At 39.9% G+C, this 144,179-nt stretch overlaps 3 protein-coding genes and 1 long non-coding RNA gene across 5 annotated transcripts; 1 reads left to right on the plus strand and 3 right to left on the minus strand.

The window, feature by feature from the left end:
• Positions 1–32,139: 32,139 nt before the first annotated feature.
• serpinf1 (serpin peptidase inhibitor, clade F (alpha-2 antiplasmin, pigment epithelium derived factor), member 1) lies at positions 32,140–36,605 on the minus strand. Its single transcript, XM_059526660.1, has 8 exons — positions 36,448–36,605; positions 35,289–35,352; positions 35,020–35,209; positions 34,757–34,912; positions 34,463–34,663; positions 34,076–34,215; positions 32,986–33,196; positions 32,140–32,884 (listed from the first exon to the last, which is right to left on the minus strand). The coding sequence occupies exons 2-8, from the start codon at positions 35,349–35,351 to the stop codon at positions 32,619–32,621; spliced, it is 1,227 nt and encodes a 408-aa protein (XP_059382643.1). The 5' UTR covers position 35,352; positions 36,448–36,605; the 3' UTR covers positions 32,140–32,618.
• A 687-nt stretch (positions 36,606–37,292) lies between these two features.
• Positions 37,293–41,220, minus strand: serpinf2a (serpin peptidase inhibitor, clade F (alpha-2 antiplasmin, pigment epithelium derived factor), member 2a). The gene is made up of 8 exons (XM_059526661.1): positions 41,086–41,220; positions 39,840–39,911; positions 39,510–39,702; positions 39,212–39,355; positions 38,848–39,036; positions 38,536–38,678; positions 38,223–38,427; positions 37,293–38,023 (listed from the first exon to the last, which is right to left on the minus strand). Exons 2-8 carry the CDS (start codon positions 39,894–39,896, stop codon positions 37,578–37,580), a joined length of 1,377 nt encoding a protein of 458 aa, XP_059382644.1. The 5' UTR covers positions 39,897–39,911; positions 41,086–41,220; the 3' UTR covers positions 37,293–37,577.
• An 8,863-nt stretch (positions 41,221–50,083) lies between these two features.
• Positions 50,084–89,312, plus strand: slc13a5a (solute carrier family 13 member 5a). Of its 2 annotated transcripts, XM_059526662.1 has the most exons (12): positions 50,084–50,347; positions 52,030–52,158; positions 54,858–54,994; positions 55,072–55,259; positions 57,622–57,805; positions 60,677–60,799; positions 60,887–61,099; positions 61,969–62,075; positions 62,218–62,339; positions 80,595–80,756; positions 88,286–88,423; positions 88,661–89,312. In XM_059526662.1, exons 1-12 carry the CDS (start codon positions 50,240–50,242, stop codon positions 88,784–88,786), a joined length of 1,737 nt encoding a protein of 578 aa, XP_059382645.1. In that variant the 5' UTR covers positions 50,084–50,239; the 3' UTR covers positions 88,787–89,312. The 2 variants fall into 2 exon arrangements, with proteins under 2 accessions (XP_059382645.1, XP_059382646.1); XM_059526663.1 differs by lacking the exon at positions 52,030–52,158.
• A 23,497-nt stretch (positions 89,313–112,809) lies between these two features.
• Positions 112,810–116,224, minus strand: LOC132116775 (uncharacterized). Its single transcript, XR_009425690.1, has 2 exons — positions 116,027–116,224; positions 112,810–113,016 (listed from the first exon to the last, which is right to left on the minus strand). It is a non-coding gene; the product is annotated as an uncharacterized LOC132116775 (long non-coding RNA).
• Positions 116,225–144,179: the final 27,955 nt, after the last annotated feature.

The raw sequence follows: 144,179 nt of genomic DNA on the forward strand, positions 1-144,179 counted from the left end.
CTTTCTAATCTTTTTGTATTCTATTTTCTTTTCATTTATTATGCAATTGTATGTGTGTGTGTGTGTGTGTGTGTGTGTGTGTGTGTATGTGTAAAGACCTCTAACACTAGCTTGCTCTAATCTTTTTTTTATCTGTTTTCTTTTTATTTATTATATTATTTAAAATCCCATGCTACGTGTACTGTGTTAACCTAACTGAGACTTGTTATAGCACTTATATATCATTGCTCTTTTGGTTGTTTTTGATTGCTTCCACTGTCCTCATCTGTCAGTCGCTTTGGATAAAAGCGTCTGCTAAATGAATAAATAAATAAATATAATCTAATTGTGACTTTGTGTACTAGCTTGCCTATTTTCCTGATGTGTAGCCATGTGTGTAATGTTTCCCATGTTAAAATACATATCCACCCAAAAATGAATGTGCTGAAAATGTACTCACCCCCATGTCCATCTAAGATGTACATGTGTTTGTTTCTTCAGCAGAAAAAATTTGGGAACATTTACCATTGCACTTTCACCCCAATGGATCCTCTGACTTGAATGGGTGCTATCAGAAAGAGAGTTCTAACAGATGATAAATGAAGTGTCACTATAATCACAATAATCAACAAAGTTATCAACACAACTCCAGCCCATGAATTAAAGTCTTGTGAAGTAAAAAAAGCTTTGTGTTAATAAACAAATCCATCAAGGCTTTTAACTATAAACTGTTCACTTCTGGCCAAAATACCAGTCTAATCCATAATAACTGTTACTTCAGTAAACAGAAAATGCATCCTCTGTTGTTCACTTGCATCAAAATAAACCAACATATTTATTCCGAATAGTTTTGTACACTTAACATGCAATTTTTTTTTTTTTTTTTGAGCTTGGTGATAAGCAGGGCTGGACTGGGACAAAAGTCAAACCTCTCTAAAGTTTTTGAACAGTTAAGGTTTTTTTTTTTTTATGTTTTTTTTTTTTAATAATTCTCTTCTGCTCACCAAACCTGCATTTATTTGATACAAAATACAGCAAAAGAAGTAATATTGTGAAATACTTTTACTATTTAAAATAACTGTTTTCTATTTTGATTATACTTTAAAATGTAATTTATTCCTGCGATTTCAAAGCTGGATTTTTAGCATCATTACTCCAGTCACGTGATCCTTCAGAAATCATTCTAATATTCTGGTTTGCTGCTCAAAAAAAAAAAAAAAAAAAAAAAAAAAAACATGTAATAATATTATTTTGCAACCAGTGGAGTAGAATTTTTTCAGGTTTCTTTGATAAATAGAAGTTCAGAAGAACAGCAGTGATCTGAAATATTATTTTTTTGTAACATTATAAATGTCTTTATTGTCACTTTTGATTGATTTAAAGTATCCTTGCTAAATAAAAGTATTGATTTCTATCATTCCACCCCCCTGAAGAAATAAAAAACATTCTGTCAGCCCATTTACTGCATCGGCCCACCAGGAAAATGCCCGGTATGCCTGATTACCAATCCAGCTCTGGTGACAAGCCAAGAAAACTTCTTGCACTTCAGTTAAAGGAAAGTCAGCTCAATTTTATTGTATTTTTTACGATTAGGTCCTCCGATGGCAATTTGATTACTGAACCTGTTAGTATTATTAAATATTTTAACTATTATTACTCTTTGCTATATAAGTCAGAACCCCCCATGGATAGGTCCCTTATGGAAAGTTTTTTTTTAATCATTGCCCATAACTACAATAACGGACGCAATGAGAGAAGAGATAGAATTACCTTTTTCCGCAGAGGAGATTGTGCAATAAATTGAGAGTATGCAGAATGCCAAGACCTTTGGGCCAGCTAGGTTCCCTGTTGAATTTTTTAAGAGGTTTTCTCAAACACTTAAATTGCCGCTCCTAAACATGTTATTGGACTCCCTTAATAATGGCTGCATGCCTCCAATCCTCCGTCAGTTTTGTATTTCTTTGCTTTTGAAAAAAAGACAAAGACCCACATAAATGTGGTTTGTACAGTTCAATCAGTCGGGCCAATGGAGAATCGTGATTTACCAATGAGAACTTCAATGTTTAAAGTTGCTTCCCATAGTTTTAAATATTTAGGAGTAACAAATACACATATGTGTTTAGATCTATTCAAGGCTAATTTTACCACACTCCTCCAACAAGTCGATTTTACTTGCTGTTCAGCTCTTCCCCTTTCATTGACTGGACATGTGAATTCAGTGAAGATGAACGTTTTACCTAGATTTCTGTATTTATTTCAATGTGTGCCAATTTTATACCCAAATCTTTCTTTAAGACTCTAAATCAACACATCTCATCTTCTCATCTGAGGGCAGACTTGCCCTTCCTAAATTTCTTATTTTACTAATGGGGAGCAAATATACATTCTACATTATTCTGGTTTCAAAGTCATTTTGGGCTCAGTGATTGGGTCCCATCTTGGGTCAGTATTGAAGAGGTTTCCTGTTCCTCTGCCTCGCCTGCCGCACTATTGTGTGGCCCTCTTACTGCCAGTTCACGTTGCCCTTATGGTAATTCCATTTTCCAGCAATCGTTAAGAATTTGGTCCCAATTTTGAACCCATTTTGGCCTTCAGCACTTACCAGTGGTTTCACCTATAGAATGCAACCCTTTATTCTACCCTTCACATAATTTTAAGTAATTTAATATTTGGCAGAGAACAGGAATTTCAGTTGTCAATGATGTGTACATTGATAATGTTTTTCCCTGCTTTTCTCATTTAAAACAAAAATCTCTCTTTTAGATATTTGCAGCTCCAAAATTTAGTTAAAACATCATTCCCTGATTTTCCAAATTTTCCTTCAAAATCTTCTCTTGATCAGATTCGGATTGATCAGAGTAGCCTTAGATAAAAACGGTGTATTGTCTAGGCTATACAGGCTGATTTCCTCCGTTTCCATTTCTTCTCTCTCTATTATTAAACAACAATGGGAGTATGATCTCTGCCTCACATTTGATAACAAGAGTTGAAACCAGATCCTGTAGATCCCATGTTGATACTTCCTCTATTTGTGCACATCACAGTCTTATCCAATTCAAATGTATTCACTGAATATACTGGAAAAAAGTGAGGTCGGCAAAAATCAAGCCTTGTATTGATCTTCTCTGTGATCATTGCCATCAGGCCCCTGCAAATTTAATTCAAAATGTTTTGGTTATGTCCATCTATAATTTCTTTTTCGCTATCAATCTTTAATTGTTTATCTTTAGTGACAAAGAAACAGATCGATGCCTTGTGTTTCCCTCCCTCTTATGCCTATTTTTGGTCTTCCAGTTCCTGTCCACAATATGTTTATAATTACAGATTTGCCCCATGCATTTAAACGATGTGTTTCCTGTGCCAGTTGTTAAATGTCTTCTTTGAGTTCCTGTGATTACCCCATTGCTGATTCCATTAAATTCCATGTTGAAGTGTTCCCCTGCGTCTCCTCGTTCCTCCAAATGAAAATGAAAGCTTTAGCCTAAGTTCTGCCAGGAAGACTCAATTACTTCGTCACTTATTACCTTCATCATTATCCAATCACGTCTTTATACTTCGGTATAAAAGATCCTACTCACACATGTTTGAGTTCACAGATGCCGACGTGATAACAACCGCAGATGCTGACGCGATAGTTCCTTGCTCAAGCTGTCGCGTTTATTGATTTACTCGCTATAGTTAAGTTTGTTTACTGCAAACTATCGCAAGTTTGACGTTCCTCTCAAGATGCACACGGATCGTTGGCTTTGCTCGGTGTCGTGGTGACTATCTGCAGTCGTTCATGTCGGATGATATACAGGCTTTCGGCTTTTCTCGGCAGAGGATGTGAAACATTGGCGGAGTTCCGTGTGCTTTCCAGGGTTGCCAGGTTTTCTCAAAACCGCCAATTACTACTAAAAACTAGCCCAATCGCCTTCAAAAGTGGTTTCCCGGTAGAATTCACATTCTAGGGGCTAAATATGACATTACTGGGGTCACCTCAAACCCCAAAAAGGAAAAGCAACCCGCAGCAAAAAAAAAAAAAAAAAACCCCGGTCTTGGCAACGCTGGTGCTTTCCGAGATGTCGCGTCAGCGCTGCTTGGGTCTCAATCAACAGATATTTTATCTGCAAGCTCACGTGAACCTGCACGAATGAAGTCTCTCCGGACCAGCAGACAGAATCAAGGCTGCCAGTCTCTTTTGGCATCTCGCCTCCATCACTTCATCAGTCTACAGCATTATAAGTATCATTTTTGTTCTATGCACTCGTGGCGCTTGGGCATTAATTTTATTCTCTGCAAGGTTTTATATGCACACGTTCAAGATAAAGCACTGGGCGTTTCGTGCTTGTTTATCTAGCAGACTCGCACTGTATAATTAAGATGTTGATCATATTGCATGCAATGTTTTAAGGCTCGTAATTAAAGCTACAATCTTTTATACCGATAAAGATTGTTGTTCGCATTATTAATTTCCGTAAAAATATGCTTTGTCTAGCACACTTAATATATTTGTTGTCTTAATCCTATGCTTTAATCTTTGTTTATTCAGTCACTGTTAATTTGCGTCTATTCCTGAATGCTTCGTACTGGAATGGGATTCTATGGCTGCAGATGCAGAGAACCGTTGCTTTACACGGCTTACTCTTGGACTGGCGCTATTATGAACACTGGATCCATCAAGCTGACGTATATATGGCCCCTTTCATTTGAGTCGTAGGTAAGATTCGGCTCAATGCTCAGCAGTCATCTTAAGTCCACGTGACACGGAAGTTGCTGCTGACTTTATTTCAGAGTAGTGACATATCTCCAGTTTAAACCGAATATTAATTAGCGGCCATGGTTTGTTTGCGCTCCTGGTCTCCGTCTCACTCATAGCAAACTAACGGCTGGAGGGGTGTGTTTAAGGATGTTCTGCACATGCTGTCAACTGACCTTATCAGAAACAATGAATTACAGAGTGGAAATGTTCAGATTTCGAGTTAAAGATCACGAAGACAAACAATGATTAATTGCTTACATCAAGATTAGCAATGCGTGCTAGTAAGTTTAAGTCAATTTTGACTTATGCGGACCTTAAGCTACAATCAAGGCTTGTTTATTTCGCGCATCTACTGGTGTTGGTTCATTCTGTCTCTCATACCTATCGACTTCTGTCTTACTTGGCTGTTGCGGCCTTCAAATTACACGCACTGTGTGGCACCTTGCATAACTCCTACCATGTGTTCTATCAGGTAAGTTTTTCCAATTACTGTTCATGAAATTTGGCCTATCTTGGCCTTCACATATTTTAGTATCGAGATATTCGCTTAACATTGAGTTTTTATTTTTTTTATGGTCTTGCTGATCTGGCTCATTTTCTGCTTTGGGAGGGAATCTGTTTCTTCTGCGGATTCTCTCAGTTAGATGGAATTCTATCAAGCGTGCACAGGAGTCTAGCCTAAGGAATGTTATGTATCTGTATATGCTCTTAAGTCACTGCTAGGACCCTAATTCTACATCTATCATTTAACCTAAACTAATGGCCTCTCTCACTCAATGCGGTGGTTTCGAATTCATAATCTGCATCAATTGCTATGTACATGATCGTCCCCACCATATTTCTGTCAAGATTAGTCTCTAAACTATTTCACATAAATTCAAGGTACAGTTTAATACTCTTCACAAACTAATGGTGGTGGTCCTTTTCACATGCTCCTCCTGTTAAGTCAATCACGGTCTTCACATACAATGGCCTATCGTGGTCCTCTACACACTTTCACATCACAGTCCGTCGGGCCTCACTTTACATGGCCTAATGAGGCTTCACATTACTCACCCTAAAGCAGCTTTTTCTCATTAGACCCATCGTAAGTGAATTGTTTACAACTGTCTATTAATGTCCTTCGCAAAATTGGCCAGTGATGGTTTTCTCGGCCTTGCTAGGCTTTTCCTAAAGCCTATTTGGGCCGTTCCATCTTCTGTGGCCCACCGGGGCCATTCCCACTGCGTCCTCTCGTGGCCCATATTACTGTTCTAGCCCGCCGGGGCTGTTTCTGTGGCCTATCGTGGCCCCTATCACTGCTCTGGCCTATCGTGGCCCCTATTGCTGCTCTGGCCTATCTCCAACGTTATTGCTGATGCACTCTCTCGATTTCGATTTCAGACTTTCGGACAGCTGTGCCCCTCAGCCCCTCAGCCATCCTTCAATCTGCCCTCCGTTAGCAGACATAATACTAAACTATACGACCTGCTTACGTCAGCTAGAAATTACATTTCTAAAGGCATCACTCCCTCTACACTCTAAGCCAGGGCTGGGCAACAGTTTTAGTCTGAGGGCAACAGTTACTTTGGCAAAATAAACGGAGGGCCACACTTTGGACAATTGCAATTAAACATAGTTACATGATTAAATGGTACAAATTAATGCAATGCAAATATGTATAAGGCTACACTACAGTTACTTTGACAGCCTATTTCAAGGCCTGATACTTATTTTTGCTAGGCCTGTCTGACCTAGGCTACTCTAAGGTTACAATAACTGGATTTACTTTCAAGGATTAATTTCCTACACTACCCTGCATATTGTTCAACTGTCATTCATACCAGCTGTAGCTTTTCAAGATAGAAAACTATTAACAAAACTGCAAATGTATGTGTGCAAGTTACATTAACATACAGACTTGAGGCAATCTGGCTTGGAATTATCAAATTTAATTGAGGCTATATATCAGAGGGAGACCTTCATCACTGAATGAAAAACATATTCAGTTTTCAGTTGTGATTATTATTTTTTTGTAAATATTCTGCCTGGCAGTTAAGTTGGAGGACAATCTCGTGGCTTTTTCTTCCCTCTCCTTTGCGGAGAAATTCACGGCATAATTAGCATGTTTAGCATTGAAGTGCCTGCTAATATTATATTCTTTAAAGACAGCGATGCTCTCCTGACATATCAGATAAATCACCTTTGAGCCGACGTTCGTGACGAAATATTTTGACGTCCATTCTTTATTGAATGCTCGACATTCAGAGTCAACTTTTCTCTTTTTTACTGCACTCATTTTGACATTTTTTTATGCCGCCGGTCGTTTAGAATTTGTTACTTTGAGGAGTGAAGAAGAGAAGTAAAGGCGCAAATTGTAATTTCACACAGCGACATCTATTGGATTGTTTTTAACCCCTTTCACGTCAAAGATCACAGATTATTGTTGTTCAAAATTCATTACTCGTCAAAATATCACACTATTACTTCTGGACAATCTGAGCATCATTTTAGAAACTTCAGAAAAGGTTTAAGACTCCAGCTTCGATATTTGACCACTGTTTATGAATAAACTGGTTTGCAGTGACATTAATTTCTTAATTTATGCCAGGAGTGCTAAATAATTAATCTGTAACGATCGTTATTTTGAATAGAAATCATTATACTCACACAACAATTATTCTCGTCTTCTCCGGTTTATTTGTGTTTAAATACATAAAAAATACAGCATCCGCCAGGCCTATTAGTCCAATGGTGCGCATATTTGGAGAAATAATGATTAGTTATCATGTTAGTAAAATATTTTGTCATACAGAAAATTTTTTTTATTCATTTTTCACTGAATTATGCGATCTGAAGAGCTCAAACAGCGAACGCAGCTAGATGTGTCTCCTCTTCCTGATTTGCATCAGACCTGTCAATCATCTCACGTCACATGGTTCATCATGCGTGATAACTAAGCTAAAGTGACATTTCTTCACTGAAACAAGAAGCTAATAAATGCACGATTTAAGTATTTGTACGATTATGTGTTTTGTGTGTGATTTTCGTGCGATTTGGGGTTTTCATATAAATAATGAATGTCCAAATTGCGAGTGCATCGAGCGCATAGCGGGGGCCGGATTGAAGCAATATGTGGGCCGGATCCAGCCCCCGGGCTGCATATTGCCCATGTATGCTCTAAGCCTATACTTCTGCATGGTCCGCTTTTCTAATGTTTTGTTTTTCCTTCCAAATTTCTGTTTTTCATATTCAATTTTGACCGTTTGCTCCTTTCTCGTCTTTAATTAAAAAAAAATCGCAATCTTAAAATTTCTTCTATTCACAGACTCCGCGCCGGCGTCCAATTCTACGCTAAATTTTATAATCCTAATTTTCAAAGCCTCCTTTCTGAATATTCCGTTCGATTACTACTTAAGGGGGTAGCTAAATCTTCCAACAAAATTAAAGACAAACGTCTGCCTATTACCCTGCCTATATTGCAAAAATGTATTACTTCCGTCCGTCATGGCCTTCTTTCTACGTACCTCAATATTCTTCTCAAAGCAGTGTTTTCATCTGCCTTCTACGGGTTTATGCGTCCAGGGGAATTCACTTCAGAAACTAATCAATTTGATCCTGCTCGCGGCATTCCTTTCAGATCTATGATTCGGACCTAAATTTCTTCACACTCTTCCTTAAGCACTCAAAAACCGATGCGCAAGGTTCTGGCGTTACCATAACAATTTCAAAAATCAATAATAATTTCTGTCCCTTCTCAGCCACGGTGAAATTCCTAAAAATCCGGCCTAGAACTCCTAAAAATGCACTGCTCTTATTTTACCTAACGGAGCACCCCTTTCCAAGGCCTGTTTTAGAACTCACTTAACCACTGTTCTCAGAGCTCCAGTCTATCCCCCTCTCTCTATACCGGCCATTCATTCAGAATTGGGGCAGCCACTACAGCAGCTGAACGAGGAATCTCTACGTCAGCTATTAAGATCATGGGCAGATGGTCTTCCTCAGAGTTCGAATCATACATCAGACCTGATTCAAAAACCATTCTCGAAGCCCAGCAAGCTCTCCAGTAACGAATCAGGTAAATTCATGCAATTACTGGTGGTGGTGGTGTTATATAAAATAAAAATAAAAAATAAAAAAAGGGCCTATCGTGGCTATTTCTGTTGGTCTATCGAGGCCTGTCTATGTCTGGCCTATTGTGGCTATTTCTGTTGGTCTATCGAGGCCTGTCTATGTCTGGCCTATCGTGGCTATTTCTGTTGGTCTATCGAGGCCTGTCTGTGTCTGGCCTATCGTGGCTATTTCTGTACGGTCTATCGAGGCCATTTCTGTATGGTCTATCGAGGCCTGTCTGCGTCTGGCCTATCGTTGCTATTTCTGTTTGGTCTATCGAGGCCTGTCTGTGTCTGGCCTATCATGGCTATATCTGTATGGTCTATCGAGGCCTGTCTGTGTCTGGCCTATCGTGGCTATATCTGTATGGTCTATCGAGGCCTGTCTGCGTCTGGCCTATCGTGGCTATTTCTGTATGGTCTATCGAGGCCTGTCTGTGTCTGGCCCATCGTGGCTATTTCTGTATGGTCTATCGAGGCCTGTATATATATATAAACATATGCATATGAGGTTTAATCTAACGTCTATCATACTGATCATGCTAATTCTCTCTTTTATCTTCCAGGAACCTTAGGATTCACAACTGGTGTGTATTCTTTCATCTACTTATTTTGGGGGGAAGGATGGCCCCGTCTGGTGGTTCCATAATCCACCTGTTTTTGGGGGTCAACTGCGCCCCTGCCTTCGTCTTCAGGCAGGAAATGCAGGTCCGCTACCCTCGGATTACGAACCATGGACGGGGCCTTCTGCCAAAGAAAATTATAATTATGCTTGCTGAGTTGTCAATAAATGTATGCTTTGTACATCATTTTATCTCCCGAGTCTTTCTGGTAGAAATGAAAGCTTTAGCCTAAGTTCTGCCAGGAAGACTCAATTACTTCATCACTTATTACCTTCATCATTATCCAATCACGTCTTTATACTTCAGTATAAAAGATCCTACTCACACATGTTTGAGTTCGCAGATGCCGACGTGATAACAACCTCCACCCTCCCCACTACCACCAGGATGGTCCTGTCCTTACCTTCCAAGGGGGTCGGCTGCGCCCCTGCCTTCGTCTTCAGGCAGGAAATGCAGGTCCGCTACCCTCGGATTATGAACCATGGACGGGGCCTTCCGCCAAAGAAAATTATAATTATGCTTGCTGAGTTGTCAATAAATGTATGCTTCGTACATCATTTTATCTCCCGAGTCTTTCTGGTAGAACATGCAGAACAGCCGACCGTGACAGTAAGCAGCGCCTCTTCTACCTGTGTTTTTTTTTTTTTTTTTTTTTCTTCGGCTCCCTCCCCAGAGCTTGCTGGGTGGCTGGGCCGAGTGGTGATGCCAAGGCCATGAAGGCTGTCCGTCCCTGCTCCGCCATGGCCTCCTGAACTGTCTAATCTGCCATGGTCTCCAAAGCTCCCTACTCTGCCATGGCCTCCTAAATTCACTGCTCCACCATGGCCACCTAAGTTCCCAGCTCTGCCATGGCCTCCTGAAGCCCTTTATCAAATGGCACCCTCACTGTCTTCCTCTGAGTCCACACTTTCGTGACATAATGCCATTTTGACTGTCGGGTAGAAGTCTGTTGTGGAGTTTGCCACAGTGCATAAGACCAAAGGTGCACATCAAGTGTTCCATTCCACTTCATCCGACATGGCCTCCCGACTCACCTGCTTCGCTGTGAGTCCCGGGATGGACAAAGCCCTGGGGGCCTTCCATCTAGTAACCCTGTCCCTAAAGGCCTCCAGAGCGCACACCCTTCCTCCACATTGGGTATTGTCACGGCGCGGGATGTACTTTCCAGGAGGGGGGAGTAAGTGTCAGTCCTGTGCCTTGTGTTTCACTCCCTCTTATGCCCATTTTTGGTCTTCCTGTTTCTGTCCTCCTTATGCTTATTTGGTTCCAGCTGTGTCTGATTAATTATATAATTTGCCCCATGCATTTAAATCCAGTCTTTCCATAAGTCTGTGTCAGCTGTTAAATGACTTTTTTGAGTTCTTATAATTACCCTGTTGCTGATTTCATTAAAATTCCATGTTGAAGTATTCTCCTGTGTAAACGTAAGCAATCTAGGAGTCATATGATGTGATTTCCAGTTTTCCTTTCTCTTTGGAGTGTTACAAACTGTTTGTGAATGGATAAGATCCCTGAAGTTCCAAAGACCAAAGTCTCAAACTCATAGAGATATTCTTTATAAAAGTTAAGACTTGTCTACGCCCTCCAAAAATGCCTTTAAACCCCCCACATGTCTACACATCATGATGTGGGAAGAATTGCATAACGCCACCCAAATGTTCATGCAAAGCAGCAGTTCTCAATTCCAGTCCTTGCACCCCCCTGCTCTGCACATTTTGTTTGTTTCTCTCATTGCTTCAGACATTTGTTCTATTTAAACATAGGTGCCCTGCCAAGTAGACATCACAGGATATTCCCCCATGATTCCAGTTCGAAGTGAACATATATGTTCCATTCAAAGTGCATTGAAGTGTGCGAGGCGTGAATTTAAATCGAGCACAGTGTTAGTTCAGTCAGGCCACGGAGGCATAGGCTGCGACCAGCTGATGCGGTCAGCTGTCAAATAGCTCCAATCACTACCATTCTCCAATTAGACACGGGACATATATTCATGGCACTACTGCTCAGTAAGTATGCTCAAATGGCTCGCAACCCTCTCTCCCTCCCTCCCCATTATAAGCATAAGCATATTATTAAGTGTCTTAATTATTTTCATGTATTTCCCAGCTGATGGTTCCAGGGGGTTAATGTTCAAGCTCTTGTATGTTCAATTAATTTGGTAGCAAGAACCCCCATAAGGAACCATACCTCCAAAGATAAATTGTATTCAATAAACTCAAGTAACTTGCCAAAGTGGTCCTGTCTGAAATAGTATTAATTTACTGATTTATATGATGTCACACTTGCCTATGTGTGAAGACGTTGCACAGCACAAATTCGTGAATGAATGTTCCGAAGTGAGGTAAACTTCAACAGATTTCCCCTGCTCAGGGAGTAGGGAGCAATGAACACTATGTAGGGACCATGTCAGTGGGAATACAGTTCATGCACAGAACTAATTTCTAATGAGCTGATTATCTGAATCAGGTGTGTTAACAAAGAGAGACATGCAAAGTCATTATAATCCGTAATTATGTCCCAACTGGATGCAACAAAAGGCTAATAATGGGTTATAATGTGTTTTATTGTCTTGTTGCGCCAGTGTTCTGACAGGGAGATGCATCACAGTATGACAAGGAGTGTAACATTTTCGTCACACGCTTAAGACATTCAGCCAGTCACAACACACTGGATAGCTGGTCAATCAGAGTACACCTTGCATTTTAGACCACTGAGCTTTGTAAAAGGTAGAAAAATATATGGATTGGTTTGTTAGTATGTCCCAATTTACCATTGCTGGACCCAAAATGTTTTCTTCAGACAGACCTCCTCCTGACCAACCAAACACACTGTCGCAACATTGTGATTTTAGGGTGGGTGTGTTTAACCAATGAAAGATAGGAAAGTGTTCAGAGACCACTTGGAAAACACTAAATTGGGTCACAATTTATTTGACACACTGTTTTTCTAATGAATGTTGTTCAGTTGCTTTGACGCAATGTATTTTGTTTAAAGCGCTATATAAATAAAGGTGACTTGACTTGACTTTTGGGGGTGTGTGATGATTGTGCACCAGAGAGACAGGGAGATAGAGAGATCCAAGGGGAAGTGAGCCCACTAGTGGACACCCAGGTAAACAGAGACTAGACAGCGTGACATTACCCCCTCCTTCACGGAGCAGCTGCCAGATGCTCCACCCGAACCCAAGGGAAAACCAAAAACACAAAGAGACCAGGAGGGAGGTGGAGCGGCGGAGGACTAGGGGGAGGAACGGAGGGCCAGGTAAAATGGGGAAAACAGAGACAAGAGGACCAGGTAGAATGGGGAAACAGAGACAAGACGACCAGGTAAAATAAGAAAACAGAGACAAGAGAAGTTCAACACAAAACAAGGAGTCCAGGAGGGTGGTGGACCGGCGGAGGATCAGGGAGAGGGACGGAGGGCCAGGTCCTTAGAGGGAAACAGAACGAAAGACACAGACAAGAAACCCAGGAGGGAGGTGGACCGGCGAAGGATCAGGGGGAGGGACGGAGGGCCAGGTCCATAGGAGGAAACAGAAAGAAAGACACAGACAAAAGAACAAAAAAAATAAACACCAAAACACAAGTCCAAGAAGGACATCACATGACGGCCACCAGGGCGGAGCAGAGGACCACCACAACCGTGTGGTCGGGGCGGAAGCCCCCCAGGGCGGAGCAGAAGACCACCACAACCGTGTGGTCGGGACGGAAGCCCCCCAGGGCGGAGCAGAAGACCACCACAACCGTGTGGTCGGGGCGGACGCCCCCCAGGGCGGAGCAGAAGACCACCACAACCGTGTGGTCGGGACGGACGCCGCCCAGGACGGAGCAGAAGACCACCACGTCCATGTGGTCGAGACCGGAGTCCCCCAGGGCGGAGCAGAAGACCACCACAACCGTGTGGTCGGGACGGATGCTCCACAGGGCGGAGCAGAAGACCACCACGTCCGTGTGGTTGAGATCGGAGTCCCCCAGGGGGGAGCAGAAGACCACCACATCCTTGTGGTCGAGGCAGAAGGGCCCCAGGGCGGAGCAGAAGACCACCACAACCGTGTGGTCGGGACGGACGCTCCCCAGGGCGGAGCAGAAGACCACAACAACCGTGTGGTCGGGGCGGAAGCCCCCCAGGGAGAAGCAGAAGACCACCACGTCCGTGTGGTCGAGACCGGAGTCCCCCAGGGCGGAGCAGAAGACCACCACAACCGTGTGGCCGGACAAACAGGAGGACAAGTCTGGTTGGGCAAGTCTGAAACATAGAACATGAACATGTTAAGGGTAGCCTCCGTGGCCACAACAGGATCAGTCGGGTGCTCAGAGAGTTCGACTGAGAGGTGACGAGACTCTGGAAGTTCTGCAGAGGCGAGGAGAGACTCTGGTAGTTCTGCAGAGACATGGAATGGTTCTGTTAGTTCATCAGAGACGTGGAGAGGCTCAGAAAATTCCACAGAGAACTGACGAGACTCTGGTAATCCCATGGTGTTTATACTGGATTCCAGAAGATCAATGATGACTTGACTCTGCTCAAGAAGATTATTGGTGACTTGCATTTGTTCATGAAGATCATTAGTGACTTGTATTTGTTCATGAAGATCAATGGTGACTTGCCTTTGTCCATGAATATCACTGGTGACTTGAATTCTCCCATGAAGAACCCCGGTGACTTGACTCTGTCCTTGAAGATCACCGGTGACTTGACTCTGTCCTTGAAGATCACCAGTGACTTGACTCTGTCCTTGAAGATCACCAGTGACTTTACTCTGTCCTTGAAGATCACCAGTGACTTGACTCTGTCCTTGAAGATCACCAGTGACTTGACTCTGTCCTTGAAGATCACTAGTGACCGGACTTGACTCTGGAAGGTTAACGGTAACTAGTCCAGACTCTGGAAGGTCAACGGTGACTAGCCCTGACTCTGGAAGGTCAATGGTGACTAACCCTGACTCTGGAGGGTCCACGAGCACCTGACTCAACTCTAGAAGGTCAACAGAAACTAGCCCTGACTCTGGAAGGTCAACAGTGACTGACCCTGACTCTGGAAAGTCGATGGTGACTAGCCCTGACTCTGGAAGGTCGACGGTGACTAACCCTGACTCTGGAGGGTCCACGAGCATCTGACTCTACTACGGAGGGTCAACCGGAAACTGACTCAACTCTGGAAATTCAACAGTGACTGAGCCTGACTCTGGAAAGTCGATGGTGACTAGCCCTGACTCTGGAAGGTCGACGGTGACTAACCCTGACTCTGGAGGGTCCACAAGCATCTGACTCGACTTTGGAGGGTCAACCGGAAACTGACTCAACTCTGGAAATTCAGCGGGCACCTGACTCGACTCTGGAAGATCAACAGGAACTAGCCCTGACTCTGGAAGGTCAACGGTGACTAACCCTGACTCTGGAAGGTCAACGGTGACTAACCCTGACTCTGGAAGGTCAACGGTGACTAACCCTGACTCTGGAAGGTCAACAGTGACTAACCCTGACTCTGGAGGGTCCATGAGGGTCAACGGGAACCTGACTCAACTCAGGAAAGCTCACTGTAGCTGCCATCCTCTGCAGTGGCTCCGGGCTGGTGGCCAACTTGTGCAGTGGCGCTGTGCTGGCGTCCATCTTGCTTCGTGGCACTGGGCTGAAGGCCATCTTGTGCAGTGTCGCTGGACCTGCGGCCATCATGGGCGGTGGCGCTGGGCTGGCGGTCATCTTGTGCTGTGGCGCTGGGCTAGCGTCCATCTTGCCTCGTGGTGCTGGATTGGCGGCCATTCTGCGCAGCTGCGCTGGGTTGGTGGCCATCTTGTGCTGTGACGCTGGGCTGGCGTCCATCTTGGCTCGTGGCACTGAGCTTGCGGCCATCCTGTGCTGTGGTGTTGGACTGGCTTCCATCTTGCCTCGTGGTGCTGGGTTGGCGGCCATCTTGTGCAAAGGTGCTGGGTCCGCGGCCATTCTGCGCAGCGGCGCTGGGCTGGCGGCCATCTTGTGCAATGGCGCTGGACTGGCGGCCATCTCGTGCAGTGGCATTGGATCGGCAGACGTACGCTTCCTCTCCGTCCGCCATGGTGAAACGGCGGCTCCGATCCGTTCCACACGAGCTCAGGGTCGAAGGAGGGCCATGGTGGAGAGCGATGCCGAACCTCCTCTCTACCACTAACTCCTTTGTGTGCTCCCCTGGTCCCACGGACAACCAACAGGCGGGTTCCCTCAAAACCATTTCTTACCCCGCTCGGTGACTGGGGAGGAAACATGAAAAGACAAACCCCTGGATCTCAGTGATGGAGTCCTTCTGTGATGATCGTGCACCAGAGAGACACAGGGAGACAGAGAGATCCAAATGCAGATATCTTTATTGGGATAATCCAAATTGTGGTCGAACAAGCCAAGGTCAAAACCAGACAATCAGTCCAAAACAAAACAAACAAAGGAAAAGGGACAGGAAAGGGAACTCAGAAAAACGAGAGGACTCGGAAGACCAGCAGATTGGGAAGAATATCGGGGGACAAGAAGGCTGGATACACGAAGGGTAAGGACTCTAGAATCTAGTTCTAGGCCGTAATAACCTAGAACACTGTCTAAGACTTGATGGTTGCTCTGTCAATTCTTCGTCATCAGTTAGGAACCTAGGTGTGCTATTTGATCGCAATCTTTCCTTAGAAAGCCACGTTTCTAGCATTTGTAAAACTACATTTTTCCATCTCAAAAATATATCTAAATTACGGCCTATGCTCTCAATGTCAAATGCAGAAATGTTAATCCATGCATTTATGACCTCAAGTTTAGATTATTGTAATTCTTTATTGGGTGGTTGTTCTGCATGCTTAGTAAGCAAACTACAGCTAGTCCAAAATGCAGCAGCAAGAGTTCTTACTAGAACCAGGAAGTATGACCATATTAGCCCGGTCCTGTCAACACTGCACTGGCTCCCTATCAAGCATCGTATAGATTTTGAAATATTGCTTATTACTTATAAAGCCCTGAATGGTTTAGCACCTCAGTATTTGAATGAGCAAATTTTACATTATAATCCTCTACGTCCGCTACGTTCTCAAAACTCAGGCAATTTGATAATACCTAGAATATCAAAATCAACTGCGGGCGGCAGATCCTTTTCCTATTTGGCACCTAAACTCTGGAATAACCTACCTAACATTGTTCGGGAGGCAGACACACTCTTGCAGTTTAAATCTAGATTAAAGACCCATCTCTTTAACCTGGCATACACATAACATACTAATATGCTTTTATTATCCAAATCCGTTAAAGGATTTTTAGGCTGCATTAATTAGGTAAACCGGAACCGGAAACACTTCCCATAACACCCTATGTACTTGCTACATCATTAGAAGAATGGCATCTACGCTAATATTTGTCTGTTTCTCTCTTGTTCCGAGGTCACCGTGGCCACCAGATCCAGTCTGTGTCCAGATCAGAGGGTCACTGCAGTCACCCGGATTCAGTACGTATCCAGACCAGATGCTGGATCAGCACCTAGAAAGGACCTCTACATCCCTGAAAGACAGCGGAGACCAGGACAACTAGAGCCCCAGATACAGATCCCCTGTAAAGACCTTGTCTCAGAGGAGCACCAGGACAACACCACAGGAAACAGATGATTCTTCTGCACAATCTGACTTTGCTGCAGCCTGGAATTGAACTACTGGTTTCGTCTGGTCAGAGGTGAACTGGCCCCCCAACTGAGCCTGGTTTCTCCCAAGGTTTTTTTCTCCATTCTGTCACCGATGGAGTTTCGGTTCCTTGCCGCTGTCGCCTCTGGCTTGCTTAGTTGGGGACACCTCATCTACAGCGATATCGTTGACTTGATTGAAATAAATGCACAGACAGCATTTAACTGAACAGAGATGACATAACTGAATCCAATGATGAACTGCCTTTAACTATCATTTTGGCATTATTGACACTGTTTTCCTAATGAATGTTGTTCAGTTGCTTTGACGCAATGTATTTTGTTTAAAGCGCTATATAAATAAAGGTGACTTTGCCTTTGACTCCATACAAACAACAGGGAGAGACTGGTATATATAGGGAGGTTAATCACAATAAAGTGACTGCACCTGGTGCAATTAACAGGAGTGCAATTACTGTGAAGACAGGACCAGACTAGAGGAATTCTAGTGCCTACGGTGAAGTGCCTAAGGGGAAGTGAGCCCACTATTGGACACCCAGGGAAACAGAGACTAGACAGCGTGACAGGATGCTACTGCTGCCCATGTTTATGATATACAAAAACTATTAAAAATATTAATATCAACCAATTTGTATCAATATATGTATATAAATATTACTATGTCAGCTACCTTTCACCTAGAAAATAATGCAGCACTAGGGAACTGCAGATAGATTAAAGAGAAGAGTGAAAACACTGTTTTTCCAAGAAATTTTATTTCCCTTATTTCTCATTTCAAATGGCCCCTGGGCATTTACCAAGAACAAGAGTTAATTTTTGTCAAGTTGCCATGTTTTTATAACCGTTGATTTACCTAACACTGGACTTGTGCCAAGAGCTTCAGCGTAATTTAGCTCTGATAACAGCTCTGCTGAATAATTCACTATTGTTCATATGCATTTTATTCTTTCTAAACAAAATAATTCAGATAAGCTGTCTGTTTGGCCGATTTAAATTTTTGAGACGCAGCTATATCCAGACAGTTTCCCTCTTTCATCCTGTTGTGAAAGAGTTCACGAGGAGTCGACTGTGTTTCCTGTAAAGGGGGTGGGGGGGAGCAAAACATTTCCTTCTAACAGAGGCACCTCAGTCTGAACAAACATTTGGGTGTAAAGAATATCAAAAGAAGCACATTGTGACTCTTATCATGTTATATTTCTTGTTAACATCTTGAAAATATTTATGGGCTGTTAAAATGTGATACATGTGAATAAAAACTTTGCTGATTTCCAACAGATATATTAAATGTTTTAACACAATGTAATAGTAAAGTTGAAAACCTTACTATTTAAGTACTGTCACCATGTAACTTTTTATCAATTTGGTCCTCATAATGTAGGAAATACCAGCTTACAAGTACACAAACACACACTATTATATTATATTATATTATATTATTCTTGTGGTGAATAAGTCATCAGTAATAATTATTTGCATTTATTTATGTGGTTACTTGGTCATTGGGTTTGGATGATGGCTGATCCACTATTTCATGGCGCCATCCAATGGTTGTCAAGGGCATAACAGACATGGCTCAAAATATCACAAACAAACTTTAGAGCTTTGTCTGTTATGCCCTTGACAACCATTGAATGGTGTCTGAATTAACTGATGGATATGTATGTATGCATGGCCTGACTTACAATTGGGCTTGAGTAGTGGGCCCCGCCTTTGCCCGTTTATGTTTGTTTGATTTGTTTGTTATATGCCAGTCAGAATTCAGAAATGATTGGTTGCATTTCCACTGTGCACGCAATAACTAAATGGGACAGCCGGGGCTACAGCTTACCACTACACTTCAAGGCAAATCAAACAGCATAAACTGGCATTTATGATTATTTCACATGGAAGAGGGACACGTATTGAATCATGTCTGCACCGTTTGGTTTGTTATCACATGAATACTTTAAACCGCTCCATTAAGCTTTTAGCCCCAAAGAGCGCACATTTAGAAAGATAATGATAAATTCTCAAATGTTCACACTTAATTTCTTTACAGAGGATGATTCTGTATTACTATATTAATGTTCCACTATATGTGATCATCTGATCATCTTACTGCCATTACACATAGCTAGTGGGGAAGAAATGTCATCAAATTTATTTAAAATAAAAAAATAGCAATTTAATGAGTTTCAGTTTTTATAACATAGCTATGCCTATGGCATAGAACTTATCTTATCACACAAACAAGAGTGCAGGTTTTTGGGTTTTTTTCTCGAATATCTGCACAATCTGAATTGTACAATAAACAACAACTTACAGGGCAACGTTCAGACACAAAATTCAGTTTTGCTCGGTAGAGAATAGAAAATAGAACAAACAGCAGAACCGCTGCATCTGTTATGTTCTTCAGCATTGCACGTACCATAAATGATTCAATCAGGCTATAAGTTAACAAATAATTTGCAAAGTTAAACGTTTTAAATGAATCGGTTAATTCAACTCACTCATTAAGTCAATTTCTGCCACTTACTGGCAGTTGTAGTTTCATATTTTAAAAAGTAGATCATTTAATTTTTTATATTTCTACATTAAGATGTTATATTTAAACAACATTTATGCACAATACATCTATGAATTTTGTTGATAGTGATTTCATTTGATTGTTAATAGCCAGCATGTATTTTTATTTGATTAAAATTATGGATTAAATACTTCCCTTACCAAAAAGTAGTATTCTTCAAGTTTATTTTACTAAGTATACTTAAGTAAAGTTCAAGTATATTTTTAAGTATACTTTATGTAGCAAGTATACACATATCAGTGTTCTAGTAGTATACTGGTACTGTAAGTGTACTATTTCAATACTCATTGAGACTAAATTGGCCCACTTTCTAGTATATAAAACTATACTTTTAAGAATACTTTAAGTATAACACTAGCAAACTTTGAGTACACAACTAGTTTAAATTTATGTTTGTAGTTTTTACTGCAATTATATTAAAAGTGAACTTATAGGTTTACTGATAGTTTACTAAATAAAAACTTTGAAGTATAGTCTCAGTAAACTACTTGTTTAGTAGTTTTATACTGCAACTATTCTCATAAGTTTTCTTTAAGTGAACTTTACATCATGCTTTAAGTATACTACTATGTCCCTATTTAGGTTTGAATTTGTATATATTTTGTTACATGAATATCGTTCCTGGTTACTTAGCTGTAACCTTGTTCCCTGAGAAAGCGGAACGAGATGCTGCGCTGCTCAGCGCATTGAGAAACGTCTTATTCGTGACCAGCTTTGAATAATGTGTGTTACACGTCGATAGAATTGACCCGGTGGTGATATAGCCTCGGTTGATGACGTCATTGGAGCGCGCGCCCGCAACACGGGGCTATAAATAGATACACCACAGGTGCATCAACAAGATATTTTGTCTGAAGAGCAGTCCTGTGACATATTCAGTACGGCAAAGCAGCGCAGCATCTCGTTCCGCTTTTTCAGGGAACAAGGTTACAGCTAAGTAACCGGGAACGTTCCTTTTCGAAAGCTTCAGTCGATGCTGCGCTGCTCAGCGCATTGGGAACGAGAATACCCACGCCGACGTACTTGAAAAATTTCTGGACCCCTAAGGTTGTGCAGGTGTGCTATCAAACCACAAGAAGGCCTCAGACATTAGCTTGTGATGTTGACTCAAGGACATGAGATCCCGGAGTAGCACTGACATCCAAACTATAAAATCTTATGAATGTGTGCGGAGAGGACCAACCTGCCGCATCAAAAACCTGTTGTAAGGGGGCACCCCTTTCTAAAGCACTAGAGGAAGCGACCCCCCTTGTGGAGTGAGCTCTAAGACCTATAGGCAAAGCTTGACCACGCGCCTCACAAGCCAAAGCAATAGCATCCCTGACCCAGTGAGACATGGTCTGCCTGGTAGCAGCTGCTCCTCTGTTACCACCACCATAACAGATGAACAGCTGCTCTGACTTACACCACTGCCTAGTGCGGTTGACGTAAGCCTGAAGACCACGGACTGGACACAGTATATAAGATTTCTCCTGCTCCGGCGTTGTGAACGGCGGAGGGCAGAAGGCCTCTAGAATGACCGCATGTAAAGGCGAAAACGGAACCTTGGGCAGGTAATCAGGATGAGGATTCAAAATCACTTTTACCCTCCCTGGGGCAAAGTCTAAGCATGATGGTGAGACAGACAGAGCCTGCATATCTCCAATTCTCTTCAAAGAAGTTATTGCCATGAGAAAAAACATTTTCAAAGTCAGAAGTTTATCAGACGCTAAACCTTTGACTCTAAAGGTTCAAAGGGGGTTTCAACCAGACCCTCGAGAACTATAGCTAAGTCCCAAGAAAGCATCCTGATTTTCAGTGCAGGCCTCAGTCGTTTGGCCCCACGAAGGAAGCGAAAGACCAGAGGGTGTCTCCCGAGTGGCATCCCATCAATCAAGGCGTGGCAAGCCGAAATAGTGGCCACATAAACCTTAAGAGTAGCAGGACATGTGCCTGTTGACAATTTCTCTTGCATGAAGTCCAGAACTGAAGCTATGTGGCAGTTGACTGGATCAACATTGTGTACCACACACCATCTGTCAAAGACACCCCATTTACTGGCATAAGTCTGTCTGGTGGAGGGAGCCCTAGCACTAAGGATGGTATCAATAACCTCCAGCGACAGCCCTGTGTTCCTCAGTTGGTACCCCTCAGGGGCCAAAGTGAAGATTCCACAGGTCGGGCCTGGGATGGAATATCGTGCCCCCTGCCTGAGACAGAAGGTCCCTCTTCTCCGGAATCGCCCATGGCGAGCCGTTGAGGAGAGATATTATCTCCGAGAACCATACTCTGTTCGGCCAACGTGGCGCCATCAGCAAGAGGCAAGACCTTTGTTGGCGAACTCTGGCTAGGACTCCCAGGAGCAGAGAGACTGGAGGAAACACATACAGGCGCATTTTGGGCCATGAGTGCGCCATCGCATCCAGACCCAGGGGGGCTGGGTGACTCAGAGAGAAGTAGAGGGGACATTACGCTGTTTGATGGGAGGCGAAGAGGTCCACCTCTGCTTCATAAAATTTTCTCCAAATCTGTTTCACTACCTCCGGGTGGAGTTTCCATTCCCCTGTCGGTAGTGCCTGTCTGGACAGTAAATCTGCTCCCACATTCAAATGCCCTGGAATGTAAACTGCCCTGAGTGACAGGAGCCTGTCCTGGGCCCAAAGAAAAATCTGCCTCGCTATTTTGTTCAGATTGCGTGAGCGCAGACTCCCCTGGTGATTTCTATAAGAGACTGTCGCTGGGTTGTCCACCCGTACTAGGACATGACAGCCCCTTAAGTGATGGAAGAAGTATTTCAGAGCGAGAAATACGGCCATCAGCTTGAGGCAATTGATGTGCCAATCGAGGTGATGACCCTCCCATTCCCCTTGAGCTGGGTGGCCATCCAAGACTGCTCCCCAGCCCATCAGGGAGGCATCTATCGTTAGCAATCTGCGACGACACGGTGCCCCTAGAGTGGGACCCAAGGCAAGGAACTGGGGTCTGATCCACAGAGATAGTATACGAAGCCCGTGGCACGTCACTTTTATTCGCCTTTGAGGATTGGCTCTTTGATGAAATCCTCTGGCTTTTAGCCACATCTGAAACGGTCTCATGTGCAACAGCCCCAAAGGAATCACTGTGGATGCTGAAGCCATGAAACCTAACATCTTTTTGATACTGACGAACAGTGTGATCCTGGCCTAGCCTGACCCTGCTCATGGTCTGTCGAATGGTCTCGATCTGAGCGGGAGACAGTTGTGGCCGCATCGTGTTAGAATCCCAAACGATCCCGAGATAAGTCATTCTCTGGGCCGGACAGAGAACACTTTTCTCGGTGTTGAGTCTCAACCCCAGAGAAACTAGATGAGCTAACACAATGTCTCTGTATTGTAGCGCCATATTCTGTGATTGTGCTAGTATTAGCCAATCGTCCATGTAATTCAGAGTCGTAATGGAGCTAGTGCTGCATCCATGCATTTTGTGTACCTGCGGGGTGATAAGGCTAGACTAAATGCAAGAACCCGAAATTGGTACGCTTCACCCTCGAAAGCGAACCTCAGGAATTTCCTGTGTTGTGGCAAAATTTCTATATGAAAATATGCGTCCTTCAGATCGATCGTGATGAACCAATCGCAATGCCGAATTTGCGACACGACCATCTTGACAGTTAACATCTTGAACTTGAGCGCTTTGACTATACGGTTAAAGCTTTGAAGATCCAAGATTGGACGCAGTCCCCCACCCTTTTTGGGAACCAGGAAGTATCTGCTGTAATAGCCAGACTCTCTCCTTGGAAGAGGAACATGTTCTATGGTCTCTTTGCCCAGAAGAGTTTGTAGCTCCCGAGACAGTACCTGCATCAGCTCCGGCTTCACGGAAGTGGAGACCACGCCGTTGAAACGTGGAGGATGACGAATAAATTGGATCCTGTATCCTATCCGTACTGTGCTCAGCACCCATGCAGAAATGCCCGGCAGAAGTTTCCATGCTGCCAGACTCTCTGAGAGTGGTACCAATTTTAATAATTCCTTTTGAGGGGATGTTAGATGTTCCATGTCCTGAATGACGGCAGGAAACACTGGAACATCTAATACCTCGCTGGAAACCGCCTCCCCCGAATCACACAAAGTGGCAGGGATGGAGGAGTTTTGTGAGGGTAACGGGGCGGGGCGAAAAGCTCTCGGGCGCGCACCATCCCGTGAGGAACTACCCCCACCAGCAAGGGCGCCAGAGCGTCAGGACTTCCTCTACTTATCAAGGACAGTCCTGATGTCTGGCCTGGGAGGTTGCTGAGCACGGCGAACCTGTCCCCAATCCCTACGAGGGGGACCACGGTTCGCCACGCTCTGCTTCTTAACCTCCCTGGCTTTTGAAGGACCGGGGCGAGGCTGGGTGGCTGATGGCCCCTCCCTTTGAGTGCTGCGAGGAAGGAACTGAACAAACGCTTCTTCATTTTTCTTCACCTCCTCAAACCTGTTGACAACCGTATTAACCGAGTCGCCAAACAGGCCCGATGGAGAAATAGGAGAGTCTAAAAGGAACAAATGATCCCTCTCCTTAATGCCCGTCAGATTAAGCCACAGATGCCTCTCCATGCTGACTAAAGCTGACATCGATCAGCCAATTGCACGAGCCGTCTGCTTGGTCGCACGGAGAGACAAATCTGTAGCTCAACGAAGCTCAGTTAATGCACCCTCGTCGATTGTACCGCCCACACTCAAGTCCTTCAACAGGTCAGCCTGGTACGCCTGTAACACTGCCATAGTGTGCAGCGCAGCACTAGCTTGACCTGCAGCTTGGTAAGCCTTACCCCCTAGCGTTGACGTTATTTTACAAGACTTAGTGAGGAGAGTAGGTTCCGTAACCGAGGATGCAGACTCAGGCGAGAGATAGCTCGCAAGCATCTCTTCAACCCGCGGCATCTCCGAATACCCCCGCGACTTCGCATCCACGATAGTTGAAAAAGTCAACGTCGATGGCACAAAGACGCGGGAAGTAGCCCGCCGATGAAAAGGTGGGTGCAGTCTGAAAATAGTTCAGACGAGCATGAAGCATCTTCACTGAGAGCAGTTCACAATGCTCGCACTTGCCCGTCTCTAAAGCCAGAACTGCGTGCTCTTCCCCCAAACAAACAAAACAGTAAACATGTGTATCCAGCTCATACATAGGATGAGAGCATGGAGGAACACAACACTCACCATTTCGTTGACTCATCCTACGAAGATCTGTAGCCGATGAGAAGAATCTTCCTGACGCACACAAGCACAGAGTGATCTGAAGACAAAAGACCTGTTGATGCACCTGTGACGTATCTATTTATAGCCCCGTCAGTGCTTTAAGTGGGCCGGTACGCACCGGTACTCAGTACCGCCACTTCCAAATATAGCTCTTGAGCGTACCACCACCTCTCCGTGCGCCCAGAACGTGCTTTTAGCATACCGGTACACTCATTTGGACATCTGTTTTATATATAAATATAGTTGTTGTTACCTCAGTGGATGAGGGGAGTCATCAAAAAAAAAAAAAAAAAAAAAAAAAAAAAATATATATATATATATATATATATATATATATATATATACATATATACATATACATATATATATATACATATATACATATACATATATATATATACATATATATATATATATATATATATATATATATAGGCTATAATAGAATACCGGCACCTCTTTTGAGCCACTTGAAGCGCTGAGCCCCGTGTTGCGGGCGCGCTACGATGACGTCATCAACCGAGGCTATATCACCACCGGGTCAATTCTATCGACGTGTTGCACACATTATTCACAGCTGGGCATGAATAAGACGTTTCCCAATGCGCTGAGCAGTGCAGCATCGACTGAAGCTTTCGAAAGGGAACTGAACATACAAAACATCCAAAGAAAGAACAGGGTATAAACAAACACATTTTATTCTAGCTTCATGCATTCTTTTTTAAAACACTTTAATGTGGGTAAGTTTCATAAAAAAATTAGGAAATAACATTTTGAGCATTAAGCTGAAAAAAAAACTATGAATTGGATTCAGAATGATAATCAAAATGTAGATGGAGTCGATCAACATTCCAAAGCTTGACTTTTATTATTACCTCTTCCTCAGTCGACATTTTATTCCATAACGTTACAGTTTTGATGCTGTTTCATGTCAGATGATCATGTTAGGGTTAGTATCAGGTGATTCTTTTTTCTTCTTCACTTGTATTTTTTTTGGAAATTTGGTACAGAAGATGTGTACTAGCGCCCTAGTACACATCTTCAACATAACCTATGAGTATAGACCAAAATTTATTTAGAATTTTTGTAAGTATAAGTCAAGTATACTTAAATGTCATTTTAAGTATATTTCTGAGGAGTACATAAAGCCCATTTCTGAGAAGTACATAAAAGGTAAACTAAAAGCATACTTTCCTATTTTTAGTTTAAAAGAAGTATAATAATAGCACACTTGGATAAACTTCTTTTTCTTAAGGGTAACCTGACATAAAAAGACAGATATTACAATAACTTTTATAATACTAAGCTAACATCTTTTTATTTTTTTTTTATAAATAAGTTATTAGTTATTTCAGGGTTTTGATCTTTCAACTGAGAGAACACATACTGTATATTAAATGTGGGATTCGGATTTTCGGACTTCCGATTTCGCAATCATGCACGCTCTGTGTAAAGGAAGATCAGATATATGTCAATGAGCTCAGACTCTGTTGAATATCAAATTCTCCATTATGATCCTGTCAGCCATCTCTCCTCTCAACCCATGATCAGTTAAATCTGACTCCTGCAGCTCGTGTCGGATGCATGGTTGTCAATGTTTTTTTTAATTGTTTTTTTCATGGATTTGGGCTACCTTTGCCATGGGTTGATTTTCCCCAGTGGGTGGCTTGAAATGTTGCATAAATTACATATGACTGAAATGCTTGTATTGAAACATTTTGCATTATACCTGTGATAAAACTGTGCTAGATGTTAAGTTTTGTGAAGGAGGGCCACTGGTAGGAACCTATTTAGCTGTGTTTATGATCAATATGCATAACAGTGACTGTAAAATATGTATTTTAGGTATGGAAATTACATATTTTGAGTTATTTGAGATATAGTCGTTGCGCTACTTTGGGCACTGCTTTTAACCAAACACACCCCAGCCTCCTGCCCCCCAGGACAAATTTACCCATTGGCCTTTGACCATCATGGCCTCCTAACTATCCTATATTTGCTGTCTGGCTTCATCACTCTGTCTCCTCTCCATCAATAAACTGGTGTGTGGTGGGTGTTCTGGTGCACAATAGCTGCCGTCGCATCATCCACTGGTGGTGGATGAGGAGATACCCCCTCACAGTGTAAAGCACATGAGTGTTTAGAAAAGTGCTATATAAATATAATGAATTATTATTGTTATTGTTATTATTATCTCCACAGGCCTCTTCCTTTGTGGCTGTCAGCAATGCTCCTTTCAAAATAGCTAATCTTGAATGTCCATCTGAATAATTTCAACTATAAATTCTGAAAAATGTTTGGATATTTACAGTAAATAACAGAAGCTGTCCCTGGAGGACTACACAGGAAAAATCAAAAGGCATAAAATATACCATGTTCATTTGATAGAATGACAAATTAAAGAGTTTTGTTTGTTGTGTTTAGACAAATGGTAAATGTTTGTGATTCGTGTAAAAACTTTTTTTTTTCAGATATTTTAAAGTATTGGTTGTTTGGAGTTTTTTGCACACTTGTTTTGAGAAAATTATTTGGATGATTTTTAATTTGTATGAAATAAATTCAAATGTACAATCTGTTTAGGACAATTACAAAGTGTTCAGATCACTGTGTAAACTGTTTTAAGAACAGTGACCTGTGTTTGGAGAAATGTGTCAAATCGATAGAGAAAATCTGTAACAAACAATTGCAAAGAAATGGCAAGAAACAGTGAATTATTATTTTCTTGTAATCTTTCATATATATATGTGTGTGTGTGTGTGTGTGTGTGAGAGAGAGAGAGAGAGAGGGTGTGTGTATGTGTGTGTGTGTGTGTGTGTGTGTGTGTGTGTATTGCTCTTACTTGCCATTTCCTTGCAATTATCTGTGAAATGTTCTAGCATTTTCTGAGTCAAAATTGTTCCAAAACAAAAGCAACATGCATTTTTTGTCAGTGTTTATGTGCAGTGACTCAATGACCAGGATTGGGAACTGTTAAAATGCAATTAGACAGGCTTTGCTAACTTTTTCAAATTACACACCTTTAGAGGATGCACCATCACACACAGGGTGCATATGTGTGTGTGTTTTTGTTTTTAATAATAATGCATAAATAGACATTGGGCAGTGGACCCTGAGAGAAAATATGCATTCATAAGGAAAATACTGTTGAAAAGAGATGAAGGAATAGATATAGTTGAAATAGAGAATACCCAGAAGTGTGCTGCAAATAGTCAATGTGGATAAAAGTTTGTTGTAGCTTTCATTGTAAATTACAAGTTTGGGCAGTTCAGTTGAATGTTTCTTTAGAACAAAATGAAGCTCATTGTTCCCACCATTCCACAAAACCTAAAACCTAAGGTCTGGGAAAAGATATTTTCCTTTCCAGAACAAACATAGCCACGTCTGCACACACCTTTATTTAAGGAGATCCTCAACAGTTTTGCTCCAACGCAGGAAATAATTTAAGAGATTTTACATTAATTTAGAATAAATTCTAACTTTGTCTCCTTTAGGTAAGTTAAGTAATTTTTATATGGAGACATTTTCTTATTGGCTTTTGTTTTAGAAACTATATTAGTGATTATTGTTTTTATATTTTATTATTATTTTTATTATTTTATCAATATGCTGTATGTTATTACATTTAATTTTCAACAATAAAGCAGACTTATAAAGTATTATTATCATTATATATATATATATATATATATATATATATATATATATATACACAGTACAGACCAAAAGTTTGGACACACCTTCTCATTCAAAGAGTTTTCTTTATTTTCATGACTATGAAAATTGTAGAGTCACACTGAAGGCATCAGGGGCTATTTGACCAAGAAGGAGAGTGATGGGGTGCTGCGCCAGATGACCTGGCCTCCACAGTCACAGTTATTATATATATATATATATATATATATAAAAGTGTCTGCTAAATGACTAAATGGAAATGTACTGTAAATACAGTAGAAACCTTAAGCAGAACACCAAAGAAGGTATCTGGTAATTTTGTTCTGTTTGTAAATGGCAGTTCAATAAGTTCCCGTTCCAGTCTTTTCAATTCAAATTACAGTTCAACATCTTTAGGTTGTGAAGCCAAAGGAACATAGATTATATCTTTATTAAAGGTTGTATTGCCAGAATTAGAAGTTAGAGTACAGGAAGTGAGAGTCAACCGCTGCACTAAATATTATTGTCCTTCCCTATAGTGGTTTAAATGCTCTCATACACCAAGAACGTCTCGGTTACGTATGGTAACCCTCGTTCCCTGAAGGAGGGAACGGAGACGCCACGTCGGTGACCGACGAATATGGGATATCGCTTCGATAGACCAATCTACTTTGAGTGTAAACTAAACGAGCCAATGCACATTGGCATGCAATTATTGCATCCAGCTGCCGCTGATCACTGCGTGAGTATAAGAGAGCAGCAGGTGCAATGCATACCAGTTTTTCGCTGAGGAGCCGAGCCGGGGACCCGGCAGCTCAGCGGCGGTACAGCAACCATGGCGACGGGACGCGGCGTCTCCGTTCCCTCCTTCAGGGAACGAGGGTTACCATACGTAACCGAGACGTTTCCTTTCAGTCGGTCACTCTCGACGCCACGTCGGTGACCGACGAATATGGGATCCCTTTCAAAGCGCCATGGGTGCTGCCCCTTCCAGTGCCCTGTGCGAGCCGCCTGTGCCCCTATTAGGTGTAGGCCGGGGCTCAGAACAAGTAGCTCCACTCACCATTGTCAAAGCACTACCTCACTGGGTGAGATCGGGACGCTGCGGAAGCCCCATCCTTCCTGAAGGAGGTCTCGGAGGCAAATACGCATATAGCTTCTGTTTAGGAGTATACGGAGAAATTTGAGGTGATTAAAACCCTCTTGGGAAGGCAGAAGTCTGCCGGGGAAACACGGGCTCTAAGGCTATACCGTGGACTATACACATATGAGTACCGCTTAGGTCTCAATATGGAACCCACCCTTCCATGGTTCTCACGGATTCATCATGAAGGTCTGGCGCCGGATGTTCCGCCGCTTCCAGCTGCTTAGGGTGATTGAGGATCTCAACAGGGTCTACAATACGGACACTCTGGAGCGGTTTAAGCAAGCCGACACTAACTGGGGCCTCTCAGTGCCACTACCCGTTTGAGGTGAGAACACCGGAGGATACGGGCTCTACACGAAGGCTATAGAACCTAGCGAACGTGTTAGGGGTCGCCCAGCCCGCAGCTCTTAAAATATCTGTCAGCGAGGCGCCACGAGCCAGCGCCCAGGAGGATGCAACACTTCTAGTTGAGTGAGCTCGCAACCTGAACGGGCAGGGCACACCCTGAGCCTGATAAGCCAGGGTTATGGCATCCACAATCCAGTGGGCCATCCTCTGCTTAGAGACGGCACTCCCCTTCTGCCGGCCTCCGAAAGAGACAAAGAGCTGGTCTGAGGTCCTGAAGCTTTGTGTCCGGTCTACGTAGCACCTTAATGCTCGGACGGGACAAAGCAAAGCCAGGGCTGGGTCTGCCTCCTCCAGGGGCAGCGCTTGCAGGTTCAACACTTGGCCGGGGCCTCAGGATTACCTGGGAGTCAGCCGGCCCGAACTGTAGGCACGAATCGTCGACCGAAAATGCATGCAGGTCCCCTTCCCGCAATGGGAACAGGACTCATCCACGAAAGCCACCTCAGTATGCTTGATGCCCAGACACTTGAGACAGCGATCGTGACCATCACCCGGTGCCAGGAAACGACCGCACCCAGAAACGCACGGGTGAAACGGCATCCTTAAATGGACGACCCGTCGTCTTTAAAAAGACGCACCCGTGAAGCTCTTTTAGAGAAAATTTGCTCTTTTAGGAAAATGCTCTTTCAGTGCTGAGGCGCACAGGGGAGATGGCCGCTTGCCACACGACAGGGGATAGTGCAGCCTGAAGTGTGCAACCCACTCGATACTGGAACGACCGCCGCTGTAGCGCCGTCCCGCCAAAACAGGAAGCTTCCCAGAGCGTAATGAACTGGCAGTTCACCGTAGACACAGTTCAAGGTAAGCAGAACGACACTGTCGCTCGGCTTCGAAGCGAAAAGCTGGTATGCATTGCACCTGCTGCTCTCTTATACTCACGCAGTGATCAGTGGCAGCTGGATGCAATAATTGCATGCCAATGTGCATTGGCTCGTTTAGTTTACACTAAAAGTAGATTGGTCTATCGAAGCGATATCCCATATTTGTCGGTCACCGACGTGGCGTCGAGAGTGACCGACTGAAAGGGAAGCTGATCTTAGAGCTTGCTTATTTACAATCAAACCATGGAATAAGAAAGTGTTTGCATATTCTCGTTTCTTAATTTTCTTTAATAATGATAACAAAATAAGTGTTTTGAGTCCTGGAATTAAAATTAAGATACAATGTAAAAACAAAATATGTAATTCTAAATATCCTATACACATATGATATATGCTAATACTTTATAATTACATGGCTCTGTGGAATACTTGATTCTGATTGGTTGGTCGTGACATTCCGAGGTATGTTATCCATTAATAACCATGAAAAACTAATAACACAGGCTCATCCAGGTAACTAAATTTGGCGCTGTACTCTTGCTAGGAAGGTTTTTTTCTTGGTGGAAGCTTTGCGTTTGTTTAGCTAATAAAATATTAAATCTCAAATTCAAAATTGTCATTCTGGTATCGCAGACTCATGTTTCATACAAACGCAGCTGCTGCCATTTTGCTATGATTGTTTTGTATACTGTAATGGATTATAAGATAACTAACACATTGGTAAGATTTTAAAACATTTTCGTCTTAAATCTTTTATCGCCGTAATTATTTATGTGGTGAAATGTTCTGTAATCAGTGGTTTGACTGCACCGTATCACTTAAATGTCCATCTAGTTTGAACTTGCCGCTTGCTCCCAACTGATGTGTTCATGGAAGCTTTGCATTCAAAAATTTCAACTGAAATCAATATTTTGTTTTTCTAATAATTTACCTATGTGTCAAGAAGCCGTGTAATAAGAGGAAGTGAAACATTTTGCATTTTTACCTGTGATAAAACTGTGCTATATGTTAAGTTTTGATACAAGACCTCTCCGCTTTGCGTTGGGCTCCTGATCACCCAGTTGGGGGTTATTCTGCGATAGCAACCGGCTGGATGTACATTATCCCTTACTAAAATACACACACACACAAAACAACTGTACATTTCAGTTATTTAAGCATTTGATAAACAAATGTCAGGGAACAAAAAGATACTGATTGAAAAAATTATTTATTTATTTTTTTATATATTTTTTTACTTATTTTTTTAAATGTACACATGGGAATATCAACTGAATTTAACTTTAGTATAATTTCATCATTGCTAAGGGACTGTTAATTAAACTCACATAGTCACAAAGTCATAAATGTATCGTAAACTGAAAGAAAGTGTTAAACAAAAGATGGTGGCCATTACAAATATCTGAGGAATTTTTTACATGTGAAAAGTTAGTCAGAGCAGAGTTATTATCCATCAATACTAATGTAGATTGTATGGCTAAGATCCAGAACATGTACAATAATCTATCCATAAAAATCCATAATAAAAGCACAAGTGGACCATATCATGAGAAGTATAGATGGACATTGAATGTGTGCACAAATCAATGTTTGAGTATGTTGAAAATGTCAATGGGCTGTGATCATTTTGCTCCAAATGGCCATGTAAGTCAAGATATGTCAAATATTTATTTTCCGTTTATAGACTTGGGCTTAAATGAGCTCATATATAAATTGCTTGTTTCTCATTTGTTTGTATCTGTTAGTGTAAGTGTGTCTGTCTCATACCCTTCCTATGTCACGTGGGTTCAGCACTTTCCCAATGAAGAGAAGTGCGCCTGATGGCTCATCTCTGACTAGAAAGAGGAAAGGCCGGTCTACGCGGTACGTTAGAGCCAGCGACTGGCCGTTGACAGTAGGGGTGGTGCTGGCATACTCTGCACCCTCTGGAGCTGTTTCCATGACAACCTTATGATGGACAGCACTTAACTTGACTGGCTGATTGGTTATTTTGACAAGGTCTGTCTCTGCCAACCATTCAGAAAGGCCTGAAAAGGGAGAAACAAATAAGTGAGACAGTAACAATTTATATAAGAACACAATAAAGTGATAAACTAGCAAAAAATGTGGAATGGTGTTTTTTTCTTACCCAGGTCAGAGAGGGAGGGCAGCAGGTCTGTGCTGTAACTTAGCTTGATAACAGGAAGTATAAGCAGCACCTTTACTGCATGGAGGGTATTGGAAAGGTCCTGGACAAATTCAGCTGTAAGTGCTTCCTCTATTAGAGTTAGATTCTGTGTCACCTCATCAGGTAAGAAGAAATACATGCTTATTCCATCCTCCATAGGAACCTGGGCTATCTGTATCAGATAAACAGATATGATGAGCAAATACCAAATTAATTCAAATGCACTCAGTATTTTATTTTATTTTTTCACTTCACAAGACTTTAAGTGATAATTACTATGATATTTTATCAGCTGTTTGGAATTTTCCGGCACCCATTCAATGCAGAGGATAATCCATTGGTGACCAAGTAATGTAATGCTACATTTCTCCAAATCTGTTCAGCTGAAGTAGCAAACCCATAAAGTATTATTTTCAGCATTTATTATTTTATTTTTATTCCTTTAAAATGTGAGATAAAAAATATGCTTTATTCTATTTGGAGCAGAGATCACATTACTTGCAGAATACTGCTCTTTTTATTACAGTATCTGAGTAATTGAACACTTATACTTAAAGAATAAATTACAGCTGACTGCAAATTTCTACAATTGCAAGGGTAACCGAAACCGTTTGCATGATACTGCATCCCCACCACTAATTGTCAGTGTAATTCCAACACAACATATGACAAAAACATACTAAGTACATCTTTAAAGGGATAGTTGTAATAAAAAGCATAATTCTGACATCATGTGTTCAACCATATGTCACATGTAACAAAACAAATTTCAAGTTAATATCAACTTACAAATTTTGCCTTCAAACCTAGACACATTATTATTGTCACATTTCCATGTTCAAATGTGGCATGTTGACAATACAATTGTGTAAAGATGTGTAGAGTTGTATGGAAAGTAGGAAATCCTTAATGCATTGGTACTGGCCACCCTCTATTGTTCATATTGTCAGCTTCTTTGTTTGTATAGTGCATAGCACATTAAAGGAGAAGGAGATGGAACTGCACACTTAATATAATAATTGTACATGCATAAAACAACAGGTACTGATACCGTGCAGCCAAGTTCAGGGTCAATACCCATCTTTACTGGGTAATTCTCCTGCTCCATCATGGTAATAAGAGCTGGGGCTTCTCCATCCCTCTGGAAGTTCTCTATCTTATTAGCTTTGCTGAACCTAGTTATCCATTTACCTGCAAAAACGATAGATAAAAATCACTCTTATCACTGCCTGGTGAAAAGCATAAATCTTAAAAAGATTATATTTCAAAAACATATTTTAAATGTCTCAAATTTAGCTCAAATCACAAATATATTTATCAGGCTGGACAAGCGAATGTACATGTACATGTCCCATTCATTTTGCATCTCATTCCCCTCTGTTAAAGTACATACTGCATAAGAGATATTAAAGAGCAAGAGAATAAATCAGAGCCCAACCTTTTAAGAAGGCTGCTCCCACAGGCAACACAGCTGTGTTACGAGAAAGTGAAGGAACAACTTGTTCCACTTTTCCACCAGTTTGCTGTTTAAACCAATCATTAACAGTCTTAAGGTCCCGGGCTCCACCCGCAAGTGTTTGAGGGCGTATCCCATATTGCTTCTCTACACTGTTGAGGTATTCCAGCCTGAGACGAAGTTCTGAAACAAAGAGAGATACATGAAAACATGTACAGCTCTTCTCCCTCTTGAAAACATGCACAACCCCACCCATTTAAAAGGAAAAACACTAACTCCTAGCCAAAAGGATGCGATCTGCTGACTTGAAGCCCTTGGCAGATGTTCTTAGTGAGGATAGAAGGTCTCTCAGTGTGTCATGGAGCTGACTGTCTTTTAGGGTGTGGTAGCGGAGGGCCCTGTAAATGTGTTTCTCAGCCCGTTCAGATGCCCCTATGACAAATGGCAAAAAACTCATTTGAGATTAATGATCTCAAGCTATAATCTTAGATGACTGCTGTAAGAAAAGCATGGTCTTCCATAGTGAAGCTAAGCCCCACCCATTGAAAGCTGTGTAAAGGCTGCTGAGATACTCATAGGTGACAGGAAGACGCTGGCCTTGGGATCACGTGCTGCCAGCTGACGGAATAGGTTGAAGCCAAAATCAGAGGTTGCAGCAGCCAACTTTGTGCGTGGGGTAGTAAAAAGTTCAACCACCTCTTCTTCACCTTCAGCCTCTGCTGTAGCTGTCTGTAGTAGAAGTGGACTATAATAGCCAGTGGAATTACACTGAAGAGAATGTATATGAGGACATACATGAAGACCTTACCAACTGAGCATGTGAGAGGGACAGAAGACTCCATAAACCAAACAGCATGACTACCTTCCTCATCCTGGTAAATATAAAGTTAAAAGCTCAGGATCTGTGATGAAGACCACGTGTACCCCTTGTTCAAATAGTTTTGTTCATACTATTACAAGTACCTGAGAAATTCCCATTTTAGAGTGTTAATTATAAATAAATAAATAAATAAATAAATAAATAAAATAATACCTATGGTGACCTGTTACACCAAACTCTCCTTAAATAAATTATAATTTTTTTTACATCTTGGTAGCAATACATAAAATACTGGGATTAGAAAAATTTATAAATGCCACATTAAAAATATAAATAAATAACAAACAGATCACACTGAACCTCATTGTACTAAAAGTTTTTAGTACATTTTATATAAAATTTAAACATTAACTTTCACCAATCTAAAGACTGGTCATATATAATAGGTATACATATAAACTAAATGACCTTCAATCATTTGCAATAAAAACAGAAAATGCAAGTTAAATGCCTAGCCTTTACATACACTTGACAAAGTTAACTGCAGGCAGAGGTTCAAGAAATGTCCCTGCAGCAGTTTCCAACATGGTCTAAAATTTTTCCACTTCTTGAGCACATCTGGTTGCCATTAAACTTTCTTGCTGAGTTCTTGTCCGTCAATGGAAAAAAATACTCATAACACGAATGATTTCACATTCATCTAAATGGCTCCCGCACTGTATCTGCCACGCAGTTAAATACTTGAGCGTGACTCCATATCCAGTGCATATGTCTGAGCTCAACACGATTCACATTCCACATCTACAATCTGAAAAAAGACACATTTGTAAAACTTTTCATGTAGTATCAAATAATTATTAGGAGTAAGAAAAAAACCTTTAAGAGTTATATATAATTATATATAATTTATATATATATATAAATTAAATAGCAGTTATTTTATATTCGTTGCATTCATCGTTCTTATCCCGAGAAGCAAACGAGATCTTGTTTACTTGGAAATAATACGCTGAATTTGCAAACACACAGAGCAGCCTTAAAGAAGAGAAGAATTTAGACAGCTTAACAAACTTATACACTTAACCATATACATTAAATAACTTAAAAGGGATTAGAAAACTTTCATACTGATTTTAAAGGGGCTGACCTGTTTTTGTTTTTTCTTTACCGTCGTCTCGTGCAGACTCAGCTCACAGCTGTCTCCGCCAACTGTGCTCGAGCAGATGCATCAGCAGTGTTTTAGTGAAGAATCCCACCCTTTGCTGACGCTAGAAGGTGGTCTGTAACTTCTGAGGAGATAGTGGTGAGAGCTTGAGTTTGATTCATCTCAGTGACTCAACGTCCGCTAACCAAATGATCGTTCGGATTCTTTGCCGATTCTTTCAACTCGTGACAACGAAACATATTCAGTGTTAGCCTACATGTAAACGAAAACGAACATAAGCTCAAAGTCAAAAATAATTCAGAAATACCTAGTCTATTCAGGAACGGAAACACCACTATTTTGGATTAAATTTATATTTAAATGTCAGAGAGCATTTGTAACGCGTCCATTTGCTGCTCTTTAAAGGCATTAGGGGTAAAATATCTCATTTAGTCATAGTTTAGTTTATTTTTAGTGTTTTATTTGTTACATATTTTAGCATAAAGAAATGATGAGAAACATACTTGGCAACTAAAGAACAATAATACAGTGTATTTGCACAACACAAAGTAGCCCAAATGTGTAAAAATGATTTATTACATTTTCGCTATGTATATTGATTCATCTTCACGGTTTTAGAGTATCTCTGTGAGCAATTTTTTGCATGTTTAAAAACTGGGTTGTATTACTTTCATTAAGTTTTGAATGACCCACTATAGTGCATATCTATATTTATACCAGTACTTGATTCTGATTAGTCAGTTGTGGCATTCAGTAGTCAAATATGTTTAAATAAATACTAACCTTCTTCAGGATGGCACTATAGAAGAATTTATACTCAAATCAAATTTTTTTTCATGTCCATATATTTATTTATCTGGCAAGTAGCTGTGTAATACCTGTGAAAATGTATAGTCCACCAATTATTATTGCAAAATTATTTTGCAATAATAACCAGCTGGACTGGACATTATCCGTTACATAAGCTTTAATCAGGGTAGATGCTATTGAACAGCCTCATACATGTCAAAATTAAAAATGACTTCCATCAATGGTAGGCCATGAACATCAAAACACTGCATTTTAATTGGGCAAAATATGTACTGTAATATGGACGGATCCATCTTCTCCTTTTAGTTACCATCCTCCATCTCCTGATGTCTGAAGAACTGCTTAGGAACGGTTTCCTTCCACATATTCAACATGTAACTTAGCATGTTTTCCATATGTGGACTATCATTCAGTGTCCCATCATTCTGTGACACTTTGCTTGGCTTCATGGTGCTTTCAGTTTCAATTTTTGGGTCATCACTTTGTTCCGTTGTCGCTCCAGGGTTGGGGTTGGTGACCATACCCAGGAAGAGAGGCATGTAAGAGGCATCATCCACCAGTGCGAAGATGAATGGCATGTTGACCGCAAAAGTAGGAATTGTGCGCACAAGAGTAACAGAGGTTGCGGCTGAAGCCTCGGCCCCCTCCTCACTCAGCTCCATGCTTGAGGCATGTTGTATGCCTGAAACCTCTAACGGAACTGGTGCGATTCTAGATAAATCAGGCCCAGTAAACAGCAAGCCCAGACCTGAATATAAGAGATGAGAATGTGTCAAAATTCTCTTTTACCGAATTATTAACTCTCACTTCACAACAGCATTGATCAACTTCATGTGGACTAAAGTACACCACCTTATAAAGGATGATTATCATTGTATGATGGGATTCACAGCAAAAAGTAAATTTAGATGTAGATATAAACTTCTTTTTTTATTATTTTATCTTACCCATGCTTGTTAGTGCTTGTCGCAGATCCTGCTTATACTGTAATTTGAATTTAGGTAGTTTAACATGCATTGACTTCTCGCTTTGAAAATTTTCATACATGTCCGATATGTTGAGCTTGGCAGCTGCGATTGACAGATTTCCATGTGCTGGCACAGGCATTACCACCAGAAGACTCATATTTCCTTGAAAAGGGAATCTTGCAATCTAAGGGCCATACGGAGGAACATCAAACCAAATCAAAATTTGCATATCTACAGGCTTTGGGGTAAATGTAAAATTATAATTAATTAAAATATAAAACAACTAGATTACCTGAGTGCCATCTTTTCTATCTACAAACATGCTGAGTGGATATTTGGATCCCATCATCATGTCCACTTGTACAGAGGTATTTTTGTCAATGTAGAAAATATCCTTTACAGTGAACTTGGAATCAAATCGGGATTGCCACTCACCTAAGAAGGGAAAAACCAATCATTGTGTGGTGTCACCATCTTTATTAAAAAAAAATAATATATATATATATATATATATATATATATATATATATATATATATATATATATATATATATATATATATATATATATATATATATATATTATAGCTGAAATGCTGACCAACCTTTAAAATGAATGGTGTTTATCAGCATTAGAATAACATTTGGTGGAAGACTGGACATAAAGTTGGTTATGTGACCTTTGGTGGATTCCTCCACCCAACGATTGACTTCCTCAATGGAGGTCAGATGTGCAGGTTCAGATTTGTACAGGTTCAGAGCTCTGTCCACAAAGTCCTGGTTCACCCTAACATCTTCACAAAGACAAAAACAACAACAAAATCTACAAAAAAGCACAAGTAATCTCAACAAAACTAACATTTAACGCAAGTCAACAAATGGTTAAATGGTCCTGAACCTCAAGCTCAAAAGGATCTTCCAGTTATGTCAGATTTAACATGATCAAACAAAATGCCATCAGTTCCTTACCTGGTATGAGGTAGAGACGAGATGCCATTGTGACAGCTTTGGCAGTTAGTTGTTCTTGGACACAGCTTAAGGTTTCATGAAAATTGGGCAGGCCTTTTGCATTAAGAACTTCCAACAACTTGTCTTCTGTCTTGTTCTTTGCACCTAATGATTTAAAATTACAGTGTATATATATATATATATATATATATATATATTCTATGATTAGACATATAGAAGTTTGAATTTATAGCTGTTATATAAAACACATAACAGCTATAAATTCAAACTTCTATATGTTTAATCATAGAATGCTCACCCAAAGCAAGCTCAGCAAGTGCAAGAGAAACACTGAGAGGTGATATGATTATGTTTGGTTGCTCAGACCCAGGCTGTAGTTTTTCTAAAAGCACCAATCCCAGTTTAGCCACTGCACCTCCAACTGCTCGCTGAGCTTCCAGGCTTAAGACATCATTGCAATTCACTTTGCCATCATCTGTTTCATTAGAAGCCTGAAATGAGAGTGGCCGAAATCATCATAAAAAGACTGTAAAATGTTTAGAAATAAGTTTTGTTTTTTAAACAAACAATAAAGATGACCAAGATTTTGAGAGAGAGAGAGAGAAAGAGAGAAAAAGTAATATCTTACCAACAGTCCAAACCTAAAGAAACAGAGTGTTATAAGCACTATAAGACAGTGCTTCATGTTCTTACTGTCGGCCTGGAACACAACAAACAGATAATTGAATATCACAGCTTCATATGTATGTGTGTGTGTGTGTATATATATATATATATATATATATATATAAATATATATATATATATATATATATATAAATATATATATATATATATATATATATATATATATATATATATATATATATATGTGTGTGTGTGTGTGTGTGTGTGTGTGTGTGTGTGTGTGTGCGTGTGCACAAATGTACAGATCTCACCCACTACAATGTAAAGTAATCCATGAAATATTGTAAAAAGAAAACTGTTATATATATATATATATATATATATATATATATATATATATATATATATATATATATATATATATATATATATATACAGCATACACACAGACACAAACATGATCTTTGACAATGTTAGTCAATAATGCATGTTAGTTCACTATGCATTAACTACTGCGAACTTTACATTTTTACATGTATTAGTAAATACTAAATTTAAGACTAATAAATGATTATGTTATTGTTATTAGTTAATTATTGATCTGCAGTTAATGTAAACTGTTTGTTTGTTTTTGTTTTTTACATAACTTGCATCCAGTCATTTCTTGTATATTTACAGATTAACAGTACAAAGTCGATATTTAGGTTTTCATCATATACAGCAGCATGAGTAAACTGTGATTATATTGTAACTATTTGCAGGTTTATTAGGTTGCTTTTGTTTGTTGCCAGCATTTGCTACTAGTGTAATGTCTAGAGTCTTTCTTATGGCAAATTGTGTTTGCTTTTTTGACAACCCATAAAAGTTAAATTAATATAAAAGAATATTAATATAAAATATACTATTTTCAATTTTATTCCAAAATTCAGAACTAAAGTGGCAATGTTTATGTTTGGATATATCAGTACAAAAAAAAAAGAAAAGGAAAAAAATACTATTACTATTTTAATTTGAAAGTTTTTTAAATAATGAACAACTTCTTTTTAATTCTGAAAGAAAAAATAATAATATTAACTTAAGTTAATTTGGTAAAATGTGTTATGCAAAAACACATTTTCCCCTCTTACATTTCCCTGTTGACTGTCTCAGCAAAGAAATTTACTGCCTGTATACAAGATGATTTATGAATACGCCACATATCACTACATGCAAAATTCAGGTAGTTAATTGACAACAAGAAAACTTACCTAACCAAAATCTTGACAATAAAGATGTGATAAATACAGGAAGAGTGAATGATGTAGATCCAGAACAGATGACTAGAGTAGAATGTTCTCAGACACTGTGCTGTTGGTTAATGTTTCATCATCCATTGACTTGTGTCATCATTTAGTTTTAAATGTAAATATTAATATATGTGATCCTGGGTCAAGAAGCACTATGAATCTTCACCTAAACAGATATTATTTAGGTTATGTTCAAAATCAAAAACTTTAATAAATGTGTAAAAGAAAGTTCAAATAATAATTCAGTTGTTTGTTGTTCCAAGGACATAACCCATTTAACAATTAATTATATTTTAATTTACACGAAGAAGCATTAACAGACAAAATTAGGCATTGCACTGAATTACCCGAAGATACCCTGAACATAGACAAACAAACAAAAACTATTTATGAAAATTATATAAATAGACTATTTGACTAACTTTGATTTACTTTACTGTAATTATGTGTATCTAATAGTGTAAAGAGGCTAACCATTTATTCCCAAGTTTAAAGGATGTTATCATATCCTGCTATAACATTTAGAATATATCATGTATGAAAGTAGTTTAAAAGCCTTAAATGGACTTTATTTGTCCAGTGTACCCTGTACTGTTCCAGCTCTCCACCTACGCAAAACCTTGAATCCTTATCCCTGCCCCATTAGACTCAATGGCCACCATACTAAATCAAAACAAGGCATCAACCTGCAAAAAAAGTCAGTCATGGTTAGTAAATTATTCTTAACTTTTATCAAGAGTTAAAATTATGATCTTGAAATTGATCTTGATATATACAGTACACTGGCATTTTCACAAAAAAAAAAAAAGTTTTTAAGTCGATTATTTCTATATTTTGCTGTAGTGTGTCAGTAGTAAATATCAGTTATTTTAAATTAAGTTATATTTGCCATTAATTGTAATAATCCAGTGAGATTTTTGTTTGGACAAGGAGTCTGACAGCCAGTGCTCCACACAGAGATCTGGTCTCATCATCATCCAGTCTGTCTGGAATAACACGAAGAAACAGATCAAACAGACAAAATCCAGAAGAACTGTGACAATGAGTGGATATATACAGCAAAGCATAGAAATAACTGATTTTTTTTTTTTAATACTAGTGGCCTAAGACTTTTGCACAGTACTATATATGTATATTTAAACCATTTTAAACATATAGCCCTAATATTATACAGTACCTAACTAAATTAATAATATAATATACTGGTCTAGCCTCTCTTATTGTTTGATGCTGTCTTGTTATGATGTGTGATGTGAAATGAACATTGTTGTCAAAAACAGTTTACTTTCAAAGCCCCCCAAACAACAGTAGTGTTGTAACTAATGTAAGTAATGCCCAATAACACCAATAGCAGTAATGCTCAACAGCTGCGTGATTTTGGCTAGATGCAATAGATGCAGCTGTAGAATTCAACAAGGATCCTGGGACTCAGGTGAACTTTCTTACGGATCCTTAAGAAAGTTCACCTGTGTCCCAGGATCCTTGCTGATTTCTACCGCTGTACCATTGAGAGCATACTCACAAACTGCATCTCAGTAAGGTACAGCAATTGCTCCGCATCTGACCGCAAAACACTCCAGTGGGTGGTGAAAACTGCTCAACGGATCACCAGCACCCAGTTAACTTCCATTGAGAACATTTATCACAAGCGCTGCCTGGGCAGGGCAAGAAACATCATCAAGGATGCCTCTCACCCTAACCATGGACTTTTTACCCTCCTTCCATCCGGCAGGCGTTGCAGGAGCCTACACTCTCGCACTAGTAGGCTCAGGAAGAGCTTCTACCCCCAGGCCGTGACCCTTCTGAACTCCACACCACCTGCTCTTTTACTTTACTGCACTGGGCCGGGTTTCCCGATAACGATGTATCTTAGCTCTTAAGAGCGTTTTCTACGTGCAAACTTACGAACGCTCGCAGCAATTCCACGAGCGTTTCCCAAAAATGCACTTAACATGAACGCGCGAGAACGCGCTCTACGTGCTACTTACGAGTCGCTGTCCATTCGCGAAGTGCTGAAATGTAACCTTATATGGAATCGTATTCTGAACGTTTAACCTAATGATTGTCATCTGTTTTGGATTACCAATCAAGACAATCAAGTCTATATAAAGCACCTACATACAGGCGGAGACACTGACAAAATGACTGAACAAAAAAAAATAAAACAAGAAAAGATACCTTTCAAAAGGATGAAATTAATGTCCTCTTAGAGGAGATAGAGAAAAACAAAGATGTGATTTTTACCAGATTTAAAGGACACCATACTAATAAAGAAAAACAAAACATCTGGGAGGACATTGCTACCAAACTAACTGCAACCAGGGGTGTTCAAAGGTCAGGGAAGGAGGTCCGCAAGAAGTGGCAGGATTTTGCAAGCCTGGCAAAAAGGAAGAGGGCACTGCAGAGGACTGCAATTAAAAAAACAGGTGGGGGACCAATGAGTCCCCCCTTCTTACAGCCGAGGAAGAAAAGGCATTCTCAATACTTGGCACAAGTGCTTCAGATGGAATTACTGGTGGTATTGACATCCATGGAGGAGTAGGGATAACTCAACCTGAGCCTGAGCCTGAACCTGAGTCAGGTCCTTCATGCTCAGAGGAACCATCAGTTTTATCTGCCATCTCCGAGCATCTCCTAGTCCTCCAAAAAACCCTCCCAGGCCACAGCCTCCATCTTCAGTGGTCCAGACTGCAGACACAACAACTCAGCAGTTTGAGAATGTCTGTAGCTGTAGTCAGGACCTAGTGCAGCTGGAGAGAGAGAAACTAGATGTCTTGAAAGACATTAGGCAATGCCTTCAAGAAGCCAATGAAAGAGACAACAACTTCCAACAGCAGCTCATTGAGCTCAAGAAGGCCAAACTGGCCTTAGAAGAGAGGAGGCGTGCACTAGAGGAGATGAGTTTTGCAAGGCCCTCAATTTCTGTGCCAATTATCTTGCCAGAAGACACAGGTAATGTGATTTATTGTTTCAGTAATTTGTGCAATGTGAAATGTTTTCTATATGTAGTTATGACTCATCTCACTGTACAATGTATTTTGCAGGTTGTGGGGAACTGAATAACCCAAATTAATAAAACTATGCAATGTTTTTTATTAATAAAGCTATATGCAGTGTTTTTGATGTCCATGTGTTTGTTGAACCATGCACACGAGGCCTAAGACCATATGAAATAATATAATAATTGTTATGAGTTCTTCCAAATGTTTCTGAAGTAAATGGCTAATGGTTGATGATTATTTTCAGACATAAGCATTTAAGTTTCAATATTATTAATATAAAGTCTATATATTTGGCGTGACAGATAACACAAATATATATACAGTACTTCATCTAGCCAATACATTTCTACAGGTATAGACAAAAAAGTCAACAACATTTTTTACCAGTACTGTTCTATGTATACATTTTTATAATAAGCACAACTTTTCATCATTATGAACAGAGGATAGATTAAAGGAATATAATATGTAATCTATACAGTTTCTAAGCATGCCACACCTTCACTTTCTTCAAGGTAGGGCCTAATGTCATTACTGAAATTGATGATAGGCAGTGGGATATGTGAACATTATCACAGCCTGATGACCTTCACATGGTTTCTTCAATTAAGCTAGGATTAGTATAGAGTTTACACCTCACTAGACTTGCAGAGGAAATCATGGCTGCACTACAGCGTGTTCTTCAATTGAGGGTCAGAGAAAGACAAAGACAGAGACGACCACGAAGTAGACTGGTGACTTTAAATGCCTTCATCAGACAGCATCAAAACCCCTTGGATATCCTTGATGACATGGCTATAATAAGGCGATACCGTCTGCCAAGAGGACAAATAGCCCAATTGCTAAATAGCATTGGACCTCAGCTGATGCGAGGAGAAATTTTGCCTTGTCCCCTGAAATCCAACTCCTATCAGCCTTGAGATTTTATGCAACAGGCAGTTTTCTCCAGGTACTTGGTGATGGGCTTGGACTAAGTAAGGCATCAGTTTCAGATCATTGGAGTGATCGAAGGTACCTTGATCCCGATCCTTACACCATCTGTGGATGGCCATGTATATATATGCCGCAAAGGCTATGCAGCTATCAACTGCCAGGTGATCTGTGACCATAAGGGTTTGATTACAGACATTGTGGCAAGGTGGCCCGGAAGCACACACGACTCCTTCATGTTCACCAATTCATCTGTTGGTCAGGAGGCACAAAACTTACAGGGACAGTGCGCTTTCGGGCAATTCACCAGTCCAGCGGTGGTCTTTGGTTTGCTCCACAAAAGTGCTGTGCAGTAATAATAGTAACAGCTATGCTGCACAACATTTTTAGTGCAGATGAGAGTGCCCTTACTTAACAGGGAGGAAGATGAAGAGGTGGAGGAGGAGGACGAAGATGGCATGGGACCACATGGCCAACCAAGAAATGCCCAATACATGGCTGGTTTTCGTGCATGTCAGCAAGTCATTGACAGATTTTTTTGAATTCATTCCTATTTTGCCCAGTCTTTGAAGCAAATTTCCCACATTACTTCTTTTATGATTTTTTTTGTTCCTTCATTTAATTTAGATGTGTTTTTTATCTTCTTTTCCCCTTTTTATTTATTTAATTTATAAATTCATGTAAACAAAAAACGAGTACAATAAAGTGTACAATAAAGTACAATCCAAATATTATTATATTACTCGCGTTGCAGTGTGTTAAATCTAGATAAAAGTGTAATCTGCCGGTTGTCCTGCAGGTGTCCTCATAAATCTGTCTTCTTACGATGCACTTGGGGATGTACGATTACTCCAGAGCACTCGTAGATCTACGAAGATTTTCAAGTGCTACTTAGGCTACGATGCTTTTGGGAAACAGACCGTAATATTAAGATCAATCGTACGATCGTTTTTACGATCAACTTAGGCTTACGATGCTTTTGGGAAACGCAGCCCTGGTCAATACTGATATTTTTCACAGACTGCACATTGGTCAAGATATTACACTGTAAACTTTCTAAAGTTGCTACTGTACAAAGCACAGTAAACTTCCTATAAAAATATCATTGCACTACTGTTATTTTGCATAGAATACATTGTTTAACAATACCTTTGCACACTCATCCAACTGTATTTACAACCCGAATTCCAGAAAAGTTGGGACGTTTTTTAAATTTTAATAAAATGAAAACTAAAGGAAATTCAAATCACATGAGCCCATATTTTATTCACAATAGAACATAGATAACGTAGCAAATGTTTAAACTGAGAAATTTTACACTTTTATCCACTTAATTAGCTCATTTAAAATTTAATGCCTGCTACAGGTCTCAAAAAAGTTGGCACGGGGGCAACAAATGGCTAAAAAAGCAAGCAGTTTTGAAAAGATTCAGCTGGGAGAACATCTAGTGATTAATTAAGTTAATTGATATCAGGTCTGTAACATGATTAGCTATAAAAGCTTTGTCTTAGAGAAGCAGAGTCTCTCAGAAGTAAAGATGGGCAGAGGCTCTCCAATCTGTGAAAGACTGCGTAAAAAAAATTGTGGAAAACTTTAAAAACAATGTTCCTCAACGTCAAATTGCAAAGGCTTTGCAAATCTCATCATCTACAGTGCATAACATCATCAAAAGATTCAGAGAAACTGGAGAAATCTCTGTGCGTAAGGGACAAGGCCAGAGACCTTTATTGGATGCCCGTGGTCTTCGGGCTCTCAGACGACACTGCATCACTCATCGGCATGATTGTGTCAATGACATTATTAAATGGGCCCAGGAATACTTTCAGAAACCACTGTCGGTAAACACAATCCGCCGTGCCATCAGCAGATGCCAACTAAAGCTCTATCATGCAAAAAGGAAGCCATATGTGAACATGGTCCAGAAGCGCCGTCGTGTCCTGTGGGCCAAGGCTCATTTAAAATGGACTATTTCAAAGTGGAATAGTGTTTTATGGTCAGACGAGTCCAAATGTGACATTCTTGTTGGAAATCCCGGACGCCGTGTCCTCCGGGCTAAAGAGGAGGGAGACCTTCCAGCATGTTATCAGCGTTCAGTTCAAAAGCCAGCATCTCTGATGGTATGGGGGTGCATAAGTGCATACGGTATGGGCAGCTTGCATGTTTTGGAAGGCTCTGTGAATGCTGAAAGGTATATAAAGGTTTTAGAGCAACATATGCTTCCCTCCAAACAACGTCTATTTCAGGGAAGGCCTTGTTTATTTCAGCAGGACAATGCAAAACCACATACTGCAGCTATAACAACAGCATGGCTTCGTCGTAGAAGAGTCCGGGTGCTAACCTGGCCTGCCTGCAGTCCAGATCTTTCACCTATAGAGAACATTTGGCGCATCATTAAACGAAAAATACGTCAAAGACGACCACAAACTCTTCAGCAGCTGGAAATCTATATAAGGCAAGAATTGGACCAAATTCCAACAGCAAAACTCCAGCAACTCATAGCCTCAATGCCCAGACGTCTTCAAACTGTTTTGAAAAGAAAAGGAGATGCTACACCATGGTAAACATGCCCCGTCCCAACTATTTTGAGACCTGTAGCAGAAATCAAAATTGAAATGAGCTCATTTTGTGCATAAAATTGTAAACTTTCTCAGTTTAAACATTTGCTATGCTATCTATGTTCTATTGTGAATAAAATATTGGTTCATGTGATTTGAAAGTCTTTTAGTTTTCATTTTATTAAAATTTAAAAAACGTCCCAACTTTTCCGGAATTCGGGTTGTATTACCACTGTTCTTATGTTGCTGCTGTTCATAAAGTATATATAATCCTACATTGATCTGTTCATAATGTACATACAATTCCCACATTGCATTCCTATTTATATTCTGTAATACTCTGCTCAATACTGTACATAGCAACTCCACTGTACATTCTGTAAATCATAGCTTCACTTACTCTGCACTTATATGTATATAAAACACTATATTCTTGCACTTCTGGTTAGATGCTAACTGCATTTCATTAGCTCTGTACTTTTACTCTGCATAATGACAATAAAGTTTAATCTAATCTAATCTAAATAGTAAAATATCACAAAAAAATGTTATTCTCTATGTTTGACACTAGGGGGAGCCACAGTTAAATAAATAGACGTGGGAACATGTGTTAAGGAAACAGGCTTCTTTTGTCTACATACGGGGCTTTCGAAGTACAGATATGCTCGTACACAAGTTAGCTGGAAAGTGTTCTTTCATCCTGCTCCAGAAATACAAAATGCTGATACACTGTTGATATTTTATATCTCATATGATACAGACGCTTTTATCCAAAGAGACATTCTTTGCAAGATATAGCCTACATGTTATTAGTTTATGCAACTACTATCAATATATTGCAAATATATTGAAAACATTTTACAAAAAGGTCCCATAAGTCTGTGTTAGTTAATGCTTAAACTAACATTGTAATAATGAGCAATATATTTGTAACACTATTTATTATCTGACAAATTACCTAGACAATGTTAATAAATTAAACCTTATTGTAAAGTATTACCAATATATTTGACAGACTATTGTATACTAGAAACTTCAAAATTATGAATTCCAGGCACAGACCACCTGAATAAAATTCTGAAAAACAAGAAGAAAAAAAACACTATCCTAAAACTAAACTAAACACTAACCCAAAAGAGACTTGTGTTTCTTTGACATTACATTGTACTTTGTATTTTTCGTTCAAGTGTCTGTTAAATGTTTGACGCTTCCATGCTGTAAAACTATAAAACTAAATGTCCTTGTTTTTTCCTTGTATACATTTGTGACCAGTGGAAAATAAATCAAAGTTGTCCAAAGTCAAGTTTAATCGCTTCAACCTTTTTTATTAAACAATTTGATTGTATTATAAATAAGTAATCATTTTATGACAGTTGTATTCAATCTAGTTATTGATTAATCTCTGTTTTTATCTTTTTATTTGTATTTATTTATTTATTTTTTACAACCTTGCAGCAGCAAAAAGTTCACATGTAACACAAAACCATGGGTTCATCAGGATTTCCCGCAACTGTGATGATTTAAGGAAATCTCATCCTCAACCTCAAACAGAGAGCTATTGTCAGTCTCCCAGCAGGTCTGTGAGCCTGGCTCCCTGCTGGTTCTGTGTAGAGTTTCAGCAAAGGCAGCAATGTGTACCCACTGTATCTCGCTGTCATTCAACTCTACTGAGAAAAGAAACACGTTCTTGTCTTCTCCTTGCTTCCCCCCATCCAATCTCAATTTCTTAGTTCCTTCAGGCTGTGTTGGTCCATTGCTTTCAAAGACCCTTGTGAGAACTATTAATTAGGAATTTAGGGGTTTGTGAACTGTAAAGAAGATTTCAAGATAGAAAAAGTACATAATCATTATGCTGCGGCAAAAACAGATATCTATCAGAGCTATACTACAAGGGTCCACTGAGAAGACAGAACTTAAAAATGTAGGGAGGCCCCTGGGTTGACTGAGAGGCTAATTTAAGGTGTCCATAGTAAAAGCTGAAAATCACTGTCTTTTTGAAGTTAAGGTTTACAAAGGATTATTGTAAGGCCGAAATCTTTTAGGTCTATAAATCGAACTCTTTTGGATGAGTGTTTTCCAAAGTAAATCAAAACAATGTATTTGAAAAAAATAAATAGATAAATAAAAATAAATTAATAAATAAAAAGAACATAAAATTAAATGACATAAAATATTTTACACTAAAGTATATATACGTATCAACAGCATTTGAAATATATATATATATATATATATATATATATATATATATATATATATATATATATATATTCTATCTCTACATACGTGATTGCATTTCCATGCTAACAAATCTTTGGTGATGAAATTCACAGGTTAATATTTAAGAATTGAAAATGGCAAGGTACAAATCTTGCACGCGCTTAATTATGCGCTCCAATGAGTGCGGCGCTGAGTGTGAGTGAGTGAGTGAGTGAGTGAGTGAGTGAGTGAGTGAGTGTGTGTGTGTGTGTGTGTGTGTGTGTGTGTGTGTGTGTGTGTGTGTGAGAGAGAGAGAGAAAGATACTGACAGAGCGCGAACCCAAGCACTGTCCACAGATCAGAACATACAAGTTTTGCGCAGTTTCCCCAGTTTTAGACTTTTCTTTGTTAAGTTATCATAAGCCGAAAATGATGGTTTCACATATACTGAAACATGTATGGTGGATGAAAAATGGACTGATTCTCTTTTGCACCCCGTTTCTTCTCCTTCCTTTGCCACTTGTCATTGGAACAAAGGTAAGTCTAATTTTATGATGCATGTAAAATGTTTTAAATAGGCAAGAATTGTAATTAACTGAAAAGCTTAAGCTTCATAACTATTTTTAAAAGTGTTGTGTCGTTTCCACTGGACAGTGTGTGATTTGACAGTCAAGTATGTCTAAAGCGTGTCAAAGAGAGTCGAGAAAGGCTCTCAGAGATTAACTTTTTACGCATCTTTCGAGGTTCTTTCAACCGGATTTCTCTGTATCTTTAAGAAAAAGCATGGTACGAGACCATGCATTGGGGCGACACATTCCTTCACCAGAAACTCACAATGCCCTATTTTAGTTTTAACCCTTTGTTGTCACAAAGTTTTTCCCCCCTTTTTTTCATAGTGCCACATAAATAAAACCAAAGATCGTCTATAATTTAATAGAAACAATAACATCGGCCAACCGGATTCAGTTATTTAATAAAAAAAAATATATATATATATATATATTATACCCTCTCAGCCGCAGCCTGCCAAAAAATTACAAATAAATAAACTGTTTGCAGGTGCCGGTCATCCAAGACGGTAGACCACTGTTTGTCACATCATATAGCCGCTAGCAATATTACATAATTACAATCAAGGTAACAATATGTGATGTGTAAAAAAAAATTTATGGCATTATTTTGACACGAATGTCTGAATGTTATCAGATATTTTTTGTTTTGCCGTGTTGTGATTTAGAGTGTTTCTGGGTGACTGAATAACGAAAGGAACTTTGCACCGTATGCTTGTCTTGAGTCAGAGGATAAAATCCAAGTAGGGCCGCATACAACGATAATACATAAAACAAAACATGCCTACAGTTACACATTACAATTTTAACTTGCTAAGATGGAAGATTAACAGTTTTTTTGTTGTTGTTGTTGTTTTGTATGTTTGTTTAGTTTGTTTAATCCATATAGGATTCCCAAATAGGATGATTCCATTGCGGGACTTCCACCTTAAAATATAAATACAGACAGCTGATTTTATATAGCTTACATGATATTATAAACATATAAACACTGTAAAATTCAGCAAATGTAGGTGTTTATAATTTTCCCTGAACTTTTCCCTGGACCCCAGTTGGTAAATCCACCTTTTTCTCTCTCTCTCTCACATGGGAAATTGACATATTTTTGAGTTAACTGTAAAATGTACAGTTTATAATAAATTACAGTGCCACAGAGTTGGGCAAAATTCACAATGAAGAATTTGGTCTATTTCAATTAACAAATTAACACACCACACAAAAAAATTTGAATCGTAATAAGAAATTTGCTGGATTTTTAATTTCGAGAAATGGAATTCACAGTTAATTCTGGGAAATGAAATGTTCTTCCATTGTGGTTTAGAAAATTATACTTATTAAACATGATGTATTTATGTATGTGTCTATCCATCCACCCATCCATCCATCTTCTAAAGAAAAATTTCTTATTACCGTCAGTGTTGAAAACGGTTATGCTGCTTAAGGTTTTGCAGAAACCAAGCATTCTTTGATGAATATGAAGTTCAAAAGAGCATTATTTGAATTATAAATCTTTCATAACATTATAATGTCTTTACTGTCAGTTTTGATCACTTGAATCCTTGAAGAACAAAACTATAAATTTATTGACCCCAGACTTTTAAATGGTAATGTATAAATTGATATGACACACTCTGGTTTTACAATTTGCAGGAGGCTGCATGTGCGTATGTTGTTGCACTAATGGCTGTGTACTGGTGTACCGAAGTGCTGCCACTGGCTGTCACTGCTCTCCTGCCAGCTGTACTCTTTCCTCTCTTCAGAATCATGGAGTCCAAAGATGTATGTTTTAAGTCTTATATACAAACCCGATTCCAAAAAAGTTGGGACACTGTACAAATTGTGAATTAAAACAGAATGCAATGATGTGGAAGTTTCACATTTCAATATTTTATTCAGAATAAAAAATAGATGACATATGAAATGTTAAACTGAGAAAAATGTATAATTTTAAGGGAAAAATAAGTTGATTTTAAATTTCATGGCATCAAAAATTTTGGGAAAAGGCCATGTTTACCACTGTGTGGCATCCCTTCTTCTTTTTATAACAGTCTGCAAATGTCTGGGGACTGAGGAGACAAGTTGCTCAAGTTTAGGAATAGGAATGTTGTACCATTCTTGTCTAATACAGGCGTCTAGTTGCTCAACTGTCTTAGGTCTTCTTTGTTGCATCTACCTCTTTATGATGCGCCAAATGTTTTCTATGGGTGAAAGATCTGGACTGCAGGCTGGCCATTTCAGTACCCGGATCCTTCTTCTACGCAGCCATGAAGTTGTAATTGATGCAGTATGTGGTCTGGCATTGTTATGTTGGAAAATGCAAGGTCTTCCCTGAAAGAGATGACATCTGGATGGGAGCATAAGTTGTTCTAGAACTTGGAAATACCTTTCAGCATTGATGGTGCCTTTCCAGATGTGTAAGCTGCCCATGCCACAGGCACTCGTGCAACCCCATACCATCAGCGATGCAGGCTTCTGAACTGAGTGCTGATAACAACTTGGGTTGTCCTTGTCTTCTTTAGTCCAGATGACATGGCGTCCCAGTTTTCCAAAAAGAACTTCAAATTTTGATTTGTCTGACCACAGAACAGTTTTCCACTTTGCCACAGTCCAATTTAAATGAGCCTTGGCCCAGAGAAAATGCCTGCGCTTGTGGATCATGTTTATATATGGCTTTTTTTTTTACCTATAGAGTTTTAGCCGGCAACGGCAAATGGCACAGTGGATTGTGTTCACCGACAATGTTTTCTGGAAGTATTCCTGACCCATGTTGTGATTTCCAATACAGTAGCATTCCTATATGTAATGCAGTGTCATCTAAGGGCCCGAAGATCACAGGCATCCAGTATGGTTTTCCCGCCTTGACCCTTACGCACTGTTCCAGATTCTCTGAATCTTTGGATGATATTATGCACTGTAGATGATGATAACTTTAAACTCTTTACAATTTTTCTCTGAGAAACTCCTTTCTGATATTACTCCACTATTTTTCGCCGCAGCATTGGGGGAATTGGTGATCCTCTGCCCATCTTGACTTCTGAGAGACACTGTCACTCTTAGAGGCTCTTTTTATACCCTATCATGTTGCCAATTGACCTAATAAGTTGCAAATTGTTTTTCCAGCTGTTCCTTAAATGTACATTTAACTTTTACGACCTCTTATTGCTAGGCCTGTCACGATAGTCGATAAATCAATTAATCACACAATAAAAAAAATGAGCTTGATAATATTTTCGGCCGAAATAATTTTTTTAAATTTTTATTTAAAAAATGTAACATGTCATGATGTGGGGCTAGTCTGGAGCACAGCCTGCGGACAGTCCACGGTAGAAAACACCCTCTCCGATGGCACAGATGTCCCGGAAATAAAGAGATATCATCTCGCTAGAGTGACCAGCTTTGGGAAGCGCCTTTCATTTGCTTGTGGATGTTTGCATCGCAAGTTATACAGCATTGTACTTGCACTACTGCTTTATTTTAATACTGCGTAGCATATTTTGCAAGTAACTTTGTTGCCCTTTCTGTCGAAATGGGCATACTTTTCGCTCGCTTCATTTGGCTTGCTCAGCTAAATATGTCTGAAGGCGTGTGTTTGCTTGTGTCAACGCGCCCAGTGAGTACACACACACACGCACGCACACGCGTGCATCGTTTTCTCCCCCATACCTTCCTGGAAAAAACAAGCGCTTCTCTTTCATTATGAGCACGCATACCGCATTTGAAATAACGAACTTGAGCACCCAAAAGACGAGATATGTGAACGGCCCCTTCATCTGTCAACATGTTTACTTTCAGTAAATGGTTAAACGGTCAATTATGAGCATCCCTAACTGGCATATAAACATACAGTAGTGTAACATACAAAACTAATTCATTTTAAGCCGCACAAAGTCAGCCATGAATCTGCCATAAAATAAAATAAAAGTTTATAGATCTTTGAAAATGTGTACCCTGTGTATTATGCCATTATCATTACATTAGTTGAAACTGGTCTTAGAACGACAATATTATCGTTTATCGCGATAATTTCTTGGAAGATTTATTGTCCAGCAAAATTTGTTATCGTGACAGGCCTACTTATTGCTACCTGTCCCAACTTTTCTGCAATGTGTAGCTCTCATGAAATCCAAAATGAGCCAATATTTGGCATGACATTTCAAAATGTCTCACTTTTAACATTTGATATGATATCTATATTCTATTGTGAATAAAATATAAGTTTATGATATTTGTAAATTATTCCATTTTTTACTCACAATTTGTACAGTGTCCCAACATTGTTGGAATCAGGTTTGTAAACCAGTCATCCTACTAGTATATCTGACATCCGTCAATGTCTCCTGCTTTAAAACATGTTCATGGCATGTTGTGTTATTTTCAGTCATTTCTTTTTAACTAAACACCACTCAATTAAATTTTATACATTCATAACTTATGTAACTCAAACTTTGTATCTCAAATATCTGATTTCTGTATGACAGGTGTGTATGCAGTACCTGAAGGATACCAACATGCTGTTTCTGGGTGGACTGATGGTGGCTGTAGCTGTTGAGCATTGGAACCTACACAAGAGAATTGCACTCAGAGTGTTGCTCATTGTAGGCGTACGACCTGCTCTGTAAGCATTTAAAATCTACTGGGAATCTTCTCATTGTTAAAAGCAGTCTCAGTAAGACTTCTTCTGCCATTCTACAGGCTGATGCTGGGCTTCATGGGTGTAACAGCCTTCCTCTCCATGTGGATCAGTAACACGGCTACAACAGCCATGATGGTGCCCATCGTTCAAGCTGTGCTCGAGCAGCTCAACAACAGAGCAGAACCAGAGCAGGTCTCCACTCCAGAGATTGATGCGAAAAACACTGAGAAACAACCTGACACGCAGGGTGAGAAAAAAAGTCTGATGGAGGATACCTTTAGTTGAGTGATAAGGAATAGACTTAAATGGTTAGCTCACCCAATAATCAAAATTATGTAATTAATAACTCACCCTCATGTCATTCCAAACCAGTGAGACCTCAGCAGTGAGTTTATCAGCTTAAGATATTTTAGATTTAGTCCGAGAGCTCTCAGTCCCTCCATTGAAACTGTGTGTACGGTCTACTGTCCATGTCCAGAAAGGTAAGAAAAACATCATCAAAGTATTCCATGTGACATCAGAGGGTCAGTTAGAATTTTTTGAAGCATCGAAAATACATTTTGGTCCAAAAATAGCAAAAACTACGACTTTATTTAGCATTGTCTTCTCTTCCGTGTCTGTTGTGAGAGAGTTCAAAACAAAGCAGTTTGTGATATCCGGTTCGCGAACGAATCATTTGATGTAACCGGACCTTTTTGAACCAATTCACCAAATCGAACTGAATCGTTTTAAACGGTTCGCGTCTGCAATACGCATTAATCCACAAATGACTTAAGCTGTTAACTTTTTTAATGTGGCTGACACTCCCTCTGAGTTCAAACAAACCAATCATCGTCAATGACGCCATTACGTCGAGCGCAAAAGAACCGGTGAACAGTTTTCTTCAACCGGTTTATTGAATCGAACTGAATTACTCAGGGATATTGGTTTGTTTGAACACAGAGGGAGTGTCAGCCACATTAAAAAAGTTAACAGCTTAAGTCATTTGTAGATTAATGTGTATTGGAGACGCGAACCATTTAAAACGATTCAGTTCGATCACAGGAAATTTTTCCCTCCCAGACTTGTAGCTCTCTGCATTAACACCACAGTCTAAAGTGCCGTAAAGATTAGGCAAATAGTCTGGTGACATAGGTCTGCACGTGTTTCTCAACACAAAGTAAAGGAAATTTCGTAGTAATGTCTGGTAATTCTGCAAACAGCATCGTACTTGATAACATCAGTCAAGTCACCTTGGCTACTGTGATTTTCCTCACTGTATATTTACAATAAGACAAAATATGATATCAAACACCACTGCCTTCTTTCGTTTTCATTTAAACATATTAATAGCCGCAGAAACGTTGTTCAGGGAAATGTGAAGGCCTTTATAGTCGGACGTTACATTACAATATTATATCAAACAGTATTGCATCTTTTTTTTAACATATTAATAGATTAACTTAATAAAGACCAACGATTACCTGTTAGATTTACCCAAAATGAATTATATTTTACGTTTAAAACATCAGAGCCAGTGACAAATGTCAGAAGGACTAGCTGAGTTGAGACTGCTCTCATCGGTAAACATGAGCACTGAGCTCCCACTGATCGCATGGAGCTGATCATCTCCGAAATTGGCGAAACACATTTATTAAATACGTGCAGATTCTTTGTAAATAAACTGCAGCTTTGAATTTTAAACAACTACATTCTCACCTGAAATACTTTTAAAACTACATTTCAGGACATAATAGCAGTAATATTCTTCTTCTTGCTTTATGGCGGATCGCAGATTTATAAGTGCATTACCGCCACCTATATCTCAAATGGACCATTGACACTCTATCTACAATCTCCTGATTAACCTACCAACCCATGTAAACAGTAATATTTTGAAAAGTATCTGAATAAATGGTGGTTGAAATCACAATTCTGCTTGAACTCAACCAATCAGCATGTTTAGCGCCCAAGTCCTGCCCCTGAAAGTTCCTGACATTTATAAAAGTGCTACCTTGTGAGCAGGCATTTTATGAGGGGCAATTTTTTACCTGGAACTTTATTTAGATCCTGGTTGCTGCTGTGGAAACACATGGAGTACCAGCCCAAAGACCCTAGTTCCCTGGGCAAAGTTTCAGTTGTGTAAACGTGGCTTATGTGTAGCAGAGTTCACTGTTATTTTAGTGTCACTGAGAGTGTTTTTATCATCATATATGTATCATTATTTTAGTTATTTTAATATATTAAACTTAATATTAAACTTTAGTTTATTGTTGTTGGTTTTAGTTTTTTTTATTCATTTTCTTTTATTACTACATAGATTTATTAGTTATTTCAATTTCGTTTTCTTTTTAGTAAAGTACATCGTTAAACGTAAAAAATATTTCTTCATAACTGAATAAATGAAATAAAATGAGTTTTACATTTTACATCATTTATTTTTAAGATTTATTTCTGTTTTATTTCTATTTTTGTCTTTTTTATTTAGTTTAGTTTTCATTTTTACTCTCATTGTTAAAGTTTAGTTTAGTCAATTGTTATAATATGCCATGTGTGTACCAAAACTATATAACTACTGTATGTAACACTTCTAATGGAAAGTAAAACAATTTCTGTTTTATTGTACACAGTGGCTCTGAATGGCCACAGCTTCTCAATGGAATTTGACATGGAAGAGCATTCTCGAAACGCAGAGGAAAGAATAAAGATGTGTAAAGGCCTGACATTAAGCGTGTGCTATGCAGCTAGCATTGGTGGGACAGCCACACTCACAGGCACGGGACCAAACCTTGTTCTTATGGGACAGATGAGCCAGTAGGTACCTTACATTACAGTTCCTCTTCAGGAACTCGAGCTGCATCGAAGCACTACAGGGAACGTGTCTAGCGTGAGCGACTCTGAATATCGTGTTTAATCAGTCCAATGGAATTCAGCCCGCCTACATCCCCTCATCAGATTATTATGGCAATGAGGTGGGGATGGGAGAGCATGGCTATAGAGCGATGCCTCAGGTGGAGCAGACGCTCGTGAGCTATCTGTCCCCCAGAGCTGTATCGTCTCAAAAGGCATTGGTTGGCAAAGGGTATGTGGCAGCAGGGCAGGCTGGTGCGTGTCTGCACACTATGGCGGTGTTACAGGCGTACCAAGCCGACCTGCTAAAGGAGCTAGACGAGGGACAGGAGATCAAGTTCCGTGATATTTCTGAGCTGAGACGGACCGCTGATCTCTCCCTTTATTTTTTTATGGCTGACCCTCTCAGAAATGAAAGAGCGGGACAGGGTCTGCCTTATGGACCCCCGAATCCAGCCTTCTGGACTGTTCGGCGACGCAGTCAGTACTGTCGTCGACATGTTTCAGGATGCACGCAAACAAGCGCCGGCGTTCCATAAGTTCCTCCCTTGTCGCTCTCTCAGGGCATCTGGGCGGGAGATGCCCCAGCCACATGCCAGCTCCTTGTACAGAAAGGCTCAAAAATGCTCTCGGACGAGGACTTCTAGGCCCAAACAAGATTTTAGGGCAGTTATTGAAGCCAAGAAGTCCTTGGCCAAGAAGCCCTGACGCCAGAAGGCTGGTGTAGAGCAGTGTACACAGCAGTACACGGTGCCTGTCTCGCCTCAGCGCCCTCTGGGGGCCGGTCTGACAACCCTGCCAGTGTTCCAGGGTGCAGCGGTCCCCAACAAGCCTAGCTCTCTAGTAAAGTCTGCCCGCGTGCGTATCAGAGTGAGACCCTGTCTCGAGAGGTCAGTCTCGAGAGACTGATTCCCTTAGTAAATTATTTAGCAGCATGGAAACTACTGCCAAATGTATCTCAATGGGTCCTTCGCACAGTAGAAAAAGGGTTACTCCGACGATAGTCGGCCCCAAGCAGGCTCTGGTTATGGAACAAGAAGTGAAAACCCTATTAGGGAAGGAGGCCATCGAGGTGGTCCCTCCTCAAGACAGGGAGTCCGGGTTCTACAGCCGGTATTTCATAGTTCCAAAGAAGGATGGGGGGTTGCGTCCGATCATACATCTAGGGGTCTTAAATCGATCAGTTATGAGAAGTTCAAAATGCTCACGATCATGCATGTTGTAGCTCAGATCAGTTCCGAGGACTGGTTTGTCACAATAGATCTCAAAGATGCATACTTCCACATATCCATCCTTCCACAACACAGGAAGTTTCTGAGGTTCGCTTTCGGGGGCGAAGCTTACCAATATTGAGTACTTCCCTTCGGCCTTGCACTCTCACGCCGCACATTCACGAAATGTGTAGATGCGGCTCTGGTTCCTCTGAACGCCAAGGAGAGTGTACTTTCTCCAGTTCAGAGAACCACCTATCTAGGCGTAGTATGGGATTCGACCGTGATGCAGGCACGTCTGTCCCCTGCTCGTATAGAGTCGATCCTCATCTCAGTCAAGAGAGTCAAAGAAGGCCAGTCACTCACTGTCAAACTATTTCAGAGATTGTTGGGTCTGATGGCAGCTGCGTCCAATGTGATACCTCTTGGCCTGCTTTACATGAGACCCCTACAGTGGTGGCTCAAGACCAAGGGATTTTCCCAGAGGGGCAATCCACTTCGAACTATCAAGGGCAAACTCCTCTCATTAAGAGCAGTGTATATTCCTGAGAAATTAAATATGGGAGCAGACATACTGTCGAGGCAGGGGCCGAGGCCCAGGGAATGGAAACGTCACCCCGAGGTGGTCAAGCAGATATGGAGAATTTTTGGCAGAGCTCAAGTAGATCTCTTTGCGACTCAAGAGACATCAAAATGTCCCCTTTGGTTCTCTCTAGTTAATCCAGCACCTCTTGGACTGGAGGCTATGGTAAAGACCTGGCCGAGGTTTCGTCTGTACACCTTTCCACATATTACTCTGCTCCCGGGAGTTCAGGCGAGAGTACGCTGGGATGGGGTCTGCCTGTTGTTAGTAGCCCCGTTCTGGCCGGGCCGAGTATGGTTCGCAGATCTGGTCTCGCTCCTCGACGGCTCTCCATGGGAGATACCGATCAGGACAGACCTACTCTCTCAGGTGCAGGGCACGATAATTCACCCTTGCCCGGAGTTGTGGAAACTGTGGGTGTGGCCCCTGAGGGGGCACAACTCATAGCATCCGGTCTCTCAACCGAGGTTGTTGAGACCGTCCTCCAAGCCAGAGCTCCCTCAACGAGCAAACTGTACGCCCTGAGGTGGAAACTCAGATATTCAAGATATTTCTGACAGATATCTGACCCTTAAAACCGCCTTTCTGTTGGCTATTACCTCTCTGAGGAGAGTAGAAGATTTACAGGCCCTCTCAGTGGCCCCTACCTATCTTGATTTTGCACCTGGCATGACCAAAGTGTTCATATAACCTCGAGCGGGATATGTTCCTAAGGTTCCCTCTATCACACCACAACCTGTAGTGCTGCAGGCCTTCAGTCCTCTCGTCCTAAGCTGTGCTCTTCGGATACACACGAGGCAGGGATTTGGTAGTCTGGCAGCGTGGGTACATCGTTCCCCGTAGCGCTTCGATGCAGCTCGAGTTCCCTGAAGAGGAACGTCTCTAGGTTACGTATGTAACCCTAGTTCCTACTAGGGTTACATACGTAACCTAAAGACGTTTTTCTCCTAAGCGTGAGAGAAATGTACTGTATTGCACAAGAATGTACCTTTTGCTTACTTTTGTATTAGCATATTAAATCAACATTTTTTTGTCCTACAGACTGTTCCCAGACAACCCTGACATCATAAACTTTGCATCATGGTTTGGATTTGCTTTCCCAAACATGATCATCATGCTCATTCTTTCCTGGCTGTGGCTACAGATTGTGTTCCTGGGTGTAAAGTGAGAGTTATTTCCTAATGAATCAAACTCAGCTGCATAATATACACCTATACCACAATATAATATACATTTAATTTGTAACTTAAGCTTCAGAAAGACATGGGGCTGTGGGACGGTGAAGACAGAGAAGGAGATTGCTGCCTATAATGTAATCAAAGATGAGCACAGGAGACTTGGTCCCATGACCTTTGGGGAGCTGAGTGTCCTTGCCCTCTTCATCCTCCTGGTGGTGCTTTGGTTCACTCGTGATCCAGGCTTTGTGGATGGATGGGCGACACAATTTTTCAATGCTGAAAAAGAGTAAGGATGAAAACACCAACATTATTGAGACAGAGAATCAGTTTTAGGGGTGTTTTTTCTAAAGCAAGTGTCACTAATACAGTTGTTTATACTGAGTATGTTGTACTACAAACATTATTGATACTGTATTGTAATGATATTGTACTACAAACATTAATGATTTGTATCAATCCCTACTTGAGGATGTTGCTGGATTACTTGCTGGTGTTAATAAAAGGCAGTTATATTTTATGCAAAATGTCACTGTGAAATGAAATATTAATGTCCTCTAATATAGTTTTAGGATAAACAGACTCCAAATATTTTCTGTTTTTATCTTCAAAGACTTAATAAAAATGTGATGAAAACATCTATAGAATGACCTCAGGTCTATGGGCAAAATCCCTCTAAAATTGAACAAAGTAATAGAAATTTCAACTATCAATGAAAAGTTCAGATCGAACCATTGCGCAACACAAACAACGAGTTCTCATGTTATCAGTTGTGGCGTGTTCCTATTTGTAGGTCAAATGTCCAGCAAAAATGTGAATGGAGTTTTCCCACATTGCAAACAGCATTTGTGTACATTTCCTGATGCCAGTCACATGCAAAGAGACTGAGGATTTAAAACTGTGAAAATACTGAGATTCACTCTGGGTGAAAGGTCTAACCCAAAAGAGAAAAGCACACAAACACTCTTAAAGTTATTAAGCGAATACATGTTTGATTATTATTTTATTGTGAATAATCTATTTTTCTATATTGTAACATAATAGCAATGCAAGCTTATTCGCACAAGAGCTATAAACCTAAAACACAAACAACAAATCACCTGTTGTTGTGGTCTTTAACCCTTTGATCATTCAACCTCATGGCTCACCTCTGTGCAGGTTTGTGACAGATGCCACAGTGGCGGTGTTTGTAGCTGCCCTGCTCTTTGTCTTTCCCTCTAAACCACCTCGGTTGTGTTACTGGAGAACACAGAGCTCTGACACAGGTCAGTGAAACACTTACCTCGCTGATGTCTTGTTAAATGATTAAACTAGAAATTGAAAAAATCAACATACATCTTTAGTGTGTGTGTATGTATTTATGTATAGCTTTTAAATAAATGCAATAAATATGACTGTGGTCTATAGTGCCCCAACAGGAAAGTGGCTATACTCCAACTTTGCTGACATGGAAGGTGACACAGCAGAAGATGCCATGGAGCATTATCCTCCTGCTAGGGGGAGGCTTTGCCCTGGCTAAGGGCAGTGAGGTACAAAACATTCATTTTTGGGTATTTGTTTGAGTCAAGACAAGCCAGGACACATTTATCAGTATAGTGCTTTACACAGTGCACATCGTGACAAAGCAGCTTTTAAAGAAAGTTATATTGCTATGTCTATAATGCCATATTGCTTACAGAGCAAGCTTTAGGGCTGGACAATATGACAGTTGCTGATGATGAAAGCAATCTGGATTCTCAGATATAGCTACACTAAGTAGACATCAAAAAAGGCCCTTTTTACCGCCGCACTTACCGCGGCGGCGGCGGCGGTATAAACTGCATTTGCAACCTTTGACCGCTGAGTGGCGCTTTAACCACAAGTTATCAAACAAGCGCATCAAAGCACATTTTCGCTAATAGACGTCAGTTTTGCCTCACTGATGTGTTAGATTTGATGGCTTCAGTCAGGGAAAATGAAAGAAAAACACTGTAGTTAAAATATTTAATATTTAATATCCACCGACGAAAGTTTGGTACTTATGAAGTTATGTGCATTTTTTTAGAACGAATTCAAGCTGGATAAATGTCAAGCCTGTGCCTGAACCTGTGATTATATTTTCTCTAATCTACATGGTGTTAAACAATATTTTAGATTTGACACATTTAAAAGGTGTGCAGTATTATTTATATTATATTATGCGTTATATTATTCAAAATAAATTGTGGTTTACTTTGCATCGGAGCATTAAAAGTGGTAGCCTATTTTAGGGGGGTTGGCTACATGGATTAATATGCAAAATGTCAATATTTTCATATATTATGCCTATATTTTAATTTATATTTTCAATATTAATATATTTTTTCCTTCAATAAAACAACATGCAATTTTTTAAATTGTTGCATGTTTAAACATGAAGCACTGTATAATTTCGTTCCCATTATTTAGGCCTAATTAGCCTAAAACAAGAAACGAATAAAATTAAACCTGCACGATTAAATCTTTGAAACTCTAATAAATGGACAGATTAATAAACTGTCCTCACGATTAAACTCAAGTTCTCTCATTATAATCAACAAAATGCACACAATGTAAAAAAGAGCTTCATTAACTAACAAATTTATTTTAAAGGGAGCCTTCTTTACTTGCTTTTAGTGCTAGGCGATAGCATATGACCTAAAAAAAAATCCGATTTATGATTTAAATCGATTTTAAAATCAATATTCAAATGACAAAGAAATTTTTCAAAACAAGTTTTAATATAGTTATAAACTTATAACTGAGACAAGATGATAAAACAACTGTGATGTTATTACCTTAATGCTGGAAAGACCTTTATTTTATTTTATTATTATTATTTATTATATTTTATTTTTTATTATTATTTATTTTTTGTTAATACTAGCCCATCAGCTGTGCAAATTTTGTTTGTGAGGAAAATAACAGTACATTTTTGTCAGTTATTTTATCTAAACAGATCGATTAATTTCTTCAAGATTTCAAAATCAAAAAATCAAAATCAATCAATCTGTTTAAATCATGCTTTAACCCGAAAATAATCAGTAAAAGAAACAGACAAACTCATATAGCATTTAACATCCCGCTCGACTATTGCAGTCATTATAACCTGATCAAGCCATAGCTAAATATGTTTAACATGAATTCTTGCTGAATATGCAGTTATATCACGGGCTCCAGTCAGAATCACACCGCTCAGCTCATCCTTTGCTCGGCGGCGTGTCTCTGTCAGACTCGCGGGGGAGGGTTGAGCCACTCTGAACTACGGGAGCCTGAGTGGTGCGTAGGTGGATGTTAAAAAGAAAACCGATTTTCATTCAAACAAACCGATGTAAATTACAAATTCGAGTTAATTGATCAAATCGATTTATCGCCCAGCCCTACTTGCTTTCATAATATTTAATGAAAAAAAAAAAAATGCAGCTGCGTTTAAATGCAGGTGTGTAAAATATGTGCAAGATTTGCACTGCAGGTGAGATGGTAGATGTGCAGCTTTTATTCTTATTTATTTTATCTTCATTACAAATCTTGTTTGGTTTCATTTTGGATAATTGCATGTAAAAATAATTAATTATTATTCATAGTCAAAATTTTAACGGATTAATCGCCTATTTTCATTTGCTGCATGTCTATTTTATTTTTTATTTTTTAAACACGCTAAAAAATAAATTACGTTTGTCAGAGGAAAAAATATATAAGTCGTCTATAGTTGCATTTTAACGGATTCATCACCTATTCTCTTGTTTGCTGCATGTTTTTTTTTTTTTTTTTACACGCTAAATAATAAATCAGAGTTTGTGAGAGGAAAAATATAAGTCAGGTATAAGTAGGGATGTGTACCGAAACCCGGTATTAAACTGGCCCTGGGGCTAAATTATGAAAGACCGTATCAGTAGGCTAAGATCTGACGCTATCGGTTCTGCTTTCGGTACTGGAACAAGGGAAAAAAAATAATGTACTATGTATTTTTGCTTAATAATGTTATCATGCACATCTTATCTCACCAAACATATCTAATGTGCGATTATATTAAGACGTTTGTCTGTGAGATCTCTAATGCACGCCGCGGAGGCTGTCTGTCAGTCACACACACACAAACACACCACAACAAGCACGCACACGCATTTACTGTACGTAAACTCCTGCTTAATAATAAAGAGTGACGATGGCAAAGAGATTTGCTTAATGTTTTCGTGCACATTTTATCTCACCAAACATTTCTAATGTGCGATCATATTCAGACGTTCGTCTGTGAGATCTGTGATTGATAAAAATAATAAAACCTATATTTCCCTCAAGACTAGTCACGTTTTTGTGGTTGTTTTAATTTAAACATGTCTGCTTCTATTTTAGCCAATTTATTTTCAACAAACTAAAACAAAAATAATAATAAAAAAAGGAAAACGAATAAAGCTTGTTATCAGACTGTAAAAAAAATACGATGAAAAAGTCATGACAACACATTTTTAAGGTTGGCTACTTTAACTTATAGAAATAATTTAAGCAATTTAATGCGTTTTTATACTAGTTTAAATCAGAATTTTTAATACTATTAAACTGAATTTAAAATCTCATGGAATTTTAAGTTTAAACGGTTGAAAATGCCACAGTGAATATTAAATATAGCCTATATAACAGAAGACCTTGATTGCATGTTACCATGAAACTAACAGAATAATTAGATTTTTTTTAAATTAACAAATTCATGTATAAAATGGGACAGCAACCTTTATATCAAACACTTTTACGTCATCCACAATTGAGCAACGCGAGAGGAAGGTATTGCGCAAGAGCGCACAAGTGAATGTGAAGAGAATTTTTAGGGGGTAGGAGGATTTTTTTTATTCTTAAATTTTCATATGCAATGAAAAAAAATGGGATAAACACGAAATAAATAAGTAAATAAAATAAATTGATATACAGTATATCCACTTAACTTACCTGTTGGGTTTACCTCTCTCATTCTGGACACATCCAAATGTTTCCATATTCGTGATGTTGCGTATTTGCAGCTAAACTATTATTTATTAGGTAAAATAGGCTTTGTGGTTCACATGTGTTTCAGTATCGATGGAAAAATATTATAATGAGCAAAAATATGCCACAGTAGACCGCTGCTCATGCTGAACTTCGCTGTTTACAATGAACATGTGCGCGTGAGGCACCAGCGCATAACACAGCTGAAATATACCATACTCAATTTTTGCTCACACAGTTAAGGCATAATTGGAGACAGTTTGAAAAATCAAGAACAATAGCAGTTGTTAGTGCGATCTTAATGCTGGACCGTTCTCATTTCGTTCCTCATATGGAACTTGAAGGATTTTATTTATTTATTTTTGCTAAGAGCAAACCAGAATGAAAATATATATATATATTTTTAATCCTTGTGTGTGTGTTCCTATATACCTATATATCTATAGGAACACACACATGGATTAGAACATTTAATATTTTTATTCTGGTTTGTTTATATATATATATATATATATATATATATATATATATATATATATATATATATATATATATATATATATATATATATATATATATATATAGTAATGACTGTTTAATGACAATAGCATGCAGTAAGGCTTTGTGTAAAGGTCTTTCTTTTACATTTTTACTGCAGCCTAAAACTATCCCACGTTTTTAAATTAACTCATACTTTAAATTTTATAATGGTTTTTAAGGATGTTAAAATGTTATAATATAATGCTATTGATGCTTTACTTGTCCTTTCATCTTCGTTTACAAACCCTCATTTTATTATTACAGTCAGTTCAAAATTCGTCCCTTTGCGCCACCTGGCGGTAGTTATTATATAAAAGTAGTAGTTATATATAAAGCGAATTATTTTAACACGCGACTGAATTCAGTTAATGCCGCTGCACGCACGGCGGTAATGGCCAAATAGGCTGTCAACCTACTGTATATTTTAGGTTAAAGACAATTAAAGGAGAACTTCACCCGAACATTTTAATCCTGTGATCATTTATTTTGCCCTTGGATCTTTTAAATTTTGTTTGCTTAGACTTTGAGTGGAGAAACAGAATATAAATACCTTAATTTGTGTTATGAAGATTAAACTTCTTATGGTTTCTCGGGTTTCATTAGAAGTGTTATCACAGGTAAAAACAAAACAAAAAAACATTAGTTTGATGCCAGAGCACACATCTAAATGTAAGAGAGAGAGAGAGAGAAAGAGAGAGAGAGAGAGACCTTTCAAAAATCCTTTAATAACAATTAAAAACAAATTTTCATAATTACACAATTATACAATTAAAATCACAACTATAAAAAATTACAAAAAAACTTACACCTTCATTTCCAAACATCCATCACTTATCATGCATAAAATTCCATTTAAACACCAAATTTCTTCAAAAATAGTCAATTTTCCAATAAGTGTATAATATGCAAATTCAACCATTAAACGGGCAGAAATTCAATTCAATTCAATTCAAGTTTATTTGTATAGCGATTTTTACAATACAAATCGTTACAAAGCAACTTTACAGAAAATTATGTTTCTACAATATTTAGTAGTAGCTAGTAGTTTGTGCACGTTTGACAGGATTTTAGAAAAATAAAAATAATAATAATAATACAAGACGTAGTCAGCTAGATGATGAACTATCAATATTATTAATTAATAGTAATTATATGATGCAGTCACACATGTAGCAATAATTGTTAGTTCTGTTTGTTGATTCAAGGTTAGGATCATCTGGGGTCCTCTGAGGGTCAGCATCATCTCTTCTCAGGTGTTCTGGATCCAGACTGGAGCTTGTGTAAATCCTAGTTACATCCCGTGGCAAAACATAGAAACAAAATAGAGACATCATTAGCATAGCTGCTGATCCAACAAAGTAAAATTAGTTTAACCCAAGCTAAAGAATAAAAATGCAGATGCAACTACACTCACAATTTAAGAGATACATTATTCGAATGCTTGGCGAAAGAGATGCGTTTTTAATCTAGATTTAAACAGAGAGAGTGTGTCTGAACCCCGAACATTATCAGGAAGGCTATTCCAGAGTTTGGGAGCCAAATGTGAAAAAGCTCTACATCCTTTAGTGGACTTTGCTATCCTAGGAACTACCAAAAGTCCAGCGTTTTGTGACCTTAGGGTGCGTGATGGGTTGTAGCGTGGTAGAAGGCTAGTTAGGTACGCAGGAGCTAAACCATTTAGGGCCTTATAGGTAAGTAATGATAATTTGTAACTGATACGGAACTTAATAGGTAGCCAGTGCAGAGACTGTAAAATTGGGGTAATATGATCATATTTTCTTGATCTGGTAAGGACTCTAGCTGCTGCATTTTGGACTACCTGTAGCTTGTTTATTGACGAAGCAGGACAACCACCTAGAAGTGCATTACAATAATCCAGTCTAGAGGTCATGAAAGCATGAACTAGCTTTTCTGCATCAGAAACAGATAACATGTTGCGTTGCTTGGCAATGTTTCTAAGATGGAAGAATGCAGTTTTTGTAACATTGGAAATATGATTTTCAAAAGACAAATTGCTGTCCAATATAACACCCAGATTTCTGACTGTAGAGGAAGTAACAGTACATCCGTCTAGTTGCAGATTGTAATCTACAAGATTCTGTGTGGTGTTTTTTGGTCCAATAATTAATATCTCTGTCTTATCCGAATTTAATTGGAGAAAATTATTTGTCATCCAATCTTTTACATTTTTAACACACTCTGTTAGCTTAGATAATTGGGAAGTTTCATCTGGTCTCGTTGAGATATATAGCTGAGTATCATCAGCATAACAGTGGAAGCTAATTCCGTATTTTCTAATAATATTACCAAGGGGCAACATGTATATTGAAAATAGAAGGGGACCTAGGACGGATCCTTGTGGCACTCCATATTTTACTGATGATAAATGAGATGACACCCCATTTAAGTAAACAAAATGGTAGCGATCGGACAGGTAGGATCTAAACCATCTTAGAGCCTGCCCTTGAATACCTGTATAGTTTTGTAATCGATCTATGAGTATGTCATGATCTATGGTGTCGAACGCAGCACTAAGATCAAGTAAGACTAGAAATGAGATGCAGCCTTGATCTGACGCAAGAAGCAGGTCATTTGTAATTTTAACAAGTGCAGTTTCTGTGCTATGGTGGGGCCTAAAACCTGAATGAAATTCTTCATACAGATGATTTTTATGCAGGAAGGTGCTCAATTGAGCAGACACAACTTTTTCTAAAATTTTAGACATAAATGGAAGATTTGAAATAGGCCCATAATTTGCCAGTACACTAGGATCTAGTTTTGGTTTCTTAATAAGAGGCTTGATTACCGCCAGCTTGAATGGTTTTGGGACGTGACCTAAAGATAGAGACGAGTTAATGATATTGAGAAGCGGTTCTTCGGCTACAGGTAACAGCTCTTTTAGTAATTTAGTGGGTACAGGATCTAATAAACATGTTGTTGGTTTAGATACAGTGATAAGTTTATTTAGCTCTTCCTGTCCTATATTTGTAAAGCACTGCAGTTTATCTTTGGGTGCGATGGATGAAACTGAAGTGTTAGAAGCTGTAGAATCTACATTCGCTATTGTATTTCTAATGTTATCTATTTTATCAGTGAAGAAATTCCTAAAGTCATTACTATTTAACGTTGGTGGAATATTTGAATCAGGTGGCGTCTGGTAATTTGTTAATTTGTTAATACCATGGCACAGTACGTTTTTCTCTAACCTTTTTCAATTTGATGGGGGCAACAGCTTCTAATGTATTAGAGAAAATAGTGCCCATGTTGTCAGTAATTTCGTCTAATTCATGTGTATTTTTGGGTACAAATAGCAGTTGAGATAGATCAGGCAGGTTATTTGTGAATCTGTCTTTGGTGGCTGGAACAATAGTTCTGCCCAGACGGTAACGCTGAGACATATAGTTAATATCAGTTATACGCAGCATGCACGATACAAGGAAATGGTCTGTAATATCATCACTTTGGGGTACAATATCTATAGCAGTAAGATCGATTCCATGCGATATAATTAGATCTAGTGTATGATTAAAACGATGAGTGGGCCCGGTGACATTTTGCTTGACTCCAAAGGAGTTTATTAGGTCAGTAAACGCAAGTCCTAATGTATCATTTGCATTATCAACGTGAATATTAAAATCTCCCATGATTAGCGCCTCATCAACTGTAACTAGAAGGCCTGAGAGGAAATCTGCAAATTCTTTTAGGAATTCTGTATACGGCCCTGGTGGTCTATACACAGTAGCCAGAGCAAGAGATACATTAGACTTCTTTTGCATGTCTGACAGTGTAACATTTAGCAGAAGTATTTCAAAAGAGTTAAACCTGTATCCTGTTTTCTGGGTAACTTTGAGAATATCACTATATATTGTTGCAACACCTCCGCCACGACCAGTCTGACGGGGCTCATGCTTATAACAGTAGTTTGGTGGAGTAGACTCATTTAGACCAAAATAATCATTTGGTTTTAGCCAGGTTTCAGTCAAGCAGAGTACATCAAAACTATTTTCTGTGATCATTTCATTTACAATAACTGCTTTGGGTGTGAGTGATCTAATATTTATGAGCCCAAACTTTAAAAATTGTTTTTGTTCATTTACTTTACATTTTTCTGGTTTAATTACGATAAGATTTTTTCTAGATCCTACATTATATTTTGACCTCACTATTCGGGGAACAGACACAGTCTTAATAGTTTTTACAGCGCAAGTACTTTTATCATTTAAGCGGGTGGAACAAAACTCATCTTAATAGTTATTAGAGAATTGTCTTACTAGTCACATGGAGCGAAGTGTCTTGGAGATGGTGTCAGAGAGCAGCTCCGCTCCGATTTTGCTGGGGTGTAATCCATCAGCGCGAAACAGCCTAGGACGCTCCCAGAAAAGATTCCAGTTATTAACAAATATTAGTTTCTGTTCTTTACACCATGACAACAACCATTCATTTAAAGCAAAAAGTCTACTGAACCTTTCGTGTCCTCGTCGATACGTTGGCAGTGGTCCTGACACGACGATCGTCGCCGCGGGCATCATGCTGCGAACCATCTCGATCAGGCTGCTGAAGTCCCTCTTCAGCGTCTCCGTCTGCTGCAGCGTGGTGTCGTTAACCCCGGCGTGAAGCACGACCGCTCTGGGGCTCTCGTCGGCCTTCAGGATCGCGGGTATCTGCGCAGAAACATCGAGAACACGAGCACCAGGCAAACAATGAGTGTGCACTTTACCTTCGGCTAACGTAGCACTTACGTGTCGGACGATGGAGTCTCCGATGATCACAGCGTCGCGTCCTGTCTCGCGGAGGGGAGCGAAGCGGTTCCGGATGGAGATGTCGAAGGCAGGAGGGGGAGAAGTCGTCGCCCGGGACCCGGCTCGCGTCCTCCGCTGTGGATGCACCCAGGGTCCGTGGTGTCCCGGCGTCGCAGTAAAGGACATCTGGGAAGATCGCGTCCTGGGTGCACCGGGCCTGTGCAGAGAAACACACGGAGTAGACGTGGTGGGACTGTTAGCAGATCGCTGTATACTTACCCCGGACTTGTGAGCGTCAGCCCGGGATGATTCCAGCGCGGCTCTCCGCTGTCTCAGCTGGACCTGCCTCACCTCCAGGTTGCGAATCTGCTTTCCCACGGCCTCGGGCTCGAGCTGCACAGAGTGGAGACATTCATCCGCCATTAAAGCAAGTAACAGTGAGTACAGCAATGGTAATGTGTGTGAATAGAGTATTAGCAATGTAAGCGCAGTTAGCTGCAACCACGCCGCTGATGCTAACGGACTAAAAGCTAATAGCGGACCCGGGAGATCAAAATAAAACTAGTGATAGCGAGGCGCTCTGATTGTTTTTGTTGTAGAATACAATAGAGGATATATTCACACGTTATATAAACGGAAACGATGATGTATAAAATTGATTTTTGAGTTAAAAATAGTCAATGAAAAGAATATAGTGACGGAGCTCAAACACAGTACAGCCGCCAACAACAAACAGGAAGTGACGTCCACAGGTTGAAAAGGCTGAAGTCTCCACAGTTTTTTTCAACAGAAATCAAACCTTTGTATGTTAATACAATGTTGGTGGAACCTTTTGCCATAATTTTAGCTTTTCTTGTCAACCATATACTCAATTTAGCTTGTCCATACAAATAATTCAGAAATAAATCAACATTCCTAGATTTATACCGATACTTAGGACCAAAAAACCTTCTTGACTAAAATCATGACCCAACTTATCACACCATTCTTTTAACACTTGAAAAAGTTGCCCTAGTCTACTACAATTTAAAAATAAATGAAACACCGTTTCAATTTCAGAACAAAATGAACAAGTTTCTATAACACTGGAGTCTAAACAAGCTTTATGTTTATTTGTGACTACTATTCCATGTATGATCCTCCACTGTAAATCTCCAGTTCTCTTATCTATAGGAACCTTATACAAAGTTCTCCAGCGTCTTTTAGGTGAAAGATCAATACCAAATATTTCTTGCCATCTGGACTCAAATAATTGTTTCAGTTCCTGAAAGCGCATTACTTTTACACAAACATAGTACAAGGATTTCTTGCCCACCTCATGAAAATATTTAAGTTCTGGAGTGTTATAAGTAAGTAACTTTCCCTCTCCCTCCTGCCATAAGTCCACAGAAACCTTTACTTCCAATTCTGGGAACTCTTTCACATTATCATCCTCATTTTGTTCCTTATCCAGAGCACATTTAAATTCAGAAGGCACAGCTTCCACAATTTCATTTAAAAGTCTTTCAGAAAAACGTAAGGATTTAAAACCATTCTTTGAGGCAATATCTCCTGGGGATAACCACCCTTCCTTATTCATAAAATAAGACACCTTAGTAAAACCTACTCTTACAAGTGCATTTCTCACTGAAACAGAGTTCAAACTTTTTACAGATAAAACTTGATTATACATTATGGGTTCTTCTTTTCTCCAGAAACCAGAAACCTTTGACAGGCCCTTCTTTTTGAGAATTTGAAAAACTTTCCAAACTCTAAGTATTGTTTTGTAAAAAAGTGTTAGTCCAGTTAATTCCACTCCATCAAGATCCATTAAAAACAGATGTCGATCAAGGCCCGAGTTCAAGTTAGTGAGGCTCAATATAGAAGAACCTACATCCCTATTGCTGCCTAGACGGAGCTCTGGGGAGCGGAGGCTTAAACAGTATGACTCTCTAAAATGAGAGGAAACCTAACAACGCTCAGCCCTGGCAGAGGAGCTCTTAAGAGTGGAGGTCTCAGCATAACCACTCTTTCAAGCGAGAGGAGACCTGGCTACACTCAGTATCAAAAGCAGTTAGTGAGGCTCAAAATATAAAAGCCTACACTCCTACTACTGCCTAGGCGAACTCTGGGGAGTGGAGGCTTTAGCAGGATGACTCTCTAAAATGAGAGGATATCTAACCACTCTCAGCCTGGCAGGGGAGCTCTTAAGAGTGGAGGCCTCAGCATGACGACTCTCTAGAACGAGAGGAGACCTGACTACACTCAGCGCTAGAGACAGTTAGCGAGGGTCACAAAAAGGAGCCTACATACCAAAAGTACTGCCTAAGCGGAGCGCTGAAGAGCAGAGGCTTCAACAAGATGACTCTCTAAAACGTGAGGAAGCCCAACAACACTCAACCCTATTAGCCACAGGGAGAGGAAATCAACTCCTCAATAGGGGAGAGAACTCGAGCACCCATAAGGAAGCACCCTGCTCATAATAACCCACACTGCTGAGGGGAGTGATTCTTCAAAGTGTGGTCATAGAGATACACTGGTTGAGTGGAGCCCAAGGGACTGGGGGTCTAACCAACTCAGACAAAGGGAACGGAGCTAATATGTCTTTATATCTGTCCAACTGATGTGCCATTTGTACAAGAGCCTTTGAGCAGCCTGTAATCTTAAAGGAGCAACTCTGCATTCAATGTCAATAAGTCCTTGTCCTCCTTCACATATTGGTAAATACAGGACAGATGCTTTCAGCCAGTGCTGTCCTGACCAACAAAAATTAACCAATTGTCTTTGGATATCTTTTACAAGATTAGGAGGCAGATCCAAAACAGCCATTTTATGCCACATTGAAGATGCAATAAGATTATTTATTATCAAAACTCTTCCTCTATATTTACCTTTATATAAATCAGAACCTAAAAAACTCCTAAAAAATTCATACCATGTCTACTCCATTCAACATTTCCAGGCAACTTTGGTACTGAACTTGTAGTTCCACACCATAAAGCTTCACATTTCCCCCAATTTATTTTATCTGAAGAAGCCTTTTCAAAACACTGGATACAATTCAATACTTTCTGTACATCTTCTTTATCCTTAAGTATCACAGTGAGGTCATCAGCATAAGCAGAAAGTTTAATGGGTTTATTAAAGGATCCTTCAATATGTAAGTAAACCTTTTAATGAGGTTCTTAATTTACACAGTAAAGGTTCATTAACTAAACTATATAGTTGATCCGAAAGTGGGCAACCCTGCCTTATCCCCCTTCGGACTTTAATGAGTTTACTTAAACCTCCAGGCACTTTTATCATACATTCTGCTTTTTCGTAGAGTAATCTAATCCATAAAATAAAACAATTTCCAGAGCCATATGCACTTAAAACATCAAACAGATAAGAATGATCCACTCTGTCAAAAGCCTTTTCTTGATCTAGGAAAAAAATCCTTAGATCAAGATTATTTAACATTGAATAGTCAATGAAATCTCTTATAAGGAACAAATTATCTCTAATGTACCTGTTTTTTATACAATAAGATTGATCCTTGTGAATTAATTCTCACATACGTTCATTCAGTCTATTGGAAATACACTTAGATAAAATCTTATAATCTGTGGTTAGTGAAGCTACAGGCCTCCAATTTTTAAGTGAAGTTAGATCACCTTTTTTTGGTAACAGAGAAATAATTGCTCTTCTGCAACTAATAGGTATACATCCTGTTTGTATTGAATATAAAATCACATCATAATAATCTTTTCCAATAATTTCCCAAAAAGAATTACAAAATTCAGAGGGGAACCCATCTAATCCAGGGGATTTTCCGGTTGATATTTCTTGCACAGCTTTAGTTACTACTTGAAAACATAAAATAGAATCCAAGTCTTCTTTATGCTCTGATTTAAGTTTTGAAATTGAATCTAAAAGTTCAGTTTTACTATCTATATCTGTTATATCAATATCATACAACTTAGAATAAAAATCAACAACGCATTTACTAATTTCAGATGGGCCATAAAATAAGTCACCTCTTTCATCCCTTAAACACAACATGTGTTTCTCTTGACACACTTTTCGTTCTAAATTGAAAAAGAAAGATGTTGGTCCATCAATATGCCTAATATGAGAAAAACGTGCTCTGACAAGAGCTCCTTTTACTTTTTCTTGCAATAAATTTTCTAACTGCAGCTTTTTTCATTAATAACATTTTGTAATTGATTTTCATATTTTCCAACATTTTATTTTCAATTTCAAAAATCTAATTTTCAAGTTCTTTAATCATATTTCTCATTCTTTTTGAGGAATAACAAGTATATTGCTGACAGGAGACTTTAATTTGGGTTTTTCCTACTTCCCACCATTCTATTATATCTCTAAAATCTTTTTTTTTTATCTGCCATATTCGACAAAATTAATTAAAATTTGCACAAAAGTCAGTATCTTGTAATAGCTTTTTGTTAAAATGCCAATATGAACCTACTTTACATTGCTTTGACAATACACAATCTATTGTAATCATCTTATGATCTGAAATAATATTAGGAATTATATTAGCATTGCAGATTCTATTCCTTGAATTATTTGAAATATAAAACCTGTCTAACCTCGCCGAATGAACCTGTCCTTCATAAACCTTCATCCAGGTATACTGTTTTAAAGATGGTCAATGACATTTAGCTCAAAACTTTTGACAATATTTGCCAAAACAGATGAAGACTGCGTTTCTCTGTTATTTCTATACATATTTAAAATCTAAAGTACAGTTAAAATCTCCTCCCATAATAAAACTATCTTTTGATTTTAATGTATTCAAAACTTCCTTAATTTTCTTAAAAATAACAATTGTCTCAGACCCTTTATTATTGGCATAGACATTTACAAAAATAATTATTATAATAAAAATAATAATTCTGCTTCTACAACTAATAACCGACCTGGCTCTATCTCATGTTACGATAAAATTTTAACCTTACAGTTAGGACTAAAACATATAGCAACACCCGAGCTAACATTGGAGCCATGACTAAGAATATATTTCCCTTCCCACCATAAGCCCCATTCTACTTCATTATTTTTTATCACTATGGGTGTCACGATTATTAGATGGAGTGCCCATGAACTTCATTAGAGGGCACTCCACTCAGGACCATTCCACCCATCAACCACCAGATGTCACTTGGACACTAGCACCTCTCATACTGTTGCACCACACCCGAACTACATTACCCATGAGTCACTGCATCACAATCACCCTGCCACACCTGCACCTCATTCATCAGCCAATTTCCTTGCCACACCTGCACCTCATTTACACACACACATAAAAGCAGCACACTCACTCTCACTCAATGCGAAGTCTTGTTTAGCCAGTCTGACATTTCCGAGCGTTTTCCCTGTGCTTATTATTCCTGTGTTTTGACCTTTGGACTGTTTATTCCGACTCTGATTCTCCGCTGCCTGTCTCGGTCCCTGCTTGTTTCTGATTACGATTCTGGTTATCCCTGACACACCTGACGCCATTCCTGATTTCTGCCTGTTTGACCATTCTTTAATAAAATGCTGCATATGGATCCGAACGCCTCCGACTCCTTGTTACAATGGGTCTCCTGAAGAAAAGTTACTCCAATATTTTTAAACACTCTGAAAGCAAGGCTTGCTTTTTTCTATCTCTAAGGCCATTTACATTTAAAGATGCTACTCGCAATGGCTCTATAAGACAGAAAAGTAAGGAAAAACAGAAAAAAAAGAGACAGACAAAAAGCCATTATAATTATTTAAGATTTCTCCTAATTTCCTTTCCTCTTTTGTTTTGCCTAATCGTAGCTATATGTTTTTTCAACCGAAAAAGTTTCTGTTGTGATAACACAGAGAAATTATAAATTTTCCACGCCCACACAACTAAAGCAACAAATTTTACAACATCTGGGAAATAATCAGCAACATTTACCTTTTTACCTATTGTTTCATCCAAAAACTCGTTAATCTGTTCCACATTATATAAATCATCAACCGCGTTTGGGCAATCAGATATATCAGAACAACAATCGTTATTCTTTCCTCCATCATCCTGAGTCTGATTGATAAATCAGAATAAAGTCTCATTGATAAAACCTCGTCAAAACCTACATCTTCAGCCGCATTCACCACCTTTACATAGTGACTCACTGATAAACCCCATCAGAAAGCACATTTTCAACCGCCGTTGCCGCTTTTACGGCTATTTTACTACTACAGCAAGGCTGCTCTTCTTGCACAAAACCAGCAGAATCACTAGAAATTGTACTCACCTCATTTTCTTCACCAATATCCACACCTTGGCCTTCTGAAACTTTCTCTGGTTCCCGATACTGGTCACCCTGACTTTCCGTTGTATTTTCACTTTCCGCCTCTTGTTCTTCTCCTGTCCGAGTCTCCTCTGGTCTATTTTTATGCGGACATGAGAAACGTTTGTGACCTATATCGCCGCACTCAAAGAATCTTAAGCTTTCAGTGCTTGCATATAACACGTAAGAACTAGCCCCATCATTTACTCTTAAAGACACGTCCAAAGTTTTATCCTGAGAATTTAAAAACATATGAACTTGTCTTCTGAATGACATTACATGTTTTAGCGCTGGATTCTTACACCCTAAATGTACCACCTTAACTGGACTGACTACTTTCCCAAAACAAGATAATTCTTTAACGATCACTTCACTTTTAATGAATGGAGGAACGTTTGTAATGGTTACTTTGGTAGCCGGTGCATACAGCCCATTTTCAATTATTTGATTCACGTGTTTTGTTCATTGTTCATTCGTGAGGCTGAGTTTATATTTTCATGACCAACCTGATCACCAACTACAATCAACACGTCCTCAATCAAAGCTGTCGGCTCCGGTACACATCTAAACCCATTCCGGAGTGAAACCGACACTGTTCCCCCCGAGGAAGATGCCATGCAGACGCCAACCAAAATAAAAACCGCACGGGAGGAATGGAAAAAGATAAATAATAAAAAACACCCTCTATACTAACCTAAACCTAGACACAGAAATTAAACAGAAAAAGAAACACGTTTTTAGAAATAAAGAAAAAACAACAATAAACACCAATTAGCTCTCACACACATCCACTCAGGCAACCTCACTCCACGAGAGAGAGAGAGAGAGAGAGAGAGAGAGAGAGAGAGAGGTTTACACATCTGTCAATATTGTTTACACAACTGTCAATATATGTTAGAGTGTACAATTCTTGAAAAACATTAATGAAGATATGCCTGGTACTTATATCATGCTAAATGTTTTGGTTTAAAATGACGTTTTATGGTGAAGATTTTAGTCAAATCGTCCAACTCTAAACAGTTTAATGAGGGAACTGACAAAAAGACAACACATGATTCGTTAAAGGGAGGACATGAAAAAGACTTAAGATGTATACTATACTAAAAAACAAAAACACAGGGCAAGTGGGCTGTGTGGGTGGGCCGGGTCTCTAGCCTGGCCTGCACTACACGTCTCACCTTTTTTATGCATCACAAACTAGCTGAGACATAGACACATCTATACTTAAAAACATATGTAAATTAAAGCTGCAAGCAGCGATGAACGGGCCCTCGCACCCGGGCACACCCCCACCGAGTGGCTTTAGTAAAAAAGACGAACGGTGAGAAATATGCATTTAAAGTCATAAATATAATCAAAATATGTCAAAGTCATTTATATGTGCCAATCTTCCTGTTGCCAGCAGGTGGCGCTATCATTATAATGGAATATTGGCCTTCAGATGTGTTCTGGCCAGGACTCTTATCGAACATGTGAAGTTTGGGGAAGAGCGAACATTTTATGCCTGAGTTACAACAACTTCTCTTGCTATGGCGAGACATCAAATTTTGTCATGGGGCCATGGACACGTCATTTAACAAAAACTCAAGTTCTCCACGATTTAACATTGCACAGGCCTTTAGATTAGACTTACCACAAAAAATAAATTAATGTCAAACAATTTCTAGGAGTAGTTTGTTGCAGCGTAAAATATGTCACTTCCTGTTGCCAGCAGGTGGCGCTATGACTATAACTATAACTAAATTTGGGAATGTTGATCTGTTCAGGTCAGGAGTCTTATCAAACATGTAAGGTTTGGTGCAGATTGGACATTGTTCGTCTGAGTTATAGCAACTTCCTTTTTCATGGTGAATCATCAAAATTCGCCAGGCCGCCACAGACACACCCTTAAACGAAAACTCTAGATCTTCGCATTTTAACATCACAAAGGCCTTTAGATTACACTGACAAACTTTGGTGTTGATCTGAATAAATCTGTAGGAGGAGTTCGTTAAAGTACAACCCCTGAAAATGGCAAAAAAGACAAAATTTTTGCTGAGTAAAAAAAATAATAACTGACTTCCTGTTGGGATTTGGATTTCGTACCAAGAGACTTTTTTGTAGATATTGGTGTTTTACATGTTTATACCGATTTTCGTACAAGTACGTGAAACGTAGCTCAAGATGCACTTCGTTGAAAATTTATAGGTGGCGCTGTCGAGCCATTTTGCCACACCCACCTTAGCAAACCATATCATACCTAATCTTTTGCCAGTTCTGACGTGTGTGCCAAGTTTCATGACTTTTCGAGAAAGTTTCAGAAAAAAAAGAATAATAATAAACGGAGCAGAAACAAGAGGGTCCTCGCACCATCGGTGCTCGGGCCCTAATAAACGGAACAGAAACAAGAGGGTCCTCGCACCATCGGTGCTCGGGCCCTAATAATAATAATAAATGGACCAGAAACAAGAGGCTCCTCGCACCATCGGTGCTCGGGCCCTAATAAAAAAAAAACAGACATCTAAGACAAGCGTGGCATGCAGGTAGTGGCCGGGGATGGCTGGTATTTTGGGGGATGGAGGGGAGTACCTTGGGCCCTGTTGCCCCACAGCATCTAGGCAATCTCACTATGGCATTAGATGGGCATGGGGTTAAGCTATGGTATGTTGTAGCCACTAAGGATTCGGGATATAAGGACTAAGGATATTATTAGGGCAACCCTAATAATATATTTAATATTTATAAATTTATAATTTATTACTCTAATTATTAATATCATTATTATTACTTGGGTCATTCACTGTCCTTCACCCTTTCCCAATCTCAATGAAATCCTTATTATAATTGCTATAGTTATTTTGTCATCATTATTTCTAAAAATACTTGTTGTCTCCACTAGTAAACCCCCCCCCCCCCCCCCCCGCCCTTTATACTTGTTATATCTGTTATAAATCTGTTAGATACACAATTTGTATGCATCCTCCAATATACCTAGATACAATGACATTTACACACACACACACACACACACACACACATACTAACACTTACAAGAATACATATAAAGAAGTTATCAAAATTATCTTGAAATTTTAGCTATCAGTATATATGTTTGTTTGTCCAAGTGATTTTGTATTTGGCACTTGTAAACATTGTCACATTCTTTATAAAGATAACCTGCAGTTCTTTATCAAAGACCATATAAAAAAAGGTCAGCTTCAATCGCCATAACTTCTGTTTTTGTTGGGTCAATGCTCAGGTCTCAGGGCTGTCAAAATGGCTTGGAGATCAGATGTCACCTCTTCAAAGTATTCCTCCCTGGGCGATTGCCATTGTCGTGTGTCTGATGATAGCTACCTTCACTGAATGCACCAGCAATGTTGCCACAGCAACTTTATTTCTGCCCATACTCGCATCTATGGTATGTATACCTAATATTTACCATGACTTGCATGCTCCTTGTACACGGTCAATAAAATGGGGAAGGGGGGTTATAACAGAATAACAGAGTTTGTATGAATTCCTCTTATTTATTTTTCACAAAAATATTAGGCAGAAGATCTAAAAACTAATAAAATAATACAAAATGTGTCTTGCAGCAAATCATCATATTAGAATAATTTCTGAAGGATCATGTGACACTGAAAACACTGAGTATTGTCAGCTAAAATATCAGCTTTGCCATCGTAGGTATAAATTACACTTGAATATATTACATAAAATACATTAAATTTAAATAAAATATTAAATTAAAACTTATTTCACAGTATTACTGTGTACAGTATTTTTCATAAAGTAAATGCAGTCTTTGTGAGAGTAGGAGCTTTGGACATCACTGTAAATTTGTGTGGCATCTTCATTTTAGTGTCCAGTGTTTACATATGTATTACTTATTCAGTTATTTTATTAAATATTTTCAACATGATTTCATGTTGTTTCAACAATAGTGGGACAAATTCTGACTGATTTCACATTACATTCACATTGATTTTTAAAAGGAATGAAAGATTTATTAGTTTATCTGACATCATTGTTATACTAGACACATACAAACAAGTTCATTATTTTTTTCATTATATTTTTTGATATAAGCACAGCTTCTTCCTCAATTAATCTCTCACTGGGTTGCACCTTTCTTGCTGAGCAGTTGCCACATTCTGCCCTCTTCTCAAGAATTAGCCTATGCAAGGGAGCCTATGAATAGAGGGATTTGTAGGGAGCTAAAGCTGAAGTGGCTCATATGGGAGAACCATAGAGATGTGCCATTGTTGTCTGGTTGAGGGAGGAGGAATGAGAAATAACAGGCATTCAGGGAAGGGGGCTTTCACTCGCTAATTCATCCATTGCTGGAGGTAGATAAGAAGACACTTTTGTATGTGCAAGTGATATCCATTCCTCCCTCTGTTACCTGTAACACAATTGAGCTTTGAGAACTTTGTGTCAGCATCAAATCAGATCACTGTACAAAGTTTTAAAGATGGTTTGAAAATGTAAAAAAAAAATGAAAATCTCTTAATATTTACTTACCCTCAGGCCATCCAAGATGTAGATTAGTTCTTCATCATAACAGATTTGGTGAAATTTAGCATTACTCTGCAGTGAATGGTTGCCGTCATAATGCCAAACAGCTAATAAAACGCCAATCTATCAATAAACATTTTGCTGAGTGAATAGCTGTGTGTCAGTCAGGACAATTTTATACATAGTATTAGATTCTCCACTGAAAAAGTTGTGTTGATTATCGTGAGGCTTTTATCAGCTTTTTGGACTCTTACTCTGTCAGCATTCATACAGTACAGTGGATCCATTGGTGAGCAAGTGATGCAATGCTAAATTTCTTAAAATCTATTCAATTAAGGAAGAAACTCAAAAAAAAAAAAAAAATTAAAAGCCACAATATGTCATTTTTTTGCTGCTAGAGGGCGCATATTCAAAATAAAGACCAGAGCTGTGTTCAACCCTTACAAAATGGTACAAAGCATTTTTTAAACGGAAACTGTGGTGTGTTGAACACCTTGTTATACTGACACAAGAGTTGCAACTATGGCAGCTGAGAAGGCCATTTTTTGTGTTCTTTTTAAAGAATTGTCAACTTGATGAAATCTGTATAAATAACGTGTTTAATACTGCAAAATACGCTCAATGTTACAGTCACTGCCCTTGCCGTCCAGAATAAAGGAGAACATCCCAATCGAGTGAACGGATTTTTGAAAACTGTGATTCCTAATTATTGCGATACAACATTTGCCTCGCATTTCAGGATGAAAAGACAAACATTTAATGTGAAGGATAATCCACTGCTTACGTCCGAGACGGTGTTATGATCTATATGACTTATCATTATTGCTAATCACTGTTGTTGTGCTATGATATTGTAATATTTACCATTATATAATCAGAGGAGTATAGAAAAGTTTATGAAGATTTACTCCACAATACAATAGCAAAATATATAAATATGTATAGTATTTTTATGTTACATTATTCAGTGTCTAGCATACCTTCCTAAGAAAAGGATATGGACATTGCAATTACTAAATGATATTTAGACAGACTTTCAAGAAGTTTCAGATCTATACTTGTGCTCTTATTATTTCAGTTATTTTGCCTTTAATGTAAATAATCATGTGCAAACAATATACTTGCTCTTGTGAATTTATTTTAATGTTAATAACATTGTGCGAGCTGTCTCTTTAAGGGGTCATATGATGCAATTTAAAATTTTCCTTTCTCTTTGGAGTGTTGCAAGGTTTTGGTGCATAAAGAAGATCTATAAATTTGCTAAGACTAAAGTCTCAAATCCAAAGAGAAATTCTTTATAAAAATTAAGGTTCAACCACACACTCCTAAAACGGCTCATTCTAACATGCCCTCACATGTCTATGTCACAGTGTGGGAAGATTTGCATAACTCCGCCAAAATGTTCACACACACAAAAAAAAGGTAGAACTTTTATTCTCGTTTTTGCCGGCCGCTGCAATGTTGTGGAGACGCTATGTGTTTTGTTGGGAAAACAAAACTACTTTGTTTGGCCTTCCAATAGATAACAACTAGAAATCAGTAGTTAATTTGTATTTACAACATTGTTCCAGAACAGTTGAACCCAAATATTCAGATGTGCGCAGTGCATTTTATTGAGGAGAAGGGCAGTTTCCTGAACCAGTAGCCTACAATGTGTCTGTGGCACAAAGGCTGTTTCTGTAAAGTGGAAAAAAAATAAATAAATATAATTTATAAACAAATATAATATATATATATATATATGAGGGGCCATACAAGACTTTATTCATTCTGGCACTCTCACACACATACATTCTCCATTCACATATATTTATTCTTGCTTTCACACACTTACATTCTCCTTTCACATACATATATTCTTGCTTTTACACACTTACATTCTCCTTTCACATACATATATTCTTGCTTTCACACACTTACATTCTTCTTACACATGCATACATTTCTATTCTTACACACACATACATTCTGCTTTCATATGCATATATTTTTGCTTTCACACTCATACATTCTCCTTACACATACATATATCTCTACTCTCACACACACATACATTCTTCTTTCACATACATATACACACATACATAATATATAATGTATGTAAGAGAGAGAGTATGTATGTATGTATGTGCGAGAGAAAATATAGTGGAAACGGAAGGCATTTAGTTGAAGCGGAAGGCAGATTAGGCGCGATCAGGCTCACTGTGACAGGTCTTGATCAGCATGGCTGAGGTAGATGAGGCAGCCGCAGAAGTATTTCAGCAAGCTATCTGTGTTTTAATAAATAAATAAATATTATCATCGTGAAAAGGTTACATGGCCTCGTCCTTTAAGTGAGTTGTGATTGAGGACACGAGCTCAGCCTCAGTCATTTTGCCTGATAGACGTATTATAAGCGTCCAATGTTTTTTTTTTTTTCACTTAATTTAGGAAGTGAATTAAGTGGGAGGTTGCAAGTTAGGGCCAGCAATATCTTTATATTATTTAAATAACTCAAGAGTCATAGCAGTTTACTTATTTTTAGATTTTTATTTACTTATTTATTCAATTGCAGCTCTGCGTGCAGCAATAAATCAGTGCAAGACTAGTGTTCTATAAGCGGCACCAGTTGTCAGAGATTGAATAAACATTTTCATCCAAATCAGAAAGAGCTTTATTGCCAAGTGTTTACACACAGAAGAAATTTCGTCAGGAGCTTCCAGTAAAGAAAGTACAAACATAGTGCAGACACACATATAATTAAGGAAATAAAACTAATAATAATAAATAGTAATAATAAAATATTCATTAAGCCCATCTGATGTTTTTGTTTTGTGCACTTGCTTCATGTTGCATATATTTGTAGCTTGTTTGTTTGTTTGTTTGTTCAAGGTTAGTTTGGCCAGTAACAGAGCAAAATAAACATTTAATAAATGTAAAAAAAGAAGAAAAAAAGAATAAGAACTAAATAAATTTGCAACGAGGGTGGGAATCAGCTCATTTGAGTGTAAAATAAATAAAATCCTGATCAGTGCATCCTTAACTGGAATAGTTAGACCTACCTGAAAGACCTGAAAAAGCATGGTTAATTTCAGTTTTATCTTTGAACTATTGTACCTTTTTGTGCAAAATGGTTATTATTTATTACAATACAATGTTACAGTCAACATTGAAAACAATAAGTCTTATTTATTGATTGATTGAATGATTGTGGCAAGTCCTGTGAAAATTTTGCCAGGGCAAGTAAAAACATTTAAACCACTGGCCGAACCGGACCAGTAGAAAATTTCCTTAGCGTTAAGCCCTGTTAATATGATCAGTGTCTTAACACTTGTACACAGATCTGTAGAACAGGTAGGTTACATAATTATATGTTAAAGTTAAAAACTTAAAATATGTACTTGAAAAGAAAACAGGATGACTTTGAATAACATAACTGTAAAATTGTAAACTGTAAACAGGAAGTAATGGATACCAAAAAAGGTAGAAATATATGTAAAAGGAGAATGCATGTGTGTGAAAGCAAAAAAAAAATATGTATGTGAAAGGAGAATGTAAGTGTGTGAGAGAGAGTAGAAATGTATGTATGTGATTGGAGAATGTAAGTGTGTGAAAGCAAGAATATATGTATGTGAAAGGAGAACGTATGTATGTGAGAGTAGAAATGTATGTATGTGAAAGGAAAATGTATGTGTGTGAGAGAGAGTAGAAATGTATGTATGTGAAAGGAGAATGTAAGTGTGTGAAAGGAGAATGTAAGTGTGTGAAAGCAAGAATATAAGTATGTGGAAGGAGAATAGAAATAATGTGTGAGAGTAGAAATTTATTTATGTGAATGGAGAATAGAGCTGAAGATCTTTGCCCGAACCCGACGGGACCCGATGGGTTTGGTCGGGTTCGGTCGGGTTCGGGCTTAATTTATATCATCTTACGAGGGCTCGGGCTCGCGCTCCGGTTTGCGAGGTAAACAAGCGGTCATGTGATTTGTTTCGATTAGCGCGAGAAAGATGCGAAAATGGATGCTGAGTAGGTGAAATAGAGGCTCGACTCTGGCGATTATGTTTTGGTTGCACCAGCAACTAAAGCAAAGTCTGGGGTGTGGAAAAGTTTTGACCATGTTCATAATGAGAATAATTAGTGAATAATCATGCACCATCAGTGAGCGCTGGAACGCGCTGAAGACATCTACAGTGGATTCAATAATTTTCATCCACAAAAACATGTAGGCTTAGCCTAATCTCTGTGAGTAAAGGTTTGTCAAATAATAACTAAATAGTAATTGAGTCTTAAATGCATAATGTGGACAGAGTATTTACACTAATGTTGGCTTTATTCTTTTATTAAATGTCAGCTGCTAGTGGCAAAGCAAATCCAGCAGAGCCTTTATCTTAATTTCATTATTGCCAAATACCCATCTTAATTTAAAATTTAGCTTAATTTAATTTGTTTAAAAAAACTTGTTTTTATTGGTGCGTTGGACTGTAGGCTAAATGAGCCTATGCCTATTTAGAGTGCTGAGACGTCACGATGTTACAGAGGACTTATTTTATTTCTTTATTCCAACTTCCAAGTGGCCTAGTCTACGTTAGTTATGAATAAATTATGTTAAAACATGTATAAATGACTCATTCTTGACACAAGCAGTGTGTGCGCACATTTGAATAATGTCGGGCTGTAAATGGGTTCGGGCTTTTAAAAAGCTGTCAATCAAAATGTACTTGTCGGGTTCGGGCCGAAACCTGTCAGGCTCGGGTCCTGTCGGGCCTAACTTTTAAGGCCTGATTACAGCTCTAATGGAGAATGTAAGTGTTTGAGAGTGCCAGAATTAATTACGGCTTGTACAGCCCCTCATATATATATATATATATCTATATATATATATATATACCTTAAACCACATAAACACATTGTATTACACCAAATACACAAAAATAATATTTTTAGCTACATTATATAAGCCCTTTAATACAGTGTGGTTTATATACATGTTGCTGCTGATTTGGTTGACATTTTGACACACCAATCGAGAAAAAACTTATCTCAAACCCCATTGCACACCATTTCCAGGAAACATGTTATTCAAACAGGAAACCGTAGCAAAACGTTGCGCACAAGTTTGAGCTTGAACTTGCCCCAGGTAGCGTAGTTTAATAATGCAGTGACTGAGTGTGTAATCATGGGAGTTGTCATCTTCATCCCCACAGCCAATGCAATCCGAAGGGACTGGGCAGAAACCATGTCCATTGATGTGCTCAGGGGCGTTGCTAGACTTTTTTACCAGTATAAATCTGCTGTGTGCCCCAATATAAATCTCAAGTTTAAGTTAACCTTTATTTCACGTCTTCTGAACTGTTGACAACAAACACCCGCTTACCCAGAGACTTAGGTCTCTGCAGAGCAAAAGTGGGCATTTATCACCTTGTGGGTGTTTTCAAACTGCTGGGTGTTTCTTAATCATGCCATCTAAATGATCCCCCTTACCCAACCCCACCCCTAAACCTAACATCACTATGACATCAACCAATCAGGTATCATGGTGTAAAAACACCCTGATCTGGTAACTCCCATTACTTTCCTGCAGAGACCTATACTTGCTTACCCCCATTGAAAGGCTTGGAAGAGAAAGGACAATATTTAATACAACTCCAATTGGATTATTCTGAAAGAAGAAAGTCACATACACCTTTGAGTGTAAGTAGAAGATAGATGAATTTTCATTCTCGGGTGAACTAACACTTTAAGCAACGGAAGTTTGTACAGTGCATTGTGTTGCACACTTCTTGCACAAAGCAGGCTTTCAAGAAAAAAGTGATAGAAAAATTAATGGGGGCCTATGTCTTAGTAGAACTTTAGTTCTAGCAATGCCCCTGCATGAACTAATGATTTATTAACGTAGTAGAATGAAGCAGGGTGAGGCTGAAAGCTGTCAAAGCGAAATGAGGCCGCTGAATAAGCATGACACACGGCTCGAAAGCAACGGAGCTTTCATTATGCCACAATCGACTGCTTCCGCTCCTTCCAGTCATGTGTATGTGGGAAAAAAGCACACTAGATACATTTGAAAGTTCTGTTATAATGTTACTCTGTGCGGTCATCACTGGTCTATTAAAATGCACAACATATTAAAGCGTATTTAGTGTTTCCATATGTTTTCTACAAAATCTGAAATAGAGGGGTCATGACGTCATTGGCTGGCGACACAATAACACTATGGACACAGTCCAAAAAATTGCATGGTTAAAATTTCTAATTTCTCTAGATTTAAACATTCTTCAAAACATTTGGGAGAAAGTTAGTACACAAGTCAGCAAAATATATAACACTGTTCGAGTGATTTTTGGATATTTTAATAAAAAAAATCTTGCACATTGTGCCTTTAAATTCACTTCAATATATAGTATATCTCAATAAAAGAAGCTGGTTTAACAGTATATTGTTTTGTTTTATTAGTCCCAGTCTATAGGTGTCAATCCTCTGTATGTTATGATCCCCTGCACCCTCAGTGCATCTTTTGCCTTCATGCTACCTGTGGCCACGCCTCCGAATGCCATAGTCTTCTCATATGGATACCTGAAAGTATCTGACATGGTGAGTGTTAATAAGTGGTCTTTAAAAATATCATCCGTCATCCTTTTGGGAATTATTCAATCCAAAATGCAAAGTGAAATGTATAGACAAAGATTTATATTTACTTTAAAACTTTTAAAAAAATGTATTTAAAAAAAAATGAAGATTTTAATTGATATGTAGATCTTGAAAAAATAAAAGCAGTGACTTATTTACTTTCATAATGTCGGTTATCCAAATGATAATTTTTATGTGCAGGCCAAGACAGGGATTGTCATGAATATCATCGGCATCCTCTCCATTACCTTGGCCATTAACAGCTGGGGCAAAGCTATCTTCAGTTTAGACACCTTTCCCAGCTGGGCAAACACTACAGAAGTGTGAGAGGCTAAATCCCACCATCAGTCTGCTGTCAGACTGCACCATTCAGCACTATTCTCACCATGTTTCCAACCGAAGAGGCCAGACAGGGTCAAAGCCAGTGGCTGGTTTCACTGGAGATGATAGTGTGTCATTACTGTGATTGTGCAGTTCAGTTGTTGTTTATTGATGTAAATTTGTAAACAGTCCATAAAAAAATGCTATAATAAAGTTGCTTCAAAAGCAGCTTTAGAGAAATATAAGTGTAAAGCCAAAAGGCTAAAATCAGATAGACACCATGCAGATTTATAAGCACAAATATGCATATACCTCTAAAAAGTGGACAGCTATGTACACCTTTGACAGGCAGGGCAGTTTTAACAGAATATTGTAATCATGTACAGTTCAAGATTAATTAAAACTCTTACCATTGCAATGTACAATTAAGCTATGTAAATTAAAATAATGTATTTTCTTCCCATTCCTACTAATAAATACACTCTGTTCTTTCACCTATAGCATGTAGCCAATATTAAATAAGTACACTTTGTGTCTCTCTCTCTCTCTCTCTCTCTCTCTCTCTCTCTCTCTGTGTGTGTGTGTGTGTGTGTGTGTTTGGAAAAGAAAACATACTTTATGTTATTTTATTAGTCTGTGCATTTCTAAAACGACTGAAAGCTTCATTACTTATTTTATTTTATTGAGAATTTGGTAAAATTTATGTAAAAATATAAAATCTTATATTATATAGCCTATACAAATAAGAGGGAAAAAAATCAACTTAATTAAATATAATCACAGCGAATAAATTATAATAAAAAGATTAATAACTAAAAATATACTACAACAAATATTGATGTCGAGATAAAGATATACAGTACACCTATTGAAATTATAAAATGCATATAATGCATATGCATATAATAAATGTGCTTAAATGAAATTTAGTGACTTCCATAGTTAAGAGAAATCATTAAAGGCTGGGGAATATCTTACCCTATGTTTTACGTTCAGCTTATTTCAATCATGTTTACTAATAAATACAATAGTGAGTGCACACAGCTATGACACACAATGACGGAAAGTTTTCGGCAGGAGGTAATGTGTTGCTGGCGAGGCTGAAAGGCAGCACTGGGGGCCGTGTTCGAAATGACATACTTGCTTACTGCTTACTGCCCAGTACACAGTGTATACTGCCTACTATTTTTTTAAGAATAATGTGTGAAACAGTATACAATAAGCGACAAATATTTCAGAGTAGTGTTTTAACCTGTTGTCACATGACAAAACATTAATTCAGCACAGCTGCTGAGGTTGTTACCTCACAAATAAATGTACTAACCATTCTTTTTACAAAGGATTGTTAATTAAGGATTAATACTAGTAAACAATGCTATATTGCCCAATTGAACTCATTTCATAATTAATGGACTTTACATACGGAGCAGAAATAATAATAATTGTGTAAATAGTAGTTAAGTGGTAGATATTTATATTTCAGTACTGTAGTACATTATAAAACAGTATGCAATAACATAGTGTGTTTAAATTGTTTTTTGTGTTTAAAGATGTTCCTGTGGCTCAAGTGGTAAAGCATTGCATTAGCAGCACAAGGTTGTGGGTTAAATTCCTAGGGAACACATGTTAGGTAAAAAATGTTAGCCTGAATGCACTGTAAGTCACTTTGGATGAAGGTGTCAGCTAAATGCATAAATTTTATTTAAATTATCATACTTAAAAATGTTATTTAATGAATGCAACTTTATTGGGACAAAGAACTCCCTATACCTGTACTGCTAACCACCTAATAACACTGTATTATTAATGAGACATTTCCAATTTTCAAATATTTCCTTTATTTTTATTGAAAATAAATGCCTTTCTGATCTGATATGTGGTGGGAAAAAGAGTAGCCTAGAACAAGTTTTGGTAAAGGGCAGCCTTGAACTCAGGTCGCCTGTGATATTAAACATGAATGGGCATCTTTTGCAGTTTATCACTGGTGGGCAGAGTTATTGTAAATAGTCTCTGCCAACAAATTATTTGTATATTATAATACTTCAATATTTGTATTATTCAATATCTTTAAAATAATCTGTACTGTATAAAGCACTGTGGAGATAAAGGTGACAACATTTGACTTGATCGGAAATGTGCTGTAGATCAAAGTACAATGTATGTCCTACTTACAATATTGTTTTTAAATACACAGTGATAGTTTGTAGTTTACAGCAACATGTATGTATAAAAGTGTTTTATAATTACAATTCTCCACCTCCTGTTCACGCACGCATTTGAAGATGAAAAATTACATGGAGCGCGTTGCTTTCTGGGAAACAGTATCCCATCTTCAGATGCATACATTAAATTTCAACAAATGAAGCAGGTAATCTGGGCATTCTATGCATACAGAACATTCTCTTACTATTCACAGTATACATGCAGCACACTGCAATATAGTAGGAGTTGAAACACAGCTTTTGTACTGATTTCAGTGTACTTGTGTTATATTCAGCAAATTCTGGTAAGTATAGTAGGTCATCCGGGAATTTGATGCATACAGAAAATTTGCACACTATGCACAGCATACATACTGGATACTGTAGAAATAGTAAGAGTAGTATGATAGTATGGCATTTCAAACACAGCACCTGTTGTGACTGAAAACGAGATGGCCGGAAGTGGAGTAGAGTCCGGAAGTTATCTGGAAATGGAAGATGAATTAGATGCCGGGGAAGATGAAAGAATCAAAAGTAGTATGTGGACTTTAGTAGAAAAGCTGAAAATAAGAAATATTGGAGCCAGACTTCAGGAACAGAAAGTGAGAAAGAGTGTCATCAGGTGAGAGGGAGTAAAGGAGGAGAAACATACAAGGTATTGGTGAAGATTATGTCAGAGGAAGCAAGTAATTTGAATCCTTTGAAACTGACTAAATCATTGAGGGAAATTATTGGAAATATTGAAAGTACTAAAATGTTGAGAAATTGAAAAAAAAATATAATTTTCTCCAGAGATAGTACACAACAAAAGGCGGCTCTAGAGATCCATATTAGGGAAAAAAGTCACAAGTCAGGTTATGGAAGAAAAGAAATTGGTTTTTCTATAGAATCTTTATCTGACTATCACTCTCTGTTGTTTAAAGTGATAAAATATAACTTATTTCCCACCATATTTCTGATATTATCGATCAATCTTATCAGATTAATTTTGATCGTTCACTTTTATTTTAAATCTGTGAGTGCAGTGCACCGGCATTGCGTTAGCACTCATTAGCTTGTCATTAGCATTTTCATTAGTACCTATCGCTGTTTTCTTTTCTCCTCTCTCTCGCTCCAGTTTTTCACTAGTTCATTAAACAACTATGGTAAGTCAAGTCACCTTTATTTATATAGCGCTTTAAACAAAATACATTGCGTCAAAGCAACTGAACAACATTCATTAGGAAAACAGTGTGTCAATAATGCAAAATGACAGTTAAAGGCAGTTCATCATTGAATTCAGTGATGTCATCTCTGTTCAGTTTAAATAGTGTCTGTGCATTTATTTGCAATCAAGTCAACGATATCGCTGTAGATGAAGTGTCCCCAACTAAGCAAGCCAGAGGCGACAGCGGCAAGGAACCAAAACTCCATCGGTGACAGAATGGAGAAAAAAACCTTGGGAGAAACCAGGCTCAGTTGGGGGGCCAGTTCTCCTCTGACCAGATGAAACCAGTAGTTCAATTCCAGGCTGCAGCAAAGTCAGATTGTGCAGAAGAATCATTTGTTTCCTGTGGTCTTGTCCTGGTGGTCATCTGAGACAGGGGATCTGTATCTAGGGCTCTAGTTGTCCTGGTCTCCGCTGTCTTTCAGGGCTGTAGAGGTCCTTTCTAGGTGCTGATCCACCATCTGGTCTGGAAACGTACTGGATCCGGGTCACTGCAGTGACCCTCTGATCTGGATACAGACTGGATCTACAGTAGAAGTAGTAAATTGTTCAGCACAAACTGAGAAAAGAACTGAAAGAACAAGAATAACCCTAAGAGCGGCAATAAAGCATATGAATGTAGAAGGAATAACAGTAGAACAGATAAATGAGAAACTGAAGTTGCATTTAACAAACTCTCAGACAGTATGTGGAGCATTATAATGGTGTTTTTAATCTCGCACTGGAATGCCAGAAGTTTAATAGTGAAAAGACAAGAATTTAAGAAATGGTTAGATGATTTAAAGACCACATTTAGTATGTGTGCAAGAATCATGGTTAAAACCTAATTTAAGCTTTGTTGTTCAAGGATACACTCTCAGAAAATAAAGTACATAATTGTACCTTTAGGGGTACAATAGCTTGTCACTGGGGCTGTACCCTTTTGTACAGGCATAGGGTACAAATTTTTAACCTTGTAATTTGTACCTTAAGAGACCAGTTTTGTACATGTTGTGGCAATTTTGTACATTTATTTAACAGTACAAAAACGGACCCTTCAAAAAGGGTACAAAATTGGCTTTGACAGGGTACAATCCTTGATATGACATATGTATAATTTACACACACACACACACACACACACACAAGCTGAATTAAAATCAGAATTTATTCAGTCCTTTTCATTTTGACATTTTACATTTCATTTTAAACACAATGTCTAACTGTGACATATAAACGATTATCAACTGAATAAGTGTCATTTGCCTGAAGGTCCATTTCATCTCAATGTCGGTTACTTCTATGCATGCTTCTGATATTTTTGAATTACCTCCTCGGTCACAGTAAAAAATGGAGTGTCAATTCAACACTTAAAGTGTCGATTTTAACACTACTAAAGATCATATATGGTCTCAATTTGCCTAATTTTAACAGTACACCGTTCGTATTGTTTAAATTTTAGTGTTAATATAGCACCTTATAATGTAGAAAAATTACCCTCCAAGTGTCAAGTATTACACTCCAAGTGCTGTTTACATTTTACACTCTGGGGTATTTAACACCCCTGGTGTTGTTTTAAGTGTAATTAATAAAGTACTCTTTTCAGTGCAAACAAAAAATATAATGTTAATTATTATGTTAAAAATAAAAAGTTCATGTACAAGATTAGACATAAAATCAAGAGTCTTCAGACAGATGTATAAATTTCAACATTTATTGAACAAATGGGCAACTTTTAAAGCATATATCAGATGTGTAGAGGTTAATTAGTCAGTCACATTCATTAAGTGTTGCACAGAAACAAAAAACCTTGCAGCCTTGTGATGATGGTGGAATCAAATGAAGTAGGAGACTAGTTGATGCAATATCAGTGTCCCATTATAGTGTGAGTGTGAAGTGACATTCAGCCAAGTATGGTGACCCATACTCAGAATTTGTGCTCTGCATTTAACCCATCCAAAGTGCACACACACAGTAGTGAACACACACACACACACACACACACACACTGTGAACACACCCGGCGCAGTGGGCAGCCATTAATGCTGCGGCGCCCAGGGAGCAGTTAGGAGTTCAGTGCCTTGCTCAAGGGCACCTAAGTTGTGGTATTGCCAGCCTGAGACTCGAACCCACAACCTTAGGGTTAGGAGTCAAACTCTCTAACCACTAGGCCACGACTTCCCCTTAAACAGTGGATAATATGACAAAAAAAATGCATGCAAAAATGCAGCAAAAATATAGATATTCTTATTCTGAAATATAGTCTAACCTTAGACAATTGGTTTCATCCTCCTTCACAGCTGATTCAGAGGTCAATTGGGTCCTTGAAGGTCTTGGGAGAAGCCAGGAACTTGGCTTCTTGAAAAGAAAGAAAAAAACAACAACAACAAAACAACAATTAATGACAACATCCCTTTCGGGAACCATTCTGCTCAGTTGATTGTGTAGTCACACAGAGGCTCTGTTCACAAATTGGCATTAGCACGCATCTTGGGTGACACATCTGGCCACATTCTTTTATTACAGGGTTTGTTAAAAATGAACATTTCATCAGTTTACTCAGCCTTTTGTTATCTTTGTAACACAACTGAAGATATTTTAATATAATTTAAGATTTCTGTCCCTTAACTACCACTTTAATACTTCATAAAGAGATCTAATCCATAAAGAGAAGTAATTTATATGTACTGTATCATTTGGTTTAGTCCAAATTTTCTGTATATGTTCCCTGATAAATGTTTAAAAAAGTAATTCTGTTCATTGTAAAGTGATCGAGTCTCTTCTGAAAATTTGCTCCAATCCACTCGATTAATTTGGATTAGTTTTATGATCTCTTTATGAACTTCTTGAAGTATCAAAGTGGCAGTTGTGTAGACTGTAGATGGAAGGAAATTATCTCATTCAAAATATCTTCATTTGTGTTTTGCAAGTCTTGCAGGTTTGGAATGACAGGGAGTGAGAAATGATGACAATTTTTCCATTTTTGGGTCAACTTACCATTTATCTTTTTGCAGTTTGATACCTTAAATGAGTAATTAGTAAATTCCAGGCGTGAACATAAGCTTATATTGTGTGCCTGCCTGCCCAGTAAACTTAAATTTTTCATATTCAATTGTGCATTTAAAATTTCTACTGCACACAGAATAACATATAAATGAGACAGACTCACACTTCTGGTGTCATCTTCAGCATTCTGCTCCTTTCTTAAAGGTCTTCGATCACTCACACTCAGAGTCATCCGACTCACAGGAGCTTCCTTCACTTAACACTGCAGAAGTCTGGGCCAATTCTATTGAAAAAGGATAAAAAAATAAAACACTTATTTCAGTCATTTAAATAAGTAAATGTGGTGAAAAAATTGTGATTACCCCTAATTATGAGTATGATGAGAACTGTCTATAAAACGGGTGTCAAATCATAACCTTTTTTTTTTTTTACAGCCTTCATTCTAGGGTCCATTAAATTAAACAATGAGCAATATTCACATGGAGGCCTGAAACAATTTAAGTATTTGTTTAATCTGATTATTAAATGCATTTGTATTTTTACAACTTTTATTCAAGTATTACATTTGTACATAATTTTAATGAGTAACATGAGTAATAAGGTATCTTAAAATGAACAGTGTACTACATTACTTGTTAAGAATTTATCAATTTATTATTTATAATGTGAAAAGAAACTGATAGATTCATATATATTTCTCCATTAATGCATTACCTTGTATATCTGGAAGCATTTGGGACATTTTTTAACCCAGGATGCCATATGAATTGATAAAGTACCTGCCCGCTCTGCTAGTGGACACTGAAGGAAACTGAAAGACTGACGGATTTACAGTTTCACCTACCTTTAACTCACTTTCACACGGAGCTGGCGCGTCACCTGTAGGAGAAAAACATTCAATCCGTGGCGACGGTTTTGCAATCCGTCCCATCAGCTTATTGAGAGTGAGGAGTTGTCATCGTGGTACAGAGCCCCTCCCCTCGATATCACCCTTTCCGTCATGTTGACAGTATCCCGGCGGCAAAACATGATTGTTTACAAATGTTGTTAACTCGGTAGTAGAGGAGGTTCTCGCAATTCTGCACTGTTTTACCATGCCTGGAAGTCACTGCTGTGTTAAAAACTGCTCCAGTACCTCAAATGATACCTATGGAAAAATATACAATGGAATATATTTTTTTAGGTTACCGAAATGAACACAGCATCAGTCTGCAGCCTCGTCTGAATCTCATACACCTTGCATTCACACTGTTAATGGCTTTAATCTAACAAGGACATTTACATCTTGCATTCACACATTTAACTGCCCTAGCCAACTCAGAACTGGTTTGTCCACTTTGCAGCCCCCAAAGCAAAAACCTGGTACAGTATGTGTCATTCGGAGAAAATCAAAATAAAACTACCCGTAAATACCTAAACATACACCACTTTAGCCTACATCAAAACATGTTGGAAACATTTGTGTACATTGAACATCTCGTTACAATCTAGTGTTTACGAAACAGTCGTAGTTAATTACTTTGTCATTTGGGTCAAGAAGTTTCTGTTAAATGCAATGTAATTAGAGCACACTAAAACGCATGTGAAGAAACGTACCAGGTCCTGCACCCAGCCACAGCAGAAAGCCTCGTAACTTTCCAAAGACTTGTGGCTTTTAAACTTGTGCATTGTGTAGTAACGTACACCAAAAACAAGATAATTCACAATGTCCATAAATGTGCAGCGAGGTAAATGGTCCAGGTCTCTGTGCCATTCCACTGCAGGGAGCTCGTATGAGTCGATATTTTGGATGCCTGAGAGCATCTCCAAATACTGCTGTTTGGCGCTTGTTCCTGTAAGGTCCCCTTTCTTTTGCCTTATCTTTTTGCATTGCTTTTCTTTCTCGTATTCGTAGATCCATCTCTGTCCCGCCAAAATAATAAATGCACAAAAATTAAAGAGCTCTGGATTGTTTAGTCACAAGTTCTGAAGGCGTTGCCCAACCGATAGCGTCTCCTACCGTCATGGCCACTGGCTCAAACCCCCCCCCCCCCCCCCCCCCAAATCAACCCAAATCGCCACGTGACTCCTCACTCTCAATAAACCGTACTCACAAATCCTTAAACTGTTCCCTCAGTTTGGTACAAGCTGTACCGGTTTATGAACTGACAGGACGGATTGCAAAACCGTCGCCACGGATTGGATTTTTTTCTCCTACAGGTGATGTGCCGGGCTCCGTACTTTCACGATACTTGCATAAACGTAATTGTCTTAAGAAAAACTTGATGATAGTGCGTCTGTGTCTTGACCCAGATATGAAGTGACAGACATGATATTCAGCGCTGAGAACAGGCAACGCAAGACAGTGGCGAATAGAAGTTTTTAAACATGCTCTAGTCTCAGAATTTTGCATTAGATAATTTCAATCAAATGACGGGTAAATGTTCCTCGTTATAGCAGCTGCCTGCAGAAAGACTGCACATTTGCAGCGGGAGAGACAAACAATTCAACACGGTGTTATGAGTCACAAAAACGAAGTTGTTATAAGCGCGTAATGAAATGCCGCACTTAATGCTTTCAAAAACAAATACATTTACCATTTGATGAATTCTCACATTTGAGTAGAAAACCTACCGATTGTAAAGTTAGCTGCTTCAGTCTTCAGCATCAGACTCCAGTAAACCCAGGCCTCGGCAGGAACAGAGGCGAGAGGACATGTTGACGAACAAAAATGAAAGAAGTGTGAAGCATAAATGACTTACATTGTAAGCACATATCCGAAAAGTGATGTAAGTGACGTAGGGAAGGGTCAGCTGACCCGTACTGAATTGTGAAAGTTTTCACAGATCAGAAAAGTGATGTTAGTGACCCTGGGATGGGTCAGCTGACACGTAATTAACTGTGAAAGTTTTCACATATCCGAAAAGTGATGTTAGTGACCCAGGGATTGGTCAGTTTAAACTTAACTGTGAAAGTTTTCACAGATCAGAAAAGTGATGTTATTGACCCTGGGATGAGTCAGCTGACCCGTACTTAACCGTGAAAGTTTTCAAAGATCAGAATAGTGATGTTAGTGACCCAGGGAAGGGTCAGCTCACCCGTACTGAACTGTGAAAGTTTTTACAGATCCGAAAGTGATGTTAGTGACCAAGGTATGGATCAGCTGACCCGTACTTAACTGTGAAAGTTCTCACAGATCAGAATAGCAATGTAAGTGAACCAGGGAAGGGTAAGCTGACCAACACTCAACTGTAAAAGTTTTCACAGATCCGAAAAGTGATGTTAGTGACCCAGAGAAGGGTCAGCTGACCCTTACTTAACTGTGAAAGTTTTCACCTGAAGGAGTGGATGCCAAGTTGCCATATCCTTCATACTGATATTAATTATATTATTACATTTCTTGTTTGACTATTAATCAAGTTATGGCAAGAGTGAAATGTGTAACCTTATGTGCGCTTATGAGATATTAAAGAATCCTGTTCTACCCTGCATTTCTTTTCCTCAAGATTAATGTCCACATATTATGTGTGTGTGTTTATCTAGGTTTTGGAACCAATCAGAATTTTGTTGACTTATGTATTGATGCAATTAGTATCCTCTGTCAGGGTATAACTGTGGTTGATTTTGAGTTGTACGAGAGCGGCCTACGAACTCCGTCGAGAGTATTGAAGCTGACTTCTGCTGCTGAAATTGCAAACTATTTTCTTCAAGTAAAATTATTATTATTATTAATTAAACTCATCTCTGACTCCTGGTCTTCATTGCGACATATCTGGTCCTTGGGTTTTAACTGTAAATTCCCCTACACACCGATCAGAAAAGTGATGTTAGTGACCCAGTGAAGGGTCAGCTGACCCTTACTTAAATGTGAAAGTTTTTACAGATTAGTATTGTGATGTATATGACTCAGGGAAGTGTCAGCTGATCCGCACTTAACTGTGAAAGCTTTCACAGATCCGAAAAGTGATGTAAGTGACCCAGGGAGGGGTAAGCTGACCCTTACTGAACTGTGAAACCTCGCTCCGTTCCCACAACTCTCGGCCCCGCCCCACTCGCCACAATATATATATATATATATATATATATACAGCGTTGGTCAGAGAGGATCCTGTGCGCCTCGTCTCCAAAAATTTGATTGATGAGGGTCATAAAAGCCATCTGTTCTGGACACCTGTTTGTACACCCGCGTGTGAAAACGTTGCTAAAGTTGTTACAAATTAAATAAAAAGAAAACTAGGTTACTGGATATTTATGTAAAACGACTAAACAAGTCAAAAACTATCAGAAAAAGGTAATAAACACAGACGAGACGGAAACAATGTAATGGTCGTTTTTTTTTCGTACTTGGAAGTGTAAAAACGGTGTTAAAGTTGTTACAAATTAAATAAAAAGAAAAGTATGTTACTGGTTATTTATCTAAAACAACTAAACAAGTCAAAAACTAACAGATACGTTTCGTTAAGCAACACGTGAAAAAGATGTGAGAGCTTGTAGTATTACAATTTAAAAAGCAGTTTTGTTACCAGTTAGAAAACGTACTCGGTTACTAAACGTAACCTCGGTTCTCTCTAGAAGAGCGAACGAGTACTGCGTCTTAGCTAAGACGCTACGGGAAAAGTCTCTTTTCACGAAATACTGAAGCAAAAAATTATCCTTAATTTTGTATTTTTGTAAAGCGCATTTGCAGCAGTACACAGCCATAGGCGAGACGGCTCGTTCGCTCATTGGCTTGTTCTGCGGCAACTGCACAGCCTATCGAGCGCGGGCTGATGCAACATCAGACCAATAAGGGCGCTTCGCGCCCTTCTTGCCACTTCCCGCCGAAACGGGTGTGGCCCAACCTATAAAAGGAGCTCGAAAAGGCTGACTCACCTGATTTATTTCATCGCCGAAGCGAACCAGAGTGAATCGTGCGCACGGCAGAGAACGCAGTACTCGTTCGCTCTTCTAGAGAGAACCGAGGTTACGTTTAGTAACCGAGTACGTTCTCTTACGAGAGCTCTCTCGTACTGCGTCTTAGCTAAGACGCTACGGGAACCCAGTGTAAAACGCCGTGCGCGCAGGGAACACACACCAATAAACCTGAAGCAACGCCCAGGATTTACAGTGCACAGTCACCTGAGGGACTCACAGAGAGTCCAGGACAGAAAAGGGAAAAAGCCCTCCGTCCCATATCTAGCAGCATCCGTAGATGCGGCAATATGACGTCACACAGCCGAGGCAAGGCCTGACCAATGTGGCAATGCGGGTCTTACGCAATACTGCCCATATAACAGTCGGCAGCGCATAGCGCTCGTGAACTCAGAATTCCCCTCAGGGCCCTGATTCGCCTATACCGACAGCAGCCTTGCTTGCAAGGCGGGAACCTCCAGGTTATAGAACCTGATAAATGTAGACGGCGAGGCCCAACCTGCCGCCATACATATATCCTGCAAGGAGATCCCAGTAGACCACGCCCACGACGAGGCGATGCCTCTTGTGGAGTGTGCTCTGACGCCCAACGGGCACTGAAGGCCCCTGGAAGCGTAAGCTAACGCTATGGCGTCAACTATCCATCTGGATAGAGTCTGTCTCGAAACAGCCATTCCCTTGGAACGCCCACCGAACGAGACAAATAGCTGCTCCGTCTGCCGAAAGGCAGCAGAGCGAGACACATAAGCTCTTAAAACCCTGACAGGGCAAAGAAGACTCGAGTCTCCATCCTCCCCTGACACCGGCAGGGCAGACAGGGCAATAACCTGAGCCCGAAACGGTGTGTTGAGGGATTTCGGCACATAACCGTGCCTAGGTTTGAGTATGACTCTTGAGTCATTGGGCCCAAACTCCAAGCACGACTGGCTCACCGAGAGCGCGTGCAAATCACCCACACACTTCACAGAAGCGAGAGCCAACAAGAATACTGTCTTGAACGACAGATGCTGAAGGCTAATCGATTGGATAGGCTTGAAAGGGGGACCTTTCAAGGCCTCCAAAACCGCCGCGAGGTCCCACATAGGGACTGACGGAGGTCTGGGAGGATTCAGCCTCCTAGCTCCTCTGAGGAACCGGATGACTAAATCATTCCTTCCTATTGACTGACCGAACGCCGTTTCAGAAAACGCCGCGATGGCAGCCACATAAACTTTGAGCGTGGATGGGGCTCTGCCCTTATCCAACAGCTCCTGAAGGAAGGAGAGGACCTCCGTCACCTCACAACTAAGGGGTGAATAACCTCGAGCTGTGCACCAGCTGGAGAACACCGACCACTTCGAGGCATACAGACGTCGTGTCGACGGAGCTCTAGCCTGAGTGATGGTATTTAGCACTCTCACTGCGAGATCAGCGGGTAACCATTGAGTGCCCATACATAGAGGGACCACAACTCCGGTTGAGGGTGCCAAATCGAGCCCCTGGCCTGCGAGAGGAGGTCTCTCCTCAATGGTACCGGCCACGGGGCGACATCTGCTAACTGCATCAAATCTGGGAACCATGGTTGGTTCTTCCAAAGAGGTGCTACAAGCAGTATTGAACATCTCGTTTCTCTCACCCGTTCTATCACCTGCAGAAGGAGGGAGACGGGAGGGTACGCATAAAGCGGGCAGCACGGCCATCTCCGTGACAGCGCGCTTTCGTTCTTGGAAAAGAACGCGGGGCAGTGAGCGTCTTCGTGGGACGCAAAGAGGTCCACCTCCGCCATGCCAAATCTCTGCCACAACAGCCGGACTGTTTGCGGGTGTAGAGACCATTCGCCCGTAGGAACATTGCCTCTGGACAGCCTGTCTGGACCCAGATTCTGCAGTCCAGGCACATGCACTGCTCTCAGCGAGCACACGTTGCGCTGAGCCCAAATCAGGAGGCGTTCCGTCAGCCTGCACAGGTTTCGGGACCCGAGACCGACCTGGCGATTTATGTAGGACACCACGGACATGTTGTCCGAACGGACTATGACGTGGTGATCCTTGATATGGGGACAAAAGCGCGTCAGCGCGTTCTCCACTGCCAGCATTTCCAGGCAGTTGATATGATGGAGCTTTTCCCATTCTGACCATAGGCCAAAGGACGGTCTGCCTTCGAGCAGCGCTCCTCATCCCGAAGTGGAGGCGTCCGTCGACACCATTTTCACACTCGGGGAAGTCCCCAGGCTTACACCTGATCGGTACCAGCCGTTCGCTGTCCAAGGTGCTAGAGCCGCAACACAGCTCTGATCGACCTTGAAATGCAGCCGGCCAGACGCCCACGCTCTGCGCGGCACCCGAGCCTTCAGCCAGAACTGCAGGGGGCGCATGCGGAGCAGGCCCAGCCGCAGAACCGGAGATGCTGAAGCCATGAAACCCAGCATCTTTTGACAGTGTTTGAGCGACACAGTCGCGCCACAGCGGAAAGAACACGCTGCACGCTGAATGCCCATCGCGCGCTGTGGTGACAGCCGCGCCGTCATGGAACACGAGTTCAGAACTATACCCAGAAACAGGATCGTCTGACTGGGGTTCAGCGAACTCTTCACCCAATTGACACTGAGGCCGAGCTTCTCGAGGTGATCGAGTAAAACGGCTCTGTGGTCCATGAGCTCCGCTCATGATCGGGCCAGAGCCAGCCAGTCGTCCAAATAATTCAGCACTCGTGTGCCTCTGAGTCTAAGAGGAGCGAGCGCTGCAGCCATGCACCTCGTAAACGTACGAGGAGCTACGGACAAGCCGAATGGCAGGACTGCAAACTGGTATGCCTGGCCCTCGAAGGCGAATCTCAAATATCGCCTGTGGTTTGACGCTATCTGTATTTGAAAATACGCGTCCTTCAGATCTATTGACATGAACCAGTCCCCTCTGCGAATCTGCGCGAGGAGCTTCCTGGTCGTGAGCATTTTGAAACTGCGTTTCATCAATGCCTGTTCAGCTGTCTTAGATCCAGTATGGGCCGGAGACCCCCGTCTCTCTTGGGCACCAGAAAGTATCTGCTGTACAGCCCCCCCTCGCTTTGAGACACAGGCTCTACAGCCCCTTTGCTCAACAGTTTTGATATTTCGGCCCGAAGTATGTGTGCTACTTCTGTTTTGACCGTAGTTTCGACGCGCGCTGAAAAGCATGGTGGGCGTCGAGAAAACTGTAGCGTGTAGCTTCTCTTTATGATGCCTAGCACCCAATCCGAAACCCCTGGAAGCACTGACCATGCACTTGCATGAATGGCTAAGGGCTGGATGCGAAACGCGCTCTGTTGACTGGGCAACGGCGGCGCTCGAGTGTGCTGCGCATCTGAGGCGGGGAGCGCGTTGATCACAGCAGGCAGATCGCTCTTCCTCGACCCCGTCCCGGCGCTTAACCGACTGGAGGGAGGCTGAGCGGGTCCCGTGGGACTCGATATATCTGCGAGTAACCGTGGGCTGCATGTGTGCACTTTTACCACTTTAAACTCGCTGTCTGCCTGTGCAGAATGTACGTGCACGGGCCTCGTTTTTACAGAAGCCCCGCGCCGTATGTGACATAGTGTATGTGGGCACTGGGAAGTGGGCACGTTTACTATGCGGCGCGCTCGACCGATCTGTGTCGATCTTATGTGCGCTAGCCCTGTGTTTAGGGCTGTGCTTATATGTGGAGATGGGCACTGGGTAGTGGGCATCGTCACTGCATTTATAGCACCATCGGCCGTGGCCGGACGAGCACGCACGGGTTTCGTTTTTACAGAAACCACATGACGCGTGTGACATAGTAATAGTGGGCACTGAGGGGTGGGCACGTTTACTATGCAGTGTGCGCGACCGACTTGAGTCGACATTATGGGCGCAGGCCCTGTGTGCAGGGCTGTGCTTACATGTGGAGATGGGCACTGAGGAGTGGGCATCGTCACTACATTTATAGCACCATCGGCCGTGGCCGGACGAACGTGCACGGGTTTCGTTTTTACAGAAACCACATGACGCGTGTGACATAGTGATTGTGGGCACTGAGGAGTGGGCACGTCTACTATGTAGTGCGCGTGATCGACTTGATTCGCTTTTATAGGCGCGAGCCCTGTGTGAAGGGCTGTGCTTATATGCGGAGATGGGCACTGAGCAGTGGGCATCGTCACTACATTTATAGCACCATCGGCCGTGGCCGGGACACCAGAAATTACACCTTTTTCGGGAAATATCTGGGTAGCCGTGATAATGGTTTTCGTGTGCAGGCAAGCGGGCAACCGTACAGGCTTGCGCATTGCAAACAACGCTGAAACAGTCACAATCTCTGGAAACTGAAACAGCGTCGCGCTTAGGTGAGAGCCCGGCCGCAGCGGAACTCGTACACCGGCGCTTCGATGAAGCAGCCATCGTGTGTAGTGCCGACGCAGCGTCATGCAGCATGCGTAGATGGCTTTCCCAGGATGGCTTCGGGGCTCCCGGCCTCACCGTAATCCTCTGCCGCGGTCCCCGCGGCGCGGGGCGACGGCCAGTAGAGCGAGAACGGGGGTCTCGAGCTGCGTTGCTGAAGCTGTTGTGATAACGGCTTTTGTGTGCAGGCAAGCGGGCAACTGTGCAGGCTTGCGCATTGCAGAAAACGCTGAGACAGTCACAATTCCTGGAACTGAAACAGCGGCGCGCTTGGGTGAGAGCTCGGCCACAGCGGAACTCGTACACCTGCGCTTCGATGAAGCAGCCATCGTTAGTAGCGCCGACGCAGCGTCACACAGGAGGCTTTAGATGGCAACACCGCTTTTGCCGCCGTCCAGCAGAGGGCGGACAAAGGTGCGTCGCTATCGCCTGTTCCACCGGCGGAAGTGAGTGGTAGTTCCTGTTTTTAGCATCATCAGTGTGGAGAATGCTAGTGAGACAGACGAACGAGTTCGTGCTGAATATGGAGCGTTCCAAGCCTTCGCAACCTCTTCGTGAAGCTCAGGAAGAAATGAGGCGGGCTTTGAGAAGTACGCTCATCCGAAAGGGAAATACCATCCAGCCGGGAACGAGAGGGGGGGGCGCTGGTGCAAACCACTCGCGGCCGAGACTCATCGCGGCCAACACGATCATTCGCCCCGGCTCCTTCTCGATGTCAGCTCGTCTGCTGGGCTTCTGAGCAGAAGGCGCGAGATCCTCGGAGCTCGCCCAGCCCTCACTGCCCGAAGCTAGCAGAGAGCGCGTGTCCTCTTCCCCCGACGCGGCCCTGAGATCGACTTCCTCGGACGACGCGCCGGCAAACAGCGGGCGCTGCCCACCGGGAAGCGATGCAGGGGGGGGCGGTGAAGCAGGGCGAACCGGCGAGCTCGGTTGAGCTGAAGACGGTTCTGGAATCCGCTGGAAGCGATGCTTTTACGGCGCCTCAGCGCAGCGGAGAATGCAGGCTCAGAGAAAAAGGCCAGGCGAGTCCTCAGAGTCACCATGGCAACAGCTCGCAGTGGGGGCATCCGCCGTCAGCGAGCGAGCGCTGCATGATCTTCACCCAGGCAGGAGACACAGATGACGTACCGGTCTCCCTCGCTGAGTGGGGCTCTGACGAGCCGCAGGAAGGCATCTTAAAAAAGACGCGAGCTCTTTTACGAGTGTGTGTCGCAGGGCGAACACACACACACACATAAAGAACAGCTTGTATATAACAGGATTGAAAGGATATAGGCGCCGGATAGCGCAGCAGGAACGGCAATGGAAGGCGGCGATGCCAGCAGCTTCAGAATGGCTCGTCCTGCTGATGTGCTTTCTCAGACGGCGCTTGCTTCCTCCGTGATCCAGCGATGCGTGAGCTTCGCTGAAGAGATGAAAAATCAGGTGAGTCAGCCTTTTCGAGCTCCTTTTATAGGTTGGGCCACACCCGTTTCGGCGGGAAGTGGCAAGAAGGGCGCGAAGCGCCCTTATTGGTCTGATGTTGCATCAGCCCGCGCTCGATAGGCTGTGCAGTTGCCGCAGAACAAGCCAATGAGCGAACGAGCCGTCTCGCCTATGGCTGTGTACTGCTGCAAATGCGCTTTACAAAAATACAAAATTAAGGATAATTTTTTGCTTCAGTATTTCGTGAAAAGAGACTTTTCCCGTAGCGTCTTAGCTAAGACGCAGTACGAGAGAGCTCTCGTAAGAGAACTAGGTAACAGAGTTTTAGCATTTGTACCTTACCTCATACTAAAAAAAGAAGCGAATGTAAAGAAACGATATTAGAAAAACGATGAAACGATGTTAGAAAAAGAAACGATGTTAGAAAAAGTTAAAACAAAAGAAAAAAGATGGTAAGCATTTACGCTGATCTCAAAGAAAATACATCAGACCTTGTCTTTAAAACACCAGCTCAAGATACTTGTCAAAACTATGTCGTAAAAATCTAGATTGTTACTGACCGAGAGTTAAACGAAAGAAAAAAATATCCTCCGGCAGAGTTTGCGAAGCCTCCGGTAAAACAACCTCCCAGCACCGCTTACACACTCAGAATGCTTACGTCCGGTCCCACTCAAACCACTTCTTATTCGTTTTGACGCAAAACTTTAGGTGGATTTACCGCCACCTACAGGACAGGAGTGTGGAGCATTGACCTTAATGAAAACTAACTCAAACATAAGAGATAAAAGAAATAAAAAAATAAAATGAATGATAATAATAAACTTAGTAGTGATTCTTTAAATCCTGTTTATCAACTCTTTGAGATACTTAATCATTGAAACATTTCTGTAGTCACATCTTTATTTAACATTTTCTAAAATGAGATCTGATTTATTTCTATAATAAGTGCTTGTGTAAGTTGTAATCTTTCGTTGTCATATCTTTTACATTTTATTAAAATAGGTTCAACTAATTCAGGAAGATCACATTTAACACAAAGTCCAGACACAGGTTTTTTCCTCTTATAAATAATGACTGATTAAGTGCAATGGGTCCAATTCTATGGCGAGATCTTCCTTTCTATCCCCAAAATTCTCCTTTCATTTCCAACTGTTCTTTAAATATTATATAAATGCTGTCCTTTATTCTCCCCATCCCATTTAATTTTTCACATATCTTTTTATTTTTTATTTATTTTTTAATTAGTCCTTTTATTTCTAATTTACTCATTGGAGTATTAAATACGATGTCTGACATTTTAATGCTTTTATCTGATCCACTATTCATTACCTTCTATTCCTATATGTGCAGGTATCTATACAAAATAAATATTTGTTTTCGCTTGTATTCTGAACAAACTCTGTAAAATGACTGACAAAATGTCTTGTCTAGTTGAAGATTCGCCAGGAATGAAAAGTCCCAAAGCAAGATTTTTGTATTCTTCATTAGAGGACTTTGGTTTCTTAATGTGAAAATCTGTTACTCCCCCCTACATTTTCTTTATCTTTATATTTTTTCTTTTTTCTTAAGTGTTGTTTTATTAATTTTACATTTATTTTGTTTTATGATGTACAGAGTGTGAACAAAAATTTAGTGTAATCTCAGACCGTATTTGTAAATCTACCAGTAATTTACGCCTTTATTTTTTAATGTTTAAAGCATTGAATAAAAAATAAAAAACACCCACTAACACTTCCCCCACCTCCCTAATAACGTTGGTCGCAAAGGTTTAAATGTATGTTAAAAGAATTAAACAAAGTAATGTTTTTAATAAAAACACATCAGTTCTTATTTGATGAAAACATTCTACCTGGTTTTAATATTAGACAGATGTTTTTACTTTAAAATTAGGTTAACCTATACGATTTAATTTTTCATCTCAACAAAAATTCCTTGTTGGAAAAAAGTGTTGTTTTATTTAAGTCACTCACACATACTTTAATAGTCTAAATCCTTGAATACGTCTTTTATGTTGTCAACATTAACTTCTATCATTGCTATATCGTTGCTATATCAATTAAAACATGCGTTTAGACATACAAATATTAAACAGGAATGAATGTGGTAAGTCAAGATGGGCTTTTCTTGCCAAAGAAACTTTTACAACATTACAGGAAAGGCTAAATATTTCATCTCAAGTAGTGCGTAGAAACACGTCTGGTGTCTGGCATCTGATGTCTTTGTGTTTACTGTTACGGCCATGTCAGCGAAGATTGGGGTTTGCAACTCAACTGTAACCTAATTAGTTTTCCGGGGCTCTGGTGTTGTAAATGGTGTGCTGCAGGTCAGCTAAAGTAAAAAAAAATTATTTTGTGTATTCAGTGATCAAAGGGTGACAATTTCAACTTTATTGCTTAGGCCTGTGACCGCGAGGTTAGCTAAAAGTTCATTTACTGGTCAAAAGGATGTGTAATCTTTTAACAACTCAGACCGTAGAAAAATGTTGTTTAACAAAATATTGTTAACCTCAACATAGACGTACTGAGAATGCAAACAAGTACACAAACACAACCATACAATCATAAACACACACACACACACACACACACACACACACAAATGTAAACATACAGAAAACATGAACATGTAACCAAACAAATACAAATATACACCCAAACAAGTACCTAAATACACAAACAAACAAAATAGGTCATAAACACGAAAATACCTATATTAGATTGAAAATGAGTTGTCATAAGTTTTCTTTGAAACAAAAGTGTTTGTTGCTACAAATGTCTCACAGAACTTTATACAATATATTAGACGTCCTTTCTCACTTTCCAAATGGTGTTGTTAACCATGATGTTTAAAATAGTTTAAAAAAGTATTCTTTTTTTGTCACGATCGGCGTTACAGGAAACACAGGAGAGGGAACCACTTGCAGGTAAGTCATTTATTAAAGGGTAATCCACAGGGGTAAACAGTCCAGGCAGGGTCAAAACCAGAATATCCAAAAAACATGAAAACAAGACAAGAAGACAAGGCAAGGGCAAGACTGAATTGACGGACATGAATAATCATAGGACATTAAACAAGGACTCCGTCACACAGACTCAGACAGGCCGGGTATAAATACACAGAAGGATAATGAGGGAACAGGAGACAGGTGGGGAACAATCAATTACTCAACAAAGAGGAAGGTGACCAAATAAGGGAACAGGAAGTGATAAGGTGACAGACACCGTGGGAAAGGAGGACACCTAGTGGAAACCCAGGGAACACAACCCAGACACTGTGACAGTACCCCCCCTCTACGGAGCGGCTCCCAGACGCTCCACGACAGACACAGAACAGAGACCAGGAGGGAGGCGGACAGGTGGAGGCTCAGGGGGAGGGACGGAGGACCAGAAAAGAAAAACATGGGGAACAGGCACCAGAATTGAAAACACAAAACAGGAAGACCAGGAGGGAGGAGGACCGGAGGAGGTTCAGGGGGAGGGACGGAGGGCCAGACTAACAGAAAGGAACAGGGACAGGAGTGAACACAAAAACAAAAAGCAAAAACAACAACATGAAGCCCCCCAAGGCGGGGCAGAAAACCACCACAGCCATGTGGTCAGGACGAGAGGCCCCCAAGGCGGAGCAGAAGACCACCACAACCGTGTGGTCAGGACGGAAGCCCCCCAGGGCGGAGCCGAAGACCACCACGTCCTTGTGGACGAAGTAAGAGTCCTCCAAGACGGAGCGGAAGACCCCCACAACCGTGTGGTCAGGGCGGAAGGCCCCCAGGGCGGAGCAGAAGACCACCACAGCCATGTGGTCAGGACCAGAGCCCCCCAAGGCAGAGCAGACCTCCGTGCGGCTGGACCAACGGGACGACGAAACTCTGGTAATCCCCTGGTGTCCTTACTGGATTGGTGCTGGCCTGACACTGCTCATGAAGATCATTGGTGACTTGCATTTGCTCATGAAGATCATTGGTGACTTGCATTTGCTCATGAAGATCAATGGTGACTTGACTCAGTCCTTGAAGATCACCGGTGACTTGACTCAGTCCTTGAAGATCACCGGTGACTTGACTCAGTCCTTGAAGATCACCGGTGACTTGACTCAGTCCTTGAAGATCACCGGTGACTTGACTCAGTCCTTGAAGATCACCGGTGACTTGACTCAGTCCTTGAAGATCACCGGTGACCAGCCTAGTCTCTGGAGGATCACCGGTGACCAGCCTAGTCTCTGGAGGATCAGCGGTGACCAGCCCTGACTCTGGAGGATCAGCGGTGACTAGCCCTGACTCTGGAGGATCAGCGGTGACTAGCCCTGACTCTGGAGGATCAGCGGTGACTAGCCCTGACTCTGGAGGATCAGCGGTGACTAGCCCTGACTCTGGAGGATCAGCGGTGACTAGCCCTGACTCTGGAGGATCAGCGGTGACTAGCCCTGACTCTGGAGGATCAGCGGTGACTAGCCCTGACTCTGGAGGATCAGCGGTGACTAGCCCTGACTCTGGAGGATCAGCGGTGACTAGCCCTGACTCTGGAGGATCAGCGGTGACTAGCACTGACTCTGGAGGATCAGCGGTGACTAGCCCTGACTCTGGAGGATCAGCGGTGACTAGCCCTGACTCTGGAGGATCAGCGGTGACTAGCCCTGACTCTGGAGGATCAGCGGTGACTAGCCCTGACTCTGGAGGATCAGCGGTGACTAGCCCTGACTCTGGAGGATCAGCGGTGACTAGCCCTGACTCTGGAGGATCAGCGGTGACTAGCCCTGACTCTGGAGGATTCACTGGCACCTGACTCGACTCTGGAGAGTTCACTGGCACCTGACTCGACTCTGGAGAGTTCACTGGCACCTGACTCGACTCTGGAGAGTTCACTGGCACCTGACTCGACTCCGAAGGGTCAACTGGCACCTGACTCGACTCCGAAGGGTCAACTGGCACCTGACTCGACTCCGGAGGGTCAACTGAGACCCTCATCCTGTGCAGCGGCGCTATAAGATGGCTATCTTGGGCCATGACTCTGGACAGGCGGCCCTCTTGTTTTGTGGTGCTTGGCTGGCGGCCATCTTGTACTGAGGCGCTGGACCAGTGGCCAATTTGGGCATTGGCGCTGGGCTAGCGGCCATCGTGTGCTGTGGCGCTGGACTGACGGCCATCTTGTGCTGTGGCGCTGGACTGACGGCCATCTTGTGCTGTGGCGCTAGGCTGACGGCCATCTTGTGCTGTGGTGCTGAACCAGTGGCCAATTTGGGCATTGGCGCTGGGCTGGCGGCCATCTTGTACTGTGGCGCTGGACCGGTGGCCAATCTGGGCATTGGCGCTGGGTTAGCGGCCATCTTGTGCTGTGGCGCTGGACTGACGGCCATCTTGTGCTGTGGCGCTAGGCTGACGGCCATCTTGGGCTGTGGCGCTGAACCGGTGGCCAATTTGGGCATTGGTGCTGGGCTGGCGGCCATCTTGGGCGGTGTAGCGCTGGAACGGTGGCCAATTTGGGCATTGGCGATGGGTTAGCGGCCATCTTGTGCTGTGGCGCTTGGCTGGTAGCCATCCTGGGCAGTGGTGCTGGACTGGCGGCCATCTTGGGTTGTGGCGCTTGGCTGGTAGCCATCCTGGGCAGTGGTGCTGGACTGGCGGCCATCTTGGGTTGTGGCGCTTGGCTGGTTGCCATCCTGGGCAGTGGTGCTGGGCTGACGCCCACCCCGCCGGAAGAGACAGAAGTGGCTGGGGCATCCCACCGAAGCCGATGCTGCAGGTAGCGCACGAATTCCCAGAATTCCAGTGTCTCTAACTGTGCCATCTCCTCCTGAGACACTGGATCATCCAGCCCGCCATTGAAATAGTCCTTGAGGGCCGCATCGTTGTAGCCCATGCCCTCGGCCAGGGACCAGAACACCTGAGCCAGGGTACCCACTTCATTGCCCTCTTGGTGGAGGGCGATCAACCGAAGGTACTTGGTTCGCCGCTCCGCCATCTTGGCAGGGGAACGGAAAAATGACATACCGCTGGTTCCTAGTGTGACGGAGTCCTTCTGTCAGGATCGGCGTTACAGGAAACACAGGAGAGAGAACCAATTGCAGGTAAGTCATTTATTAAAGGGTAATCCACAGGGGTAAACAGTCCAGGCAGGGTCAAAACCAGAATATCCAAACAACATGAAAACAAGACAAGAAGACAAGGCAAGGGCAAGACTGAATTGACGGACATGAATAATCATAGGACATTAAACAAGGACTGCGTCACACAGACTCAGACAGACCCGGTATAAATACACAGAAGGATAATGAGGGAACAGGAGACAGGTGGGGAACAATCAATTACTCAACAAAGAGGAAGGTGACCAAATAAGGGAACAGGAAGTGATAAGGTGACAGACACCGTGGGAAAGGAGGACACCTAGTGGAAACCCAGGGAACACAACCCAGACACTGTGACATTTTTAGCTTTCATGTAGGATTCATGTCAGCACTCAAATGTTTTTAGCAAGAGTCCAGAGACAGATGAAAATAGATGCGTGAAGAAAAAAAAATTAAGAGGTTTTTAATGACAAACTAAATGGTTTAGATTGTTTAAAACAATTGAGTTTATGCATTTCTCTTGAATGTGTGTATGGTAACCGTTGCATACATGAAGCAGAAGAAATACATAACCTCATAAACACATTGTGGTTGATGTTAAACAATAAAAAACATTATTATTTATATATCATAACTTACTTTCTTTTCAAAACACAATACACATTCTTATGACTTTTTTAACTGCGAACAACCGGTTTGGTTGGAAAATAAAAAATACATAAAAACATATTATGTTTCTTAGTTCAATTCAATTCAAGTTTATTTGTATAGTGCTTTTTACAATACAAATCGTTATAAAGCAACTTTAAGTTGAAAACAGAAAATTAAGTTTCTACAATATTTAGTAGTAGCTAGTAGTTTGTGCATGTTTGACAGGATTTTAGAAAAAATAAAAAATAATAATAATAATACAAGACGTAGTCAGCTAGACGATGAACTATCAATATTATTAATTAATAGTTATTATATGATGCAGTCACACATGTAGCAATAATTGTTAGTTCTGTTTGTTGATTCAAGGTTAGCATCATCTGGGGTCCTCTGAGGGTCAGCATCATCTCTTCTCAGGTGTTCTGGATCCAGACTGGAGCTTGTGTAAATCCTAGTTACCACGGGATGTAAATCCCGTGGCAAAACATAGAAACAAAATAGAGACATCATTAGCATAGCTGCTGATCCAACAAAGTAAAATTAGTTTAACCCAAGCTAATGAATAAAAATGCACATTTGATCAGATGCAACTACACTCACAATTTAAAAGATACATTATTCATATGCTTGGCGAAAGAGATGTGTTTTTAATCTAGATTTAAACAGAGAGAGTGTGTCTGAACCCCGAACATTATCAGGAAGGCTATTCCAGAGTTTGGGAGCCAAATGTGAGAAAGCTCTACCTCCTTTAGTGGACTTTGCTATCCTAGGAACTACCAAAAGTCCAGCGTTTTGTGACCTTAGGGTGCGTGATGGGTTGTAGCGTGGTAGAAGGCTAGTTAGGTACGCAGGAGCTAAACCATTTAGGGCCTTATAGGTAAGTAATGATAATTTGTAACTGATACGGAACTTAATAGGTAACCAGTGCAGAGACTGTAAAATTCGGGTAATATGATCATATTTTCTTGACCTCGTAAGGACTCTAGCTGCAGCATTTTGGACTACCTGTAGCTTGTTTATTGACGAAGCAGGACAACCACCTAGAAGTGCATTACAATAGTCCAGTCTAGAGGTCATGAATGCATGAACTAGCTTTTCTGCATCAGAAACAGATAACATCTTTCGTAGCTTGGCAATGTTTCTAAGATGGAAGAATGCAGTTTTTGTAACATTGGAAATATGATTTTCAAAAGACAAATTGCTGTCTAATATAACACCCAGATTTCTGACTGTAGAGGAAGTAACAGTACATCCGTCTAGTTGCAGATTGTAGTCTACAAGATTCTGTGTAGTGTTTTTTAGTCCAATAGTTAATATCTCTGTCTTATCCAAATTTAATTGGAGAAAATTATTTGTCATCCAATCTTTTACATTTTTAACACACTCTGTTAGCTTAGATAATTGGGAAGTTTCATCTGGTCTCGTTGAGATATATAGCTGAGTATCATCAGCATTACAGTGGAAGCTAATTCTGTATTTTCTAATAATATTACCAAGGGGCAACATGTATATTGAAAATAGAAGGGGACCTAGGACGGATCCTTGTGGCACTCCATATTTTACTGATGATAAATGAGATGACACCCCATTTAAGTAAACAAAATGGTAGCGATCGGACAGGTAGGATCTAAAACATCTTAGAGCCTGCCCTTGAATACCTGTATAGTTTTGTAATCGATCTATGAGTATGTCATGATCTATGGTGTCGAACGCAGCACTAAGATCAAGTAAGACTAGAAATGAGATGCAGCCTTGATCTGACGCAAGGAGCAGGTCATTTGTAATTTTAACAAGTGCAGTTTCTGTGCTATGGTGGGGCCTAAAACCTGACTGAAATTCTTCATACAGATCATTTTTATGCAGGAAGGTGCTCAATTGAGCAGACACAACTTTTTCTAAAATTTTAGACATAAATGGAAGATTTGAAATAGGCCTATAATTTGCCAGTACACTAGGATCTAGTTTTGGTTTCTTAATAAGAGGCTTGATAACCGCCAGCTTGAATGGTTTTGGGACGTGACCTAAAGATAACGACGAGTTAATGATATTGAGAAGCGGTTCTTCGGCTACAGGAAACAGCTCTTTCAGTAATTTAGTGGGTACAGGATCTAATAAACATGTTGTTGGTTTAGATACAGTCATAAGTTTATTTAGCTCTTCCTGTCCTATATTTGTAAAGCACTGCAGTTTATCTTTGGGTGCGATGGATGAAACTGAAGTGTTAGACGCTGTAGAATCTACATTCGCTATTGTATTTCTAATGTTATCTATTTTATCAGTGAAGAAATTCATAAAGTCATTACTATTTAACGTTGGTGGAATATTTGAATCAGGTGGCGTCTGGTAATTTGTTAATTTGTTAATACCATGGCACAGTACGTTTTTCTCTAACCTTTTTCAATTTGATGGGGGCAACAGCTTCTAATGTATTAGAGAAAATAGTGCCCATGTTGTCAGTAATTTCGTCTAATTCATGTGTATTTTTGGGTATAAATAGCAGTTGAGATAGATCAGGCAGGTTATTTGCGAATCTTTCTTTGGTGGCTGGAACAATAGTTCTGCCCAGACGGTATCGCTGAGACATATAGTTAATATCAGTTATACGCAGCATGCACGATACAAGGAAATGGTCCGTAATATCATCACTTTGGGGTACAATATCTATAGCAGTAAGATCGATTCCATGCGATATAATGAAATCTAGTGTATGATTAAAACGATGAGTGGGCCCGGTGACATTTTGCTTGACTCCAAAGGAGTTTATTAGGTCAGTAAACGCAAGTCCTAATGTATCATTTGCATTATCAACGTGAATATTAAAATCTCCCATGATTAGCGCCTTATCAACTGTAACTAGAAGGTCTGAGAGGAAATCTGCAAATTCTTTTAGGAATTCTGTATACGGCCCTGGTGGTCTATACACAGTAGCCAGAGCAAGAGATACATTAGATTTCTTTTGCATGTCTGACAGTGTAACATTTAGCAGAAGTATTTCAAAAGAGTTAAACCTGTATCCTGTTTTCTGGGTAACATTGAGAATATCACTATGTATTGTTGCAACACCTCCGCCACGACCAGTCTGACGGGGCTCATGCTTATAACAGTAGTTTGGTGGAGTAGACTCATTTAGACCAAAATAATCATTTGGTTTTAGCCAGGTTTCAGTCAAGCAAAGTACATCAAAACTATTATCTGTGATAATTTCATTTACAATAACTGCTTTGGGTGTGAGTGATCTAATATTTATGAGCCCAAACTTTAAAAATTGTTTTTGTTCATTTACTTTACATTTTTCTGGTTTAATTACGATAAGATTTTTTTTTTCTAGATCCTACATTATATTTTGACCTCACTATTCGGGGAACAGACACAGTCTTAATAGTTTTTACAGCGCAAGTACTTTTATCATTTAAGCGGGTGGAACAAAACTCATCATAATAGTTATCTGAGAATTGTCTTACTAGTCACAAGGAGCGAAGTGTCCTGGAGATGTTGTCAGAGAGCAGCTCCGCTCCGATTCTGCTGGGGTGTAATCCATCAGTGCGAAACAGCCTAGGACGCTCCCAGAAAAGATTCCAGTTATTAACAAATGGCAGTTTCTGTTCTTTACACCATGACAACAACCATTCATTTAAAGCAAAAAGTCTACTGAACCTTTCGTGTCCTCGTCGATACGTGGGCAGTGGTCCTGACACGACGATCGTCGTGCACCTCGAGCTGCACAGAGTGGAGACATTCAGCCGCCATTAAAGCAAGTAACAGTGAGTACAGCAGTGGTAATGTGTGTGAATAGAGTATTAGCAATGTAAGCGCAGTTAGCAGCAACCACGCTTGCTGATGCTAACGGGCTAAAAGCTAATAGCGGACCCGGGAGATCAAAATAAAACTAGTGATAGCGAGGCGCTCTGATTGTTTTAGTTGTAGAATACAATAGAGGATATATTCACACGTTATATAAACGGAAACGATTATGTATAAAATTGATTTTTAAGTTAAAAATAGTCAATGAAAAGAATATAGTGAAGGAGTTAGAATGCTTATAGTTTGTAGTAAAATCACATATATAAACTAAAAAAAATTCTTTCAAACCACGCGGTTTTCACACACATTCCTAACAAAACTGCCAACAAGGACCTTAAGTTTTTGTTTTAACATTTAGCTGTAGCTGAGACCTTGGGGGAATTATTTTGCGCACGGTTTTGGGTAGGTTTCTATGAACTTTGTAATAGGTTATAGATCACAAATTACCCTATTTAAAATCTAAAAGGTTGTGCAACTATATCAATTTCTTTAAAAAAGTAATGTAACTGATAACATTTGATTACATGTTTTAAGACTTGTAATGTTTTCAACCGTTAATCTTTTGAAACATGTAAACAGGACGGGGTTAACATTAGAGTGCTCAACAGCTAATGACCGTCAGACTTTTCAAAATCCTTCATCACTTAAATTAGGATTGTGGTGATTTCATTTTAAAGCACAACCACCACAAAATCAGATTTGCTTGGAGATTAAATACATATTTAAATACACAACAAGAAAGTTTAACAGCTATGATACTGTTTTGAAATCAAGTTTTTCCACAGCTATGAAGGGAAATGCCACGGCATCTAACAACGGGGTGGTAAAACGGTACAATTTAACAAATAAATATACATCGGCCAAATAGGAAATAAGCATACGTCTTTAACTCCTGAAACATCTGACTCATATTTTAGAGTAGTTAGATAGTTTATGAAATATATCAATTAAATCTGTACGTGTGTGAAAAATATTCAGATGTAACATTTTTATAATTAACCGCAATTTAATTAGTTTTTCTCAGTGACTGTAACTGATTACATTTATTTTTGTAATCAAATGATATAATTTAGCTATATGTAACTAGTTGACCCCCTAACACTGATTATGCATTCTAACAATAATAGATGCTGAAAGAGTTCATTAAACTCTTTAACTTTAAAAATGCGGACAGTGTCGCTTAACACTAGTTTGGCAAACAAGGGTTTGCTCATAAAACAACCCAGACCCCCGACTTGAAAGCAACGTAACAAGTATAGCCATTGCAGAAAATTATTGTAGAGATGCAGTAAGATAAACTCTGGATGCACGATTGACCGACTTATCACATGTTTACCATATTATTACAACGCCCTGCTTACCTAGTTTTATGATGAAATATGTCTCTAAAAATAAACAAACATACATACAATCTCCAGAATGGGGGCTGATGATGGGGGGCTCATCATTTCATGATGAAGACCGACTGGATATTCAGACCGCAGCAGCAGAACCCGATTGTCTTTTTCTAAAGATAAAGACAATTATTTGGTTTCAGGACACACGAATCCTAACGCCCCAATGGTTCACAAGATAACATAACAACGGTTGCTCCATTACAGCATAGCCAACCCTATTTTAGTCTGTTTTAGCACATCTATATCGTATTATTGTTGAATAGTCATTTAGTCTAAATATGTGTTAACAGTTATTTTATTGTTGTTATATGTATTATATGATTTTGTTTTACAAAGGGGTTAAATTTAATACATTTAACTAATACCTCATTCAAGCTATGTAGATCTTCAGGTCAGGGAACTACAATACCCATCATACACCTCAAGCTTCAAACATGGCCGTCGTGGATACGTACTCATATTGTATGTGGCAACGCTCTAAATCATTGGACATCTGATTAAACGCATGCGCAGATAACCTAAATAAAAAGACGCACATTTCTACGCTGTTTGTGAAGTATACGCTCCTTCCATTTTGTGATGTTACAAACCCTCTTTTTTGTGATCTGTTTTAGTGATGCAAAGTTCAAATTAACTTCTGAAAAATTATTCATTTGGACAGTTTGGTTCAATGACCCGATTCATAGGGACCTTAAGTCATTTTCGCAGTTACGTCAGTACACATTTTTGTTCTTCTAACAACTCAAGAGTCATTTTATTTCCGTGAATCATCTAAATAAATTTATTGTGTGAACACATATTGGTGGTTATTATCTTTTGTTCATTTAAGTTAATGCTGAATCATCTAAATAAAGTTAACTGTGTGAACACATATTGGTGGTTAATGTCTTTTGTTCATTTAAAGGTGCCATCTGTCATATCTTGCAAAAAAATCAAGTCATATTCCACATTCCATACCAGATGGGGGCAGTATGCCTCAATAAAGTGAATTGGTCTACTCTAGAGTAACAAACGAGAAACGGCATAGTCTCTATGCTCCGCCCCTACCTTCACAACAATCCTAGAGCATAGCTGAAGCCTATAAGACAGCGGTTCTCAATTGCAGTCCTTGCGCCCCACTGCTCTGCACATTTTGAACGTTTCTCTTAGCGCTTCAGACATTTGTTCTATTCGAACATAAGTGCCCTGCGAAGTGGACATCACAGGATATTCAGCCATGATTCCAGTTCGAAGTGAACGTAGCTATATGTTCCAATCAAAGTGCATTGAAGTGTGCAAGACGTGAATTTAAATTGTATTTATTTACAGAGGTATATGATGTCACAGTTGTCCATGTTTAAAGATGCTGCACAGCACAAATCAGTGAATGAATGTTTCGATGTGAGGTAAACTTCAACAGATTTCCCCTGCTCAGAGAGTAGGGAGCAATGAATATTTGAAAAACAGTTCATGAACGGAGTTCATTTCTAACGAGCTGATTATCTGAATCAGGTGTGTTAACAAAGAGAAACGTGCAAAATATGCAGAGCAGTGGGGCGCGAGGACTGGAATTGAGAACCGCTGCCATAAGAGGATGTTTGGTTATGTCAAGTGATTTTGAAACATGACATCTTCAAGCTACTCCCCTTCACCTTTCCCAGTGAATATGTTCATATTCGTTTTGTTCATATTACATTGAGTTGTATATACACATTATTTGAATTAAATTAATTTGACAGACAGCATTCTGTCAACATCAGACAGCTAGCGCCAACCAACGTAACCAGAGCTGGCAACTCTCAAGCATTCACCGTGAGACACACGCAATTGACTCTTTTCACACGCTTTCACGCCACACATCAATTTTCTCACGTACAGAAAAACCACGAAGCAAAGAGGACACGGAGACCAACAGACTAGTTAGAGCAGGTTACTTATGATATAAAAAAATGGGTAAGTTATAGCTAGCTAATTATCAAACGCAGCTACGGTTAGCCATTGCTAACATTAGCACGTTTATAGAGCAGCCTTCGATACATTTCTATGTTATAACTTCCCGAAAAAAATACACAAACATATAAAACAAACTTCTAGCGAAATACTAACAGCATCTAACTTACCAATCCAAAAGAAATGTTGCAAGTTCGGTGTCGAACCTCATTTCTTTTAGGTCTAATCAGTTGTCTCCAGCGATTGAAAGCAGTGCCAATGTTTACTCTGGTTCGGCTCCTTTTCTTATCGGATTTGATTTGTGATTCCGAGCGCAGTTGTTTCCCTGTAGCGGGTGGTGGTCTCTTGCCAAGGGCTTAAGTCATCCTTGCGCTCTCTTCCCTGAGCTGAAGTAGTGAGCTGTACTTTCCACATGATTGACATCAGGTATAAGTACGCCCACAAGCCGTGCGAGTTATTCGTGTATTGCAGGTTGGCTGGTGGTTATGTTGCCCGCATACCGCCTCCCATGGCCGAAACTGGTATTACGACACCTGTCGGGCCGGGGCTAGTAATGCTACTGCTAATTAAGGTTGATATCTCTGCAGAACTATAACTTGACATTTTTTTAATGACGTCATCGCCCTTATTTCTTCTCATACTTTTGATGCGTGTAGGTAATTTTTTGAATATTTTTACCTCAATTTTTGCACATGGCACCTTTAAGTTAATGCTGAATCATCTAAATAAAGTTAACTGTGTGAACACATATTGGTGGTTATTATCTTTTGTTCATTTAAGTTAATGCTGAATCATCTAAATAAAGTTAACTGTGTGAACATATATTGGTGGTTATTGTCTTTTGTTCATTTAAGTTAGTGATATTTATGTTCGCAGTTTTATGCACAGTCTCAGTTAGGTTAACATAGTACACGTAGCATGCGATTTTAAATAATATAATAAATAAAAAGAAAACAGATTGAATAAAAAAAGAATAGAGCAAGCTAGTGTTAGAGGTCTTTACACACACACACACACACACACACACACACACACACACACACACACACACACACACACACACACATATAAATAGATATAAACCGCAATGTTTTTCATAGCGTTACACTTTGAAACCAGAACGATATGTTTCCATGATTTTGTTAGCTCTTTCTGTTTGAATCTGTTTACCGTAGTTTTCACCATCCTAATTGCAATGGTTTGGTCTTACGCTTAGGGCCTTATACGTTGTGTTTCCTAGTTTTTGCTCTCATGTTAACCGACCTCTTTGTTCATACAAAGCAATATTTCTGTGAATTTGGGTATTAAAAAATTGCTTTAAACGTCGTCTTCATTCGAGAAGTTTACTTAACATCATTATATTATCCATTATATTATTTGGCATTATATTATATTGTATGATATAAGATACAAGATCGTTGCTTATTATTATTATCCAACCTTTTAATCATAAACCAAAATATCATGGCCGACTTGAGTGAAACTTATCTTGGGCGTGACCAATGTTTATGACTTCCTGATGATAACCCCCCATCGTGTACACCATACAAGGGTTGAGGGTGGGTCCGATCACTAAACTAAACATTAGCACGTTTATAGAGCAGCCTTCGATACATTTCTATATTATAACTTCCCGAAAAAAATACACAAACATATAAAACAAACTTCTAGCGAAATACTAACAGCATCTAACTTACCAATCCAAAAGAAATGTTGCAAGTTCGGTGTCGAACCTCATTTCTTTTAGGTCTAATCAGTTGTCTCCAGCGATTGAAAGCAGTGCCAATGTTTACTCTGGTTCGGCTCCTTTTCTTATCGGATTTGATTTGTGATTCCGAGCGCAGTTGTTTCACTGTAGCGGGTGGTGGTCTCTTGCCAAGGGCTTAAGTCATCCTTGCGCTCTCTTCCCTGAGCTGAAGTAGTGAGCTGTACTTTCCACATGATTGACATCAGGTATAAGTACGCCCACAAGCTGTGCGAGTTATTCGTGTATTGCAGGTTGGCTGGTGGTTATGTTGCCCGCATACCGCCTCCCATGGCCGAAACTGGTATTACGACACCTGTCGGGCCGGGGCTAGTAATGCTACTGCTAATTAAGGTTGATATCTCTGCAGAACTATAACTTGACATTTTTTTAATGACGTCATCGCCCTTATTTCTTCTCATACTTTTGATGCGTGTAGGTAATTTTTTGAATATTTTTACCTCAATTTTTGCACATGGCACCTTTAAGTTAATGCTGAATCATCTAAATAAAGTTAACTGTGTGAACACATATTGGTGGTTATTATCTTTTGTTCATTTAAGTTAATGCTGAATCATCTAAATAAAGTTAACTGTGTGAACATATATTGGTGGTTATTGTCTTTTGTTCATTTAAGTTAATGCTGAATCATCTAAATAAAGTTAACTGTGTGAACACATATTGGTGGTTATTGTCTTTCGTTAATTTAAGTTAATGCTGAATCATCTAAATAAAGTTAACTGTGTGAACACATATTGGTTGTTATTGTCTTTTGTTCATTTAAGTTAGTGATATTTATGTTCGCAGTTTTATGCACAGTCTCAGTTAGGTTAACACAGTACACGTAGCATGCGATTTTAAATAATATAATAAATAAAAAGAAAACAGATTGAATAAAAAAAGAATAGAGCAAGCTAGTGTTAGAGGTCTTTACACACACACACACACACACACACATATAAATAGATATAAACCGCAATGTTTTTCATAGCGTTACACTTTGAAACCAGAACGATATGTTTCCATGATTTTGTTAGCTCTTTCTGTTTGAATCTGTTTACCGTAGTTTTCACCATCCTAATTGCAATGGTTTGGTCTTACGCTTAGGGCCTTATACGTTGTGTTTCCTAGTTTTTGCTCTCATGTTAACCGACCTCTTTGTTCATACAAAGCAATATTTCTGTGAATTTGGGTATTAAAAAATTGCTTTAAACGTTGTCTTCATTCGAGAAGTTTACTTAACATCATTATATTATCCATTATATTATTTGGCATTATATTATATTGTATGATATAAGATACAAGATCGTTGCTTATTATTATTATCCAACCTTTTAATCATAAACCAAAATATCATGGCCGACTTGAGTGAAACTTATCTTGGGCGTGACCAATGTTTATGACTTCCTGATGATAACCCCCCATCGTGTACACCATACAAGGGTTGAGGGTGGGTCCGATCACTAAAACCAACAAAGACCGGCTGATAAACGTTACAGTTGCCTGCTGTGTACAATAAACAATACAATACCCATCATAAACCTCAGGCTTCAAACATGGCCGTCGTGGATACGTACTCATATTGTATGTGATTCAAACAGACAATATCGACCCTTTTTTTAAACTACACTACAGAGGACAGATGATCGGTCTGATGCAAAAAATCATCATGGCGGAATGCGACCCAAATCACGATTGTACGGGCGATAGCAAGCGGGAAAAAAATCTCAGTAACCAAATGAAACTTTTAAGAAGCTTGAAATATACATGGCATGATTTGACGAGTATATTTTTAACTGGGAGAGACCTGGTGCATGTTTCTGCACGTAAAATTCTGGAAGTGATGTCTGAATGTGAAGATGAGATGGACATTAATAACATTCTCTATCTGTGTACATCTGTAACAGATCAATGTGTGCTGTTGGCTTCCAAAAATTATGATTCTATGACCTGTGAAATTGCTGCATCGCTGGTTGATTTTATATTGGAGCAAAACATGTTAATCTGCAGAGATTTTCTATTCTGGTTAGATTGCCTGTAATGTCATGAGTACTATTTGTTTTTAATGACAATTTGATAATTTTCTTCACTACATCGATGTATATTCAACAATATAGTAGCAGTGAATGAAGATGTATCCTATCGATCACAAGTGCAGTATGGAGTACCTCAAGGCTCAGTACTAGGGCCGCTACTCTTCACGCTTTATATGTTACCCTTGGGAGATATCATCAGGAAACATGGTGTTAGCTTTCACTGTTATGCTGATGATACTCAACTTTATATTTCTTCGCAGCCCGGTGAAACACACCAATTTGAAAAACTAATGGATTGCATAGTCGATATAAAAAACTGGATGACGAGTAATTTCTTACTGCTAAATTCTGAAAAAACAGAGGTGTTAATTATAGGACCTAAAACTCCGCTTGTAATAACCTAGAACACTGTCTAAGACTTGATGGTTGCTCTGTCAATTCTTCATCATCAGTTATGAACCTAGGTGTGCTATTTGATCGCAATCTTTCCTTAGAAAGCCAAGTTTCTAGCATTTGTAAAACTGCATTTTTCCATCTCAAAAATATATCTAAATTACGGTCTATGCTCTCAATGTCAAATGCAGAAATGTTAATCCATGCTTTTATGACCTCAAGGTTAGATTATTGTAATGCTTTATTGGGTGGTTGTTCTACACGCTTAGTAAACAAACTACAGCTAGTCCAAAATGCAGCAGCAAGAGTTCTTACTAGAACCAGGAAGTATGACCATATTAGCCCGGTCCTGCCAACACTGCACTGGCTCCCTTTCAAGCATCGTATAGATTTTAAAATATTGCTTATTACCTATAAAGCCCTGAATGGTTTAGCACCTCAGTATTTGAATGAGCTCCTTTTACATTATAATCCTCTACGTCCGCTATGTTCTCAAAACTCAGGCAATTTGATAATACCTAGAATATCAAAATCAACTGCGGGCGGCAGATCCTTTTCCTATTTGGCACCTAAACTCTGGAATAACCTACCTAACATTGTTCGGGAGGCAGACACACTCTTGCAGTTTAAATCTAGATAAAAGACCCATCTCTTTAACCTGGCATACACATAACATACTAATATGCTTTTATTATCCAAATCCGTTAAAGGATTTTTAGGCTGCATTAATTAGGTAAACCGGAACCGGAAACACTTCCCATAACACCCTATGTACTTGCTACATCATTAGAAGAATGGCATCTACGCTAATATTTGTCTGTTTCTCTCTAGTTCCGAGGTCACCGTGGCCACCAGATCCAGTCTGTGTCCAGATCAGAGGGTCACTGCAGTCACCCGGATCCAGTACGTATCCAGACCAGATGTTGGATCAGCACCTAGAAAGGACCTCTACATCCCTTAAAGACAGCGGAGACCAGGACAACTAGAGCCCCAGATACAGATCCCCTGTAAAGACCTTGTCTCAAAGGAGCACCAGGACAAGACCACAGGAAACAGATGATTCTTCTGCACAATCTGACTTTGCTGCAGCCTGGAATTGAACTACTGGTTTCGTCTGGTCAGAGGAGAACTGGCCCCCCAACTGAGCCTGGTTTCTCCCAAGGTTTTTTTTCTCCATTTTGTCACCGATGGAGTTTCGGTTCCTTGCCGCTGTCGCCTCTGGCTTGCTTAGTTGGGGACACTTCATCTACAGCGATATCGTTGACTTGATTGCAAATAAATGCACAGACACTATTTAATTGAACGGAGATGACATAACTGAATTCAATGATGAACTGCCTTTAACTATAATTTTTTCATTATTGACACTGTTTTCCTAATGAATGTTGTTCAGTTGCTTTGACGCAATGTATTTTGTTTAAAGCGCTATATAAATAAAGGTGACTTTGACTTTGACTTTGAAATAAAAGATTGATCCACTTCACTCGCTATTCTGTTTTCTGAGTTCAGAAACTTTTTTGTTTGTTTGTTAACAATTCAATAATAATAAGCAACATATCTTATATATGATATAAACTAGGATAATATAAAGGATAATATAATGATGTTAAGTAAACGTCTCGAATGAAGACGATGTTTAAGAGCAATATTTTAATACCCAAATTCACAGAAATATTGCTTTGTATGAACAAAGCGGTCTGTTAACACGAGAGCATAAAATAGGAAACACAACGTATAAGGCCCTAAGCGTAAGACCAAACCATTGCAATTAGGATGGTGAAAACTACGGTACACAGATTCAATCAATATTTAAAATCGCATGCTACGTGTACTGTGTTAACCTAACTGAGACTTGTTATAACACTTATATATCAGTACTCTTTTTGTTGTTTTTGATTGCTTCCACTGTCCTCATCTGTAAGTCGCTTTGGATAAAAGCGTCTGCTAAATGAATAAATGTAAATGTAAATATCTCACCACTCTAGCAAATTTTAGGTGTACTTAGCAGGGGGCTATTGTGTTTTTAGGGTATGTTGTACTTATTGTCATTATGAATACTTGTATGCTTATTTTCATTTCGGCATCTTAATGAACACTTACACAATTTGTCTTCGTTTGAGTAGCTAACGTTACTCGACGGTCACATTTAAGTTTTCACCGCTTACACTCACCAAAAACACCCGAAACCTTTAACTCTGTCATAATTAGGTTAGTTAAAAATACAAAAACTTAATGCCTGACACTTTTGTAACTGACTAAAAACTGATGTTTAAGCTAAACAAACGACAGAGACACTGTGTATAAAGCTGCGAACACAAACATCACTAACTTAAATGAACAATTTCGACAATAAGACAATAACCACCAATATGTGTTCACACAGTTAACTTTATGTAGATGATTCAGCATTAACTTAAATGAACAAAAGATAATAACCACCAATATGTGTTCACACAATAAATTTATTTAGATGATTCATGGAAATAAAATTACTCTTGAGTTGTTAGAAGAAAAAAAATGTGTACTGACGTAACTACGAAAATGACTTAAGGTCCCTATGAATAGGGTCATTGAACCAAACTGTCCAAATGAATAATTTTTCAGAAGTGAATCGAACTTTGCATCACTAAAACAGATCACAAAAAAGAGGGTTTGTAACATCACAACATGGAAGGAGCGTATACTTCACAAACAGCGTAGAAATTTGCGTCTTTTTATTTAGGTTATCTGCGCATGCGTTTAATCAGATGTCCAATGATTTAGAGTGTTGCCACATACAATATAAGTACGTATCCACGACGGCCATGTTTGAAGCCTGAGGTGTATGATGGGTATTGTAGTTCCCTGACCTGAAGATCTACATAGCTTGAATGAGGTATTAGTTAAATGTATTAAATTTAACCCCTTTGTAAAACAAAATCATATAATACATATAACAACAATAAAATAACTGTTAACACATATTTAGACTAAACGACTATATTCAACATTAATACGATATACATGTGCTAAAACAGACTAAAATAGGGTTGGCTATGCTGTAATGGAGCAACCGTTGTTATGTTATCTTGTGAACCATTGGGGCGTTAGGATTCGTGTGTCCTGAAACCAATAATTGTCTTTATCTTCAGAAAAAGACAATCGTGTTCTGCTGCTGCGGTCTGGATATCCAGTCTGTCTTCATCATGAAATGATGAACCCCCCATCATCAGCCCCCATTCTGGAGATTGTATGTATGTTTGTTTATTTTTAGAGACATATTTCATCATAAAACTAGGTAAGCAGGGCGTTGTAATAATATGGTAAACATGTGATAAGCCGGTCAATCGTGCATCCAGAGTTTATCTTACTGCATCTCTACAATAAATTTCTGCAATGGCTATACTTGTTACGTTGCTTTCAAGTCGGGGGTCTGGGTTGTTTTATGAGCAAACCCTTGTTTGCCAAACTAGTGTTAAGCGACACTGTCCGTATTTTTAAAGTTAAAGAGTTTAATGAACTCTTTCAGCATCTATTATTGTTAGAATGCATAATCAGTGTTAGGGGGTCAACTAGTTACATATAGCTAAATTCTATCATTTGATTACAAAAATAAATGTAATCAGTTACAGTCACTGAGAAAAAATAATTAAATTGCGGTTAATTATAAAAATGTTACACGTACAGATTTAATTGATATATTTCATAAACTACCTAACTACTCTAAAAAATGAGTCAGATGTTTCAGGTGTTAAAGACGTATGCTTATTTCCTATTTGGCCGATGTATATTTATTTGTTAAATTGTATCGTTTTACCACCCCGTTGTTAGATGCCGTGGCATTTCCCTTCATAGCTGTGGAAAAACTTGATTTCAAAACAGTATCATAGGTGTTAAACTTTCTGATCTTTCAAAATCTAATTTTGTGGTGGTTGTGCTTTAAAATGAAATCACCACAATCCTAATTTAAGTGATGAAAGATTTTGAAAAGTCTGACGGTCATTAGCTGTTGAGCACTCTAATGTTAACCCAGTCCTGTTTACATGTTTCAAAAGATTAACGGTTGAAAACATTACAAGTCTTAAAACATGTAATCAACTGTTATCAGTTACATTACTTTTTAAAGAAATTGATATAGTTGCACAACCTTTTAGATTTTAAATAGGGTAATTTGTGATCTATAACCTATTACAAAGTTCATAGTAACCTCCCCAAAACTGTGTGTAAAATAATTCCCCCAAGGTCTCAGCTACAGCTAAACGTTAAAACAAAAACTTAAGGTCCTTGTTGGCAGTTTTGTGAGGAATGTGTGTGAAAACCGTGTGGTTTGAAATTTATTTTTTTTGTTTATATATGTGATTTTACTACAAACTATAAGCATTCTAACTAAGAAACATAATATGTTTTCATTTATTTTTTATTTTCCAACCAAACCGGTTGTTCGCAGTTAAAAAAGTCATAAGAATGTTTATTGTGTTTTGAAAAGAAAGTAAGTTATGATATATAAATAATATTTTTTTTGTTATTGTTTAACATCAACCATAATGTGTTTATGAGGTTATGTATTTCTTCTGCTTCATGTATGCAACGGTGACCGTACACACATTCAAGAGAAATGCATGAACTCAATTGTTTTAAACAATCTAAACCATTTAGTCTGTCATTAAAAACCTCTTACATTTTTTTTTCTTCACGCATCTATTTTCATCTGTCTCTGGACTCTTGCTAAAAACATTTGAGTGCTGACATGAATCCTACATGAAAGCTAAAAAAATAATACTTTTTTTAAACTATTTTAAACATCATGGTTAACAACACCATTTGGAAAGTGAGAAAGGACGTCTAATCTATTGTATAAAGTTCTGTGAGACATTTGTAGCAACAAACACTTTTGGTTTCAAATAAAACTTATGACAACTCATTTTCAATCTAATATAGGTATTTTCGTGTTTGTGACCTATTTTGTTTGTTTGTGTATTTATGTACTTGTTTGAGTGTATATTTGTATTTGTTTGGTTACATGTTCATGTTTTCTGTATTTGTGTATACATTTGTGTGTGTGTGTGTGTGTTTCTGATTGTATGGTTGTGTTTGTGTACTTGTTTGCATTCTCAGTACGTCTATGTTGAGGTTAACAATATTTTGTTAAACTACATTTTTCTATGGTCTGACTTGTTAAAACATTTCACATCCTTTTGACCAGTAAATGAACTTTCAGCTAACCTCGCGATCACAGGCCTAAGCAATAAAGTTGAAAATGTCACCCTTTGATCACTGAATACACAAATAATTTTTTTTTTTTACTTTAGCTGACCTGCAGCACACCATCTACAACACCAGAACCCCCGGAAAACTAATTAGGTTACAGTTGAGTTGCAAACCCCAAAAACCTTTAGATGTTTTACAATCTTCGCTGACATGGCCGTAACAGTAAACACAAAGACATCAGATGCCAGACACCAGACGTGTTTCTACGCACTACTTGAGATGAAATATTTAGCCTTTCCTGTAATGTTGTAAAAGTTTCTTTGACAAGAAAAGCCCATCTTGACTTACCACATTCATTCCTGTTTAATATTTGTATGTCTAAACGCATGTTTTAATTGATATAGCAACGATATAGCAATGATAGAAGTTAATATTGACAACATAAAAGACGTATTCAAGGATTTAGACTACTAAAGTATGTGTGAGTGACTTATTAAAATTAAATAAAACAACACTTTTTTCCAACAAGGAATTTTTGTTGAGATGAAAAAATTAAATCGTATAGGTTAACCTAATTTTAAAGTAAAAACATCGGTCTAATATTAAAACCAGGTAGAATGTTTTCATCAAATAAGAACTGATGTGTTTTTATTAAAAACATTACTTTGTTTAATTATTTTAACATACATTTAAACCTTTGCGACCAACGTGTTAGTGGGTGTTAGTGGGTGTTTTTTATTTTTTATTCGATGCTTTAAACATTAAAAACATAAAGGCGTACATTACTGGTAGATTTACAAATACGGTCTGAGATTACACTAAATTTTTGTTCACACTCTGTACATCATAAAACAAAATAAATGTAAAATAAATAAAACAACACTTAAGAAAAAAGAAAAAATATAAAGATAAAGAAAATGTAGGGGGGAGTAACAGATTTTCACATTAAGAAACCAAAGTCCTCTAATGAAGAATACAAAAATCTTGATTTGGGACTTTTCATTCCTTTTAATGTCTCCAAATACATCATAAATTCCTCTTTAAACGCCACTAAACGTGGTGGAATTTTGAAAAACATACATTTATGAATGTAGAATTTCATGCCAGAAGTTAATATTAACAAAATAAAAGACATATTCAATGATTTAGGCTACTAAAGTAAGTGTGAGTGGCTTATTAAAATAAAATAAAACATCAAGGACTTTTGTTTAGATTAAAAATAAAGAGCATATAGGCTAACCTATAGTTTTAAAGTAACTCATATACATAGATGTATCTATAGATCCTGAAACAGTCCATACAGCAGCAGCAGCTATATATGTTCCTAGGGTTAGGTATAGAATACCAGAAAGAACATCTAATCATCCGTCTGTTTATACTACAGAAATGATTGTCATAGTTTTGGCTCTTCAGTGGGTTGAACACATTAATATACCTAAAGTAGTCACATGTTCAGACTCATTTTCAGTACTATCAAGTTTAAAGAGTGGCGAATCTTCAACTAGACAAGACATTTTGTCAGTCATTTTACAGAGTTTGTTCAGAATACAAGCAAAAACAAATATTTATTTTGTATAGATACCTGCACATATAGGAATAGAAGGTAATGAATAGTGGATCAGATAAAAGCATTAAAATGTCAGACATCGTATTTAATACTCCAATGAGTAAATTAGAAATAAAAGGACTAATTAAAAAATAAATAAAAAATAAAAAGATACGTGAAAAATTAAATGGGATGGTGAGAATAAAGGATGGCATTTATATAATATTCAAAGAACAGTTGGAAATGAAAGGAGAATTTTGGGGATAGAAAGGAAGATCTCGCCATAGAATTGGACCCATTGCACTTAATCAGTCATTATTTATAAGAGGAAAAAACTTGTGTCTGGACTTTGCGTTAAATGTGATCTTCCTGAATCAGTTGAACCTATTTTAATAAAATGTAAAAGATATGACAACGAAAGATTACAACTTACACAAGCACTTATTATAGAAATAAATCAGATCTCATTTTAGAAAATGTTAAATAAAGATGTGACTATAGAAATGTTTCAATGATTAAGTATCTCAAAGAGTTGATAAACAGGATTTAAAGAATCACTACTAAGTTTATTATTATCATTCATTTTATTTTTGTATTTCTTTTATCTCTTATGTTTGAGTTAGTTTTCATTAAGGTCAATGCTCCACACTCCTGTCCTGTAGGTGGCGGTAAATCCACCTAAAGCTTTGCGTCAAAACGAATAAGAAGTGGTTTGAGTGGGACCGGACGTAAACATTCTGAGTGTGTAAGCGGTGCTGGGAGGTTGTTTTACCGGAGGCTTCGCAAACTCTGCCGGAGGATCTTTTTTTCTTTCGTTTAACTCTCTGTCAGTAACAGTCTAGATTTTTAAAATGGTAGTTAGTGGTAGAGTACGACATAGTTTTGACAAGTATCTTGTTCTGGTGTTTTAAAGACGAGGTCTGATGTATTTTCTTTGAGATAGCGTAAATGCCTACCATCTTTTTTCTTTTGTTTGAACTTTTTCTAATATTGTTTCTTTTTCTAACATTGTTTCATCGTTTTTCTAATATCGTTTCCTTACATTTGCTTCTTTTTTAGTATGAGGTAAGGTACAAATGCTAAAACTCTGTTACCTTGTTTTCTAACTGGTAACAAAACTGCTTTTTAAATTGTAATACTACAAGCTCTCACATCTTTTTCACGTGTTGCTTAACGAAACATATCTGTTAGTTTTTGACTTGTTTAGTTGTTTTAGATAAATAACCAGTAACCTAGTTTTCTTTTTATTTAATTTGTAACATCTTTAACACCGTTTTTACACTTCCAAGTACGAAAAAACGACCATTACATTGTTTCCGTCTCGTCTGTGTTTATAACCTTTTTCTGATAGTTTTTGACTTGTTTATTCGTTTTACATAAATATCCAGTAACGTCTCAGGTTACGAATGTAACCATGGTTCCCTGAGAGGGAACGAGACACTGCGTCCTCTGAGGAGACACTATGGGGAACACCTCGTCGTGACCCGTGTCTGAAGCATACTTTGAAAAGCCTCTGACGTCGCTACCGGCGCGACAATAAATACGCGCCTGTAGGACCCGTCACTTTATCTTCTTCGTGAAGCTTGTGTCCGAAGCATGGCAGGGAGCTAGAGGACGCAGTGTCGCACTGGGACTCCTAGCTCCGAGCAGTATACTCATAGGTGACCCTTTCAGAAAAGGGGAATTCTTCTACCGCGAGAATTGCCCACACAGCCCCCCATGTTGAGGGATGAAGCCCAAGGAACACCGGGGCTAATCATCTCAAGAAAGGGAACGAAGCAGAGCGCGTAACCCTTACCGTACAGGATTTTAGAAAGTGCGCAGAGTTTTGCGTGCACACTTACCACTTTACGTGGATTTCAGACAGTGCGCAAAGCGTTAACGTGCACACTGACCACCATGTGGTTTTGAGAAAGTACACAGGCTTAGCGTGTGTACTGAAAGGTTACCTGACAACCACAGTATGTGGGAGCTCATATTCAGAGAGACCTGTGAAGCCTGCTACCAGATAACCACAATATGTGGGAGTTCCCCTACAGAGAGGCCTAGAGAGGCCTACTACCTGTTACCAGATAACCACCTCAAGTGGAAACTGAGAGTAATATGGAACTCGACTCCAGGGAGGCCTGGTGAGGCCTACTACCTGACAACCACAAACTGTGGGAGCTCGCTTTTTAGTGGAAACGCACAGTATGTGGGAGCTAAATCTCCAGGGAAGCCTGGTGAGGCCTACTACCTGGCAACCACAGTATGAGGGAGCTCGCCTTCAGAGAGACCTGGTGAAGCCTACTATCTGAAAACCACAATATGCTATTTAGTGGAAATGCACAGTATGTGGGAGCTAAATCTCCAGGGAGGCCTGGTGAGGCCTACTACCTGGCAACCACAGTATGTGGGAGCTCGCCTTCAGAGAGACCTGGTGAAGCCTACTATCTGAAAACCACAATATGCTATTCAGTGGAAATGCACAGTATGCTGGAGCTAAATCTCCAGGGAGGCCTGGTGAGGCCTACTACCTGGCAACCACAGAATGTGGGAGCTCGCCTTCAGAGAGACCTGGTGAAGCCTACTATCTGAAAACCACAATATGCTATTTAGTGGAGACGCACAGTATGTGGGAGCTAAATCTCCAGGGAGGCCTGGTGAGGCCTACTACCTGGCAACCACAGTATGTGGGAGCTCACCATCAGAGAGGCCTGATGAAGCCTACTACCTGATAACCACAACATGTGGGAGTTCACCCAGCCCCTCATGTTGAGGGAAGCGATGCTTGAGGTGTATAGCAAATACACACCGGCTGAATGAAACCCATGGAACCCAGGGCTAATCATCTTAAGAAAGGGAACGAAGCGGAGCGCGTAACCCCTACCGTACAGGATTTCAGACAGTGTGCAAAGTGTTCACGTGCACACTGACCACCATGTGGTTTTGAGAAAGTACACAGGCTTAGCGTGTGCACAGAAAGGTTCCCAAGCATCGCAGAGGCGCTGGATTGCCCGGGAGAGGTGAGCTCCAACCCTCAAGCGAGGGGAGCATCACCCGAGGCAGTACATACAGAGGACTCCGTAACCACCACCTCCCCGGATGCGCCAAGCGGCCAGGCGGCCCCTCAGGGTGACATGGCCGGACATCTATGGAATTCCCTGCAGTGCTGTGCCAATCCTGATGATCAGCCAGGCTCCTCGGAAGGGGGTGTGGGATGGACAACCGCAGAGTGCTTGCCTCCCACGCGCGGGTCTCACTCCGCGGTGGGTGTCGCGCCCCGGGGGGGCGGAACCCACGCGGTGCGGCCGCCTACCAAAAGCCTGTGACCTTGGCCACCTAGCTATTTCCAGAGCACTGTAAAGGAAACTCACAGAGATTGTTAGTAGACATATAACCACCAGCAACATAACATCCATAAACAGGTAAAGCAAGGGTTACGTACTCACCCACCCTCCTGTACTGGAGTCCCGCTTGTGGGGCGCCCCCCTTCTGGTCCGGACCGTCAGTAAGGCGGTTACTATGAACATAGAACCAACCAAAAACATCATAGGTCCAGGAAGTAGACTGTTATGTGAGATGACTGTCCACCTAACCTCGATCAGGTGGAGAGCTGGTGGCTACAGGGGAATTAGGCAAGGGAAGAACAAAAACAGAGGTTAAAACAGAGGTTAAAAACATCCGGAGCTACTAGGTTTTCTCTCTACCGCTCTGACCCGGGCGAGGACGCTGCCTCGTCTGAATCACATCCCTCAGACCCTGCTTACCTCTCCGTGACCTGCGGTTCCTCTTGCCCCTGCCCTTAGGCGGGGGAGGAGCGCGAGCTGCGACACTAGCCTTCTGCACCCGTCTACGATCCTCAGATCGAGATGGGCCAGGACCCCTTTGTTGTTCGGGCTCGGACCTGGACCTTCGTGGAATGAAGGATTTAAAAGCAGCTGAGCGCGCCCTTGCCTCCCTGAACTTTTCGACCACCATCTCGACGGAGGTACCGAAAAGCTCAGAAGGCGAGACTGGAGCATCGAGAAGAAACCCCCTTTCTTCCCTCCCGATGTCTGCCAGGTCCACAGATGTCTCTCCGTTACCACCATGGTAGACCTGCCCATGGCGGAGGCGGCCTGCTTGGTAGCCCGGAGAGAGAGGTCTGTGGTGCGGCGCAGCTCGGCTACCTGGTCAGGTGAAAGGCCCTCACCTGTATCCAGGTCCTTCAGCAGGTCAGCCTGGTAGGCCTGGAGCACTGCCATCGTGTGCAACGAAGCCACAGCCTGACCTGCTGCCGCGTATGACCTGCCATTTAAGCGGGATGTATCCTGGAGGGGCTTAGATGGCAAAGAGGGAGATTAAAGAGAGGACGTTTCCCCCACAGAGAGATAGCTAGCCAGCGTCTCTTCTACAGGGGGCATCCTCTCATAGCCGTTTTCATGCATGCCCTCGATATTAGCATAGCTCGTATGCTGAAACCGGTGGATGCGAGAGGAAAACGGCCTCTTCCATTCCTTTTCGACTTCTGCATGCAAGTCAGGCAAGAATGGAAGGCTCACCTGGGCTGGAGGGCTATGGTCAGACAAATAACGCTCATTGAGGAGACCTCGTGACATTACCTTTCTGGCACGCTTCCATGGCAAATATAATTTAGCCGTGGCGCGATCCATAACCTCCAACAGCCCCTCATACGCAGGGCAGGAGGATTGAGAAGGCTCAGCCTCAGCTTCTTCGCCACTCTCAAACATCTCCTGCTCTTTCTGGGTAGAACCCAGCAGAGCACTAACTTCAGTGTCAGAATGGGTTAATGATAACACATCTTCCTCCCGAAGTTCACTCTCGTTCGCCACCGGAGAGTGTGAAAGGGAAAGTCCCTCTCTACACTCCTCAGCGAGATCCATCTGTGATCTCCACGAGCTCATTCTCCTCCGTGCCTCGGCAACGGCGGGTCCTGAGCCGCGGGATTCAGATGGCTGTCCCTCTTTCCTCGAAAAGAGAGACAAACGAGAGCGGAGCTTTCTCATAGAAAAGCGCTCGCAGTGCACGCAGATCGCCCCCTCAAGGACATCGCGTGCGTGCTCTTCGCCCAAACATCGGGTGTCAGATAACGCTGACACGGATGCACACACTGTCTAAATGCCTTGCTAGTGGAAGCCATGATGATAACAATAATAGATCGCTCTTACCGTTTCTCAGATGCACGCTTCAAACAAAACTGTCAATGAAGACGAAGAAGATAAAGTGACGTGTCCTACAGGCGCGTATTTATAGTCGCGCCGGTAGCGACGTCAGAGGCTGTCGCCGGCCAACACGTTGGCGTTTTTCAAAGTATGCTTCAGATACGGGTCACGACGAGGTTTTCCCCATAGTGTCCCCTCAGAGGACGCAGTTCGAAGTTTCCTTGATAGGGAACCTAGTTTTCTTTTTATTTAATTTGTAACAACTTTAGCAACGTTTTTACACCTTTTTAAACTGCAATTCTACAAGCTCTCACATCTTTTTCACGTGTTGCTTAACAAAACATATCTGATAGTTTTTTTGACTTGTTTGGATGTTTTAGATAAATAACCACTAACCTAGTTTTCTTTTTATTTCATTTCTAACAACTTTAACAACGTTTTTACATTGTTTCCATTTCGTATGTGTTTATAACCTTTTTCTTGAAATGCACTGTGTACTTAAAACCTTAATAAAAAACTTCCCTTATACCATTTTTATGATTTCACCCTTTTCAGAGTTTAAAAAGCACATAGATCCCAACACAACTCCCACTGAAATTCCTTCTTAGGTTCATAAGTTCATATTTAGGTCACTGGGATGTACAGGGAGGGGAGGGGGGGGGGGTGTACAAACAGGTGTCCAGAACAGATGGCTTTTATGACCCTCATTAATCAAATTTTTGGAGACAAGGCGCACAGGATCCTCTCTTTGGTCATCTTACTTTAAAAAAGTAATTAGTTACAGTTAAAAATTACTTCTCCTAAAATGTAACCGAGTTAGTAACTCAGTTACCACATTGTAAAAGTAATTAGTTACTCAGCAAAGTAACTGTGACGTTATTTTTTATGTTCTATAATGCTATTATGTCCTATAACATCTTTAATATATAACATGTTTATATTAACTGATTGAAGAATAAAAACACTATAAGTATTTTAGAAAATGTTGTACTTATTTGAACTTAATAGATTGCAGCCTACCATATGATATGCATAGAAATAAAACGTATAAAAAATAAATATTGAAAATAAAATTCAAGTGCAAAATTAAGACAAACAAATTTAAACTTGGGTAAAAAGAAACAGGGAAACCTGTAAATCTCTGTAACTGTATATTAGCCCTAAAGTTAAGGCACAATACTTAATGCACAGAAGCCCCCCCACCATGACGCAAATTCACGTCTGTTGTGAAGTTAATTTCATGCGTGAATGAAGCGTATGAAATCAAAATGTTCAAGCGTGCAACTATGCACGAATAGCGCGATTTATTCGTGAACACAACATTAAATATTTAGTACAGTAACATGTTAGCATGTGTTGATATGTGATAGTGTGTTGATATGTGATAGTATATGATATAACATACTAATATTCTTTTAACATACTAATATGCTTTTAATATCTAAATCCGTTAAAGGATTTTTAGGCTGCATTAATTAGGTAAACCGGAACCGGGTACACTTCACATAACACCCTATGTACTTGCTACATCATTAGAAGAATGGCATCTACGCTAATATTTGTCTGTTTCTCTCTTATTCCGAGGTCACCGTAGCCACCAGATCCAGTCTGTATCCAGATCAGAGGGTCACTGCAGTCACCCGGATCCAGTACGTATCTAGACCAGATGGTGGATCAGCACCTAGAAAGGACCTCTACATCCCTGAAAGACAGTGGAGACCAGGACAACTAGAGCCCCAAATACAGATCCCCTGTAAAGACCTTGTCTCAGAGGACCACCAGGACAAGACCACAGGAAACAGATGATTCTTCTGCACAATCTGACTTTGCTGCAGCTTGGAATTGAACTACTGGTTTCGTCTGGTCAGAAGAGAACTGGCCCCCCAACTGAGCCTGGTTTCTCCCAAGGTTTTTTTCTCTATTCTGTCAACGATGGAGTTTCGGTTCCTTGCCGCTGTCGCTTCTGGCTTGCTTAGTTGGGGTCACTTCATCTACAGCGATATCGTTGACTTGATAAATGCAAATAAATGCACAGACACTATTTAGCTGAACAGAGATGACATCACTGAATTCAATGATGAACTGCCTTTAACTATCATTTTGCATTATTGACACACTGTTTTCCTAATGAATGTTGTTCAGTTGCTTTGACGCAATGTATTTTGTTAAAAGCACTATATAAATAAAGGTGACTTGACTTACATTGCTATTCTGATCTGTGAAAACTTTCACAGTTAAGTGTAAACTGACCAATCCCAGGGTCACTAACATCTCTATTCTGATCTGTACAAATTTTCACAGTTAAGTATGTGTCAGCTGAGGTGCTAATATCCTATTATGGGGGTGTTTCTCTGCAGCAGGGACTGGAGCACTTGCCAGGAAGGAAGAAAAATGGATGGGAAAAAATAATGGCAAATTCTTGAGGAAAATCTACTGTCTTCTGCCAGAATGTTGTCTACGGGAACAACATTTACCTTTTAACATGACAATGAAACAAAGCTCACAGCAAAACTGATCACAAAGTGCTTGGAGAACTGAAATCCCATGGTCACCATGAAATTTAACTGAACTCAAGCAATTCTGCAAAGAAGAGTGGAAAAATATTAAAGTAGATGAAATTAAAGAGAGGAAAAAAATACCCCAACGGGAGGATCCTTTTTCCAACTGTGTGATTATTTTTTTCTGAATGTTGCTTTTATATCTTACACTTGGATGTTATAAGTTGCAGTGAATAAAACAAAACAAAAACTGTGCATCTTCCTTTCAGGCTGCATAGCAACAAAATGTGAATGTATTAAAGGGAGTGATTCTTTTCGATACCCACTGTACATACATACATACATAAAAAAGGAAGAGAGTGAAGAAAGAAGAAAAATTAAATGTAGTTAAGCAAATAAAAGAATATTAAATAAGCAAAAATAATAAAGATATAGGGACTGATTTATAAACTATATTTTTGTAGACACGTTGCAGGATAAAATAGTAATAATCAAGAAAAGAAAAATGGAATAAGAATATATAAAAATAATAATAGAATTTAAATACACGACAGTATATGCATATACTTGTATACAGATGTTTTTTAAAAATTCTTATACATATCATTATAAAGACATTGTAAGAATCATGAAATTAAATTATCATTGTTTGTAGGCTATTATAGAAGCTTAAAACTAATACAGGTGTTACAAACATGCCAGGTTCCACCTCCACTCATTCACAACGCACGACCTCACCTGAGTACTGAGCACTTCCACCTGACCCTCATCATCATCCAATCACCCTGTAACAATAAAAACTCCATAATCTTCGGGATGAAGGAGGCGGGAACCGGCAGACAATCAAATAAAGACTTTATTAACAAAATGAACACAAAACAGCGCAACAGCCCCTCGGGGACGACAAACACAAACTAAGACCCAGGCCTGGTCCTCTCTCGTCCTTCACTGTCGTCGCTCCAGTTTTATATCCTTCCATCTCCTCCGTGGGACTCGAGACCGGTGGGTCGAACAGGTGTCGTTCATCTCCAATCACTCCAATGGTCTCGCTCTGTTCCCACGTCTCTCGGCCCCGCCCCACTCGTCACACACCCCTGCACTACAAATACCACACACACGCACCCAGTCAGCGTCCGGTATCGTTCGCAACAAGGTCTTACCTGTATGCTTACGTTAAGGACTAACTCTATCTCTATTTACCTCTCTCCAGTGATCTCCAGAAGTTCCCAGCCATCTCCGTGCGTGTGTGTGGTACACCTCTCTCCTTTGACGTCTCTACCCTGCTACTACGGATCACTTCATCACAGCCATACTCCATTTCACTTTACCCAAGCTCCTCTGCTTGTGCCTCAATAAACTGTCTTTCTGTTATCCTCAGCCTCCTGTGGTATTCCGTAACAGAAGACCAGACCAACACCAATCGGCACAAGCATGAGCCTCACAGACCCCTTTCAAGACCTGGTCAATGCACTACGTAGGACACTCACCACTCTACCCGCAATTTGGACTCAGAATAACCCAGTAATCCAGTCTTATTCCAGCTTCATCAACCATTTCCGAGAAGTTTTCGGATTCGTCAATTGGTGAGAAGCTGTATAACCTTAAACAGGGGAAAATGTCTGTCAATGAATATGCTCTTCACTTCAGGTCTCTAGCGGCCACCAGTGGAGGGAACGAACAGGCCTTGCTGTCTACCTACCATCAGGGATTGGAACCTCGAGTGCAGTTGCATCTCGCTGCATATGAGGACACCATTGGGCTTGAACTGTTCATCCAACTTTCCTTCCGCTTCGCCACCCGTATGCAGTCGTGCTTCTTAGAGCACCAGGGCCAGGACCTCTCCACTCTGCCGACCAGAGGCCGTCAGCTCCCCAGAACCAGCCAACAAACCTATGCTAGTCAACTCCTATCGACTCACTACGGCTGAAAGACAAAGGTGGCTGGCCCAGAATCTATGCCTGCACCTCTTCCAGTTTATACTACCTCAATTGAGAGCCCAGTGGAAAACCAATCCGTCCCCATCCCTACATGCTACGCCCCCTTCAGTGACGTCTTCTGCCCCAAACGGGCTTCCAAGCTGCCTCCACACTGGCCGTGGGACTCTGCCATCGATCTGCTGCCGGGTGAACCAGTGCCTAAAGGTAGGATCTACCCTCTTTCCATTCCAGAGGAGAAGGCCATGGAGGAGTACATCAAGGAGGCGCTGGCCCAGGGTTACATTCGTCCATCTACCTCCCCTGCTGCTTCGAGTTTCTTCGTCGAAAAGAAGGACGGTGGCTTACGACCCTGTATCGATTATCGGGCTCTTAACAACATAACCGTCAAATTCCAATATCCACTTCCCCTCGTCCCAACTGCCCTGGAACATCTCCGTGGTGCCACTGTCTTCACCAAGTTGGACCTCCGAAGCGCCGACAACCTCATCCGGATATGAGAGAGGGACGAGTGGAAAACTGCCTTCATAACCCCTACTGGCCACTATGAGTACTGCGTGATGCCGTATGGACTTGTTAACGCCCCCTCCGTCTTCCAGGATTTTATCCATGATGTGCTCCGGGAGTTCCTCCATAAGTTCGTCCTCGTCTACATTGATGATATCCTCATTTACTCCCGGAGCCTAGCGGAACATCGTCGCCACGTTGCCGAGGTCCTGCAACGCCTGAGGGCCTTTCAGCTCTACCTCAAGGCCGAGAAATGCTCTTTCCATCAGCCCTCAGTGCAGTTGCTTGGTTACAACATCAACAGCAGTGGCATCCGGATGGACGAGGGGAAGGTGAATGCTGTAAGGAATTGGCCCACTCCTACCACCATCAAAGAACTCCAACGATTCCTTGGCTTTGCCAATTTCTACAGACGGTTCATCCAGAACTACAGTGCCATCACCAGCCCTCTCACTAGTCTCCTCTGAAATAAGCCAAAATCACTCTCTTGGACTCCAGCCGCCACAGAGGCCTTCGACTCCCTCAAGAAGGCATTTACGACCGCTCCACTCCTGGTCCATCCTGACCCCAACCGACCCTTCGTCGTTGAAGTCGACGCCTCTACTACCAGAGTGGGAGCGGTCTTATCTCAGCAGCAGGGGAATCCCAGTCGCCTCCACCCATGCGCCTTCTTCTCCCGGAAACTCAACCCGGCGGAGGTAAATTATGACATCGGCAACCGTGAGCTGTTGGCCATCAAGTTGGCCCTGGAAGAATGGAGGCATTGGCTGGAGGGAGCCAAACACCCCTTTCTGGTTCTCACTGACCACAAGAACCTTGAGTATCTTCGGGTCGCCAAGAGGTTAAATCCAAGACAAGCCCGCTGGGCACTATTCTTCACCCGCTTCCCCTTTACCATCTCATATCGCCCAGGGGCAAAGAACATGAAGGCTGACACCCTGTCCCGGTGTCATGCCCCTGAAGAAACCCTAGAGGAACCCGAAACCATACTCCCAGAAAAGGTCATCATCGGCCCCATTACCTGGTCCGCCGAGACCCTTCCTCCACCCGATCCTGCTACCAACACCCCGCCGGGTTACCCACCCGGACACCAGTACATCCGCAGTACACGGCACACTCCACTCATTCACTCCACTCACACATCTCTTGGCACTGGTCACCCGGGGGTCAATGAAATTCAATTCAATTCAATTCAAGTTTATTTGTATAGCGCTTTTTACAATACAAATCGTTACAAAGCAACTTTACAGAAAATTATGTTTCTACAATATTTAGTAGTAGCTAGTAGTTTGTGCACGTTTGACAGGATTTTAGAAAAATAAAAATAATAATAATAATACAAGACGTAGTCAGCTAGATGATGAACTATCAATATTATTAATTAATAGTAATTATATGATGCAGTCACACATGTTGCAATAATTGTTAGTTCTGTTTGTTGATTCAAGGTTAGGATCATCTGGGGTCCTCTGAGGGTCAGCATCATCTCTTCTCATGTGTTCTGGATCCAGACTGGAGCTTGTGTAAATCCTAGTTACCACGGGATGTAAATCCCGTGGCAAAACATAGAAACAAAATAGGGACATCATTAGCATAGCTGCTGATCCAACAAAGTAAAATTAGTTCAACCCAAGCTAAAGAATAAAAATGCAGATGCAACTACACTCACAATTTAAGAGATACATTATTCGAATGCTTGGCGAAAGAGATGCGTTTTTAATCTAGATTTAAACAGAGAGAGTGTGTCTGAACCCCGAACATTATCAGGAAGGCTATTCCAGAGTTTGGGAGCCAAATGTGAAAAAGCTCTACCTCCTTTAGTGGACTTTGCTATCCTAGGAACTACCAAAAGTCCAGCGTTTTGTGACCTTAGGGTGCGTGATGGATTGTAGCGTGGTAGAAGGCTAGTTAGGTACACAGGAGCTAAACCATTTAGGGCCTTATAGGTAAGTAATGATAATTTGTAACTGATACGGAACTTAATAGGTAGCCAGTGCAGAGACTGTAAAATTGGGGTAATATGATCATATTTTCTTGACCTGGTAAGGACTCTAGCTGCTGCATTTTGGACTACCTGTAGCTTGTTTATTGACGAAGCAGGACAACCACCTAGAAGTGCATTACAATAGTCCAGTCTAGAGGTCATGAATGCATGAACTAGCTTTTCTGCATCAGAAACAGATAACATGTTTCGTAGCTTGGCAATGTTTCTAAGATGGAAGAATGCAGTTTTTGTAACATTGGAAATATGATTTTCAAAAGACAAATTGCTGTCTAATATAACACCCAGATTTCTGACTGTAGAGGAAGTAACAGTACATCCGTCTAGTTGCAGATTGTAATCTACAAGATTCTGTGTGGTGTTTTTTGGTCCAATAATTGATATCTCTGTCTTATCCGAATTTAATTGGAGAAAATTATTTGTCATCCAATCTTTTACATTTTTAACACACTCTGTTAGCTTAGATAATTGGGAAGTTTCATCTGGTCTCGTTGACATATATAGCTGAGTATCATCAGCATAACAGTGGAAGCTAATTCCGTATTTTCTAATAATATTACCATGCAACATGTATATTGAAAATAGAAGGGGACCTAGGACGGATCCTTGTGGCACTCCATATTTTACTGATGATAAATGAGATGACACCCCATTTAAGTAAACAAAATGGTAGCAATCGGACAGGTAGGATCTAAACCATCTTAGAGCCTGCCCTTGAATACCTGTATAGTTTTGTAATCGATCTATGAGTATGTCATGATCTATGGTGTCGAACGCAGCACTAAGATCAAGTAAGACTAGAAATGAGATGCAGCCTTGATCTGACGCAAGAAGCAGGTCATTTGTAATTTTAACAAGTGCAGTTTCTGTGCTATGGTGGGGCCTGAAACCTGACTGAAATTCTTCATACAGATCATTTTTATGCAGGAAGGTGCTCAATTGAGCAGACACAACTTTTTCTAAAATTTTAGACATAAATGGAAGATTTGAAATAGGCCTATAATTTGCCAATACACTAGGATCTAGTTTTGGTTTCTTAATAAGAGGCTTGATAACCGCCAGCTTGAATGGTTTTGGGACGTGACCTAAAGATAACGACGAGTTAATGATATTGAGAAGCGGTTCTTCGGCTACAGGTAACATTTCTTTTAGTAATTTAGTGGGTACAGGATCTAATAAACATGTTGTTGGTTTAGATACAGTGATACGTTTATTTAGCTCTTCCTGTCCTATATTTGTAAAGCACTGCAGTTTATCTTTGGGTGCGATGGATGAAACTGAAGTGTTAGACGCTGTAGAATCTACATTCGCTATTGAATTTCTAATGTTATCTATTTTATCAGTGAAGAAATTCATAAAGTCATTACTATTTAACGTTGGTGGAATATTTGAATCAGGTGGCGTCTGGTAATTTGTTAATTTAGCCACTGTGCTAAATAAAAACCTTGGATTGTTTTGGTTATTTTCAATGAGTTTGTGGATATGCTCTGGCCTAG

The sequence above is a fragment of the Carassius carassius genome, chromosome 36, assembly GCF_963082965.1.
Source record: "Carassius carassius chromosome 36, fCarCar2.1, whole genome shotgun sequence".
NCBI classification, from domain to species: domain Eukaryota; kingdom Metazoa; phylum Chordata; class Actinopteri; order Cypriniformes; family Cyprinidae; genus Carassius; species Carassius carassius.

Bases quoted from the DNA above. Each gene is read 5' to 3' on its own strand.
- serpinf1 (XM_059526660.1), bottom strand. From the start codon at position 35,351: ATGAGGAAGGTAGTCATGCTGTTTGGTTTATGGAGTCTTCTGTCCCTC. The intron at 34,913-35,019 runs GTGGGGCTTAGC...CATTTGTCATAG, and splicing joins CTTTACACAGCTTTCAATGG to GGGCATCTGAACGGGCTGAG. The intron at 34,216-34,462 runs GTTGGGCTCTGA...TCGTTTTTGCAG, and splicing joins GGGAGCAGCCTTCTTAAAAG to GTAAATGGATAACTAGGTTC.
- serpinf2a (XM_059526661.1), bottom strand. From the start codon at position 39,896: ATGAAGCACTGTCTTATAGTGCTTATAACACTCTGTTTCTTTAGGTTT. The intron at 39,037-39,211 runs GTAAGGAACTGA...GTCTTTGTGAAG, and splicing joins TCGTCTCTACCTCATACCAG to ATGTTAGGGTGAACCAGGAC. The intron at 38,428-38,535 runs GTAATCTAGTTG...TATGGCCCTTAG, and splicing joins ATAGAAAAGATGGCACTCAG to ATTGCAAGATTCCCTTTTCA.
- slc13a5a (XM_059526662.1), top strand. From the start codon at position 50,240: ATGATGGTTTCACATATACTGAAACATGTATGGTGGATGAAAAATGGA. The intron at 62,076-62,217 runs GTCAGTGAAACA...TGTGGTCTATAG, and splicing joins AACACAGAGCTCTGACACAG to TGCCCCAACAGGAAAGTGGC. The intron at 88,424-88,660 runs GTGAGTGTTAAT...TTTTATGTGCAG, and splicing joins ACCTGAAAGTATCTGACATG to GCCAAGACAGGGATTGTCAT.